Source organism: Cyprinus carpio, chromosome A24, assembly GCF_018340385.1.
Source record: "Cyprinus carpio isolate SPL01 chromosome A24, ASM1834038v1, whole genome shotgun sequence".
Classification (NCBI taxonomy): Eukaryota; Metazoa; Chordata; class Actinopteri; order Cypriniformes; family Cyprinidae; genus Cyprinus; species Cyprinus carpio.
The window spans coordinates 18,910,519-19,054,697 of NC_056595.1; the positions used below are offsets into that span (position 1 = coordinate 18,910,519).

The 144,179-nt window shown below is 36.6% G+C and overlaps 1 protein-coding gene and 1 pseudogene across 6 annotated transcripts; one reads left to right on the forward strand and one right to left on the reverse strand.

Moving 5' to 3' along the window:
* Positions 1 to 1,211: 1,211 nt before the first annotated feature.
* LOC109091962 (collagen alpha-1(XI) chain-like) lies at positions 1,212 to 68,653 on the reverse strand. 6 transcript variants are annotated; one of them, XM_042714534.1, is made up of 67 exons: positions 68,236 to 68,651; positions 63,740 to 63,904; positions 62,780 to 62,993; positions 60,503 to 60,665; positions 52,415 to 52,540; positions 50,382 to 50,468; positions 49,286 to 49,390; positions 47,792 to 48,100; positions 46,641 to 46,703; positions 46,449 to 46,490; positions 46,287 to 46,349; positions 44,748 to 44,822; positions 43,321 to 43,404; positions 42,881 to 42,937; positions 41,348 to 41,401; positions 41,212 to 41,265; positions 40,723 to 40,776; positions 40,577 to 40,630; positions 39,441 to 39,494; positions 39,289 to 39,333; positions 39,073 to 39,126; positions 38,949 to 38,993; positions 38,417 to 38,470; positions 37,032 to 37,076; positions 36,215 to 36,268; positions 35,857 to 35,901; positions 35,385 to 35,438; positions 35,252 to 35,296; positions 34,247 to 34,300; positions 34,063 to 34,170; positions 33,845 to 33,898; positions 31,766 to 31,819; positions 31,062 to 31,106; positions 30,924 to 30,977; positions 30,798 to 30,842; positions 30,249 to 30,302; positions 30,113 to 30,166; positions 29,681 to 29,734; positions 29,021 to 29,128; positions 27,130 to 27,219; positions 25,002 to 25,055; positions 20,422 to 20,529; positions 20,152 to 20,259; positions 19,054 to 19,107; positions 18,745 to 18,798; positions 18,539 to 18,646; positions 15,864 to 15,917; positions 15,545 to 15,598; positions 15,359 to 15,412; positions 14,717 to 14,770; positions 13,913 to 14,020; positions 13,185 to 13,238; positions 12,923 to 12,976; positions 12,165 to 12,218; positions 9,561 to 9,614; positions 8,381 to 8,488; positions 7,662 to 7,715; positions 7,470 to 7,523; positions 6,670 to 6,777; positions 5,777 to 5,830; positions 4,964 to 4,999; positions 4,819 to 4,872; positions 4,482 to 4,728; positions 3,906 to 4,018; positions 3,231 to 3,299; positions 2,106 to 2,339; positions 1,212 to 2,023 (listed from the first exon to the last, which is right to left on the reverse strand). In XM_042714534.1, exons 1-67 carry the CDS (start codon positions 68,354 to 68,356, stop codon positions 1,877 to 1,879), a joined length of 5,463 nt encoding a protein of 1,820 aa, XP_042570468.1. In that variant the 5' UTR covers positions 68,357 to 68,651; the 3' UTR covers positions 1,212 to 1,876. The 6 variants fall into 6 exon arrangements, with proteins under 6 accessions (XP_042570468.1, XP_042570470.1, XP_042570469.1 ...); XM_042714536.1 differs by lacking the exons at positions 47,792 to 48,100; positions 49,286 to 49,390 and adding an exon at positions 49,602 to 49,760 and having other exon boundaries at positions 68,236 to 68,653; XM_042714535.1 differs by lacking the exon at positions 50,382 to 50,468.
* Positions 68,654 to 83,894: 15,241 nt separating this feature from the next.
* On the forward strand, positions 83,895 to 94,160 carry LOC109091961 (annotated as a pseudogene).
* Positions 94,161 to 144,179: the final 50,019 nt, after the last annotated feature.

The window sequence follows — 144,179 nt, forward strand, 5'->3', positions numbered from 1 at the left end:
GCTAAGCAGAGAATGCCTGCCACAAAGGCTCATGGTGAAATGGCAAACTCAAAGTCTTTGCCTAAAGAAAAATATCAAATTGGCATTCCTTTGAAAGCTTGCATACAGTTGTCCAATAATAATGCAGAGAATTCATTGCTGATCTAACCGGTGAGGATACAGAGACATCAAACAGCTGATAGAGAGAGGTTTCTTCTTACTGTAGAGGCTGAAATGGAGACAGGGATTTCATATTAAACGCAGTGCCTAATGAGACTCCATGTGTAGGTCCCATCAGATTTTGTAGCTTCCAGCACTCGATTAGGAAATGAGCCAGAGGGACCTGTATGAAACGAGTATTAAAGTTTTTCTAAAGTAAACATGTTGTTCTCATCCTGTTCAGACATCCCAGATGACCTGCTAATGAGCTGTAATGCATGATAAATGATACAAGGAAGTAATTAAACAACGTGTTATGCATGAGCTACTGTAGCAAACATTTAACCATTGCAATTTTGGAATATTACAGCTCACTTATTGACACTAAAATGACATCTTTGAAACTGTATTGGTATTGGTCCGATGAATTGCACAGATGTCATTTAAAACCTTTTTTTTTTTACAATAGTAAATTGATAAAATCACACAAATGCACATACTGAACAGACAAACGGTCTGACCTGATGAAGCAAACAAACAATCCACACCTCAGTTTCATTGTTGGTTGGAATCCAGTTTTTAATAATGAAATGAACCATAAAAAGCACATTTAAAACAATTTCTCATTTTAGTTACAAAAATGGGTCACCGAAAAGGCCTTAGCATTGCATTCACAGAAGGTTTTGAACAAAAAAGAGGCCTTACAGATGTTTTTTTCCCACTACAAAAAAAAAAAAAAAAAAAAAAATTAATCCCCACCCAAAATATATAAACTTAACTGTATAACCAAGGTATATACAGGGCACACCATACTTGCATTGGTATGGTTATTATCAAGATTTGAGGTATACGATGGATCTACAACTGGAAAAAATAAAATAAAATAAAAATCCTAAAAACAAACAAAAATTAAATTAATGTGAATGAATGGCAAGATTACTTAAATCTAGCACAGGAGACAACATTAGTTGTGTTGCATGTGCTGTTGAATCTTCCTCTTGAGGTGTTCAGTGGATTGAACTGTGAGCGACTTCGGGATGGTCAATATATACAATAAAGGACTTACATTACAATTAATAATAAGGAACTGTTTGAATGCTGTATTTTATTTGCTTAATAATAAGTACACAGTATTCATCCACAAAATATCATTATTTAATTCTTTATTCAGTTCTATAACTTATAAACGTTCGTGAGGGATTTGGAAATTAAGAGTCAGATGCAATTGTGATACACATGCAAGTTTTGAAAGTGGATTCAGAAACACCAATAATGTACAAAATAATAATTACAGTTTTATTAAAATACATCCTCTTTCTCATAGCACCTCTTTTTTGTATTTTGAACAAGCACCATTGTTGTCGTCTTTTTTTCTTTTAATTTCTTTTATTTTTTTGCACTGCACCGATAAACTCCGAATGAGAGGTCCTCCCTTTCTCCATCTCGTGGACCTCTCAGGTTCACAGATTGCCTTGGCTTGACGTTGTCCTTCACCTTTTCGTTCTATAACAGGTTTCATGTCATGTGATCCTTGCCCTACAAGGGCAACAAGTATTTTCCTGGGTAATACATACATACAAGGTAAGACGTGTTCGCTACCCCAATTTTTTTTTATTCAAAACTTGCATGTGGCAGGAACAGGGGCTTGATGGTTTGATGAGATCAAGAAAAGAAGTCTTGACTCGTGCGCTAACCCGTCCTACCCAAGTTATAGGTATTTTTTCTTTGTCTGTGTTTTTTAGCCAAGGAAGCAGACTGGACCAACTTCAAATCCAAATTTCTGGTTGGGATCCCCAAAGTCAGTGAACATCACATCAACGATCGGAACCTGATCAATCTTGGGAGTGTTGATCTCCAGTACCGTCTTTCCGTAGCCCTTCCTCACCTATAGGACGAGAAAAGGACAGTCAGAAATGTGCGTTGCATATTTAAATGACACACATTTAAATCTATGATTGAAGACTCACCGCACAGCCGTCTGACAGGGCCTTGATGAAGGGGTTGTTGTCATATGAGATCTCCTCGTCATTGGAGCCGAGGAAGCGTAGTGCCCTGTCATAGCTGTCCGTAGTGGCATCGTGCCAGGCGACCGACTGGTGGCAGCTGTAGGTCAAGTTTTGCCTGGCAGAGGCTGTCAGTAGTTTGAGAAACGTCATTTGGACCATGTTTATTGAGTTGCCTTCTGCGTCCACATATGAAAGCGAGGGTGAAAACAAAAATATAAAGGTTAGAAAGATTTAGAAAGGTTAGATAGAAAGGTTTTCATGATTCAACATTTAAGGGTTTGTTCAGCAGCAGCATTTTCACTTGGCACACCAAATGTTTTTATATAAATGTTTTTTTTCTTTTTATATATGTGGCACAGTGCACATAATAATAATAATAATTATATCTGCAATAATAGTTGGACATTTTACAACAGCAATTTTCAAATCATCACACAAAGCAAAAAGATTATTATTATTATTATGCTTGGGGACCTCAATAATATCCTCCTATTTTTTAATATATATTTTTAAATGTGTTAATTTTATAATATAATATAATATAATATAATATAATAATAATATTTTGTTTGTTTTTTTGTTTTGTTTTTATGTTGTAATTTAATTTTATTTATTATTTTTTTTGTTATGAGGAAAAATTGCTTTAAAGTATTAACTTTAAAGCAAGTCACTGGTTTCATAGGCACCGATACATTGATTTAAAACTGGTAAAGTTGGAACTCTGAATAATAGAAAATCCATTGCTTCTGACAAAGTAGAAAACAGTCGGAACAGACACCAGAAACATAAAGCAGGCGTGTTTCACAGAGGTGCAGCGGCACCTTCATAACTCTCAACTACATCAAATATGAATGCGGTGTGTATGTGTATGTTTTTGTGTTTGTGGGTGGGTGTGCTCTGCTTGTTGATGGATCCAGGGCTACAGTGACAGCAGTTTTTAAAAGCTCAGCTCTTACTGGTGTCTATCCAATGGCTGAGTAAAGAAAAAAAGACCAAGCAGACCACTCAGGTCCTTTTAGTTTTGAAGGACAAGATGGTGTTTTTCATAAAGGATAACATGAAAGAAGAACGAGAAAGTGCACTTACTATTTTGCCACGCTTAAATTCACTGAACCAGGAGCCAGGAGCCTCTTTGGGCCATGAAGATATTCTCACTTAAAGATGACAGAAAGAAAAACGTGAAAAAAAGATAACAGCAAAAGACCAGCTGTGCCCATAGATTTGAATGAACAGTATAGAAAATTTTAGCAGAAAATTAAATAAAATTAAACCCAGCTATTTTTCATACAGAATTTGTCCCAACAATTGGAATGAAATGAAAATCCATCTCACTGAAATACACTGCTTTGTTAAACACATCATGAGAAAAGCAGATCATTTAATGTTGAGAAAAACGTTTCCACTCAAATTTGATGTAATTTGAACCTTTTCCCCCCTGCTCTTTTGGATCTGAATGCACAGATAAATATTATAAGCTGTTGGAAGGACAAAACATTTCAAGTAATTCTAAAAAAAAAAAAAAAACTATGTAGAAGTGCATATTTAAAATTTTTGCTATATAAGGGGAACAATGTGTAGGGATCTAAATCTCCAATAAGTAACAATCACACTAAAAAAAGAATCTCTTTAAAGTGACTGATTCAGGTTCTCCTATGTTTTTTAGGAGAAAACCCATTGTATGTGAAAGAGGTAAGATGTTGTGATCTTGTATGGCTGTTATTGGCTAGTTCTTCCTATAGAGGGTTTCAGAATGCCACTCACTCCATTTGACTTTTTATCAGGAAAGATGCAGGTCTCGCCTCCTGCTGTGAAGTTGCAGTACACTTTGAAGGAGTCCCCGGGGCATCCCTGGTTGGGATCGATGTAGTATTCACCTGAGAGAAATAACCCCATCAGACATCAGTGTCTAGAACGACCACAGGTACAGTTGGAAATCATTTAGAACACATATGAAGATATCCTGGCTATTCATTTCCACATCTAAACACACACACTTCACAGGCATCAGCAGTGGCGATGCGTTGTGTAAATAAAATAGCAGGCTAATGCGAGTGCGGTAAAACCAGCTCTTAAAGGTCAGTGTAAGAGCTGGCATTTTGTAAGCTATGATTTGGGAGGGAGAGGTTAGCTCTCGCTGGAGTCTGCAGAATGCTAAACATCTTCCCAATCAGCTGTCGACTGCTGCTGCTGTTATTCAAATCCTCCTGAGTGACAGGTTTAGAATTTTAGAAGCACAGCCAATACCTCCCAAGTAGCTTGGAAACCAGCAAACGCTGCATGTTTTCTAGATTTATCTGTTGAACAGTGTCTCCTTTACCCCCCTCCTCATTTTCTTACCATCTGAGAATTCTGGGTGAGCGAGCTGTAGGTCTTTACAGCTTCGTGCAGGGTTGTTTTGCGTGCCCATGGGGTACTTCATGCGTTCGATGTCCTGTTTGAGGTTATTCAAGGAGCCAAAGATGTCTTCCATGCCCTCTCCGTAGTCCAGCATGGTGCCGGCCTCGTCCGCTTGCATGTCGATGGAGCGACGGGATTTCTTGGGCCTCTGGATAGGCAGAGGCTGGATGATTTCACCAGGAGGACCCTATGGAATCAGATAATGAGTGTACGCTCCATGAGCCTCTTGCATTTTATATAATTAAAATCTCCTCAAAGCAATCAGAAGTTCACTTACAGGAAGACCAGGTGGTCCGGCCGAGCCGGTGTCTCCCTTTTGACCAGCAGGACCCTGCAGGAAGATGATTTAAAAACTGTAAGTCCATTTCTAATGTCATTATAACAAGCCCACTGGAAATTATTAGCAATAAAGTGGTACTTACAGACGAACCCTTGGATCCCTTTGGCCCTTGTGGACCCTAAATGAAAATGGAAATGCATTTTATGAACACTGACCTACAAAATGTACATGTATTAAGAGTTGGGCTTGCCAAATATAGTTAAAATTACAATTTTAAATTTGAATTTGTAGAATTTGAGAAAACTGAATGAGATTATTTACTTTATTAAAATTGTTCTAATTGTTCCAAAAATATTAATAAATATTATTGCAATTTAAAATAACTGTTTTCTATATAAATATATTTTAAATAGTATTTCTTTTATGACTGTAATGACAAAGCTGAATTTTCAGCAGCCTCTTCTCCAGTCTTCAGTGTCACATGATCCTTCAGAAATCACTCTAATAATTTTAAGGATTTCTTGATGAATAGAAAGCTCAAAATAACATAATTTATTTGAAATATAATCTTTTGTAACCTTTTACAGTCACTTTTAATCAATTTAATGTGTCCTTGGTAAATAAAAATATTAATTTGTTAAAAAAAATAATTGACGTATACATTTGCATAACTTGTATAACTTGTATAAATATTAATGATGAATACAGTCAATACTGGCAAGACTGCTGAGGTGGGACAGTCCGAAATTAAATTTGAATAATCTGATGTATTTAAAACTCATTCCTTTGCATGCTGTCTTATCATTTTATGTAAGATCATGGTTAGTTATTAAATATCTAATAGCTCTTTAAAACATTATTTTAATGGTATAAATAGATCATGTGACAATTTCAGAAAGTGTACAATTTGACGATACACTGAATGCAAGATGCCCGCAGCAGAGCAAAGACTTACAGGCAATCCAGGAGGACCAGGTGGACCAATCGGACCAGAAGCACCACTAATACCCTACAGTTTAAAGAGCAGAAGGTTAGAAAGTAGAACTTCATATTACTGATTTGTAAATGGATCTATAAAACAAACATGTCAGATGTTGGTTAACTTATAACCAACCAATGAGATTCACTGTCTATAAAACTACAATTATTGTGTCACAGAGATGAAAATGACTCTTATTAATTATAATTCTCTGGTGTGTATTACACACTGATCATTACGTTTCATTAGAGTCAAGGACTTTTGAGTTAATTCTTTGGGGAGAAATGCAGCCTCTGTTACTAAATGCAGTAACAGATCGCAAATCTGTCTAGTGGGAAACGTTATTGAGATGGGATCGTTTTCGATTTTTATTTCCAATCCCACATAAGGGGAGACTACAGTTTCATTATGCTTAGAATATGTTTAAAGTTGCATTGCTTTAAACCACTGAAATAGGGCCAGATGAGTCCAATGCAATTACTAATTGTTTATTCAATCATGGTTTTCTCTATAGTTGCTGAAGCGTTTGACTGCATTAGGCAGGTGTTGTATGATTCTTCAACGAGGCAAAGAAAAACAAACATTTCACAGTCCGACTGTGAAAAAATGTAATCGCACTGGTGTTTGATGGGAACGTCTGGTGTAACAGAATTACCGCTGGCTCTGGGAACCCTTCATGACAGCTTCATCCATAACACGATTATGATGATGTACACAGATGCAATAAGCGCAGACGTTATTGTTTCATTCGGTCGTTACTTTAATTTGCAAGCATTACAGGAGGAGAAGTCCTGATAGGTGCGCTGCTGGAGGTACAACATTTGTTGTGTGGTGGGGTGGAAAGGACAAATAAATCATCAGTGACTCACAGTATCACCCTTGCCGCCAGCAGGGCCCTGAGGACCAGGCAAACCCCGATCTCCCTTCTCTCCCTGCTCACCGGGAGGTCCGATGAGACCGATAAGACCGGGGTGACCCTGGAAGAAAAAATGAATATGATGGTGGATGTCACAGATCAGAAGATCAGTCGATGGTCAACTTTTATGTAATATGTACAGACAACAATGTTTTTGTGAGCACAAAGCCTGATCCCAACAATTAAAGACTATATACATTATAAATACATTTTTATGGCTAAGTATGAAAATAATAAAACAAAAATAAATAAATAAAATGTAAAAAACTAAAATAACTGAAATAAAAGCTGAAAAAAAACTATATGATTTATTATTTACATTATATGAATAAATATATTTTCATGGGTAAATATAAAAAATTAAGAAAAAAGTAATAAAAAAGCAAAATGCAAAAGCACTCTCTAAAAAAATAAAAATAAAAAAATAAAAATAAATTAACAAAAAACTAAAATGTAAAAAATAAAATGGGTAGACAGACAGATGAAAAAAAAAACCATATAAAATATTATTTCCCTTAAATAAATACATTTCCATGGTAAAATATGAAGAAATAAATTCAATTAAAATATTTTCCCCAACTTGTGACACTAAAAGACTATAATAGACTTTTGACTTTTCCCCTGGCTGTGAAACTTTTCCTCTGGCTTCCTGGAGTGACCAAGTCTCGTCTTTATCTTTGACCTTGAGCCTCTCTGAAATGTAAGACGCCACATTAATAAAAACGGGAGGAAAAGAAATAGAATGTCACTCACCTTTTCACCCTTAGAGCCGGGGTCTCCTTTCAGGCCGGGGAGACCAGGAGGTCCCTAAATATCAAAGAACCAACAGTGAGAATTCAATTTGCGCACATATACCCACATGTACACAAACACACACAGCAAAGAGAGAGAGGGTGAAAGGCAGACAGAAAGAACGAGCAAGGGCAATGAGGTCTCTCTTCTTACCATTGGTCCAGGTGGGCCATCTTGTCCAGGAGCTCCAGGAAGTCCTTGTTCACCCTGTGAAAATCCATCCAATTACAACTGCCATTACTGCACTGTTTTTTTGGCTTATGGTCTGTCATTGATTTACTGTGGGCTGGACAATGATTAATAGCCCAGATACTACAAAAAGTGTTTTCAAATAGACAAGAAACAGATACAGATTGTACAAAAGCAAGATACAGACTGTAAACTCAAAGAGAGGTGATTTATTATTCTGTGAGGTGTTACATATAATTCTGTTCTCATATGTGTGTATGTGCATTTAGGCTATTCAGTGGCCACACAGATTATTTGAGTACTTAAGCCACACTTAAAAATGCATGAATTCCATTGCGTTGCTTGTCCGCAGTGCAACAAAAAGAATCATAGCTGACCTTGTACACTAACAACTTTAAGCCCATGTAAAAGCCACTTGCACTGGCAGTGGTGAGTAGTAATCAGTTAGAATTATTAGGAAAATGCCATGTCTCATAATTAATATTCATGAGCTTGAGAAAGTTTAGAGAAAAGGTTAAACATCATATACTTGCAGACGCCACTTGGTTTCATATATATATTTATAATATTAAATTCACAGTACTGTAAGTGCATCTTAAGTGTCCTAATACTATTTAGGGCCACTGTGTATATGTGTATGTATTATGATGTGTAGTTAGTTGATGAGTGACATGGGAACCCACCACAGGACCAGGGATTCCTCGTAGACCTTCAGGACCAGGCTTTCCAGGAGGGCCTTGAGGGCCAACTGGTCCAGTTTTACCTGGTGGACCCTCAGCTCCTGCCTCACCCTAAAGAGTAGAGAGGAATATATATACTATTTAATTAAAAAAAATATATATATATATTTTGATGCATAAAGTTGGTATGCAATTTCCAATGAAAAATAACTGTTAAAGGAAGAAAACTTATATTATTATTATTAATTTTTTTAAATAAATAGTATAAGGTACACACTACCATTCAAAAGTTTAGTGTCAATGTGATTTTTATTTTCAAAGAATTTAATACTTCTATTCAGGGATGAATTTAACTGATCAAAAGTGACACTGTTATACTTTTTTTTTTACGTCGTTATATAGAAAAATTCTGTTCCAGATAAATGCTGTTCTTTTCTAATTAACTTTCTATTTATCAAATGTATGCAATTTTTTCTATTTATCAAAATATATTCTATTTATCAAAAAATTATTTATTATTTAACTATCTACTGTATATTAATCACTCCTGAAAATAAAATGTATCATGGTTTCCACAAAACTATAAAGCAGCACAACTGTTTTCAACACTGATAAAAACATTAAAAAAAAAAAAAAAAATCAGCATATGAGAATGATTTATGAAGGATCATGTGACACTGAAGACTGGAGTAATGATGCTGAAAATTTAGCTTTGCCATCACAGGAATAAATTACATTTTACAATATATTAAAATAGAAAACCGTTATTTATTATTATAATACTATTTCACAATATTCCTGTTTTTCTGCATTTTTGATCAAATAAATAAATGCAGCCTTTGTAAGCATTAGACACTTTTGAAGGGTAGTGTACCCTTTAAAAATTATTATATATTTCTATAATTATATTGTATTATATAAATGACTAATTAAAGGTGAGAAACATTAAAAATTCTCGGCATGCTTCAGATACGCAATTTAGGTTATAAAGGTTAAGTTGATGAACTAGAGCTAAAATACAGCCTACACACTTCAGTCCCACAGTGACAGTCTTTCCACACTTATTAACAGTGAGTCACTCTTCCAGAGATGTGCTTTTCTCCCATGGCTCGCTGTGCGTTAATTATGACAGTGGAGGCTGCGGTATGTGCCTGGGTTGAATTGATTTGGAATGATGCGTTACCTTGGCGCCCTTTTCTCCTTGTCTGCCTTCAGCTCCAGGAGACCCCGGGGGTCCCTGTGGATAGAGAAAAGGATGTTTTATTTGAGATTTTTTTTTCTTTGCTGGGCTATAAAACAAATGGGAAAAAGGTCACGGTGAGACATCACGATAGCACTTCGGGGATCTTGCTTGATGGCTATTAATGGGCAAATGGATTCACTTGAAAGTCTTTTGTGTGAACATATACTCATTCATTCTGTTATTTGTAAACATGACTGGGGCTAGTTGTCACATTTTCACATTTTTAGTGAATATTTCCTTAGAGATTTGGCTACAAAAATATTTTCCTTTCCATTGAACATTTCTACCATTATATTCAGGAAAAATAAAAACAATTAATGAAACAACAAAAATGTTAAAGTTAATGTTAAAAAAATATGGATTTCTACTACATAAAATGTGACAGCTTGCTCCAGCCTGACATCTATGAAAAATGCCCTTTATATATATTTGAACCTTGTTTAATGTCAACATGGTTTAATAGTGTTTACCTAACAGGGTTGGAAAAATATTAACATTTTAGTTGGATGATTAAAAGATAACTTGGTTTTGAACGATGTATAAAACTAGCATATAAACCAACTGCATTTGTTTAATTGGACTTTTGACCTTATACTGCGCATAGTTACTGAGATAAAACCTGCTTGACAATTTGCCCTTGACTCCCCTGTGTGATTTTAATTTATTGAAGACCAGGAAAAAAATCAACTAATGACAGCTGGAAGATTCACCAAATGTAATAATTCTCAAGATAGTTAGTAGTCTAGGGACTGTCTCTAGGGTCTGAACAGAGTTCAATGAAACAAACAAAGAGAGAATAAGCAAAGGAATCTCCATATTTATTTCCAACCACGGTTGGTAAAATGCTGAGAAAGCAGAACGTCTCTGTGTTTGATGCAAAATAAGCTCTAGGCGGAATTATTGTTGCAGGAGACTTAATTCTACAAGATGAGTCTTCCTGCGACCGTCTTCCTCTTGCAGGATTAAAACATCTTTGCTGATGAAATGGCAGTTTCTCTAGCTACAGTCCGTCAGCCATTGCTATCCGCGTATGCTGATAGGGTATATCATTTTTCCAGGGAGAGCTCTATCAAGCATATTGGGAAAGCGAGTGGTGTTTTCTCTACATTTTGCATGAATAATAGATGTGTGTGTGTGCAAAGAGATGCCATAAAGCTTTATAGAGGAATAATGGGATAGCACAGTGTTGCTTGGCCTGGCTAATAAAATTCAACCAGGGCTGTTTGCCATATAGTAAAAGCCTTTACAAGAGGATCTGTGACCCCTGGAGACTCCAAAGTACTACTATGGGGGTACAGCAGTTATTTACACTTGGTACTAACATCTGTTCTAGCTGATCTGGCCAAAAGTGTTCCTGTGGTTCAGTGGTAGAGCATTGCATTAGCAGCGCAAAAGGTTGTGGGTTCGATTCCCAGGGAACACGTTAGGTAAAAAATGTTAGCCTGGATGCACTGTAAGTTGCTTTGGATAAAAGCGTCTGCTAAAGGCATAAATGTAAATGTAAAACTGATACACTAAATAAATCCAAGGTCTAAAACTTTAGAAAGACGTGACCATAGCCAGAACAGCCCACTTACCTGTCAATCAACCACTGCCAATTACATAAAATAGGTTAACTTCAAGTAAAACTAAGGATAAGAGCTTTAAGTTAAATGTTTCATTGTGCTTTCCACATTAAATGTGCTTAATAAATGTAAAATACAATGATTTGACTTTGTGCATCAAGATCACAAAGGGTCTATTGTAAGTTCAGTGTAAATGCAGCGAAACTGATATCAGAAGACAAGAGAAAATAATAATATTTCACTTGCTGGTTTGATAGAGTGCCATGAGAAACACCTCAATACAATCTAAATTGAAAAAGTTAACTTTTTTCCTTCTGGAATAAATATGTGCTATTTTCGTGACTGGCAAAACAACTATTTTCTGAGAGGCAATGGGGTGTCATTTGGCAGAACAAATTTCTCTTGATGTGGCAGTGGGAGAGGATTTAGAATTCCTGTGACAGTTATATTTCCTCTTCCTCTGTAACATCCTTTACACCGTTGTCCCCTCATCGCTGTCACTCAAACAGGCCCGGGATCAATATAACGTCTGGACTGATTTTCTACTTTCATCCTGAGAGAGATGTCAGACTACAGTGGAGGAAATGAGTTCTGGCTCTGATGCCGTTTAAATGCTGTTTTCGATTTTAGTCTGATAATTTACTATGCACTATTCATCATCCAGTGAAGGACTTTTTTCCGATTTGCCGTTGAATGGAATGACCCTGGGTGAAAAGAAACCGATCATCTGTGCTGATGAGGGTGTCTTTAAACAAAAATGTGACTGTTTTGCACAGGTCAGAATCTTCAATCGATAAATCAACATCAGTTTATTTGTTCCATTCTGAGTGAGAAATAGTATTTTGTCTATTCCTTGGAAAATACAAAATATTGATCATTAAGAAGGCTTTTTTTCCATGGCATGGATGATCAAAAATACCTGATCAATATGCTAAATGGATGCTGCTTAAAATATAATAGTGATGAAGACTATACATACTCTTTTGCCAGGAGGTCCTGGTGGGCCAGCTTCGCCAGAAGGACCAGGAGGTCCCTATAACAGAGTGAAGGAAGAAACTGAAACAAAAACAACACAACTGAACCAGGCTATTGTAGATAATAGACTTTAGGTTTAAAACTAAACTTTTCATAACTTAACTGTCTTTTATAATTTTGTGAAATTCATTGAACACAATTAAGAGACACTGGGGTTTCAAAAGCATGCTAATGTTGGATGGATACAATTTTACAAAATTATTCAGCTGTGTGATTGATTTGATTCTAAAATGATAAACTTCTAATCAGAGAAGGGAAGCTGTATGCATTTCTGTGAAAGTTTGTTGCATAAAACAAACCTCCCCTCATTAAATTTTCATAGAAGTGTGGCTTATAAATGGGCCTCACAATGAGACTCTCACATTTGTAAACCTGCAGATTCAGATACATTGAATTTAACGGTAAATTAACCAATTTCCTTGTACTGGAAAATCCAAATTACTGTAATAAATGTTAATAAGGACTGCAATTTATTGGCTGCCACTGTAGGCTTAGGCAATTATGTTTGACTTCCTTATATCAAACAACAGTTTATTAATCTGTCTGTACTGTATATATACTTACGCTAGAGGCAAAAACAATGCTCTGCAATTTTATGCATACAGCAGGAAATTGTATTGGAAGACAAACAAATAATTGAAAAAGTAACTTTTTAATAAACTATAGTCAAAGTTATTGCACCTAAATATTGTTAATACTTACAGGTTGACCAGACTCTCCATCCTCTCCTTTTTCTCCTGGGCCTCCATCTATTCCCTGATAATTTAATAGACAAAATTTCAGAGACAAATAAATTGACAATTGAAAAAACAAGTAAACGTCTTGCTGACTATTTACACTGCAAAGATTTTTAATCATTCAAAGTCAATGGTAAATACATGTAACAGACCTTTTTTAAAAAAAAAAATTAAAATAAAAATAATAATAATTTACAGGGCTTTTAGTGATGGATTTTAGCACTTACAGCAACACCTGGCTCACCGGGTGGACCTGGGTCTCCAGGAAAACCAACAGGGCCCTATAGTAACAGATTGAAAACACAGGTTTAACAGAGTGATGTGTCAATAACTTAAACACTACATTCTTTACTGTATGCACTTAATTTCCTTAATTATTATGACCGACAAAACAAAATTTATCAGTTGAAGGCACAGTAACATTTCATATGAATTACGATCTTTTATTCATCTTGGACACATATAATCCTTTAATAATTTCTAATTAGTGGAGGAAGTCTCATATTTGGGGCAGTTGTGGCTTAATGGTCAGAGAGTCGTACTTGTAACCTGAAGGCGTCAGGTTCAAGTCTCAGGTCCGGCAGGAATTGTCGGTGGAGGGAGTGAATGTACAGCGCTCTCTTCCACCTTCAATACCATGACTAAGCTGAGACCCTTGAACAAGGCACCGAACCCCCACTGCTCCCCAGGCGCCGCAGCAAAAATGGCTGCCCACTGCTCTGGGTGTGTGTTCATGGTGTGTGTGTGTGTTCACTACTGTGTGCGTGCACTTGGATGGGTGAAATGCAGAGGACAAATTCTGAGCATGCGTCACTATACTTGGCCACACACCACTTTACTTCTCACTTCTCTTATTTAATCAGCATAATCCATCTAAACCTCACTGTTATAGCGGCTTCTAACATTTCATGCCTTATACATGCATAAGATCTCATGCCAGCTGTATCACACTTACAGGATTACCCTTGGGTCCATCATCTCCAGGGGGTCCTTTGGGACCTGCAGGTCCAGCAGCACCAGGGGGACCAGCTTCACCTTTCTCTCCTCTCTCACCTTTTGGGCCCTGCAGCATATATAACAAAGATGAAAGTGCCGAATAAAGAGCCCTGAGGCACTCCATGAACAAACCCCACCTGAGAACAACGAGTGCAGCCATGCTTTTCATTTTGATATAGCAATTCAAAAGAGTTAATCAGCCATTCATGTCAGTATTGAAAGGTTAGAATTTTGACAGGCTGAATTTCCATCTGTAATTTAGATATTCCATAAATAACAATGTTAATTTTTTAGATTTAATCATCTGATTTCTCCCACTGATGTCCACTTGTAATGTTACTCAAGGTTTTTGTGACATAAAGGTTTCTGAACAATGGACAAGTCACAAGTTCATGTATTTCTGGTGTCAGAAAACCAAGAAATAAAGCCGCTGTTTTTCAAGATTACTTTCCATAAATGGGCATTTTGAGTAAAAGTATATATATATATATTTTTACAGCGCACCTTTATTCTAAAAGTTCAAGGGAAATTTGATTTTTCATGATTGTTTTTCAAGATTACTTTCCATAAATGGGCATTTTGAGTAAAAGTATATGTAATTTATTATATGATGAGAGGAAAGACCTTTATTGGAATCATTCCTGCAATTTAGCGACTCACTTAGTGTGGCCGCTTAATGTGAGACAATCAATAGAGCCCGAGAAGCTTACAGGAAGTGATTACTCGCACCACCACACAGATCTCTCTTGAAGACTTTACTTACCCCAGGTCCAGGCTCGCCAGGAGGTCCAGGGTTTCCAGCTTCTCCTTGCTCACCCTGTTAAGGATATTACTAGTTATAAGGTGTTGCACAACACCATATAATTGTATTGTATAATGTTAACAATAATCCATTTGACCATTTGACTCTTTCCATTTGGAAATTTAATTCTAGTTTCTTCAACTTTAGACAATTAGTAGCTCTGCCATTTTGTTGCTTTCCCTTATGATTGAAGATCAGAGATGTCAAGTAGACTGATGGAATTAATCATATGTAGTGGACTCTAAATAAAGCTGCATGTTGTTTCCTGGTTGTTTCTTAGCTTAGATGGTCTGGGCTGTAGTGAACATAACATTTCGGCTTCTAATGGATGTAATATCATGGTGACCTGTTACATATACTAAATTCATCTCCACAGCCAGCCACAGCATTAAATATTGATGGCCTGTGGGCCTGCCAAATAGCAGTGAAATGGAGGGGTATTTTCAGAACTGCGGTAATGTAGGAATTAATCGTTTTGTTATACTAATTCAGACAAAAGGATGACACGAATATTAAATGAATGAAGTCTGTAACAGATATTTAAAACAGGACCATAGACACCATATTTCTGGGAATAAACACTGAACCTGGGAATATTCTTACCTTCTCACCCACAGATCCCATTCCTCCTATTCCACCAGGAGGACCTTGTGGACCCTTCAATAAAAGAAGTTGATTTGTGAAGAGGCATACGTGAAAACCATTATCACTAAAGCCATTTAGTTAAAGTGGTGTCATTTAATGGATTTGCCAATGGGAAAAATGTTCAATGTTGAGTGATGGTCTTACATCAGCACCAGAAGGACCTTGAGGACCTCTGGGACCAGGTGGGCCAGGGGGACCCTGCGGTGAAACAAGAAGAAAGACAAATGAGACTTTACTAATAGTTGTAGGTTAAAACATAAATAAAATAAAATAAATGCAAAATAAAATTAAAAGCAAAATAACACAAGAATAAAAAGAACACTTAAAGGCTTGATTAGCACAATTTTCTTTCCTGTATTCATGTATTTCATATTTAAATTATAAGTCGTGTCAAAGGCAGTCAAAAATAAATAAATAAATTAAAACTTACAACTATAGTTAATAATTGGTTAAAACATCTTACCATAGGACCAACATCTCCATTTTCTCCTTTCTCACCAGGTGGTCCAGGAAGACCCTGTAAAAAAACAAACAAATGAATATTCTTGTATTTCTGTGGATTTATAATAATAATGTCCATATTTTTATATACTATAGTACACTGACATCAGCAACTGTGCAAACAAATGTGCAAAGACACACTGTTGCTATGAGGCCAAAATGGGCCCTCTGATGAAAAGAGAAGAATAATCTGGCTCAGATGCAGTTACCGGAGGACAGCAATAATGCTTCATTTCAGAATTGGCGGAGAAAGGCAAAAGGGCCATATGGCAAATGGAAGAGGCAGAGGCGGACTGCTGGTGTGTTTATTGAGTTTCACTGTCTGTCATCTTGAAATCTAAGAAAGCAGCTAATATCCTTTGTCAGATTTTTACCTCATGTTCAATGTGAACACTATATTGCTTGTCACCTTTTCATAGGTGGCAAATAGCGAGGGGTGAAAAACATAGAGGACATTCAACATAAAGCAGAATATGAAAGGTATTTTATCCAGCACAGAAAGTCATCCATGCACAGCACAAGTTTCATTTGAACATTTGGGGAAGGACACGTCCCCCATCAAAACACTATTACTCCCTAAAAATGCACCTAGGATTAAGAGAAACACATTTTAAATCCAACACATTGTGGGAATAAATGGGCCACCAAAAAGAAGTTAGACAGGCAGCAGTGTGCGGCAACATTTTATTTGATGCTGCTCTCTGCTGAGGGGCTAGCTGAAAAATTCATGGTGTTTTTCAGCTTAATTAATGGCTAATTAAATGTTTTACCCAGCAGAAAAGGTGAAACATCCATCAGTGAGAGTAACCAGGGAAGCATTTGTGTTTTAAGGAAGTGCAAAACACTATATCATCAGAGACCTCGGGTAAAACACACCTGCGCAGGCGAATAAACAAGCTAGACATGTGACCCCGGTATCATGCATGTTTGATTCTTGACATTTACTCCCTAATTGCCTTGACTTCAGGGGCTGCTCACTCAAAGCTGTTTCTTCATTAGCTGTGACATGTCAGGAGTGAGGACATCTAAAGTCTAATTTTGTCTGATATTTACTCGCCTAATACCCAGGTGCCCTATAGACTTTGCAGACCAACACATTCTCACTGACCGATTCTCATGCTGGTAAGAGATCTCATCGGGAAGAAGCCCTTTTTCAGAGACCATTAATATAAACACTCATTAAAGCCTGAAGGGTGTGTGTGCACTGCTCTAATATCTATTGGACCGGGTCACTAAATGCAATTAATAAAATCCAAATGGAAGTGCATTACGCCCAATTAAAACTCAGTTGAATCAAATGGCTCCGAGATTGGTGGTATAAGAGGACTACAGGAGCAGTCGATGTTACTCCATTACAGTGATGACTCGCCTTCAGAGGAATCAGCTAACTGATGGATAGAGAAATGGCAGAACCTTGAGGCTGCCAATCATAATATGATCAAATGAAAAGAGAGATAAGATGATTAATATAAATCTTCTACAAATACAGTGTTTACCAGTCAAACATGATATGAATGCTGATTTGTATGGTTCATACATATGGTTCATGATTTGTATGGTTCATTATTATAAAATAAGTTTTTGAATAATAATTTAATAATTATAATAAAATAGTATAAATTCAGCTTTGCTATCAGGAATAACTGATATTTTAAAATGTATTAAAAGAGAATACATTTATTTTCAATTATTATAATATTATTGTATTTTAATGAAATAATTGTAGCATGGTGAGCATAAAAGACATTTTTTAAAAACATTACAAAATGTTACTGTATATATGCATTTAACATAGGGAGAAAAAAAATGCATATGAGTTCCAAACATGTTTGTTCCAATTGATCAGAAATGGTGAAGTTGTGGAGTAATATGCAATATTTTAAAAATTAATTTTTGGGCATTTTATAGCCTTTATTGTGACAGTATGTTAAAAAAGGTAAGTGAGAGAGAGAGGGGGATGGGATCAGGAAAGCTCTGCGAGCCGAGACTAGAAGTTAGGATGCTTGAATCGCAACTGTGCTGTACAGTATGTTAGCGCACTGTCCACGAGGCTATCTGCACGGACATAATATGCAATATTTTTTTGCCTAATTGGTATGAATAATGCCAGATTATTTAATGTTAGATTTATTAGTCAATAATGGTAATTAAATACATAAGTTTGAATATATTTGATTGCATACATATATTTGAATTGCCTTTGATGAGACAAAATTGAGAACTGCGGTATATTTTACAATTACTAGCCTCTAGTTAAAATGACTGTGCAAACACTTTGGGACTGATATTGCGCAAAAAATCTTTTCTACTTTTAATAAATTTGCTAAATAGTAGCATAATTAAATTGGTAGTAATTATACTGTACCACCAGCGAACCAAAATTGAAATTGTTAATGCAATGGACCCTGCTCATGCATGTCTGTATTGAGTCTGGACTTATTCACAGGGCGTTTCCAGCAGAGGGGGAATCAAAAGGAAATCAATTCACATCTCAAACAACTCCCAGTGCATCTACTGCCTAGGGCCACCAGTTAACGTTGTTTGTACAGCATTAGTCTGAGTTACCATGGGACTGGGAACTCAGTGCTACACAAAATAAAAATGTTAGCTCATATCTGGGCCGTCATTGGCACTCACCTGCAGACCGATGGGACCGGGAGGTCCAGGAAAGCCTCGGGGTCCTTCATCTCCCTTCTGTCCAAACATACCCTGCTGTCCACGAGGACCCGGTTCACCATCAGCTCCCTGAAATAGGCATAAGTCAGAGTTGCAATGCATTTCATTAAATTCAAAATGACAGAAATAATAGATTAAATGATTCTGGATGTGTAGTCAAGACGTACAGCAGGTCCAGGAGCTCCAGTAATTCCCTGAAGACCAGGTGGACCTGGTGGACCCTAGTGGACAACACAATGAAGAAGGTGTTCAGAACAACAGAGCTGTACTAAGAGATGGGAATCTCCAGGAATTCAACAATTCTGGTTCCTCCATCATTCAATTACTGACTCTTCTAGCACTTTTGAGGGAATAATTCCTTTTAGTTAGGTCATTTCGAGTTAGACATAGTATGGACTGACAATTTAAATATGTATATTTATGTGTTCAAGTGTACCATGTGTATAAATAAAGATTTTACAATGTAATTTACTCACCTGTTCACCTTTGTCGGCTTTGCTTCCCTTCTGGCCTGGTTCGCCCACTTCTCCCTGCAAGGGTTTTAAAGTCAGTCATGCAAAATCCATTTGATGTTTTTAAAACTATATAATGCATAAATCACAGACTGGTGAATATAACTGAAAGAAACTCCATGTTGAAGTAAACGGTTTACTGTGCAGTAAAATATATGCCGTCGACCTGCATGGAGTTTTACTGTAAATTAAATGCTATATATTGTCTCTGAAAAAGCAGACATGGCCAGATAAAGCATTTCTACAACATATTCTTGGCACGTAAACCCATGAAGCTTGTTACAGGATACCTATGGAGAGACAACGTTTATGGTACCCTGCGCTAATTTGATTATAGGCTGCCTTTGCTGCTGATGATGATGGATTGGCGGCAGGGGAGAGCGACTGACAGATAGGCATGCGTTTCAGATGGCTGTGCAGTGTGTGTTTGTGATGATGAAGAATGATCGCTGACCAAAAAGAGAGGGCGAGGAATTCTGGGAAGAGATGTGAGATATACTAGAGTGATAGAAGAGAAATTATTTTCTTGTTTTCTAGTAGAACACCCAGTACAATACAAAGTAGAATTTCTAGTAGAATACTCAATACGAAATCTTAACATTTTTTTTTTTTTTTTTTTTTAAATAAAATAAAATGAAGAAAAAAATTGAGACACAACACTTTAGAAGATACTAAGACTTTTCTTGAATTAAATGTATTTTTCTTTCATACCTCACTGGCAAATAGTTTTTTAAAAGGAAAACTATGTTTAAAAACTCTTTGCCAACAGGATCAGATAGATACATTCACTGAAAGCTTTTTAATTTGACTCATTTTATTTTACTTTATTTTTCACTGTGTAATGAAGGTTTAAAATTGATGACTGAAAACTTCCATTTAATTAGTATGAAAGTTAAGATGAAGTGCAATCCATTACAGTCCTGCGGTGGTGACTTTGAATTGTCTGTGTTAACTGACACATCAAGAGAATCATTGTATTAATGTATCGTCTATTTTTGGTAATGTAATGTGTCCCCTCTCTACTGTCTAAATGTATTAACATGAATCGAAATCGCAATTAACCTTGTCACCATCTTCTCCAGGTGGACCCTGAGGTCCTGCTGGCCCTGGCAGACCAACTGGACCTTGTACTCCATCCCGACCGGCTGGACCTGAAGGACCTCTCTCTCCCTGAACAAAGACATGTGATAAAAGATATAAATAGTGCTAAGGTGGAGGCTATGTGGTTACTATGCAGTAAGAAACCTTCAACTATTCACTGTCACTCATAAATGTCTTATGTAATATAAGAAACACAAATTGATTATCGTTGTATCTAATCAGCACAATTACCGGTGCACCCTTCTCTCCAGCAGGTCCCGGGGGTCCCTGAGGTCCAGTACGTCCAGACAACCCAATGGGGCCAGCAGGTCCTGCTGCTCCTCTCTCACCAGGGGAACCCTATGACAAAGAGTGACTTAACATATTTGACATTTAGACACTCCATAGACATATACATGCTACACAAGTCTGATTTACTGAAGCATATACTACATTAATATGGTTCTAAAAATCTAGCATACCTAACGTATTAGTCATGTATAAAGGATTAAACTGGTTTTTCCCAAATGACCAACAAACCACATCTTTTTAAGGATGTATTTTTAGTGCTCAAAATCCAAATGAGGAGCTTTTGCTTATGAATGATTCTGCTCTAGCCTGAAAAATCAAGACATTTAAGACAATTTTCAGAATGTTTCTTCTGTCGACTGCATAAATAACTCCATAGAAACATAGAAAGCTAGCTCTTTGTAAAGGTTATATATTTAACCCTCATTCCCCGGAGGAGGAAACGGAGATGTTATATCCCGTAGGCATAATTGCTGTACCACTGCTGAATAGCCAGGGACACATGTCTTGTCTCCTAAACGTGAAACGTAATGTGCGTTTCACATGCTCTTCCTTATATACCATCTTGCGGTGCAGGGTCCGCGATGCAAATCTCACATGGCAATGTCCGTTGGCTTGTTTTGTTACACTTGAAGATGGTTGGGCTCTCGGATGAGATCCCAATTTGTCAGTCGTTCTGACGTAACGTCTCTGTTCCCTCGTTCAGGGAATGGGGGTTACATATTTTTTTACGGAGTAAAGCAGTATTTTAATGCATTCCTTTTAAAAGTAATGTTCCCCAACACTGGTCAAAACTACTCCAGGCTAGCCGAACATGAAGAGCTCTATATAAAACAGCGCTGAGAAGTGAATGTTTATTAGATGTCTGTTTTTATGTTAGGTGGTTGCTAAGTGGTTGCTAAGGTGTTACAAGTGTTTTTGACATGTTTTTAGGCAAATGTTAGGCTGTTGCTATGCAGTTGCTATAGAGTTCTCAGTGTTTTTTTAACATGTTGCTATGCAGATGTTAGAATGTTGCTATGCAGTTGCTAAGGTGTTCTGATTGTTTTTGATGTTGTTATGCTGATGTTAAGCTGTTGCTATATGGTTGCTAAGGTTTTCTGATTGGTTTTGATGTTGATATGCTGATGTTAAGCTGTTGCTATTTGGTTACAAAGGTGTTCTGATTGTTTTTGATGTTGTAAAGCTGATGTTAAGCTGTTGCTATGCGGTTGCTAAGGTGTTCAGATTGCTTTTTATGTTGTTATGCTGATGTGGTATTAATTTGTGGTCGCTAAACTGAATGTTTTTAACATAAGGGGTTCTGAGTGTTTTTAATATGCTGATGTTAGACTGTTGCTATGCAGTTGCTAAGGAGTTCTGTGTTTTTAACATGCTACTATGCAAATGTTAGGCTGCTGCTTTACAGTGGCTGAGGTATTATGATGTTTTTAACATTATTATGCTAATGTTAGGGCAGTGGTTCAAATGCGGCCAACCATGCTGAACACAATAAAAAAAAAACTTTCAGTTTTACAATTCATTTTAGTTTTAACATTAATTTAAAAATGTACTAAACAAAGATATAATGTTTTTGTTATGTAAAATAATTTTGTTTTTCATATATTATTTTAAGACATGAGCAGACCTATTCTCACATAATTAACATTACGCATTTAACGAACACTTACAAGCGTGCACTTTGGCAGAATTCAATTCAAATAGTCATAAGCAGCCGTTAGTTCAGTAAAATTGAGCATCAGAATGGACACATTTGTTTAAGGGAGAAAAACGGAATGTGGAAAATGCCAGCGAAGGAACACATACAAACAAGGGCAGTCGCAGCATTGAAGGTAGGAGAGTGCTGGACTTTTGGCATCAACTTTCGGTTTGCCCCGCCACTCACTTGAAGATGTTCAGCCTGTCTTTTTTCCCTCCTTCTCCCAAAACAGCTTATACTACTGTTTCAGCTAAATTAAAATAATTCAGTTTTGTATGTAATGGCAAAGCGATTATATTTCGTTTAATTTTTTATTTTTTTTTATTAAGTTAATTACAAAAACGTTTGGAGAATTTTTTGGTTTTGTTTTTTAAATTAACGACAAATCGGCCAGCGGCAGACAGCGAGCTGATCATAGCCTATTTTTGATCAGTTTAGCCTTCTCAAATCATCACGACTTGCCTAAAATAAAATCTATAGATATAAAACAGTTCAAGCATATAACAATGTTTTAACGTTAAACCTAGATAAATGTGCGTTATATCCAATAGTTTGTGTGGAGAGTGCAAGCTAAAGCGTGCTTTGGAGTTTGCGGGGGATGGAGGGTGAAGCATGAGCACTTGAATTTTTTTCAGTGGATACGCCGTCATTTTTGCTCATAAAGGTAAGAGTAATACATCATTCATAACTGTAAAGGGTCTACTTTTATTTGTGTGCACTCACAATATCAACAAAATGTTGTGCTTCTATAAATTAAAAAGAAAAACAAACACAATGCGCTTTCTGCTGCCTCGTCTTGAACAGGAGTGCTCACAAAAATGAACCGAAACTCAGAGAATACATACCTCACAGACATGATAAATATATCGATAGAAAGCTTTAAATTACTAATTAATGAAATAAAACAAATCAAAAACAAAAACGCTTTCATTATAATCATAATCCGTAAAGATGCACTTTTCTCTAAAGGCGCGTCTGAGGAGATGGCAAGTCAGGATCGGCAACTTCATCCTTGTGACACCGTCTCAGAAAACACTAGTTTATAAGTAAATAATTCAAATATCTCCTTACTGTTTCCCCCTGACACATTCATGGTAATTACTTTTGCCATTGGTTTGCGGCAAGCTTTAGCCTATAGTGTGCATTTGAACGCAGAACTGTTCAGCTGCCCTGACGGCACATCGATATTTGATATTTGGATCAACATAGGCTACATTTGTGAATGCACATTTTCTGCAATGTCGAGCGTCAAGTCATGCTTCCATGCGCGTCTTACCGACTGCAACTTACAATTACAACTTCATTGTGCTGTTACTCCTTTCGAGCCGAATTTCACAAAATTGGTCAGCTCCCGACAGCATCGGGTGTTTTATTAATGGTGAGTATAATTATGTATTTACTTATTTATTTATTTCAGTGATATATATCATAATATTTAGACTATAATAGGCTATTATAAATCTGGTTGGTTTGAATTGGTGACAAAATATGTAAATGATATGCGAGTGGCCCGTGAAACTTGCACTTGGACCATAGTGCGGCCCAGTGGAAAAAAAGGTTGAGAACCACTGTGTTAGGGTGTTGCTGTGTGGTTGCTAAGGTGTTCTGGATGTTTCTAACATACTACTATGCTAATGTTAGGCCATCGCTATGTAGCTGCTAAGGAGTTCTCAGTGTTTTTAACATATTGCTGTATGGATGTTAGGCTGTTGCTATGCAGTTGCTAAGGTGTTCTGCGTGTTCTTAATGCAACGCTATGGAATTTAGTACCCATTTAAAAATCGTAAGTCCTATAACTTTCCTCAACAAGCCAATAAATTTGTGGTATCATATGTCTGTGGTACAAACAATGGGGGACAGTTTATGCACCTGATAATGATCTTTGCCTTTGCAAATACTGCTAATTAAGTCATTGCACTGGGACAGTACAGAATGTCTTCAACAAATTAAGATGAAATTGCCCAAACAACCTGTGCAATGCATTGCGACTAACAAGTGCAACAAGCTTCTGTACAACAGAGTGTAGAGAGAATTATACAATCAGAATGGCACAGCGACAGCTAAGAGGGGAGCTGTTGAAAGAACAAAAAACTTTCTGTTGGGTGACAAATCTACTTTTACTAGTGGGCGAACATGCCCTTAGACTTCTTATCTCTCTTTCTAAACGTGGTTTAATTTGTAGACCCCTGCATCTTCATACAAATGCAAATGTATCCTTTATCGGACTGACACAGCTGAATTTAAAACTCCTCAATGACTTTTCATCCATCCATTCTAATCTGGCAGCACACTGTCAAGGCCTGAAAAAGAGCAATTATAGGGTGACAATACTTATCTTTTTTTTCCTTAAGAGAAATGAATCGGTAAAGAAAAGAATGCGGTTTTAATTCGAGAAACTCTTGAGGACATTCAACGCCATGTCCGTCACATAAAATCTAATGAAACAGCTATAGTATAAAATGTCAAGAGGAGGTAATTACAAACCGGTGCTGTGAATTTATCTTGAGACACTCTGGTGGTCATCATCCCACCCTCTAGTGTTAACTAATGCCACTGCATGAGGCACTGTGAGAGACATTGATCCAACTGTCCGGTTCCGTTATCTCTCATTTATTAAGACTATGAATCGGTGGTGTACTCTTCTTTGTTTGTGCATGTGTTCGGTAGCAAAGAACACTTTTAAAATCCTTAATGGTGTTTTTGAGCCTTAGATCTTCCTGACCACTTCCTCAACCCTTTCAGACTCCTAAATATGGAATGTTGCTTTTGGGAGGATGAGCTACTCACACTGAATGATGGAAAACCATGGAAACAGAGTACTTACAACAGGACCAGGGGGGCCCTGAGGGCCCTCGGCTCCTTTCAAACCAGATGGACCCTGCAGAGGGCAAAAGAGAAAGAAGAACAAAATATGAATGAGTACATAGGCCTAACAAGAAGGTTCATATCAAAGTGTCAGCATTAGTTATTTTCTCTTGAGCATTAGCCAACACGTCATCTATTGATGCTCAAAGCCTGATATAAACATGTACTGTAGGTTTTAGTGCACCTGGCTTGAGCAAACAAATCTACCTGTAGCAGATAGCTGAGATAATACATCTACCACACAATATCACTGAAACATAATGTAGATTTCACATCGAAAGCTTTTGAGAACCAGTCAAGATGTACGAAATCCAATGGTGTTTGCCTTCATTATTTATTAAACCCAGTTTTAGGCATCTCTTATGCTAAGTTTGAATCTATGGAAGCGTGAAAGAGATTTGAGAACTATGGCTCTAATATCAGACTGTTTTTAAAACAAAGTTATCATATGGCTTTAGAAATATTGGTATATAGCACACACATCACATTGGGTTTTGTGCTTTTTGGAGCTTGGTCACTATATGCCTTTGTTTAGAAAGTTGCAAAACATCAGTAGCAAACATAAAAAAAATTCTCCTTAGATATTACATAAAATAAAGAAAGAGTTTGGAACGACATGAGGGCAAATGATTTTTGAGATGACAAAATTTCTATCCAGATGAATTATTACTTTGAGTCAAGGATCATTATGACTCTATTTCTGCTCTTTTTCTTGCTCATAAACTTAACTGCTTTAAATATTACCTTGAACACTGTGGGAAATACAAAATCATGAAAGGATAACGCTCTAATGAATTCCTATGAACTTCTATTCGTCAATTTCATGAATAAATACAGATATGGTGATCTCGTGCAGCTCTCAGATTTCACCAACAGTATTTTAAAGCTGTTTCTTAAAGAGAATAGCTAACCAAAAAATGAAAATACTGTTATGTTGCTGAAAACCTTGATTTTGAAAGAATGTTTCCATAGATTTGCAGTCAAGTCCCAAAAAGTAAAAAAAAAAACACTATAAACACAGTGCATACATGTATGTCCACATGTATTCTTTATTCCAAAGCCTCCATCTTCTGAAGTCATACCAATGATGTTATTGACATCCAACCTGTACCATGGACACCATATTTGGTTCAAAGGTTGTCACACAAGTAGATTACGACTAACTTCAGTCTGTTCCTCACTTGAAATAATGCACAAGTTGTATGGACCTCTTTTTATTGCGCTTTTTGGCACTTGTATAGTTATATGGAAAACATGACTAAAAAAACTTACATACTGGGTTATTACCTGATTGATATTTACTGGCCTCTTTTTCTCTCACAGGACAACAGTTGTCAGCTGGGACACAGTAAAGATCAAAGAGCTGACAAAACCTCTTGTGTGTGTGTATGTGAGGAGATTTGTGAATCCATATAAATTAACTTTTGGTTCTATAAACAACACTTTTAAACTAAAATGACACTAACAGAAAATACCATGTAACTGTGTATGATTCATGAACGTCCTTGTAGGTGCATCTGTGTGTGTGTGTGTGTGTGTGTGTGTATCAGGGCTCATGGAGCTGCTGTTATGTTTTGTGAGTGAGGGCTTGAGATTGCCTCTCTAAAGGGCAGACACACATTGGGGTCTCAGTAATGACTGTTGCTGTCCTAAGAGAGAGAGAAAAAAATCGCCCCAGTAGAAAACAATCAGGCAGAGCATGGAGAGCCAGTTTCTGCCACTGACCTTGAGATCAGACATCAACAATGAACAAACAATCTTGTGTCCCAAAATCTAATTGCCAACATTTCCAATGAAATCATTCTCTGGCCAGATAATTTATGTAAAAGACAACAACCCAGCTGCTTCAAAAGGTGGTAAAGGGAAAAACGTGGACCACGGTCAAATTAGCATAATGTATCTCTGCATTAAACAATGCAAAGTTTGCTTTTTTTAGAGGTTATACACCCTATTAAAGTCTTCGTGGAGTGTTTTGAAGTCCAATTCTGTGGATGTAATAAGCCAGGGCTGCTATCTAACTCCAGTCTACCTCTAAGATCAGGAGAATTTATTGCAGTGATTTATTCACGACGGGAGCATGATCTTACCGTCACTCCAGGAAGACCTCTTTCTCCTGGGAACCCTCTCAGTCCTGGAGGACCGTCTTTTCCTGGACTGCCCAGAGGACCTGGATCTCCCTGTGGATGGACAGTTGGCAGTTGAATATTTTATTAAACTTCAAAAATAATGAACAGAAAGATGAGACTAAATTAATTCTCAGCTGATGCTAATGAGCTCTTAACTGATGAAATGATCCTGAATTATTGCTAGCTTCAAATCCACCGTCGCTAGCGCTGGCAGGTCGATTTAATTAATATTTCTGACTCCACAGCATGATTAAAACTGCAGTGTGTAAATTCTTTATAATGAAACGTGTTTTCAAACAGATATTGAACAATCCATCTATTACAGTGGTCTGACAAACAGAAGCTAAAATTTGCAGGACCAAGACAAAGTTTTAAGCTCACATTTTTGGGGGAATCAAGCTGGAATAGGAACCATTCAAAACTTTGGTCTCGGATAATTTTTTTAATGCTCTTGGATCTTATGCTTACCAAGGCTGCATTTAATCAAAAATCCAGTGAAAACAGCACAAATGACTGAATGATAGTGTATATTATTGGTAGCTAATTGTTGTTAATAAAGTTTAAGCACTGATATGTTGACATAGTTCATACAGTATGTGACCCTGGAACACAAAACTAGTCTTAAGACGCTGGGGCATATTTGTAGCAATAGCCAAAAAAACATTGTATTGGTCAAAATTATCGATTTTTCTTTTATGCCAAAAATCATTAGGATATTAAGTAAAGATCATGTTCCATGAAGATATATTGTAAATTTTCTACCGTAAATATATCAAAACTTAATGTTTGATTAGTAATATGCATTGCTAAGAACTTTATTTGGACAACTTTATAGGCGATTTTCTCAATATTTTTTTTTTTTTTTGCATCGTCAGATTCCAGATTTTCAAATAGTTGTATCTCAGGCAAATGTTGTCCTAACAAACCACACAGCAATGGAAAGCTTATATATTCAGCTTTCAGATTATGTATAAATCTCAGTTTCGAAAAATTGACACTTAAGGTTTTGTGGTCCAGGGTCACATATTTCAGCACAATTAAATCAAGCCTGCCTAAAACAAGTATTAAGAATCCTAAAGTGTCTTGAGGGGATAACAAGTGCCTTCGAAGAGTAAACCTGCCTGAGGGGCTCAAGAGTGAATTTTGAGATTTAAAATTGCTAGAAAGCTTAACACTGTTTTAGCCTTTTAAAAAACCTCCACTTGACCTCTGTGTCTCTGCATATTGATCGGACCATTGAAAGTTAAATTGTTATATTCTGCTAATAAAAAGAGGAAACAAATGAGCGAAATCAGGAAAATGTCTGCAGAAAGACTGTGATTTTGACCGCTCAGACTGGGGCAGCATACTCTGCCTCCGGGGTGTTCACTCACGTCTGACAGCCTGTCTGAAGTGGGCCGATCAAGCTGATTAAAGTGTCTCCGTTTAGAAGTGGCAGAAATTGAAACTGAGACAGGAAGGTTGGACACTCACAGAAATTCCGTTCAGCTTTTAAAAGCCACGTCTACTAACAATTTAGACTTTATTTAGAAAGGGAATTCAGCAATTCTCGACAGTATGGAAGCTATAGCTCTGGAAAACTTGGACACACTTGGATAGAATGAGTTGTTGGTCAACAACTGATTTCCACTGGCTCTTTTTTCTTAAAGAAATATTAACTGGGGGTCATAATCAATCATTTTTAGTTCTGTTTGACTTTGCCTGCTAGGTGCTTTGTTTTTAGTTTTCCAATAAGAAAGGTTTGAATTTTAGCTTAACTATTGCTAATAAGGCAATCAATTATTTTCTGTTTGTATTTGCCCTCCATATATTCGATCTGGCTGAAAGTCATGTAAACATGAAAGTCATTCACCTTTGCACCTTCTTTTCCACCAGCACCTGGGAGACCCTGCTCTCCGGGGGGACCAGGGGGTCCAGGATGTCCTCTCTCACCAATAGGGCCGGTTTCTCCTGTTGGACCCTTTTAAGCCATTACAGACATATTTGTGAGATTAACAGGCAAATCCTTCTGCTTAACTAAACTATATATATATATATATATATATATATATATATATATATATATATATATATATATATATATATACATATAAAAAATCAAACCTAAATTTATTCAGCTTCAACATTTCATACATTATCCCAGTTTATTCGTTATAATTTAGAAAATGTTAATAAAATATGACAAGAACTCAAAGTTAAAATGTGTCAGAACAAATTAATCTTGATAATGTCAGATAACACTTAAACAAAACATGTTCAGGTCAAACGTCTGAATAATTTTTGGTCCCAAATTTTTATCAGTTTTACTGGTAGTCCACTGTATGAAGAATTTTTGGGGATAATATGTCACAGTTTACTTTATTTTGCTATCCTCACTTACATAAATTAACTATAGTGTCCTGCACCCGCTAGTAAAACAATATCGAAAATGATATCTGGTGTCTGAATAATTTTTGATTTGACTGTATATATATATCTTTGAATTTATAAATGCAAAAACATAAACACCTACCTGTGGTCCAACAACACCTCCAGGTCCTGGTGGGCCAGTTTTGCCTTGGAAACCCTAGAAAAATAAAATAAAATAAAATAAAAAAATCACATCAATTAATGCCTGAAAATAATCTACTAGTGGACCATCAAGTAAAAATAGATTTTATATGACACAGTTTCACAGGCAAAATGTAGCTGCAGTACTTCACACTAAGTTTATTGCTCTTAAATGTAATAAACAAGCATCTCCTACTGGGCCATGTCATTATTAATAAAGCTTCTGCCTGGATCAGACATAACCTCCATAACTCCTTCAGATTTACACATAACTCAGAGGCTCATTCAGTCCCTGAACACGCTCTCTTCCCACCGCTGATCAGTAATGTCTGCTATAGGTTATCGCTTAGGCTATTTGGGTGATCTATTAGTGTGAGTGATCAGAAACACTTACAGTTTCTCCCCGCTGGCCAGGATGACCGGGCAGCCCATCCTTTCCAGGTGGCCCCTAAAACACAGAACAGAGTGAAATATACTGTAAATGGCACATTTTTCAGCATCTAAAACAGTATAGATAAACAAGTACTTACAGGGGGGCCCTTCGGTCCTGGGAAACCAACGGAACCCTGGGGCCCTTGAGGTCCCTGAAAAAGACAGGAAAATAGATTTAATTGGTGAGAAGTCTGTTGTTTTACTTAAAAATAAGACAAAAAAGCAGTGCAGATGGTTTAATAATGGCGATATCAGAAATGTAGGAACAGTTCAGATTTCAGATTCCAACTGAGAAACAGAATAAAAAAACAGGAAAACACTGAAAAATGGAGGACGAAACGAGAACAGGATTTCATGGTAGAGATAAACAATGCAACATCAGATTTCGAGTGATGTGAGCCTTGGACAATAGCCTTCCAGTGGTCTAATGCTCAGGAGCTCTTCATAAATCTATAATAGCTTCCAGACAGAAACACAGGTTTGGTGGTAAGTCCTCTTATCTGGAGAACACCCACATGCTGAGCTAATCCTCACTGCGCTTCCTGCTAAAGCACCCTCTCTGAGCGCTTCAAGCCGTACACCATCTCACTGGAGATAGAATGATGGGATAAAAATGTATGCTGCAATGTATTCTGGGTGGCACTTACTCTCTCACCGGGTGGGCCAGGTGGACCGTCGTTGCCTGCTGTGCCCTGTTGGATAATGAGAGAGAGAAGCATAAGGACTGTGCAGTGAAAGTGACTGACAAAAACAAAGCCTGAAGAAAGCAGTACCTTAGGGCCTGGCTTTCCTGTTGGCCCTCTGACACCGCGTGCACCACGGGGACCCTAAAAATTCAGGATATTTAAGACTCTTTGACTTGCATAATTAAATTCAGCAAAATTAAATAAAAATGGAAGTGCAGTACATACCGTCGGACCTCTTTGACCTCTTGGACCAGATTTCCCTGCCACTCCCTTTGAAAAGAAAGAAGAAAAATGAGTGTGGTTGGAAATTGAGGGTGAATTCAATAGCTAGACAAAGCAAATCCAATCGCTTCAGTTGTTGCCGTTCTTTTTGCCAAGATGAGATGGCAGTGTGTATGGGGGGAAACAAGCATTGGATACCTTCCCCGAAGATTTCTTGGAGTCACAGCAATATTTGTTTCTGATGAGGTGTAGGTGTATTAGAAGCACACACTGTCATTTTGCTCCCTTCTCATGAGCAGGATCTAAACACTTGGGAAAATAGCAGCTAACCTGACATTTAGTTATGAATAATCATAAATGCTTAGGGCACAGTTGCTTTTGCTAAGAGGTTTCCCATGAACAGACAAACCCAAGGTTTGTTTGCAAGTGAGAGCGATTCCCTTTGAATTAATGGGTGAGACTCTCTCGAGGGAAATATTCGATTCGTTTTCTTTAGTCAGCACAATTGAACCTTTCCATGCATGTGGGTTCGAGGAGTGTGATGTACAGTATGCAGAGCCAAAGCACTTTTTGTGCTTTGTGTCCGTGTGTTTGTACAAAGTCATCATACAAATCCTTTCATAAAAGGAATCAATCAGCCTTTTTCACATGTTTGTTATAATGCAGTGTGCACTTCACACAAAGCAGGTTGGAAGAATCCATCTCACCCTGGCTCCTTTCTCTCCGTTGGCTCCTGGGAATCCGGAGAAACCGGTCGAACCCTGCAAATCAAAGAAAAAGACTTAAGGGAGGAAGAGAAGGCAGCAGGACCTGCATATTAATGAGGGATGAACTCCAAGAGTCCCGACTCTCCTACTGATTCCGACATTTACGTGCCATTACAATCTGTTAGCATTAGCATCTTTGGCTTTGCTACTTCCAGTAGAGTTTTAAATAGCTGTGAGACTGCTTTGTCCCTATTGTTGGCAAGCTTTTTTCTCAGAATAATTCAGCGGTTGAAAGATCGACTTTGAATGCATATGATATATCCCAAGATAAACAAAGCCGATCTTGATGATCAGTTTCCTTGTTTTGTTTGCACAAGACTAAGCTCAGGAGAGCTTCAGGAAGGGATCGCTTGTCAGAGTGGAAATACAACAGGGTCCACCGAGTACAGAGGTCCAGGCGTTGGAAGAAAACAAATGGCCACTCAGTCAGATAAACAACCAAACAGAGTTAATATTAAGAGCCACTACTGATGAGTCTTAACCGCTCTCATTCTCAACTCTTGTCTGTCTCTTTCGCTCATTTTCAATGCAGTAAATTAAAAACAGCTTACCCACGTTCCTCAATCCTGGCAGCGGTATAAGCATTCAAGAAAGAAAATCAATAGATTGTTTTACACATTCATTTTAAGGTCAGGCCTCAGAGTCGGGTCCTGCAGAAATCAGGTTTGATTTACCACAAAGCATATTATGAAACTGAAAAGGTGAGACATGGACGAATAAGCAATGACACTCTATAAAAAATGCCACAATTCTGACGCCAGCAACCACTCAGACAGTGATGGCTGGTCTTCAAAAGTGCACTTCATGGTAATTTGAGAGTTGGCAGGCTGTTTGAATCCATTCCAGAGATGATGGCATGTCAAAGTGCTTGTAATCACATCACTTGTCTGTCGTTTGTTAATGCTGCTAAATAGAAACGGATTTACGAGACTGTAAATTTACCACCGGCGTCAGCACCTTTGCTATAGGACTGGGCTTTATTCCATCTTATTCAAGTAAATTCAAGATAAGCTTTAAAGCTGAAATATGTCATTTCTACTATTGGCACCAAAAGGAACTGCAAAAATAGTGAATGAGACAAACAAAAATCTCACACCATTGGTGGAGCCTGTGTCGAGTCAACTGGCGCATGCAAACAAACAGAACAAGATTTTTATAGCCTAACACCTCCAATATGTGTACTTAATATATTATATTAAAAGGGAGTTGTCTGCAGAAAAAGTTTAGAGAAAAATACTGGAAACAAGATTAAAATTAAATTAAATTAAAATTAAAAATTAAAACAAAATAAATTCATAAATATTAAATAAATCATAGTAATTACATAATTTTACACTGTCTTTACAATATCTTTTTAATGGTTGGAAATTAAGTTTCAAATTTAACTTTATTAAATTAATCACATTCTGAAAGTACACATTTTTGGATGAAGCAAAAATCTTCCAAGAATATATTTTAATTAAAAATTGCATATTCTAAGAAAAAAAGTTTTATTATCTTATGCAGTTTTAATTCACATGTATATTTATCTTATTTTATAATGTTTTAGGACACAAAAAATACTAATTATAACCAACTGTGAAGCACACTCCATATTAATTTACCAAGCAACATTGCAAACTGTGTACTGAAAACTCATAGTGCCTGTATTGACGCCAGAATTTGTCAAAGAAGGTCTCCAGACCTCCAAGGCCACTTAAGGTCTAGTTTGGGGCTGGCTTGAGCCAGATTGGGTACTGCTGTTACAGCTGATGCTGTTGTTGATGAAAGGCGCTGAGGTTGGACACAGGCATCTGTGCTCCGGCTTCTCCTCACTGCCTGCGTGACCAGCATCCCCAACAGCACAGGGAACAATCTTGGCATGAGCTGCTCATTTTAAAAAAGCCTCACTCGGTGCAGCATGCATAATGCATTCTCAGGAGGGCATTAGTTCATGCTAATGAGCTAAGTTGTTGTTTAGCTCATAAGTGAAACAGTCGTGATGCAGGTACAGGTGTCATGTTCAATTTAAGTGCATACCTTTGGCCCTTGACGTCCTGGATAGCCGGGCAATCCCGGAACACCAAGTTTGCCCTGATGGAAAACAATCCAAGGATCATTAGTGCAAGAACATCTCTGGACAAACAAACATCTCATTTGATATTCATATTCCAAACACATACCCTGCATCACTTCCTGATGCCCCATGCATTGCTAATCAACTAATAATGGTAATCCATAATTAACAAGCAGCGTACCTTTTCTCCAGCAGGTCCCAGGGGTCCAGATTCACCATTGGGACCCGCACGACCCTTCGGGCCCTCTGGTCCATCCTCACCTCTGGGTCCAGCCAATCCAAGCTCACCCTAAACATGCACAGAAATCCAGCCAGTCAGTGCGGTCCTTCATGGGATAAAATTAGAATGGACACTGTTTATTTACCCTGTCGCCTTTGAGACCCATGTCTCCCTTGAAACCCGGGAAACCATCCTCGCCCTAAAAAGCAGAATGAAACATTAGGGAAAACATATAGAGTGATGAAGCAATAACATCTGCATATAAATACTGCACTATTAATTCTTTAGCATTGTACTAGATCTCCACCTGCTGACAATAATGCAGTACTGCAACACTGTCAATGATTTCATTCAGTCTAGAAGTTACAATGTTGTGTTTATGGAATAAATTTGACTCAACCTGTGCTAAAAGCTAGATGTGTACTAATGGCTAAAAATAAGCTAGCAGCAAAATGTATGCTTATTGTTATGATACACAGTGTTGATCTATGATTGAATTCTCATTCTCTGTCACCAAGCATCAGTCTGAATCTTTCACACATGTATGATGCATTATGCAACTTGTGACCACCTGACAGCACTTGACTAAATTTGTGCAAACAGATAAAGTGAGGAAACATCTAAAGGTATGCTAACTGTTATAATTCATAGTGTTGATTTATGATTGAATTCTCATTCTCTGTCATTAAACATCAGTCTGAATCACTTGCCTACATGTGCATGATGCATTCTGCAACTTTCAGACCACCTGATGGCATTGTCAACTCAATGAATGCCTTATTTATTTGGATATGGACACTCAGTCTTGTTATGATGGCACTACAGTATCAATCTCATCCTCAGTTAAGTGACATTTTTTTCTACATTGTTAATTACAGCCGACTGCAATCTGGACGTACTTAATGGTGATTGAGTGATTTTATGTCTTGAATAAGTGTTATGACACTTTCTCTGCATGATTAAACAGCACTTATGACATGATGTTTAAGTGGAGAGAATGTGTAGAGGCTATTGGACACTTTATGCAGATTTAGTGACCAGTAAGTGTCATTGCAATGATTCTTAGTACAAGAATTAACTTCTAGCGGATACTGTGGATAAATTCTCCTTTGCCTCATTCAAAAAAGATATGTTTTTTTTTTTTGCGTACCTTCTCTCCTTTGCCTCCCTTCAGTCCACGAACGCCATCAGCACCCTGTAAGACAGAGAGCATGTGATCAAGCAAAGATCGCAAACTTAATGCATACCAATAAATCTCTGTCAAACACAAAAAAATGCCTTACCTTCACACCGCGAGGGCCAGGATAGCCGATGGGGCCCTGGGGACCGGGCTGGCCCTGAAAATGACAACATTGAAAAATTACGAAATGTATACGGCAGACAACAAATATCTGTGGCTGAGGTAACCTTGCCAGAGGTTTATAGCTAAACACACTGATCAAATACTTTCAAACAATGTTTTCTAAATATGAAATTGAATTAAACAGTCAACAGAAGAAAACCATAGTCAGGGACAAATATTACTTTGGACAGACAGCTAAAAGATCAAGACCAAATGCTCTGCAAGACACATTTGCATCAGAGAGCAATTCACATTAGCAATTTCAACTGCTTTTTAGCTGCCTGGCATTAGCATAATCACAAAATTAAATACTTTTTAAATAATAATCCATACAGAAATAATATTACATAATATAAATCTGATCGACTAGTACACATTCTGCTTAAATGCCCCCTAAAATTGTGTTTCCTAACCAAAGCTCCTTTCTCTCCAGGTGGACCCTCTTTACCAGGATGACCCTGTAGAATAAATACAGGTAATTAGTATAAAGTGACAGGTGAGAGACATGAGTCACAATAGCTATAGTACTCAAAGTTTGTTATAAATATCTAAAGATTGTGTTCTGAGTAGATTGAGCTGCAGATTCAACATGCATCTTTGCTATAATGCTTCTATAGCATTGATTATGTCAGCAAGCAAAATGTGTAAGAAGATAGACAATCAGTTATGGTCTTTGTCCAATTTATAGTCAACAGGCTGTGAAATATGTTTCAATCATCAGTAGTTTAGCAGACATGAATCACTTGATATATCAGTATCACTGATACTTACAGGAGGTCCATCTGCGCCAGGCAATCCAGGCAAACCAGACCTTCCCTGAGGTCCCTGTATGAAGAGACAGAGAAAAAGAACTTCGATTGGATTAAGAAGTATTTCTAAGACCACAGATGCCCTACAGGAAACAACACGCACTGAATCATAAACCAGCGGTCTTACGGAAAATTAAATGAATGCTACAGAAATAAATGCATGCTCCAGTGATGACTAAGTCACATCTATCCTGCACCAAAGCTCAATTTGCATTTATTTATGTATCCAAAGCAAAACAGCAAAACAATATAAATATAAGTGATTGATAACACTACCTGCAGCTTGTTTGCAGAATGAAATCAAATACTTGCTTTCAGGATGCTGATTGCAAAATTAGTGCATGTTTTGCTCTAGCAAAAAACATATACATTTCTTAAATACATTTCATAGCATTTTTGCTTTCGACTACCATTTGTAAGGTGAAGAAGTCTTGTATTATCCTAGCTTCCTCAGAGCCAAGTTACTATTATTTGTTCAATTATCAGCTGATTTTCACATATATAAATGATTCTCAAGACATTATGATTTTTAAACTCCTTCGCAGATTATAAATTAAATAAGAAATGAAGCAATTCCAAGATATATTATGAATACTTTTTTATCATTAAAACTAAATCTTTACAATTTTTCAGATTTTTGTTTATATGAGTCCATTGAATAAATTAGAAAAATTATATTTTATATCACCATGATATGTTACATAATCTTTCTTTTTGGTCTCAATCTGTTTGAAGGAAACTCCTGAGAATTATATGCATGAAAAGCACGAAAGACTTACTTTTTCTCCAGGTGGTCCAATGGGGCCCTGTGGACCTGGAAGACCCTGCACAACAGAAAACACACAACAGACATCAAGCTTTGTTACCATAGAAGCAGGGTGAGGGGGATATAGAGGGATAGTTGTGTGGTAGAGAGGAGCCCAAACTGATGACTTACACCCAATAATGGACTTATTGTATTGTCCCTGTGTGTGTGTGTGTGTTGGCAGGATCACTCATGTTTGCACAGTGTGCTTGAGTGTGTGTGCATACACACGTGTGTTTACTGTGTGTGTGTGTGTTTACAGTGGCCGATTCAGTGTATTTGTGTATGCGCTGACCAGGAGTTCACTCCAGGGAAATCTGAGCTCACTGCTCTTATTCGAATGCTGCAGGTGGGGCGTTATGAATGAGATGCTTTCAGCTGCCCACTTCCTATCAGCCCAGCAGAGGCTTACAGAAATATTTCAGATTCTTTACCATGCCCTCTGAGATTGAAAAATTATAGTGGGGATGAGAAATTGGGCTAAATAATAAGTCAGAATTCAGATAATCAAATAATTAAATATTTAAGCCTGTAAATCAAAATCAAAAAATATATATACACACATATAGATATTTTATATATATATATATATATATATATATATATATATATATATATATATATATATATATATATATATATACACACACATACACACATAGTAGTGTTATTTTAGAATCATTGAGATACTTTGGTATAATTTTATCGTTTTTGATAATATTTGAAATTAGATTTTATTTTATTTCTATAAAAATGTAATGTTAATTTTGTTGTGTTTTTGTCAATTTTTATTAGTTTTTATTCTCTCTATCACTCTCTCTCTCACACACACACACACACACACACACACATATGTGTGTATGTATATGAATGATTTAATGTAATATATATTTCAGATATTACTTTGAGTATTTAATAATAAATACATAATCTATATAAATAATTTATTATTTAGCAATATATATATATATATATATATATATATATATATATTATTGACCCCCCTTTTTAGCCTTTTTATTTTTTTACTTTTCCAGTTCATATTTTAACACAATATACAGTTACCATACTTTCTTTCCAAATTCTTATGGGGATTGCACCTAAGATAAAAAACAGGATCAATAAATAAATAAATAAATAAAAATCCCCTTGACTTTTTCATGATCTGATTTTATTAATTTCTTTGACATTTTCAAGACCATGAGAACCCTCAATATAAAAACAAAATGTAGATGACATGGGATTGCTTGATCCAAAGTCAATCAAACTGTATCTTGCACATGAGAAGCAATACTCAAATATTATTATAGTAAAACCTCCGGGGCTCCTTATCTAAAGTGTGTTTGTGTTTGTTCTCACCTGTGCTCCTGGGATTCCCTGTTGACCAGGAGGGCCCGGCTCTCCCTGGGGTCCCTGTTCAACAGAAAAAGATGGTACATGTCAACTGCACCCTAAATATGTCAAATCACCAGCAATGTTCTACAGTATATATCTCTGCATGGGCTAACATATGTTCTTTAATTGTTGATGCAGTGAACACTAATACACTAATATATCTGAGGGGTCATGACTTATCGTTTATACTCCAACAAACAGATGAATTAACTGTTGTTTTTATTAGTCATAATTTGGTTCCAAAAACAAAAGATGTTTCAGATTTGATACGCCAAATTCAGAGCTATTTTGTTACACAATGTGAGTGTCCACTGGTGATGTCACTGTGGCAGCAAGAAATTAAATTTACACTTGACAGTAGTTCTAGTATAGACACATAAAGGCTGAAACACATGTAAAACCCACAGAGATTCACTCAACAAGTAGCCTATTATCAGCATCTGCTATGCTGATTTTATCTACAAAACGCCAGTTTTACGAGATCCATGTCTCTTACCATGTTTCCTTTGGGACCCTGTGGACCATCAACACCAGCAATGCCCTGCAGAAATCAATTGTGAAAGGTTAGAAGCAAGCAATCAGCATCAGATCCACAAGATTCTAAATTAAAAATCACTTACAGGTTGTCCAGGAGGTCCAGGAGGGCCTCTAGGGCCGAGCAGACCTCGCGGCCCCTGAGATAAAAAGAAATGAGAAGGTTCTGATTAAAAAAAGACCAAGCATACTCTTCTGAATTTTAATTGGAATCATGATAGGCTGTTGAGTGACTCTGCCCTCTGGTGGCAAACTTGAATAAAACATTAAAAAAATAAAAATACAAGGTGGGACACACTTACGCTCTCACCAGCAAGTCCTCTTGGTCCAATCTCTCCATCTTCTCCCTGTAAAGGTTGAAGAAGTGAAAAGAAAATGGTTATTCTAATAGCTGAAACAATGAAAGGATGAGAAGGCTGTTTTTCTTCTTCAGTTAATTCCGAAAAGCACTTACCCTTGGTCCATCCTCTCCGGGAGGTCCATGGGGACCAGGAGGACCGTTCTCACCCTGCCAGAAAGAGACAGACAGGAAGTGTCATACTTTATTCCATCCAACTTAATATATAATCTTTTCACCTTTGCTTGAAAGTGATCTAGGGAGCCAATTTGGATCCTATAATTATTACCTGTGTTGACTGGCTGGAAATACCCTACTGTAGATTTTCCAGAGTAGAAGGCTCTTCATTTTACAATGGAAGAGCTCATGATTCTTCTCAATATCATTATGTATTACATATCCATAGTACAATGAAGAACAAAATTGTCAGCTAATGTTGTATGTTGAATTCCCTTGTTTCCAATGTACAATAAGGATACAATCATTTTGTTATTGCTGTTGAAAATAAAAACATTATATATATATATATATATATATATATATATATATATATATATATATATATCTATATATATATATATATATATATATATATATATATATATATATATAATGTTTTTATTTTCAACAGCAATAACAAAATGATTGTATCCTTGTTGGTGCTTATTATACTGACTGTATACCTAATATTGTTACATTTCATTTAAAAAAATGTAACAGACATTGTAAAGAAGGCTAACATTTTGCAAAATATAAAAATGCTAATCAGTAGCATTGTGATAATAATAATCTGCAATATGCTTCAGTTTATATGTCAAGTTATTAATGTAAATAATTCATGTTCATAATGAAAGTTACTAAAAAATAAAATTTCAAATGCTAACTAGAGAGCATAAAATTGACTTGTCTGCGGTTATCAATTTATGTTATTTATTTTTAAGTTTTAAATTAAATTTAGTTATTTAATATGTAACAATTTATATATTAATTGTCCAACAATTGTCAAAATTGTCCAATATTTTTATTAATTTTATTTTAACACAACATACAGAGTTAGCACATGTCCCTCCAAAATCTTATAGGAGCTGCATCTAAGAGATAATTTAGTAATTAGCTTATTGTTGCGAATCATAGCTGTGAAAAGCTGTTGTGAATCTCTTCGATTTTTCAAACCCCCCTCTCGACAATGTGATCATTTACTATTATTTTACTGCATTTGTCAGTTGAATTGTTTTGTATGCATTCATACTCACCCTGTGTCCCTTCTCACCGGGCAGGCCTGGAAGCCCATCAAAACCTCTGTCACCCTTTGAAGAAGATTAGGTAAAAAATTCAAACTATATATTTATAGGTACTATATCGCATATGGCATATATGTGGCTGAGAATATCTCTTGTACCTTAGATCCAGATTCTCCAGGCATTCCACGGGCCCCATCGGCTCCAGCACGACCCTGTCACAGAAAGATCAGAGAAGAGGTGACTACTGGAAACCATTATGTGTTAATACGCAACTGTGGCGGGGAAGTCGTGGCCTAATGGTTAGAGAGTTTGTCTCCTAACCCTAAGGTTGTGGGTTCGAGTCTTGGGCCGGCAATACCATGACTGAGGTGCCCTTGAGCAAGGCACCAAACCCCCAACTGCTCCCCGGGCGCTGCAGCATAAATGGCTGCCCACTGCTCCAGGTGTGTGTTCACGGTGTGTGTGTTCACTGCTGTGTTTGTGCACTTTGGATGGGTTAAATGCAGAGCATGAATTTTGAGTATGGGTCACCATACTTGGCTGTATGTCATGTCACTATCACTGTTTAGAAGACTCATTCAAGTGAACGCAAAAATTAATAATCTTTTGTGTGTGTGTGTGTGTAAAAAATAAAGAAATTATCTTACTCTCTTGCCAGGTTTTCCCATTTGCCCTGGTGGGCCTTGGATACCCCTCGGACCCTATGATGGAAAGATAGATGATTATTTAAGTAAGTAGGTAATTCGGTAGGATGACCTTTGGTGGTGAGAAATGCTGTCTTACCTGAGGACCAGAGTCTCCACTATCGCCTTTCAGTCCAGGAGAGCCTGGAAGACCCTAAATGTGGTGGACACCAGAGAGAGATGTATTAAACCAAGACTTGACCAAACCAAACCAAACCAACATGTTTTAAACGGTTACAGAAATGTCTGCACTATATACAAAGAAACAGCAGGTGGCAATATTTCACAGCATATACAATTCCAGTTCCTCACTCTCCTAGAGAATCAAAGTAAGCCCTGAATAAAAGTACTAAAGTTAATGTAGTTGACATCATGAGCTGGATTTGTTTTAAGAGCTAGTTTTTGCACTTTATTTTAGTGAATTGTGCTGTTTCTTTAGCACTGCACCACATGAAGCTGAATACTTAGAGAAGAAACTGTTGATTTTGAAATTGCTGTTATTCCAGACAGACTGTCCTAGTTTTTTTCTAACGAATTTCAAAGATAATTTGAGAGTTGAGTTTAGCATTTATTTCTAAAGGTACACCCTACAATAAGGAACCATTTGCAAACTTGAAGATTCTCATTTGTCTGCTTTTTAAATGACACATCTAAGGATTCCTAGCCATTAAAAAGTAGCTGTGTTCTTTTCTTAAACAAAGATTATGATTTCAAAGTCCCTCTTAAATTCGCACCCCTTGTTTCAAGCTCAATCAATCACTTATAAGTATGACTTGACATGGCTGTGGTTTCCACGTTCCAAATGCTTATTTTAGGTATTTTTATCATTAGTATTGTCGTATCGGAGTAGGATCATTACTTGCCCAAAGAGGTTTTAGGCATGAGTTCACTGGCCCATCATGTTTCAAAAGGTATGGTTAGCGCAAACAATTAAGTTAATTTATCTAGTTACCTGGTCTAGTGTCATTTTAGAACTTTTTTAAAGTTAATGTTCATTTTATTTTACTTTAGGCAACAAAAATGTTTTTTAGTTTTAGCTTCAGTTAACTATAGCTACGTAATAATTCTGACCTGGCCTCTCAACAACAATATTATGCAAACACCTTGGAGCCCAATAAGTGTCCTCTCACAGAGGACTGTCGGTGGGATAATCTGGGTTTTTAAAATTTTGTATATATATGACCCTGGACCACAAACCAGTCTTATGTGTCAATTTTTTGAAATTGAGATTTATACATCATCCGAAATCTAAATAAATAAGCTTTCCATTGATGTATGGTTTAGTAGGATCAGACAATATTTGATATTGAGATACAACTATTTGAAAATCTGGAATCTGAGGGTGCAAAAAAATCTAAATACTGAGAAAATTGCCTTTGAAGTTGTCCAAATGAATTCTTAGCAATGCATATAACTTATCAAAAATTAAGTTTTGATATATTTATGGTAGGAAATTTACAAAATATCTTCATGGAACATGATCTTTACTTAATATCCTAATAATTTTTGGCGTAAAGGAAAAATCAATAATTTTGACCCATATAATGTTTTTTTTTTGGCTATTGCTAAAAATATACCCCAGTGACTTAAGACTTAAGACTTTTGCAGAGGTCTTGGGGTCACTGAAACTCACCACTGGGCCAGATCTTCCAGTGAGACCCATTGGACCTGGTGGACCTCTCATGGCGAGCTGCAAAAGCAAACCAAAGAATCAAAATCACCACAAAAATCATCAAACATATACAATAACTGGTGGACATCTACTCTCTTCAGCCAGAGGAGGTGGGGCGGTGTCTGCATTTGTCAAGGACAGATCTGAGCACTGATCTGTGGCACCTGTCGGGTCACACTACTGCGGGTCGTGAACCTTGCTAGTATTTTTAACTAGTCTCTCCACATGAGTTAAAGCAGCCTGTGCTGCTCTGTTTCACTCTTGTTTTAGCGCAAACAAGGCCAGAGCAAATCCCCTCCCCACCCTCTGACCTACAAACAGTCAAGAGTCCCCCACCTCCCCCTCAGCAAACAGCTGGGAGAAGCTCGAGGGCCATTTGGCCCTTTACTTCTCATACTCACCCTGGCCTGAGAAAGAATGGCCTGAGCCTGGGCTTCCTGAGCCGACACCACTGGACCCTTTTCCCCATCACCGCCAAAACGGAACTGTCAAACATGAACAGAGTATTCATTATTATCATTTACATTTAGAAAAACATCATACTATCATACACCACACTATAAATATTGAGTCAGTCAAACATGAAAAGCAATATTCTGACTATTTAATTAGGATTTAGATAGTACTTATAGTAACTACTTAGTAACTACTAAACATGCAGTCATTATTTTTCATATTTGTATTCTCATTAAGTATAACACTTCATACTGTACTATACAATGCTATACTGTAAATACTAAGTAAATCAAATGTGACACGCAATATTATGTATATTTCATTAGGATTTAGACCGTTTTCAAATATGCTGTACCACACAATATGCTGTAAAGAAGTTAAATATGCAGTCATTATTTCATTTTTGTATCACATAAAACACTACAGTATGCTTTACTGTAAATACTAAGTTAATCAATCACGAAAAGCAAATACTTTTGCAATTTACTAAACAACAATATGCCCTAAAGAAGCGAACCATGCAGTTATTTTTTTCATATAGTGTATGCATCCTTATTACAACATTTCATATTATATCATACTATACACTACAACTGTACAAGTTAATTAAAAACAAAAATAAATACTATGAATATTTAAATACTTTTGAAAAATACTAAACTACAATATACTGTAAAGAAGTGAAGTATGCAGCCATTATTTATGTATGTATGCTTATTCGGTACAACACCATAATTTCTAATAAGCATAGAATACTATAAATACAATATTTTAAAAACGAATCAACTATAAAAAGCAACATTTGAAATATTTAATTGGGATTTAGGTAGTTTTCAATACTTTTGCAAACTACTAAAGAATAATATGCTTTGAAGTTTGCAGTCATTATTTTCATTTATGAATCAGTACGTATAATACTTCACATTATAACATACTGTTAAAACTAATTCAGTCAAATATGAAACACAGCGTTATTAATATTTAATTAGGATTTAGATGTTTTCCAAACTTTTAAAAACTACTGAACTAGTGAAGAATATAGTCATTATTTTTTTGTTTTATATATCATCTATTTCCGTGATTTTCAACTTTTATATATATATATATATATATATATATATATATATATATATATATATATATATATATATATATATATATATATATATATTTCTTTAAAAAAAAATACATTTATTATTTTGATTGTTTTTATTGTTTTTAGTGCTTTTTTAGTTTTTTTATTCTTATATTGTTTGTTGTTTTTTTTTTATTGTTTTCATGTATTTATTATCGCTGCAATACATGTATCAAAAGTTGTGCAGCATAAGCTGGAGAGATTTGGAAAAATATTTGGTGGGTTTAGGGGTCTTACTGGCAGCATCAGCATAGTACCAGGTGGGCCTGGCAAGCCATCCGCTCCGGGAAGACCAGCACGGCCGGGAGGACCCTGAGGAAGCAGGATGAGCGGGAGAGAAAGAGAGAAGGGATAAATCAGTAATTTGACACTTCTTGACTTGACAACACACAGGTAAGAGAATGCCAAGACAGGAATGAGAGAGGCAGGGTGGTTGAACAGAGATAGAGAGACCCCCTCACTTCCATTACCCTTTAGTGAAGTTGTCCATTTTAAAGATACTGATTGTTTTCATTTTCCAGCTTATGAGCACTGGGGGATATTACTGTGTAACCATTACTTTTGCCTAAATGACACTTCATATCCCTGTCCAGACGGTTCCCTGTTGTCTCCACCAAGTCCAGTCACAACAAACTATCCCACTGTTTCACTTTTGCTACAAGTTTAGCTTGGGCAGATGTTAAATAACACTAATAAACAATATTAAATGTCATCCTGAAGTGTACAGGTCTTAGTTTCACAAAATCATTAACAGAAAGTACTCAAGATCCCACATTTTATTGATATGCATTTCATTGCCTTTAGTGGTTTAGCGGTCTTGTATTTTAATGGTGTTTTATTCATTTCCACTGATAAAATGAACTGTATTCTGATGCAAACGAGTTATTTAGTTTCTTCATTTGCATTCTTGTGTGTGTGCTGTTTCTGTTAGAGAGTGTTTTTATGTAGATGTAATACCCGGAATACAAACCTAATATCAGAACTCCAGACAGACCTTGGAGTTGGTTTGTGAATTTCTAATGATAATTATACTCAAATAGTTTAAGGCAGAATATATATATATATATATATATATATATATATATATATATATATATATATATATATATATATATATATATATATATATATAATTTTTTTGTTTTTTTTTGAGCAATGTGTGTATTTTGCATACAGAAATAAGATTGAGAGTAACATGCTGCATTTAATCAGAAATTTTGTCCAAATTGCCTACTGAACAATGACTGCTCATTCTGAAGTAACTTGAATTACTGGTAACATGCTTTGACTGGGAACTTTCTTTAATCTATGTTTCTAAATAAAGCAACTCAGGGTTTCAGACTTGAAAACTAAATGTGTTAGAGAGGGTGTAAATGTGCCCTCAGTGTCAGAAATCTGCCATGACCCTGTTAAGAATAAATTAGCATAATGTTTTGTTTACTGACACATTTTCATCCGTTCTTGCAGTTTACTACAGCCAGACTGTTTTTCTAAGCCTTTCTTGCTTAGTCTCCAGCACACAAGTTTTTCTCATGCCTGATAGGAGATAATCTGTGTGTCATTATGTTTATCACAGATTTCATTTAACATGCATAATTTCCTACTTAATCACTGTTGATTTTTTTTTCAGCGACAAATTAAATTTCTGTAAAACAAAACATGACAAAAGAAAGATTAAGACCTAAACATTAACTAAACCTGGTTTATGTTCTGAAAATACCTGTGGTTGGCATAAGTAAACATAGCATGGAGTCAGAGACTGGAACAAGTTTTTACCCTGTCACCAGGATCTCCAGCTGAACCAGGGGGGCCTTGTAAACCTGGAGGACCTGGAAGACCCTAAAGACAAAAAGAAAATAAACAGAGTAAACAGACAGACCAGAGCACAATGATCACCCAATTACTGATGCGAGCAAAAATGCAGGTACTGTAACTTACAGCAGGTCCAGGTGTTCCAGCAGGTCCTTCAATCAGCATTCCCTACGAATCACAACAAAACCAGAATAAAACAAACTGACCAGAACAAATTACAGCATCAAATTAATAAATTAATATTTAGAAACTTATCTCAATATTGTTTGGTGATGAATGCATAAGGCGATGAAGGCACAGAATTCGCTTTTCACTCACCGGCTCAATCACTGCAGGTTCTCCTTTTTCTCCCTTCAGACCCAGAACAGCACCGCCACCCAACTGCAAACATACAGCAGACGTTAGACAGATCAAATGATAGAACTATAGATAATGTAGATAGATAGATAGATAGATAGATAGATAGATAGATAGATAGATAGATAGATAGATAGATAGATAGATAGATAGATAGATAGATAGATAGATAGATAGGGTTAATGTTGGTGCAGAGTGCTAAGTGTATGTGGTGTAAAACTACATGTGAATATAAAAAGTGTTAAAAAAAGATGCTAAATTTGGTAACACTTAATTTTAAGGACCAATTCTCACTATTAACTGGTTGCTTATTAGCATGCATATTACTAGCATATTGGCTGTTTATTAGTACTTGCTTGTTAAAGCATTATTCCAGATCTCTTTATACTGTACCATATTTTAGATCCCTGAATCCAACCCCATTCATAAACTTTTAACAACTAACTTACTAACTATTAATAGGCAGCAAATTAGCAACAAAAGTCATAGTTAATAGTTAGTTAACAGTGAAATTTGGTCCCCAAACTAAAGTGTGATCCTAAATTCATAAATGACGTTAATCTCTCTGAGATTAACAAGATGGAAAGTGTGTAACTTGCAGTGTAATGGACAGGATCTGATGCCGTCAAACCTTTGCTCATGTGACCTGTAAGATACAGGTGCTGGATTGTTTAAACGGAGGGGAAGTATGAGCTTCTTAAGGGGGAGGAGGTGGAGAAAGGTGTGTCTGAACAGACAGCTGGGTCTGTGGTATGGGGTAATTACTGTATCCCGGGGCAATATGAGAGTGTATCCCGGGGCAGAATTACTGTATCCCGGGGCAATATGGGAGATAAGGTGCTGACAGTCAGAGAGATGATCTATAATGTACAGAGACAGAAGGGAGAGAAGACCAGTACGCACAAGAGGAAGAAGTGCAGTAGTCTGTATGTTTCAAAACATGCTAATCACATCCAGTAGAGAAAGATTAGTATAAACCAATGCACCAAACAAAAAAAATGAATGAACCCCATGCGAAATAGTGTACAACAAAGCCAACAATGCATGCTAGATTCCCATATCCAACAGTCCGAGTGCTGGACGTCATCCTCGTTTGGGGGGTCAATACTTACGTCCGACGTCACTTCTGTTTCAGCGATGTCTTTTTCTGCGGCAACCCCTGGCCCAAAACTGTCCTCGTAAGCAGATGTAGGGTTTGGAGCCACATTGCCAAACTCATCGTACACCCCATACTCATATTGATTTTTGTCAAGCCCAGTCACATCATATTCCTTAAGATCATACTCCTTAAAGTCATAGGTGTCCACTCCGGTGGGGTCGGCAGTGCCGCTGGGCAGTGCGGCCTCCGGGACAGCGCTCTGATCCAGACCATCCTGGGATGTTTCAGTGACATAATCACTGAAGACTTCCTCTTCCACAGCCTTATTATACCCAAGCAATGTGGCCAGGAGGAAGGGAGTTCAAGCAACCGAGGGAAGATGGATGTTAGTTTAAGCAGTTAAAGCAAATACTACTGTATCTAATGCAAAGCAGGAGCAAAATGAATTGCATGAGATATATTTATTAAGAATAACACGTCAATTTTGGGCAGCAACAAGGTAACACTTCTTTGTCCCATTCAGTGGAAATATATCAGATGATTTGGATTGGATACAAGGATTTGGAGTAATTGGTGAGATGAGAATGTAAGGCACAAATTAAATCTGGTTAAGTAAATCAAACATTATACAAGTTACAGTAATGGATAGATATAAAAAGCAATGTGAATTTATAAAGACACATGTGGTTAAGAATGATAGAAAACAGTTCTGATTTCATAGAAATGCTGTTATATGAAAATAAGTATCTTTTATAAATGTGTGTTCAAATTTTGGGGGACAGATAAAGTGTTAACTTAATTATAAAAAAGCATTATATTTACATATTTAATAATTACACCTAGAAGTCTATGATAGAATATAGTTCTGCTAACTAGTGCCAGAACTATTCAACCAGACTACAGCAAGCGCTAAGTTTCTTTATCAGAGATCCTCATCTTTGGGTCACTTACTGAGGGAACTGTTTGGAATGGGACGTGTTATCTTCTCAGTGATAGTTAGGGCTAGAAAATGGGCAACCAGTCAACATTTAAACAACCAATTCCAAAACTCCGGCCCAAAATACAAACATATATAGTTTTGACTCAGCTGTGGGATCAATTCACTGCTTTAAATATAGATAGGATGGATAGACATTCATAAATTGCCTTAAATATCACTGATATCCACAACAGAAAGCTGAAAACCAACTGCATGACAGTCCACTAAAAATATCTACTTGATATTCAAGACATGTCCAAAGTTTCAGACCGGAAAGCATCACAGGAAATGGATTGGCTAACTTTAGAACTTGGCAGTTTTATGGTGAATATCAGCTTTATGCTGTTGGATAAAACAGTTCCCTTGCAGTGACAGTCCCAGAGTCAATAAACAGAACAATTGCCATGAATTGTTTTGTTTTGTCATTTCATATCAAATACTTCCTCGTCATACGTGCTCCTGGATTTTTCCCATTTCTGTCCCACATTTTAGTTGCCCTACCATCATAGTATATAATCAAATGATTACCTGGTTTGGTCCAGTGGTTGCGACAGGAGACTGAGTTTTGGAAGCATCTACTGTTCCGTAGTCAAGTGCACTGTCTGTATAGTACTCCCCATCTACATTGTTAGGCTATAGCAGTTTCATAGTGAGAAGAAAAGAGGAAGAAGATCAGAAAGGAGGAATTAACACAGTTCGAGAAGTTCCACAAGCGTTACAGGCTGGATCCACGAGGACGGCACCTAGTGAAAGGGGGCGGACGCACACTCAGACTATCAAAGATCACCCTCAGCGAAAGAGAGATCTTGATGGGTTCTGACATGAGCTACACTTGTACTATTACCCCTAGAATGAGATTTCTTGGTGGCGGTGACCGGTATCCATTCTTCTTAGGGGCTAACTTTTTAGCCTGTTTTTGCTCCTGGTACTTATAGGGTTTGGAAAAAGATTTAGGGGACTTTCTCGTCCTCTTCGTTTTCATGGAGACACTACGTTTCACTCTCTGGAAAAAGGTTATGGTGAAAGGAAAAAGACACAACACATCAAAATATCTGTGTTAGGATATAAATAAGTCCTCATTTTTTTTAAACATGGCTTTCTTAGGTAAATTCAGGATAACTTGCTATTCACTATCTTTCAAAAGCTTTCATGCTTGCTTCCAAGAGCGGTTATCCTAAAACTAAACAAAGCAATCTATGTTTGAAAAAACGGCTACCATTTGACTCCTAAGTTCAGAGAATATCATTATTAAACCCAGTATAGTCACACTAGACATTGAGTTTACCAACATGGACACACACAAATATACACTACATGGGCAAAAGTATGGGAACTGCTACAGTAATTTATGGGTCTGGCTATTTAAGCTAACTAACAGGTGCTTAAAAGCTAGCATACAACCATATAATCTCCTTAAACAAACATTTTCAGTAGTATAGGGCGTACCAAAGTGTTAGCTAGGTATCACAGGACACCTCTATGAAAACGGATCGGAAGAATTGACTGGCCCAGACAAAGCCCACGCCACATACTTTTGCCTATGTAATTTATACAGGTCAAGGAAAGGGGGCGGGGCCACCCCATGATTGACAAAACAAACACATCACCCGTTTCTTGCATTTACCTGCGGCTCAGAATATTCATCTGTCGCTGTGGGGGTCGCTCCCTCATAATAATCATATAAATCACCGTATTCAACAGCAGTTGTGTACTGCACACAGGGAGAGGATGAGAGAGGTTAGCAAAGCATACAAACTTCATGTAGAATGTAATCTACCCCTAGGTGCATTACATACTTTGATGGTTAGATTTACTGTATAGCTGGTTTTCATACAGTGCAGATGAATTAGGCAGCTTTATTAACCCAACCCCCCTTTTTATTCCGTTCTCATCTTTATTTGTGTGTAAAACCCCATCTGCCTTCTAAAGCAAAGGCTGATTAAAGGCTTAGATCTATAGAAAGAGTCCAGTCTATTTGATTTTATTATTTCTAACACATTTCACAGTCCTATTAGCTATAAAAAAACTTGTGCTGGGACAAGGGATTTTATACACACAAAAAATGTTCATACAAAATGTATAATTGGCATCATACATTGTATAGATGTTAAGTTTTGAATATTAAGTTAATAATAATATTAAAATTAGGTTAATATTAATAAAAAAGTCAGTTTATATACGCATTCATCAAATATGACACGTTTTAATGAATGGATTTATGCTTTTTGCTAAAGTTTATGTAACAGCTTCTCTGTTTCTATTCCTTCACTACAAATAACGGCTGTTAGACAGCAGGAAGGATGATAAAGCCATTGAGTCTGGCTCTCCAGGGCTTCATCTATCAAACACAAGTATATGTTAATCCTCATACTGCGTAAGAGCTCATAAAACAGCCACTGAGCTGATGATCTGGCCCTCTTCCATGGCTGGTGATCACTCAGCGTTGAGTAGGACACCATTCAGCCATGTCAAGGGTGATTTATGAGCAGAGCATATCACACACGCTCGCCGAGTCAAGATGCGAGAAAAAAGGTTATTGATTTCTCACATACAGGAAACGACCCTCTCCCTGTTTCAGCAGGATATAACGGGTTAAAATGACTTGCATGTGGCGCCTGTGTTTACAGGAGTCATCACAGAGGTCAGAAGTGGCAAGGTGTGGCTGACCTTTGACCTGTTGACATGTTTTTATGTACACTACCATTCAAAGATTTCAGTCAGTAAATGTTTTTGAAAGAAAATAATACTTTTATTCACCAAGGATGCATTAAATTGGTCAAAAGTTACAGTAAAGACTTTTACATTTTTACAAAAAAAAAAAAAAAAAACGATTTTGAATAAATACTGTTCTTTTGAACTTTCTAATCATCAAAGTGTCCTGAAAAATCCTGGTTTCCACAAAAATATAAAACAGAACAACTGTTTTCAACATTGATAATAAGAAATGTTTCTTGAACCTAAAGAATCTTGTGACATTGAAGACTGGAATAATAATGCAGAAAATTCAGCTTTGCACCACAGGAATAAAATACATAAAAAAATAAAAAATAATCAAACAGAAAAGCTGTTTTAATAGTAATAATATTTCACTGTTACATAGTGAAACATAGTTTTTACTGTATTTTTGAGCAAATAAATGCAGCCTTAGTGAGCATAAAAGACCTTCAAAAACATAAAAAAAATCTTACTAACCCCAAATGTTTGAACTATAGTGTAAATTATATTATATTATATTATATGATTCTTTTATCTATTATCTATGAAGGATGGGAGAAAAATTCCTTCCATAATGACCATTCCTGACTGTTGTGTTGTTTCTTTTATTTGTTAAATAATAAATAAACAAATAAACAAATAATAATAATAATAATAATGCGCCAAAGTATAATTTTAATTTAAAATGCAGTTTTGATTTGTAACATGTTTAGCCACTACATAATTCCTGTATTTGAGTGTTATTTCATAGTTTTTACGATTTGTATATTTTTCAAATCTGTAGAAAACAACAATAAAGTATGAGAGTCTGTGTGTCCAATCATTTGACTGGTAGCGTCAAATGTATCAACAAAGTGCCAGACTTCCAGAAACATTTGGTCTACTGGATACTGCAGGAAAGACCATTTCCTCTGCTGGTCAGAGCAAAAGGTCTATACTAACCTCCTCCCCGGGATCCTGGGCTTGCAGTGTGTCCTTGTGGGGGACGTCACAGTCTGGGCTGTAGTGTTCACAGTAGTCGTAAGCTGCTTTAGGGTCGGCCACAATCAGCAGTTGTTGGATATCACCCTGAGGGGATGAATGACAGGAAAATACATGAGATACAAGTGCCAAAAAATACCTCTGTTATTAGTACTGAGACACATTTATGTAATATATTTTCTGCATGAAAAAACGACAAAGCCATCTTATCCTGGTTGGTCAAAACATAAAAAATACCACTCTTTTACTGCAGGAAATACAGGCAATGTTGGAATGGCAAGGCAACAAAACAACAAATCACCAACCACTTTTACAACGAGGAACGCAGGTCAGATGGTTCAGGAAATTGCTGCTTTATACACAGGTAAATAAAACGTGTTTCATCATGAAACACCTGGTAACAGAAACACACAAAGGAAGTTTCCTCTCATATAAAATGCTGCCTGCTAAACAATGCTTAGGCAGCAATACATAAAACCTTCTGGTCAACAACACGTTAAACACATATTTATAAAAAACACATGCATGGTCTTTCTTCCAAATGAGTGGAATCTGTTTCTCGAAATTGTTGCCTCAGTAACAATAGCATACATTCATTCTGCATTATGATCAACAACTGGATGATAAAAGACATCATTTACTGTATGAGGTTTGGATTTAAGTGATTACATTTGTGCATTTTTAGGCCACGTGTCTTTAATGGGATGTAACTGGCAGATCCAGATCTTTCTGGGGTGGTTCAGAGTGACCCCGGTCTGTTACGAGGAACATGCATGACTTTTACAGTACAGTCCACAAGTAGATCTGGGGGATGTGTTGGAACCTGAGGTCTTTCCTTGGCACTGTCACAAAGAGAGAGAGAGAGAGAGAGAGAGAGAGAGAGAGAGAGAGAGAGAGAGAGACAGACTGTGCGATTTAGCAGCAAGGCAACCCCGAAAAAAAAAAAAAAGGAAAAAAGGCTTGGGGTTTTTAGTTGCATTTGTGTGTTTTTTTTTTTTTTTTTTTTGTTTTTAATTGTTCTCTGTAAACTCAACTGTATAAACAGCAAAATGCTCAGGTGTGCCCACATAATAGAGGATGCCTGACCTACTTATTACAAAATACCACCCTTTATACTTTTATTATTTGATTTATGGAAACAGAATCAATTTAAAAGAATGTAACCCCCCCACCGCCATATGTGTATTTTTTTTATTATTTGGTGGTAAAAATGTTGTTTTTTTTTGGATATTATGTCTTCTTTTTTTTTAATATGGTGGTGGTTGATAATAGATTCAAATTTTCAAGCTTCACATTAACAAATGGTTCAAATTAATGACTTAAGTCATCTGATGGCATTATGTGAGGAAAGGCTGAAATTGAAGTCGCTGTTCAGTTAAAATCTTGACATCCCCCTAGATCTGAATTCATCAAAGTTCACAAAAGAAATGTTGATTGCTCTTTCAAGTCAATGAATCTTTAATGTAGTTTCTAGTTCTTACAAATCTAGTTCTTAGGTTCAACTCAGTCAATGATTCAGTCTTAGCAGGTTTCATTGGAAAACTACAGTCACCTTACATTGTAACCTGTCCTTCACACATAGCACACAAGTCATTCAGGCCACTTTTATGTGCCTTTTTTTTAATTTTGTGGCTTGACAGCCTCAGTTTTCATTCACTTTCATTAAAAAAAATAACCAATATCATTACAGTCGCTGCAATCATGTAATTTCAAGCCATGTTTTCATTGATCACCTGTTGCCCTGTTACATACAGTACATTTACCAGACCATGAAAGCCAGGATTGGCCCCAAAAACCAAGCTTGGCATTACAGTCTGGTGCCAAGATAGAGGGAAAGACAGGGAGATCAAGCCAACGGCTGAATAAAAGTGACAGATATTACCGCATTTGTCACCCAAGCAACTTGAACAACTCCCTGGACCCTGCAGAACTTATTCGGAGTAAGATACGCATGAAATCCTGGTCTAATAGTAGCACTGAATCAATTCAAATAGACTTAAGTAAATAATTCAGAAAAATCAAGCGCACTCAATGATTTGCAGTAATGCAATTACATCTGACTTGTAAAAAAGCTTGTTTCTGCCATGGAATAAAACATAAAAAAGGTCACTGCAATTATTTTCCTCCGAATTGTGAGGGAAAAAAACTTTAAAAAATCTAAAAATAAAAAAGCCTTTCTTAGTTTTTATCCCATAGTGTAAACAAGCTTCCACAGGCATGCAATGTATAGGCTATTGCAAAATATGTTTGCTAGATCAGCGGTTCTCAATTTCAGTCCTCGTGAAATATTCTCTGCTTGTTACCACAGTTGTTTAATGTATTGGGTCTGTTAGAAGTGAGCTCCGTGCAAGAACTGTGCCCATTGACATGGTCCCTACACAGTGTTCATTGTTTCCTACTCCCTGAGCAGGGTAAATCTGTTGAAGTTTACTTCACTTCAGAACATTCATTCATGGATTTGCGCTGCACAATATCTTTACACACGGGCAAGTGTGAAATCATATACCTCAGTAAATAAATACAATTTAAATTCAAGTCTCACACACTTCAGTGCACTTTGAATGGAACATATACGTTCGCTTCGAACTGGAATCATGGCGGAATATCCTGTGGGTCCACTTCGCAGGGCACTTACGTTTGAATAGAACAAACAGCTGAAGCGTGAGGACTGGATTTGAGAACCACTGTGCTTGATAACTTAAAAATTTGTTTTATGTGGAATTTACAGCAGGTTTCTATCTCTATTGTCTTAGCAGGGTATTTTTATTTTAAAGAATTAATTAGATTGATTATAAATAATAACCAAGTAATGGAATATCCATGCAATAATGTACCAAGATCTTTTTTAATAGTTTTGTGTATATTGGTTTTACGATTTTAACTAGTTAAATGTTAGTCATTCGAAAACATCTCAGCTTTGTACTAAAAAGGTTTGTTGTCTTGAAGGCCCAGTGTGTGAAAAACTATTTAAGATGCAGACCCCCAGCATGAGCATACAGCAAACTGTTCAAATAGCAACGTAGCACAATAGGATACCTGTTATTAAGCGCCATAATGCCTCAGCTTTACAACATGAGAGAATTTGGTCAATTTTCCTCAGTCATTTAATTTTACTTAACTGCTCTTATTACAGAACTGGAGAGAGCCAATGGTGGCGAACACCAAATTCGAAACAAAAGAAGCAGTGAACTTTGATGTACCCAAGGTAACCGAGTGACCAGGCAACACACCAGATGCTATTACCTGTGGTCAGTGCTACTTCCTCACTTCACAGACACTATAGTAATTAAGATAGCAACCTGGCCATTTAGGAAAAAAATCTGGATGTGTTTCTGAACTGTCATTCAAAGTGTGTCAACGCCGAGTGCAACAATTCATTAAGAAAATGCCTTTTGCCAACCATTTTTGTAGGTTTAATTGATTTGGTAGGAGAGCCCTGGTGGTTGAAGAAAGATCCCTGTTCATTATGAGACAGAAATGAGACATGGAACTACATGTAAGTGTGGTTAAAAAAATAAAGGCTATGTCATGATATATCCTTTTTGTGGGCCAATATACTGCAAATAGCACATTGTATACTTTCAAACTCAGCAAAAATCAAAGGCTTCTTTACATGCCCTACAAAGCGTTGATTCATTCAGGGCTAGTAAGAGACGTCGCTCCTACAGGTCTGTCCAGGTATTTCCGCCATATTTCCCAAAATACACTTCAGAAGTAGCCATACAGTGGGAACAGTCATAGCCTCCACACTCTTACACAGAGAACTCTGTTTCTCCAACCACGCAAATCCCAAATGACACACCCAATCTAAATACTGGTCATACCTCTTAGCTTTTCTATCTATCTATCTATCTATCTATCTATCTATCTATCTATCTATCTATCTATCTATCTATCTATCTATCTATCTATCTATCTATCTATCTATCTATCTATCTATCTATCTATCTATCTATCTATCTATCTATCTGTTGATTTAAACAGCAAGAGGTAAAAAAAAAAAAAAAAAACTGGGATGAAACTCCCAAAACTGTCAGGTGAAATATATGAGAGCATTTCTAAATTACCCTTTGACAACCCTCTTAACATCTGATTGCCTTTAAAAGCCCAATATATTTAAATATTAAATAATATATACAGAGCCCCTACAATGTGTGGAAGAAAAAAAAGTTGAGATCATGGCCACAAGTTAAGAATTTCTGTCCACATTTATTAAATTGTGACCATGCTTTATTAATGAAACATGTTTCCTCATTTTGGTTAAATCATGGTGATGATTAACATGGGAGAACCAACTAATAAGTTGTGGGATTCTTAATTTGTGCCCACAATATCTTGTTGTCATGTGCAGGGCTCCATAGATATAAAATATTGAGTATTAAAATTGGTATGCTAGTTGTCAAAATCAAATATGAATTGGTTAGTACTTCACATAGTAAAACAACACTATAAACACCAAATCATCAATAGAATCAGGGTTCGAATTACGGGGGAGCTAAGGGGAGCTCGGCTCCCCTGAAAAGGACCTGGGCTCTCCTGAAAGCCTACTTTGAGACATTTAGGGGGAGCTCTAAAACACTGCCCATTTTTTTGTGTCGCATATTGATTTTGATTTTCTGTACATTAAGGTTCCTGAAATAAATGATGATATTAAAAATGTGTCAATGTTGTGTGTTTATTCGCTCATTACATTACTATTTCCGAACACTATTTTCCGCTGTGTCTCCTGCTTTGACCATCCATGCGTGGCAGCGCTGCACTGAAATTACTATGTTTACGTCACCGCTTGAACTTCTCACTGAGTTGGTATTTGAATGTTAGCTTAACTTCAAGTTCAAGTGTCAAAAAGAAAGCAGCCAAACCTCAGTCAATTTGGATTTACAAAACAAACGAAGAGGAGTGATGACAGCGCACCAGCAACAACTAGCTTGCCGGTGATACCGCCGCCGCCGCTAAAAGTTGCTGCTATCCTGGGTTACAGGACGGAAAGCAAAGACAGAAGACCCCAGGCCTCTGTGGTCACTTCTGATTTAAGGTAAGAATCATGGAATTACTTACTTGATCTGTGCGTTTGTGAGGATTGGCCCTAATCCTATTTAATATTGATGTATTTTTTTTATGATTGTTATGTGAGTTATTCTGTTTTTTTATCATGATTTGCATGATGTAGGCCTAAGCGCGGTTGATTCAGAACCGTGGACAGAGCTGTTTGCCCTAACACTGACAACACTGACTGACGCTTGCATTTTAAAGTAAATGGTTTACTAAGTAAACAAAAGGTTTACTGTAAACCTATTGTTTTAAATGCCCTAACATGCACCAAAAGCGTTAAAGTCAGTCAGGGAGGATCGGAAAATAGGGCTCCCCCGAAAGCCACTTTGTAATTCGAACCCTGAATAGAATAGAACAGAAAAAAAAGGTATCAAGCCATACTTGAGGAATCAATTAACATCAGATTCACAGCAGCACAAAATTAAGGGTCAATCAAATATTACATCACTATACTAACAACAAGAAGTCCCTATTAGAAGTAAAGCAATATGGGGTAACAAGACATCGTTCCCATCCCCCACTAAGAAAGTTCTCTGTTACATGGGTAAACACACACCCAAGCCCTCCTTCTTACCAAGAAGCAAAGCATTTCAGTATCACCTGTCAATCGGCCCATTGTACATCATTATTTACAGCTTTAACTCTTTTTGACCCTGCACATTCCACACAGCCTCAGCTATGACTTTTAAGAGAACAAACGCACACATAACACTATAAAACAGCAAGCACGTTTGCACCAAAAACAGTCAAACCTACATTTAGCTTAACATGAGAGGTGTTGATATGATTAAAAATGTGGAAATAGGTTGCTAAGCATATCATAACAATATCATAACATGCAGTCATGACTGTGAAAATATTTTAATCATTTGCATTAATTAGTAATTTTCTGCTCTAATCGAGGTGATGGCAGGGCTGCTGACTCTCCTTTAAACCTGTAATTTGTCATGTCTGCTAATTAATACTTGTCCCAGAGTTCACATCTGAAATAAATATGCCACATCTAGGGAAATCTTGTTTTTGTACAGTGCAAGACAATTGGCAAAAAGAAAGTAAGTGTTTACACTTTTTTTTTCCTGATGCTTTCCGCTCATTAAATAAAATGGATTTGGAAATTTTGCTCAATTATACACATTTTTCAAATCCTTAAACCACCAGATAAATATAATCAGGCTCTAAGTATATTGTATGATGATGCAGTTTTACTGAAATTACAGAATTAGTCATGTCAAATGAAGGCCTCAGCTGAGCAATCCGTGCATGAAGAGGACTCCTCTGGCTTTGAGTAGCTTTAATTACAAGGTGAAAGAAGCCTTCATAACAGGAAGCGAGGGGAAAACTTGACCACTTAAAGGTAAACAGTGACACAAGGCTTGTCTGTGTTATCCTGAGTAAGCTCATGTCCAGAGGAACAAATATTCACCTTTGCCATTATGGAAATGATCTCTGAAACTAGTAAAATCTAAAGAAGTTTTGCATCTTTGATATGTGGAGAAGTTACATTTTACACTCATAGACTTTAAAACAACTTACATCAAAGTTCATGTATTGCTAAAGTGGAAATTAACCACAAAGATGCATTAGGCTAAAGTGAACAATGACTCTACATACCACAATGTTACATAAAAAGATGCTTACGACAGGTTGCCATGGAGATCTTTCTCAATGAACTATAATAATGAATGGGATGCTAAAGCAAATAGCTAGCTTGTGGCAAACAATGTAAAGGCTTACATAGCATCCCATGAACTCTCAAAAACCTCTCATTTTATAGTTTGAACTATATAGTGGTTTAACCCTCAGAAACTTATGAAATTGCAAAGTTTTTGACATTAGGCCAAAACTGCAAATTTAGACTCTGAACAGTGGTTTCAATAGGCAATCGACACATTTAGCATGATTATAGCAGGCTGGGACACTCAAAATGTAAATATAATCCTGCTGCTGAAAAAAAAAAAAAAAAATGAAACCAACCTAAGCTGGATGGATGGTTTTAGCTGGTCTTCCTTCCTGGTCAAAAGATGGTTTAGTAGGCTGGTTTTAGAGGGGTTTTGACAACTTCTTTAGCAGGTGAGGCTGGGAGACCAGCTGAATAACCAGCCAAAACAAGCTGAACACCAGCTTGGTCAGTCTGGAAGACCAGCCGGACCATCTTAAACCACCTAAGACCAGCCAATCAACATGGGCTGGTTTTACCTTTTCTTTTTTTTTTCTCCAGCAGGAACACTGTTGCTGTCATACAAGTGAAAAATAGGTATTTAAAAGGATACGCCACCCAAAAATTTTAATTGTGTCATCATTTACTCACCTTCATGTTGTTCCAAACCTTTCTTTGTTCTGTGGAACATAAAAGAAGATATTTTAAAGAATGCTAGCCAAACAGTTTCTGTTCCCATTGACTTCCATTATATGGACAAAAAATACAATGGAAATCAATGGCAACCGAAATCGGTTTCCAACAATCTTCAAAATATCTTCTTTTGTGTTCCACAGAAATAAAATTGGAACAACATGAGAGTTTACTGATAGGAGTAAATTATGTTTTCATTTATCAGAATTTGTATTTTTCACTATCACTTTAACTGATTGGGTTGAAATTTTGCTGAAGTGCTGAATTTTTTGCTGAAAAGGGTTAAATACTTTAGGTGTGATGTCTGCATGTATGAAAAGCCATTTGATCCACTAGATGAACAAAGAGAAATACCGTATCTTAGTCTCAATCCAATTATTATTATTTTTATTTATTTATTTTTTGTATTTACAGGGCTGTTTATTTCTGCTCCATGCTTTATTTGTCATTAAATGGCAAAGCATGTGGAGACCCCGGGAGCTTAATTAGAAATTTTACTCTGGTTTGCTCTCCTGTTCTCAGATGTTGAACAGATGTTGTTCTAATACTGTTAAACACATCAATTTATACTTGATCAAGCAGCTCACACCATCAGGCCTTCAGAGAGATGCTAGTGTAGTGCATTAACGCTTTGAAAACAGCTTTACCTCAAACGCTTCCTCATCCAGGATCCTGGTGCCAAAAACGGTTATACCATTGGTGTCAATACCAGCATGGTCACTCCTGTCCAAAGTCTTTGTCAGCTTCTTCTTGCAGTCAACAACGATGGTAACGGTTTTCTTCTCAACACTGATGCCTACACGATGCCACCTGCAATGAACAGGAAGTGTAGGTGATTACAAACCCTGCAAATGGTTAAAGGGCACCACACGTGAGATAGCCTTACTTTAAAACCTTAGACAATTTGGCTTCATTCTTGAGATATAACATTCCTAAGTGGACTACATTCCAGCCTTCAAACTTTGGCCTTGTTTAACACTGGATTAAACTCATTAAACTCTAGACCAAATCCCCACTGTGAGTTATTCAGCATGACAGACACCATGAACATTGTAAAAAGTGTGTGTCAGGAAGGTACAGCAAAGAAACTCAACTGTGGAGTCAAAACATTGAGCTGGGGAGGGGAAATGTTGGACGGGTTTGCGGTAAGAAGCCGCAGCGAGATTTCAAAGGCATATCAATGGCACCCATAAGGGTGATCAATTTTCCATAATCCACTTTATTAGAAAGAAAAACCTTTATTCTGGCTTGTGTCTTTAAAGTACTTGGCAAACTTGAACCAACACAAGCTTTACTGTGTCTAGAGACCAACATTTCTGGATAATTTTTCTGCTTACAGAATACAATTTACATAGTTAAGAGCGATTATGTGAATGATTGATAGATGGATGACTGTGTAAAACCACAATATTGTACTTGATGCCTTTAAGCATTAAAACATCATGGGAATATTCTAGAATTTTAGTTAATACCTGGACTTGCCAAATGCAATGATTTAAAGTCACACATTTTCAGACTAAAAATGACCCATTTTCCCTAAGGATATACTGCGGTATAATTCATCTTTTCATGTGCAATTTACATAAATTACGTCGGCTACACATTGTAGCATTTTCCGATTATAATACTATATGGGAGATCAACACATTTTACATAATTTAACACAAATGCTTTTCAGATTCTTTACACAAGATCACACTGCCATCATTATGAGCAACCATAAGAGCAATTTATCCTTAATTTTTATATCTCTAAGGAAGATAAACCACAAAAGCATATGAAAGTTATATTAAAATGGTGATAGCTAATCTATTTAGCTACACAAATGATTTTTAAAAAGCCACTTTTAAACGTAATTCTTCCTGCACGAGGGAACTGGAATGAAAGTATTAGCCCAGTTAAGGTGCATTTAACCTGAAATCCTCATCAGCATTATAATCGTAAATAAGCACTATAATCCCTCACAGAAATATTGCTGTTTTTACAGCAAAACACCCCAGTGAACCGATACCAACAATAAAGCCTCTTAAAACCTTACAAGACAAAGCACGTCCATTGCTGTCAATTAATTTTAGCATTTGAAGATGTCAAATTAAGGCTGAAGGGGTGTCGGGACAATAATGAACATTTGAAATGTTTAATGTGCATTTTAATACAATCACTGCTATCTAAGGAAGCATGTTTAAAAAAAAAAAGTAATTGTGATTTTTTTCAGTTGTGACTATTTCTCACAATTGTGACTTTATATCTCGAAATGTGACCATTTCTTTTGTAATTGTGACTTTATTTCCCACCACTTTGTATCTCATAATGTGATTTTATCTCATAATTGTGACTTCATGACTCATAACATTGATATTATTTCACTATGTGTTTTTTATCTTGAAATTTTGACAGATTTTCTCGCTACTGTGCTTTTATATCTCACAATGTGACTTTTTGTCTTATTTGAACATTTCTCACAATTACCTTTTTTTATTTTTTAACTTTTAGACACAAAACAGACTTCTACAAATATATCTTAATGTTGGTAAGAGCTTCCTGATGATGTGACCTAAGAGGTTAATTTCTGTGGTCATGCATCTGCCCCAATGGATCCAACTTTCCATCTTTCTAAAATAACAGTACTCTGAAAGATCACTGCCGAGGTCAAATAGCCTACGGCCCTGTCTGCTTCATTCTATCAATCCAGAGTTGCAGTGAGATCTCCTCTGGCTCTTTTGTCTACTTGTTAACTCTCTTCAACCGAAATGACTCTAAAACAAAACTACCTTCCTCAGGACTACAGTGTAAAACTCGGGCCTGGCAACAAATGACTTCCTGCTGATGACTGACCTCTGTCTGACCCTGTCTGGAGTCAGTCTCAGTCTTTGTCTCTGAGGATGGATCTAAACAACCTAAAAAAAGGCTGCTTTGTGACTTACTTTCCGTCGGCCAGGTTGAGGGAGCGGAACAGGGGGTAATCCTCCGGGGCAGGCTTGCCTGTCTGGTCCTCGTACAGGAAGACAGGTGAGCGGCCCACCTCCACACCTAGTTGCTGGACGCCTTTATCATTGTAGATGGACAAAAGGAAGGACTGGATTCCAGCTTTGGGCTTGATGGTGGTTAGGATGGAAAAGTCTTCAGGAAACACACCATCTAGAAAACAGCACAGACAGAAAACAAGCTCACTGAAGGCTTGGGTTTTTGAAGTCCATCCAAACAGCTTATTGCAATGTTGAAACATAATGGAAGACTAGGGGTGCCACTAAAAAATAAAATAAAGGAATTAATTTAACTTGATAATAAACACCAGATATATGGCATTATATAGGCTGAACAGATATTAACATACATTAATAAACATGCATCTGTTTCTCGCCATATAAAGAAACATCTGCAACATAATAACCACATTCCGATTACATAATGCATCTCAAACCTATCGTAAAAACTGAGAGGACTTAGAATATGTTACACACTTTGTATGGGGTATTTTTATTGGGGTTTGATTGGTTCATTGATTCATTTTTATTTGTACATAAAAGAGCAGATTTGACATTCTGCAAAACATCTTCTTTTGCGTTGCACAAAATAAATTAAGTAATTTGGAATGACATGAGGGTGTGTAAATGACAGAATTTTCATTTTTGAGTGAACTATTGCTTTAAAAGTTTCTGTTCATTTCTGTTCATGCAACTCAGCAGATAAGCTATGCTGTGGTCAAGAGATTTCAGCTAAGTTCTCCTGTCGCTTAACAATACAAGCGTCTGAGTGAAACATGGCCCTGTACAATCAGGGATGGCATCTGCTGTCAAAAGCCTTGGCAACCACAACAAAAGGCACATTTAAACCCAGCTAAACATAGGCAGCATATGGAGACATGTTCATGGGGTTCAGCTTACCTGGGAAAAGCTGCTTGGTTTGGGCACTGATCTGGGCAGTCTTGCCTATTTTGTAGGCCGTGTCCGGCTGTGATGCTCTTCGGTTTGTGCAGAATCCTGAAGTTTTCTCTACTCCTTCTGGGACAGTGGGAAATTCTAATACTTTAAGGACATCCACAGGTTCTGCTGTAGAAAAATATAAAAAAAAATTTAACAAACAAATAAGGAGAAATGCATTCATTGTTTATAATAATACTTTCAAATAATTTTGAAAAACTCTCTGTTTCCATGTTTTTAAATTAAACTTCAACAGAATAATAAAAGTTTCTTACATCTAGAAATATAATAACTAATATACAATAATAAAAATGCAAGCAACATTTGAAGACTCTTTTAGGACTTTTAAATCTTATTTAGGATACTACTATAATACTACTAAATACTTTATATTTATGATGTTTTATTGTATCAAGAGTGCATCAAATTTAACATTGTTTTATGACCCACAACCACAAAAAAGAGGCCAATATCTGAAATTCAATCTGTTTTACTTGGCTATATGACCAAACTCAAATCTCTGGTCTTCATTCCTATGAGATTTGACCCTTGTAAAATACCAGATTCCCTCTTCAACTCTTTTGAAGACACTTCAGCAACAGCTGGGTTAAGTAAACTTAAACAAACGGTTTAACTATGGTTAACGAAGCAAGATGAAAGACAAACACTGTTCACCCCAGATCACCCTGAAACTTCAGTGAAGAACTCAAAACCTTAGAAAGCACCATTGAGAAGAGTTTCTTCATGATTCATTGTGAATGTATGGCACATGTTTGGCCGTTGGGTATTATCCAGAATCTACCAGCAGTGCCATATGTGTCTTCTGGGACTTGAGTAGACTTTGGCATCTACCACATAAAACTGAATGCTGAAACCGCCAAAAATAAAGGGCTGCTATGTCAAAAAAGGCTGGACTCATCTGAGGGAGGTCTAAAATGCTGTAATGAAGATGCTGAGGCATTCCCGCTGCTGAGAAAACATTTACCACCCCATTTAAAGCTCTAAAAAGCAAAGCCGACAAGCCATTCTTCTGCCAGTTCTTTGTGCTCAAAGAAATGATCCCCCACTATATCTGAGAGACTCAATCTGAGCTTTACACTGAACATACAAGCTAGACAAAAGGAAAACCTCAAGCTCAACCAATACAATGACAGAGCTGAGGAAGAGAGTTGTTGTGAGGGATCTTCTGGAGACGCTCTGCATAACCTCAGGCCTCATATATTCCAGATGTGGTGCTGTAGCCTGAGTCTGACCTTTTGCCATGCAAGTGCCAAAGAAAAATGTCAATACTCCTAAATCCTTTGGAAAACTAACTGAGAATGAGCCATCATTAGGAAAGCGCAGCTGATGACCTGGTGTGATTTTAACCAGACTGCTGTGCAAACACACACGCTGATCATTTTCACTGTCATTCTTTGCATTAGACAGACTGGTGTGTGTGTGTGTGTGTGTGTGTGTGTGTGTGTGTTTGTGTGTTTGAGAGAGAAGGTTGATTAGACATCGGATGTGAATGTGGAAGGAGGTACTAACTGAGAGGGAGAGAGTTGCATATCACCAAGATCATAAACTTGCCATTAATTGATTCTATTGAACACCCAAAAGTGGGAGGGGCTTTTTCAACAGGAAGTTCTCTCATTTTTTTTATGAATCATTTCATTAAGAAATTCACTGTTATGGTAACAGCAAGACACAAATGTAGCATTAAAATAACTGATGTCCTGATGCATACGCTTTCATTGGGTCCAGTGAAATACGTTCAGAATAATGTTAGAATTTTTTATATTGAATGGAAAAAGCTGCAGTCCTTTTTACCTGGTGCTCCTTGAGACTCTAATAATGAATTCAGTCTGAATATCTCTCTCTCTCTTTTTCATCCACTATCTCTCTCTTTCTCCCCCTTCTCCCCTTGCACTCCCCTCTTTGACACATGCGTGCCGCTTGAACAAGACCACATTATGCCACAGGCTCTCCGAGAGGCAACCTCACTGATGGAATTTTTTTTTTGCAAAAAAATGTTTCCCCATCCCCATCCCCCCCACCCCTTTCACAACTGTAGAGAAACATCAAAGAACAATAAAGCCTTTCAACCATCTGCTTCCCAAGAATACTGTTCAGTTCACCACATATTCCAGTATGGACAGTTCAGCCAAAAATAAACCTTTTGTTACACTTGGTCTCACACATTTTGCTCCAAACTATTTTTCTTGTATGGAACCCTTAAGGAAGCAGAAGGGAAGTGGATAAGGACCCGACAGTGACCGGTTGTATACTTTTTTTTTTTTTTTTCTCCAAGACTGGTCATAACTTTAAATCAGTTACATAAAACACAGATTGGTCTAATTTGAATCTGCTAGTTGGTCAGACTACTTCTTAAGACACAGTCTTGATATAAAGACTAAATTTATGCACATGATGGAACACTGTGATTCACTTTTATTGTATGGAAAAGAGCAGCTGAGGCTTTCACAAAAAATATAAATATCTCCTTTTGTGTTCCACGAAAAAAAAGAAAAAAAAGGTAAAGTTGAAATGCGTTTGTTTATTTTATATATGTATGTATTTTTTTTTGTCACAAAGGCATGATTTGTGAATGTAGCTTAAATGTTCTTGAGACCTGATTGGAACCGTCTACCATAAGAGTAAGCAAAGATTGTTGAAATGTGTGCAGTCTGAAGGAATGCACATCTGAGGTCCCTCAGCCCCAGGGGCTGAGAAAGCATGTCAGTACACTGCCAGCTCAAGAGGGCACCTGACAGAAATGCCTTCGCAAGCTACAAACCACAAGGGATGTAACGCATAGCTTCAGAAGTCAAATGGGATTAATACATTTTAAGATACATTATCAGCTTTGATAAGATGGTTATTAAGCCCATATCGCTCACAAATTTTGGTCATATTCAAGCAGCCTTAGGAAATGTGGCAAATGAGAACAACGACAATATATTAACTTAATTACATCTGTAATTTCTGAACAACATAAATGCCTTATTCAGTTTTGCAAGGACTTTTGTTTGTGTACGGGTGAGCGAGACCTATCATAAGGCCAGGCTGGGGCCCCTGTATAGCTCCTGGCCCTTTGAAGTCTCCAAAATAATAGGGATGAGCAGAGAGGTCAGTCATCAAATAATGGGAAGGCACTTAGCAAAGAAACATTCCCACTGGGAAACTCATCATGAGGACTGTGAGACATGGGAGTCACAATGTTGTAAAAGCCCCCTCTTGGGCTAAGGTGGAACTAGGGGTGAATGGGGAAAGGGTGATTTTGACTGTACCCACTGTGATCTATGCTAATTCATTACCCAGTGGAAACCTTTATTGCTGTGCTAAAGTGCTTTGACAAAAAAAATAAAATAAAAAAATTGTTAAGAAGTCTATATGATATGTAAATTTAGAAGAAGGAGAAAACACTATACATATGTACTGTATATGTATTCATAATCAAATTGCATGTTGCACTTATGATCAGTCGATCAGTCACGCCCATTGTTAATTGGACCTCCCAGGTCTCATTTACTATTAATTAAATCCATATCAAAATTAAAGATTTTAAGATTTAAAACAGAAAAATCACGCAAATGTGGCAAGAACATTTAGGTTTTATGAGCATATATTAGTATAAATTACTGACAGTCTCCTGATTATTTTAGCTCTCTTTGAACACACATACTTTTGCTCACAATCGCATCCCTAGAGTCACACCATTCAAGCAGATAATTTTCCATTTTATTTTCCTAAATGTAAGGCATGGATGTAAAAGCCTGAGGAATTCCACCCTGCTAACCGTGTCCACACACACCTAACGGACCACAGGTTCAAACAAAGAGCTTTTTTCCCCCCGAAGTTAATCCTAAACTGTCTCTCCATGACACTCTCTTGACACATTCCTCCTGTCCACCCTCCCATAGAGTGTATTTGATTAGAAAATATGCATAAACAAAACACAATTATGTGTTTTTATTATTATTTATTTATTTTATAAAAGTATATGCAAATTAAATGGACAGAGGGCGAGCAACCAAGTCGTGCCAAAATTGTTGATAAATAAGTGCATACTCTCGCTACTAACTGCTTCAAAGTACGTTTTTTTTTTTTTTTTTTGTATAACATTGTGATCATGTTATGCAGATACTGTACAGGTGCAAAGCCTGATTTATCTTTATCTGTTATCTTTATATGTGCATAAAATTACATTATTAAATGTATACTGAACTCTCTTTTGGGGAAATAGTGGGTTTCTTTTTAACGAACTCCACAGACTCTTCTTCATTTTAATATTTTGATGTTAAATAAATATTTGGGCACTAGTAATATTGTATCTTGCTGCACACACACATATACATATCTGCGATCACCTGTCTAAATCAAACGCGTAAAAATCCGCAGGCGCAAATGCGCATATCCTGTCTGACAGTCCCTAATATACAACTTCATCAAAAGTTCGGAAGTCTATCTTTCCTTACCTGCTCTGACATTTGGAGCCTGCAGGACCAGGAAGAGGGAAATTGTGATGAATTTGAAAACAGTGGAATCCAAAAGCCACCTTTTCGTTTTCCACATTAGGGACCACCTTGGCCTCTCCATGGTCGGTCGCCCACAAATGTGCACAAAACCCGTGGCGACCTCTGCTTATTTGAAAATTATGTCCCTTCTACAATCCCAAATGTGCCCGATCTGCTCTAAACAGCCATAGGTGAGGGGTATTTTGTCTCGCCGGGCCCCCTTCGATCCTCCTTTCCTTGCGCCCAGCCTTCAGACTGAAGGGATTCGGGCTTTAATCAAAGTGAGACGCGGAGCGCTCGATCGCCTCAACGTCAAGAGGGCTGGACCCAGACCCTGGATTACAGGAAAATGACAAGGGAAAAAATACCCCGATTAGCAAATCACGGGGCTTGAAAGTTGGCCAGGGATCCACCCATCAGTTTTCCAAAGCCTCCCCTGGTCGCCCTCTTCCGCGTCCCCCCATGAATGCCGGTAGTATTTTCCCTGGAGTAGCATGGGAATGAGAGAGAGAGAGAGAGAGAGAGAGAGAGAGAGAGAGAGAGAGAGAGAGAGAGAGAGAGAGAGAGCATGCAAGCAATCCCAAATGTTTGCTAGGTTTCGGATTAGGGCATATTGTGCATATTTGCATCATCAACAAAACAGTGGAAAATTGTGTTATAACTTTAATGTTTGTACCCACATAGTTTTGTATTTTGTGTAGGTGACAGAATAATCTCCAAAATGGCGAACAGGTCAGTTTTTCATTATTCTGTCGGAGTTTATTGTGTGATAAATTATTATTATTATTATTATCATCACTGATAATGACCGAAAAACCGCAGATTTTCCAGTTCATGGCTTTTTAAAGAGAGACTGGACACGAACATGTGTTCCTGGATGAGCGATCAGTTATACAGAGTTTCCCAGGACAAATATTTAGAAATATTTGACCGCTTATTGAAGCGACTGACCAATCAGAATCAAGTATTCCAGAGCCCCGTGTAATATTTTCGGATGATTCCATCAAGAAGTTGTGTTTTTAATTTGCGTAGAACCTACTTAGGAATACAAAATATCTTGGTTTTGAATGTCAATAAGCAGGGGAAAATTTAAAGAGCAAGAATGTAATCAAACGAAAACACCTTAAGTTTTGCAGATGTTTATTCTTCAAGAGTGCATGTGGAGGTTGAGTGGGAGGGGCTAAGAAAGACTGACAGACCACTGACAGGCCTTCAGATTCCCAGTTTTGAGTTCTTTTACAGGAAATTTCTCTGTGAGATGTGTCCCATAAACATCCAATGATCCTTTCAAATTCAAATTTGCCATGTTAATACTGAATGCCATGTTTGTTTGAAATGGAGTTGTTCAACGTTATGTAATTTATGAACTAGCAAATTAATCATATACACTAATTAGTTTGTATAAAATGAACAATCAACTTTGAGAACAAATGGCAAGTAACCAGCTCATGATTCATGCCAGAAATCATCTCGTTAGATCATTTTTGTTAGCAAGCCAAAGTTACATCTCCTCTTTACGAAAACAGTAATGAATGATTGAATGATTAAATGGATCCATGAAAAAAAGTGAAATGAAAAAAAAAAAAAATACTGTGGCATTTTCATGCACTAAAATACAAAATCAATAAGATGATTCGCACAAAATCAGTGAGATAATTCATCACCATCATCATCATAATAAAAAAGCATTATGTCATCACCTCAGGGCAAGTTGGAACTGCTCTCAGTGAACTGTCTGCAGAAACACGAACAGTAGATCTTCAGATTCTAAGATAAGATTCTTTGCATGCAGCAGTGCCTGTGATTATGATTACATGGTTTGATTTGGTGACAAAATGATTTACCAACTCCTATATATATATATATATATATATATATATATTGTATATATATATATATATATGTTTTATAAAAGTCTGTTGTGTGTGAATGACTAGAGTTGCATGCAAGTGATATAATCACTCTCATTGATTATGATGCAGTGCATTCCTAAATTATTTGCAGTAATTGTCACTCACCTTTCGATCTGCTGATGGATGCTGTCAGAGATCAAAGGTCAAAACACATTCTGACAGTTACATGGCTCTGATATAACAAATTAGCATCTTATATACACATTTATCATGCAGCTTTCTGGTGTAACCTGGGTGGATAATTCCATAAATGAATAAATAAAAACATAAAAAGTGATACTCATTGCCAAGAACATGTGTTAAGTTGTGTGCAGAACAAGTTTTCATTTATAATACAGATTCATGTCAAGTAAGCCGATGGAGTTATGCATGCTTTGAGCAAGATTTTTTTTATCGTGTTTGCATTAATTTCATACATGACTTGGCTCAGTCCTTACATCTCTTCACAACAGTAAAATAGAAAACTCAGTCCATTTTGAGGGCTGTTCACGGGTTACCGCTGAACCAATAATTATCATTACTTAAAACTAAAACACCATAAATCTTTTTTTTCATTATTGTGTAAAATAAATATAATAAATATAATAAAATAAATGTTAACTGCAATAAAATATAAAAAAGTATTTTATTTGAGCTAACTGTGAAGGCAACTAGGCAATTGTAGTTTAAGTACTAAAATAAAATGAGCTACCTTAAGTAGTAAATAAAAATTTGTAGTAAAATCCAAAGTTGTAAAAAAACTGAGTGAAGATTGTTTCACGCACAAACACACACAGAATCAGAAATTGCTAGTAAATTTCACAATAAATTTATTTTAAATAATATTAAATCCAATATTTTTATAATGATCTAAAGAAAAAATAAAATCACTTCTGAACCCCTCTTCTGAAGTAGCAGGAAATTACCAGGTGACTTTCGTGAGCTGGACAGTGATTGTTTCACAGTACAATATGTTGGCATTTAGATGTGACTAGTTTTAGTTTCCCTTCAGCATGCGTATTTGAACTTAAGTGAAATCGTAAGGGAAGAACTTTTCACAGGCACACACTACCAGCCACTAGCGTCTTTCCATCAGGGTCTAAACACACAGAGCCTGAGGGAGTATAAAGGGCTCTTTCTGTTTCAGCTCAGGGCCAGAGCGCACCGAGAGCTCAGTCACTCAACATACAACCTGTGCTCTGTGTTCAACAAAGAACTCCCACAGAACACATTCCCTCAAACTGGGGAGTGATCTTAAACATTAGAAACAATCAAAAATACTCAAATTGTACGTTTGAGAAGACTCTCTAAGGTAAAAATTTCTAGACAGTGACTGTCATTCTGGAATTGTAACCTGGTTATTTTCACTGTGGTCTACCATGAAGGGTATACCAGAATGAATACTGGTTAAATATCGCTTCCATTTTAAGAGCGTCTACATCTGTAATGTCCACACTGGGCATGGCAGAAGCCAAACAGGGCACTGCTGCTAACTTTATTTGAATAAATAGACATAATCAGCCTACACACGTTTGAAATAGCTATGGGCAGAGGTTCATAAATGCCTAGACCTTTGTTGTGATGTCATTTAAAAAGCCTGTGCTGGAAGTTTATGAAATCATATACAGTACATAGATTGTTGACTATTGCTGATTCACACTTCTTTTTATAGTGTAATGTAAGTGGTTTACGTTTAAACTAAACCATGTTCAAATGCCTTTATTTTATTGTTCAGGGCTCTAGAGGTCAAATTTCAGTCTAACATCTAATAAATTGGATCACAAACTGGGCAGCAGCAAATCTCTACAAATATACTCTCACATTTCAAACTTCTTACACCCTCGATCACAAACACACTACATTACATGTGGTAATGGCTCTTTTTTCGTGTTCAGCAGCCGTTGGAAACTCATCCCAGGGCCCTCAGAGTTATTCAGAGCTGGGCTGTAGATGTCAAATCTCACAGTAGTTCATTCACTCTTATTCAGGAATGCCGTTTTATTTGGGCAAGCACACTAGACTTAAGGAAGCGTCAAGTCCATTACTTCAGTATGTATAGAATCAACCCTATACTCAGTGGTGGTAACAAAGGGACCTTATTTTTGGTTTTATCCAGTACTTTTTTGAATTGGAATGACAGAAAGAGGAATACTGAATTTCAAATAAATTCAAACTTTTACAAATAAATAAATAAATAAATAAATAAAAAATGCATAATTAAATTTGTAATAATTAAACTAATTATACTCTGATATGTTTTACTATTTTTGTAAAATTAGACATTAGCTTAGACTTCTAACTTCACTGATTACACTCTCAGAAAAAAGGTACAAAAACTGTCAATGGTACCTTATAGGTACTTATATGTACACTTTAGGTACTAATATGTACCTTTAAGGTACCAATATGGACTGTTTAGGTACAAAGGTGTGCCTTTTGTAAAGGTACCGCCCCAGTGACAGCTTTTGTACCTTTTTTTCCTCAAAGTGTATAATGAAATAAATTTAAAAAAATTAAAAATGCATAAATACATTTTATCTGTACTGTTTATGTATTGTAATAATAATTGTAAAAAATATAAATTAAATACAGCTGTGTTTATTATAAAAATCATAAAAAAAAAATTCTATTTGTTGTGTGTGTAAATGTGTATGAATTTCTTTGAGTTTCATTCCACTGCATTCTGCATCCTATTTTAAGCTTCAAATTCATAACTGAAATTTTAAAAAGTCATTCTCAATTCAGTTCTGAATCCTACACAACTTACTTTTGCATCAGGTCCACAAAAAGCTATGCAATCTTCTAAAACCACATGAAGAACATATGCAATGACACATAAACCCACTATATTTAAAAAGCAGTTTGGTTTCAGCGATGGTGAACCACATCGGGTTTTACACAGCTGTGACTGCTGCAACTCTCCTGGATCGCTGAAGAGCACCAAGGATGTATGGTGGGTAAAAACTGTAAAAAGGTCAGTGAGACAGTCGTTGGAGGTCAAACCAAATGATCCCAGATGGACCACAGGAAGGGTGAGATGAGCAGGAAGCACTCAGTGTCTCAGCACATAAGGTCTGAGAGAAAGTAGATGGGGGGCCTGGCACTGCAGGAGGGTATTTACAACCCCCGAAAGTAGCTAATATGGACAAGTCCATAAAAAGATCCATTCTTTTAGGCCTTTTAAAACATGAAATATGATCTTTGCATCAATAAGATCTGCCAGTGTCAGGGTGCAAAGCCTTGGCATCACTCAATAGGCCAAATAAAAAATAGATCCCATGATAGATCAGATCATTTACTCTCCCATTACTGACTTTAATAAGGCCACAGTCCATCAACCTCATCTTCTCCCTGCTGTCACTCTCTCCATTGCTTACACACTTTAGAAATATACCCTGTAAAGTTTAACAAGTATATAATTCAAACACACAAAGGAAGAAGGCTATTGAGTGCTCAAACTTTATGTTTTATTTAGCCAAACAGATAAAAGTGTTCCTGTCACTGAGCGCTTATTTAAAGAACTTCCTCAGTAAACATTTAAGGGGACCACACATTGTCTACCCATCTGGCTCAGGGTTATGCAAATGCATTGCATTTCTTGGGAAGTTTAAGAAAACACTTAAATGTTATCAAATACTCCTGCCATGACCATAAACCCCATAAACATTTGTGCGAATGGGCAGTCTTTAACTTAATTTGAAATGTAGACTAACTTTTTTTTTTTTTTTTTTTTTTTTTTGCTTGTACAGTAAATGTGTTAAACATGAAATATAAACACATAATCATCTTCTGTAATCATCTGTCAGCATGCATTATATTTTAAAGTGTAGCTGAGTTGTACAACACAGGACTAACCAGGTCTGGAAATTTATCAACATCATTTTGTCATCACAAAAAATAAAGATCAAGAATGGTAATTACTGCATGGCAGAGTCTTATACCTGTATCTTCAGTATGTTTCAACTCTCTAAAAAGCTCAGTGTAAACACTGCATTCCTCTTCAGCCCTTACGAATGAAGAAACGACTCATATACACAAACCACTGAGCCACAACCTACAGAACCTCTCAGTGATAGATAGATAGATAGATAGATAGATAGATAGATAGATAGATAGATAGATAGATAGATAGATAGATGGATAGATAGATAGATAGATAGATAGATATGGGCATTTTCTGTACCAGGAAATTTCTGTCTGAACTTGTTCAGCCAATAAACCCGGCTATACATACTGTACACATTTTCCATCCTCAGGGTGATGCTATTTTCACAAGGTGATTTATCTACTGGTTATACAAGAATCTGGAATGATCTACATTATAGCAGCACTTGACTGGGTGCCGCGCAATTGGCAATTGTAAAAATTAAAAATAGGATAGGATTGCTTTGGTTTAGTTAAGTTATGTTGTTTTTTTCATTTCATACCATCTTCCATCAGTAGGCTTTATTCAGTTTCTGGATGTTGCATCTAATCTAGTCCTTGCTCACTTGCAGCCACATACCAAAAACTCAAGCACCACAAATGGGCATGATGTTCGGTTGGCATGGTTGTGCCAATTATTTCATGCTCTCTAATGCTGTCAAATGCAATAACCTAATCATCTGAAGAGAACATCACATGAAGTCTGCTGTTTGCTAAATATAATTACAGCTAATTGATTAAGAAGTCAAATAATGTGGAAGACTGGCTCGTAAAGCTCATAGCTAGAAGGCATTCATTAATCAATCAAAACCCTGAAGTCTTTTTAAATTCTCTTTCAGATCTCCAGTAAATTCCTCCTCTATATCTGCAGCAATATTGGTAAACATCATTCTTTAACACCACTAAAAACACATGGAGTCTGTCACCCTCCTCTCCATGCATAAGACAACAACTGACCGCTATCTGACCGCTCCAACAGCTAATTATATTTCCATTCTTGATAAGCACAGCTTGACTGGATATTTTGGCAGCATCTGGAGGGTAAAACAACAGCTTAGTGATGCAGGAAACATGAAACGCATCAGGAACTCTGGACTGATTCAATAAAGCACTCCGACACACCAGGGGATATTTTCCAAGCCTCTGATACAGAGGCACTGATGCACATTGTTCCGACCTGCTGATATAACTAAGCAGTTGCTTGTTAGTTATTCCCGTGAGAAACCTTACGAAAGAGATACACTAAGCAATACGGCTCCTATGCACTCCTAAAACAGTCTAAAGCAGTTTGCTGGTCTTAATAGGTTTTAGATGAGTTTTGGGTACATCTCAGATGGTCAGGCTGGGAGACTAGCTAGCCACCCACCTAAATACCAACTTAACCAGCTGAAAACCACCTTGAGAGACCAGTCAGACCAATTTAAACAGCTAAGAACAGCAAACCAGGTTATGCTGGTTTAAGCAGTTTTTAGCAGATTTTATAGCCCAAATGCCATAGAAGAACCTTTTCTAGTTCCATCAAAAACCTTTTATACTCTAGTTCTTTAGAAACCCATTTATGGTCTTTATTGATGTAGCAGGCTAAACTGTGTGCACACAATAGTAATCATGTGCACGTTTTAGCACATCGAGGGAACGAATTAGTAAATCATGTGCACGATTTATTTATTTTATCTTGTATGTCATGTGCGGGGCTCCATACTTCTTTGATCAAATGATGAAAAACATGATGGTTTCAACAGCGAATGCAGAACTATGTCTAAAGACTAGAACTGGAAAGTTCTGAAGTCTTCAGAGTAGTCCATTCTTGGTGGTGAAACAAAGCTTAAATCTCTGGTAGTTGCAGACAGCACAACGTTTCAGATATAATATGTGTATAATATATGTCCTGCATTCAGCATGAGGAGAGTGAAGACATCTTTCTTCTCTTAGAGACACTAAAATGTAACCAAATTTCACACGCTAATCACTGGGTGGGTGCAATCACGGTCTCTTAAATTACTATCCCTCTAGAACTGTTTCCGCCATTGCACGCCAAGAGTTCCTTAATTACAAAAGCTTATGCAAAGACAACTCTATTGCAAAGATAGAATTAAAACATGATGATTCATTACTGAACTTTAGCAGAAATGGATCACTCATAGAAATGTTTTTTACACAAGAAATCATAACATTCAATATGGCGGCTGTAGGAACAGAAGTCCCACCTTTCAGTTTAAAAGAGCTGACTAGCCTTGAAGGGACTTTGACATTAGTGACCTAAGTGCCATCATCCATGACAAACTAAGTTCCGCGTTAAGTCTAGTCTCGGCTGTGTTCAGACCTGCACTGCCACCCCCTCCTCTCTCTTCCTCTCCCAGCAGCCTGAACTCTGCCCTGTCCCAGTCATGCTTCACCTGCTGCAGGCCACTTCCAGCCCCAGCCAACTGCTTGATTTAGTACACTGCCAAACACAGTTAGACATTTAACCACTGAGAGTATGGATCCTGCAAGAGCAGTGTAAAATAAGCAGGCTTTGGCCTGTGTCAGTAATATTAGTATTAATATTAGTTTTCTATAATTTATGATCAGCCCCATACTTACATTTATGCAGGAATTCAAGCCATATTTAGAGACAAGTGGACAGTTGCAACAAACTCCATAAGTTAGGAAAACCTATAATTGTAAGGCTATTATTAAATGAATATCTCATCCCAAAAATTGACATTTTGTCATCATAAACTCACCCTCCAAACCTGTAGGACATGCTTTTTTTTTTTTTTTTTTTTTTTTTTTGTGGAACACAAAAGATATTAAATAAATAAATAAATAAAATGTCTCAGTGTTCTTCCATGATACAATGTAAAGCAATGGGATCCAGTGTTGTTTGGACCCCATTTACTTTCAAAATATCATTAAGAAAAAAAAAAAAAATGTAACCATGTCATTTCAAAGACTTACAGACTTACTTTTAACTGTGAAAAAAAAACAAAAAAAAAAAAAAAAAAACAAAATAAAAATTTAAGAAAATATTCTCTTCTTAATATAAATGTGTTGCATTTGACTTGAATATCATAAAGACTTCACATTTTGACTAGACCGGTATACAGCACCTAGCAAGCATCCAGAACATCCTAGTAACCACCCTAGTAATCATATCCTGTAGCAACTGTCTGGTAACTACCACCCTAGTATCGTGCCAGCATTGTTTTTTTTTTTTTCATTCTCAGAAAAAAATTAGTTGTTTCAGTACACGACTAGCTGCATTATATAGTGTATAATTATACTATATTCTATTTCTAGTATAATTTTCTTAAAATCACTATTTTAGTACACTCTCAGAAAAAAATGTATAAAAGCTGTCACTGGGGCAGTACCTTTTCAAAAGGTACACTTTTGTACCTTTTAGGTACTAACATGTACAGTTAAGGTATCAATATCGACAATGCCTTTTGAAAAGGTTCCACCCCAGTGACAAATTTGGTACCTTTTTTCTGAGAGTATATATGTCTAAAAAAAAATAAAGTAAAATCTCTATGATGTACTTAATTATTTACTGCTTCAGAGAAAAGATTATGGAAAGCAAAGTTAAAACCATGCCACGGTTTTATATGAAATAATGTATTTGCATGATTTTATGTTCTAATATGGAGCCTGAATATATTCACATCCCTCATCCAAACACACCCCTCATGGAAGAAAATGTCTCTACTGAAGTAATCACAATGTTCCTGCAGCTTCAAATACAGGGGGAGTAGCCCCAGAAAACATAACTTTCTGACAAGCCGAGGAGGCAGACCCTCATCTTTCAAAAGACAGATACTTGAACCACCAGCATGTCTATGCTTGTCAGTTTCAAGTGGAACAGCTCTAACACTGTGCAGATGCTTCAAAATCCCTTAGGGCGGTTCCTCAGTGCAGTATATACATTTATGATGGCTATATGCTTTAACTGCAGCAAAATAAAACATATATAAGTCACTGCAGAACTTTAAGTCAAACACAATCCAATACAATGATTCATAATGCTACATGCCCTACATTTCCTGTCTGTGATGTACTATTTCCATGATTTTTCAATCCTACTCAGGTGCCCACATCAAGGACTTCAAGTTTGTCTGCCCACTCAGCAGTGAAGATGTTGCAAGAAAAAAAGAAAAAAAAAAAAAGAAATTGTGTGCAACATCAAAGTGATCACTGATGGCACAGCCAGGGTGAAGGAGGAGACCGCTAAAGTGGATATGGTGAACGTGTTCATGGCCATGTGGTCCATGCTGCTCTGTGGGGTGGGGCGCAGCATCACCCAGATAATTGCTGGATAGAGCTGCCTGGTAGGGCCCATTCATTGGGTGAGGTGCATGGAACGTAGATCAAACGAAAATATACAGCTAAACTGCAAGCAAATCTCTTATTAGTGTGGCTCAAGAGCAAAAATAGCATGTTCTCTGCATGCATGAACATTGTGGTCATCTTGAAACTTTATGCACTGCTAAGTTGAGCAATAAATTATGTCGCTATAGCAATTAGCTGTATTTAGGGTTTGGCATTGAATGCTATTTCTTACTTTAATAATTCAGCCAAGTCTAATCCTAAAACTAATAAGGATTCATTTAAATTATATACATCACTTCTAGTCTATGATCATTCTGAGTATAACCATAAAATCACAAAATGAAAACTGCAAAGTGAGGCTAGAGTAAAACACTGGGTACCTCCCAGCCCAACGGACATGGTTTGATTTGTGAATCTCCTATTTTTCTCTGAAGCGAGGAGCAACCTGACTCACATTCCTTTTAGCACTTGTTAACAAAGCTCATATCTTCCACAAGAGGACGTTAAATCATGAGAATGAGGTCAGCAATTTAACACACTGAGTAATGTACACGAGGCTTTTTTTTAAACATCCCAAATGATTCGAATCTGATATTTCATGTTGATGCACGGCTCGTTTTAAGCCTGGCTGAGCTGTCAAAACAGTTCAATGATAAACTCAGTCAAAACCGCACAGTTCAAAGCTGCTGTGATCAAGGGAACGATGCCACAGAACTTATAACTTCCAAAATTGATGGTATAAAACCACGGTTAAAATCAAAATTTGGAGAGCAAGAAAAAAATAAAATAAAATTAAGGTTTTTTTTTTTTTCTTAATGTTTATTCTACTTAATGCTCCCCATGATTTTTCCCATGATGTCATTCACACTGACAAAACGGTTTAAGTCCAGAAATTCTCATAATGTTAAAGCAAACAAGGAAAATATTCACTAAAGCACAAGTATTGTCTAAAAACAATGAAATACAGTCACTGTCTGAAATCACTGGAGCACTGTTCCTTTTTGAGCACACACATTGTTTGAAAACACTGGAGTAAAGATGCTGTTAGAATTCCCTGGTGTACACAGGGTGCACACAGGTGCCATCAGAAATCACTAGAACACGGTCACTTTCTGAAGAAAAACTGGAGCATAAGTCTGAAATCACAGATTTCATAGTCACTGTCTCAAACTACTAGAGTTGTCTGAAAACACTGTATTGCCTGAAATTACAGGAGCACACCACCATCCAAAATCAATGGAAAACACAGTGCTATCTATAAAAAGTTACTTTCTCAAATCACTGGACCACAGGCATTGTATGAAAACACTGTATTGTCTTCAGTCACCTGAAATCATTGGAGAACAACACTGTCTGAAATCACTGGACCACAGGCACCGTCTCCGATCACTGAAATTCAGAGAATCTGGAAACGTTGTAGAAAAGTCACTATCTGAAATCACTGGATAAAAGGTAAATTACACACTGGAGTAAAGGAGTCTTCTGTCTGAAAGTGCAATCTCAAATCACTGGGGGAAAAAACAACAAAACAAAAAAAACAACTGAGATGCTGAGGCAGTTACTGTCTCAAATCACTGCAGCACAGGCACTCTCTGAAAACACAGACTGTATTGTCTTTAATCATCCGAAATCATTGGAGTACCGTCTGAAACAGCCAAACTAAGTCACTGTCTAAAATCATTGGAGCACAGGCACCGTCTGCAATCATTGGAGAACAGTCACTAAAATGCTAGAGTGCACATACTGTGAAATCTCTGGAAAACAATGGAGAAGAGTCACAGTTTGAAATCACTCGAAAACAATCATTATCTGGAAACACTGGAATAAAGGTAGCTTACTGTCTGAAATAACCTGAGATCATTGGCACACAGATGCCATCTGAAATCACAGGACAACAGTCACCATCTGTAAACACTGGAGAACGGTCACTTAAGGGAAGTGAAGTGAAGTGATGTGACATACAGCCAAGTATGGTGACCCATACTTAGAATTTGTGCTCTGCATTTAACCCATCCAAAGTGCACACACACAGCAGTGAACACACACACACCGTGAACACACACCCGGAGCAGTGGGCAGCCATTTATTTTAATATTTATTAAAACAATGGAGCAAAGACACTGTCTGTAAACACTGGAGAGCAGTCACTTAAAACACTGGAGCAAAATCTGTATATCAACCTGCGAACTGCAGGAAAGAAAAAATTAAAAAATCTTAGAATTTTTTTAATTTTTACGACCATTAGAATAATATTGTCTAGCAAAATTAAATAAAAAAGCTATCTGGTTTGCATTCTGCCACAAGCCTCAATGTTTTTTTTTTTTTTTTTTTCAAGATAAAATATCAAAACCAGAGCAAAGCATGACAAGACAGAATGTTAAAAGAAACCCTGGCTGGCTTGCTCTTATTGTATTGAGCTCACATCTGCATGGCACATTGCTCAGGAATCTGGTTTGTGCTGTTATCACCATCATATGGAACTTATTTTCTTTTGTCCTGGGGCTAATTAAAGGAGTGATAACTCTAATCCACTCCACTGGTGCATTGTTCATCTGTCTTAATTACAATCCAAGTGAGGCCCAAAACACCCCAAAAGTAGAAGCACTATGTGATGATGGCATGTTGACAGGTGCTGAAGGCCTGTTGAAGAGAAAGTCAAAGAGACAGACAGAGAGGAGGTGAGAGAAAGATGGAAAATGAGGAGAGAGGGTGTGATCTGGGAGTGGTGGTGGGAGTGTTGTGGATAAATTGGAAGAGATTGTTATGAGATTTGGGTTTTCTGTAAAATTACTTCTAATGAAATCCTTCCTTTCGCTTTTAGAGAGAGGAAGACAGCAAAGGGAAGCAGTGGTGTCTGCCTCACTGTCAGTGTGATTTAAAGGCTAAGCAGTTTGCTAACTTCTACCATTTTGCTAACTTTGTTGCTTTGTCTACAATAACATGCCAGCACTTTTTAATCCAATTAAATCTGATTAATTACTGTCACACTTGAACTAATAAATTATATAAATAAATATAAAAACTATTTACAAATTGCTATTGATCAAAAGTAGTTATTACAGGAAGAGACAGTGTCCTTTTAGAGAGAATTTCATCGGACAAAAACACTTTTGAGTGCGAGATGAGTCATCAGTATTTTTTGCTTAACTTAAAAAAATAAACATAATATAAAAACTATTGTGATTTTTAAATGCATATATTTGCTACAAAACAATTTTGTCAAATTTAAGGAGTATGCTATCATAGAACACACAGACTTTTATGCAAGTTCTGTATAAAACAAGACTTTTATTTACTCACTTCTTTAAGAATGTTCTCAGAGGATTTTCACTACTGTGCAGGATATAAAGTTTATAAGTATCTTTAAATAACTATTAAAAATAAGCAGATTGCTTTGCTTCCCTTTTATGTCTTGTGAAACAAAAATGTCTTTGCTAGGAATTTTCGAAAATCTGAAAAGCACACATTAATTCCCAGAGAGAATAAACAGGAAATTTGAAATTGTTTAATCTGTTTATTTACTTTCCTTTACACATAAGACTCTGGCTGTTTCTGAACATTTGGTATTAAGAATTATTTGCCTACAGCCAGGAAAGCAGGCTTGTTTTAGAACTGTCAAATAAATTATAGCTCGAGGAATGTGGTGTCACTGCTTATGTTGATCCAGAAAGTGCTTTTACTGCAGACAGGCCTGTTACACTGATCTCTAGCAATCCCCCCCTTCACCCAAATGAATGTTTGTTAGTGGCAAACAATTCAGACTTGCTCCGCTGTCCCAAGGCACATTGCAGTGTGTCTGTTTGTAGAAATCAACCCTGGATGTTCAAACATGGAAGCCCACTAATAAACATTTTCCTGATTTCAGTGGTCATCATATTTCAGGTACACCCGCATTGTAGAGTTCAATCTTGCCTTTTAACCCTTTTCAAGGTCTTCATTGTTAATTGGTTTGCATTAATATCATTATCTCTAATTTAGCTCATTGCAGAAATTAATATTCAATGAAAATAAACTAATGGGCAAAAATCCACAGTAAACACTGCACTTTATAATCTAGTATGTTTGAAATAAATAAATAAAATAAAAAGTAGTATAAATCAATCAATAAGAAACTTTATTTTAAATGAATGAATAAATGAATGAATGAATAAATAAATAAAAACTACACAATTTACCTGCAAAAGACTTTAACACTGTAACACAGCAGGACAAAGGTGCAAAAATACCAAATAAATGAATGAATCAATGAATGAATGAAGATGATAGATAGACGACAGCATGCTTTCCTGCAAAAATAAATAAATAAAAATAATAATAATAATTTGTAACATATTAGGAACACTTAAATAAGCTGCAAAAAATATAGTATTCAAATAAATAAATATATAAATAAAATAAATAAATATAGAAAGACTGCGTAGTTTAACAGCAAAATTCCATTTGTAACTTCACTAGACTATTTATATAAATATATATCAATTTTTAGACCATTTATATAAGCTCTCGATATATATATATATATATATATATATATATATATATATATATATATATATATATATATATATATATATATATATATATATGCATCGAGAGCATGGATTATCTCTAAAAATTGATTTGTAACACAACAGGACCATTTAAATGAACCACAAAAAAAAAAATAATAATAATAAATAAACAGTTAACATACAAATATTCACACCACATAAACTAAAATATATACAACAAAATTAAAATTCTATATTTCTATATTCTATATTTTTATGTCACCACCATCAAACTATGATCGTCATGCTTCTAGAGAGTTCATAGTACTGTATGAGCATGGGTAGTCAGAATGAAAGCTGATTTATGCTTCACAAGGCAATGCTGATGGGGCACAGGCCTTTCCTTTTTGACATGTTTCTGTCACTTGCGGGCCAGCTGACAGGGTGGTCAGAGGCAGGCAGCCCCCTTCCCTGCTCTCTCCAGGCTCGGACTGTTCGGTCAGGGATTAGATACCTTCCGCTCCTCCCTTCACCTGTGAAATTTCAGAGCCAGTCTGGCTGAAAGGGGGCATTGTTCCCCCTGGTAAGGAATGCTCACGTTGTCCGCAATGAAAAAACTTCATTTGCACTGGAATTTGGAGGCTGTCTGACAATAGTGTGGACGATCACCAAGTTAAGTTGGCCCGTAAACCGGGGTCAGTCCTCTGTGATTGTTCCCAGAGTATGAAGAGAACTCAAAGGCTGTCATCAGGTTTGAAATTGTGTTCTAAAGAAGCTTTTTTTATATCTCAAAAAAAAAAAAAAAAAGCTAATAGACAATATGCCATGGATTGAAATTCAGCAAGGAATCTGTATTTTTAAGGCACAATGGTGACAACCAATCCAGATCTGTAACTGCTAGTCCACTCTAAGAAAACATATGCTGTTGCCAACTTTCAAGCTCATTGAATATGCATTTTTGAAAATATTAAAAAAAAAAAAGAAAGAAAAAAATCCTGAATAAATGGGACTCAGGACACAGAAGGGCAGTATGGTATGACTGGGAAGGAGGAAGGGAGGCCATTATTAGGCTTGGTCCTATGCCAGCCATACACACATTTGTCTGATCTCCACGTGTGAGCATTACAGAGAAAAACCAGCAGAGTCAAGACCTTTACACTGACACAAATACACTTTCACCAAACTTAACCACTGAACCTGGTCAACTACATTACTGTAAGAAAGAAAATGGACAAAGTAAATAAGTATATATATATATAAATAAATAAATAAATATCAATAATAATAATAATTGCAGCTTTTATTATTATTATTATGATTACTACTATTATTATTATTATTATTTACTACTACTACTATTTTTTAAATAATACATTTGTTTCAATCTGATTATTTCAGTAACAGGGTTTAACTACAGTTTATAGAAAATTTAAATATAAATTAAACACCTCATATAGCTAATATAGAAGCTGACCTCCTGAGGTCGATGAACACTTGCTTAATGTTTTGGCTAAATATTGAAAAACAAACAAACAAACAAAAAAAAAAACGTCTAGATGTTGATACTGATTAATTTCGTTAACAACAGTGCCATCTCCTGGCCGAAAAAAAAAATGTTTTCTGAATTTGGACCGTATGTGATTGATGTGCATTGCGCACCAATCGGTGATGTGAATGCCCCACAAGCAACCAATCAGGTATCAGATTTCCTTGACCATTAGACACATATTAGACCATTAGAGGGTGAATTTGAACCGGGTACGTGTCTCACAGCTCTGTTAAATATCCACATGTCAGTTATTATTTTTATGTTGGTCTATATTTCTTTAATAGCACAATGGTTTATTTGTTGTTGTTGTTTTATTTGAACTAGCTCTTCTGTCCCCCTCTGTTTTCTAGTAAGCTGTTGATGCTACTGATTTGTCAGGCTCGCTTCAGAACCTCTAAACTTGCATGCAACGTTACAATTGCTAATTTTTAACCTGTTTACTTACTAACACAGTATTAAGCCTGTTACTCCTTAAATCCAGAGTGTCCTTCTGTGTAACATAAGCGCCAGATTTGTTGCAGCGTTAGTCCTCTTTAGCCTGTGCAGATAGAACTACATTCCCCCGAACAACACTAGATGCTTAAATGCCGTTCCGGACAGATGCGCTGTAGTTCTACTAACTTCATGAAGAGATACACTTTATTATAGTACTGAAAATAATTAAAATGCATTAACCCATGCAGTGTATTTAATGTTGAAAAAAATAAGTAATAATGAGTGTAACTTAATAACTGTCGAGGTGAATCTTATGAAACTTTTGAAGTCCATTAATTTATTGATAGTTATCTACATTTCCCTGACAAGTTTTCAATAATGCAAAAACACGTCAATATTTTTTTTACTACTGTAATGCAAAATAATGTTTTTTTTTTATTTTATTTTTTTAGCAGTAATGGGAATTTGGTACGAAATGTGAAAACGACATAATGGCATTTTTAATTTTATTTATTTATTTATTGGTCAAATATGTTGCATTAATTAGTGAGATTTGCTAATATGTGTCAAAGTGTTTGTCTTTATTTCAGTTTTTATTTTTAAAGACATTAAACCAAAGTTGATATTTGGAACATATAAAGTTGGTTACATTTATTAAGCACATTACTGCATTTACATTGATATTAAAACATATTAATTTGGTGTGCAGTGTAAAGGAAAGCTGTGGACAATAAATCAGAATGAAAGTTTACCTTGTAAATTGTATTGAATAATGCAGAAGGTCCTTATTTTGACTGACTACATAACAGTAAAAACATAGTCAGTTTATCTGAGCTAAAATATGAGACTTGTGATTGTGAAGCAAACTGGGAAATGTAAATATTAGATGAATACAGAATATTTTTATTGTGTGTTATTTCTGCACTGAAAAATAATTGGCATAGAATTAAATTTTAACCCAGAATTGCTTATAAATGTAACAATTAATTAATTAATAATAATAAAAAAATGCAAGTAACATTGAGTTAAACACAATATTTTATTGTAGAAACATTGAAATAGTATTTTCTTGTAAAACCTACTCCAGTAATCTTAATTTATTTACTACTTCGAAGTAGATTCTTTTTTACAGTGTAATCAATCTTTAATTTTGTCAGATTAAAATGTGAAAATGTTATTTGTGTATCTGAGATATTTAAAATACAAGCTATGAGATTAGCCTTAGCAAGACAAAGAAGTCTCCAAAAATGTAGAATCATATCAGAAGTGTTTCAGAAAAAATGACATAATTGTCCTCAGACTAAGTATATACACTGTGTTTAGTTAGTAGACAAATGAAACTAGTGTGTTTGGAAAAAAAAAAATGTTTTAAGAGAGTTCACAGAGCCAAAGGAAGAAACACCTATATATTTCTTAAGTCATTTCTTAAGTCAAGTATTTCCTAATCTTTCAGTGGTGCTGGAACCCAAGTTGAGAAGGGAAAGAAAGAAAAAACAGCAAAACAATGTTCCTCTGGTGGACAACAGCATTGCTCCCAGTCTGGGGTAGGTGTGCACATGCATCTGTTTTTTGATCAGCACATTGACTTCCTCTGCATGCGCCATCTCACTGTGTCACTATGTTTATGATGTCACTGGAGATTTGAGACTGGCTAACACTCTCAATTGACATCTCGCATCTGGTGGCAGTAGTTTAGGTCCTGGTAACCCTGTTGGAAGTGCCCACAGCGAACAGAGAAAGATGGCGAGGGGAAGTTGGACAATGGCTGTCACCGTCCGTCTCATGTCTAATTACAGGCTCAGAGTGTCTGTTCTGTGGTGACAGCCATGTGGTGGCACCAGGTGGCCTTTGATAAAGAGACCGTGGGCTAAGATATAATTTTGCACGAGGAGCCCGCACCTCACCTTCACTTAACGAGCAGAGCCATGACAGATTTTTATTTATTTAATTCTGCCAGAACTGCTCGTGCACAGAGCGGGGTCGCCTGATAAGTGTGTTTTTCAGTGGTGTGATGCTCTGAAGTGCAGACCGTTTTGATGATAGAATACGCAATCAAATTCAACTTGAAAGAGTCTTAAAATTCAAAGCATTTGGCTTGCGAGGGAAGTCCATGCAACATAAGGAGCATAAAATGCAGATGTTGGAGTGGGGAGTAAAATTTCATTCTACAGTACTAACACTACCTTTTATATGTCTATATGAAGACTTCAGATGCAAAAACCTCTAAGTCTGTCTGATATATTTCTGAGATTCTTTTCTTTTAAATAAGCATTTTTATCAGGCTGTTATGTTTAGGTTCAGTAATTTCACTTTAATGGCAAAGAAAAGGTTATTAGTTAGTTACTGAATGCCTTGAACATACAGGAGAATTAATCATTTTATTTTATATGCACTGACATTTTTTTTTTTTACTTTATTTATATTTTATAGAAATGAATGTGTTTCCATAACTAATGACAGACACTCATAATTAAAAAAAGAAAAAAAATTTATAAAAATCTTCCTAAAATCTGTCTTACTGCTGTCATACTAGCAAAGCTTCACTAAACTAGTCTCATGTTGTGTTTAAACATTAAAAGCACATTGTTGCTTAGTTTAGTTGTATTACCAACAAAATCACTGTGAATATTTCATATATTACTTGCCTTAAATTAATTACTATAGCAGTATTCAGCGTTGAGGAGTAAATAAAATTGGCAGTGTTACTAATTTAGCAAGAATCCAACATTTTTCAAGTAACAAGGCATATGAACAACTAACAGTGAAACATGATTATTTAATTATCACAGATGTCCCTGTATAGGAAATTTCAAATTTTTTTTAGTAGAGAAATTAATATTTAAAAACTGTAGTTAGATTTTTTGTTTTATTAGTTGTGTATATTTATTTGGAATATATTTATCTGAAGCTTTGCGCAAGTTATATACTGCTTTGCATTTTTAAATAAATTACATACCCTGATTATGATCGAAAAAATAATGAAGTATATAATGTTAGCTACTTTTTGTGGTGTAGAGTGAACTGCTGAAGGGTGTCTGCTCTCCTGTCCCCAAACGCAGGTGTGTTTTGCAGGCGTGTGCATTTACGAAACACAGCCAAATTTTTGTACCTCGCCCTTATATTTATGCTTCACCATTACGTGCATGCATTTTGTCACGAGTAGCATTTCTGGAAATGTTTCCCTGTCTCCTCTCCGAGGCTAACGACGGGCAATCTTTCATTTTTCTTTCCTCCCGCAGGTTGAAATTTCAAACAAATCCAACGCTGAAATATTTATACCCTCCTCCTTCAAGTGGAATTTTGACAAACATTACACACACTCTTCTGAGCGTGCCCAAGTTCTACGTTCAAGTGAGCAGAGGCTACAAAGACCCTTTCCCTTATCTTTTTGTGTTGTTTTATTTATCAGTTCATGTTGGGAATGTGTAAACTACCTCTTGCGTACCAGTATCTGTCTCCTATTTTCAGGTTTTTAGTTCATATCAGGTGAAAAAGAAAAACATGGATCCTCAGCTCTCTCAGACTGGCACTAATGTGATTTTTCTGAATCAAGTCCAGTTTCTAAAACATCAAACCACAATATTTGCATGGAATTATTCTGATGGTATTAATATCGAGCTCATGTGGGAGGGATGAGTGATGTATTTAATATTTTCCCTTAAGCTACACCGAACCGCTTTGGAGATTTTATGATTTCCTAGGCTGCCTTTTGGTGGCGCTAGATTTCTTGAGAAAGAGGCTGGCGGTTTAAACACATTAAATCTGTTGCTCAGAGCTTCCTTTCAGAGCCTAAATATATTCGCACACAGCAATCTGGGTTACATATGGAGCCAGGGTCACAATTAATGTTTATGTCCAAGAAATACTCAGTACCAGGTGTGTGGAAACAACACATACACTCATTTCTTCATCAGGTGAAGATGTTCCTCCACAGGTTCTTCACTTGATGAATACGATGAACCTTCCCTGCCGGTTTGGACCAGTGACGGCTCCTCCGCAAATGGTGAGTTGGTATTATGCACTTTTGCAAATGTTAATGTTAACTTAAATTCAATTCAAGTGACCCAGGGCAGCATGATGACGAATGTATAATATGAATCACATCTTGACGCATCGGCAGAATTAAAACTCATCCTTACACCTGATGCTTTGCTTTTTACTGAATCCCATCAATGTAAGTTCTATGATAATAATGATGAGCTATACGGCTGTGAGAAGGTGTAACCTACTCATCTGCACCGTTTCAGTTTGAGATGCCTGCGGGCCCACTGCCGCCCATGCTGCCACCCTTGCCCCCAGAGAACCCTCCTCTGCCGGAGCACGAGGAACGGGCGTCAGTCAGTGAAGAAGAATATGAGTATGAGAGTGGAGATGAGGAGGACAAAGAGAGGTAGCTGGTTTCCCACCTTTCTATTTGATCTACAAGCTCTTCAAGTAGATTGGCATTATTAGGTAACTTTGGTGTTCAGTGCAGTGTGTGCAAGCAAGTTGTTGTGTTCACAACTGCTTTAAAAAGTTATAATAATAAGAAATGTTTCCTGAAAATTCAGCTTTGTCATCACAGGAATAAAGTGATAATAATAAGAAATGTTTCCTGAAAATTCAGCTTTGTCATCACAGGAATAAATTTCGTTTTTAAATATATGGGCAAAGCAAGTTAATTAAAATTGTAATTATATTTCACAATATCACCGTTTCTACTGCATTTCCAAAATTTTGAATGGTAGTGTATAACTATCCCATGATAAAACGTGTAATTTAACCAGGGACATATTTTTGAGCACAAAACAGTGAGCTTTTTTTTTTTAACAGCTGATAGGAATTAATAATATTTCATAATAATATTATCATGATATGGCCAATAATCATGAAATAGTCAGTAGAAAAATATATACAAATTTGCCTAAATAAATTAAAAAATAAGATACTAAAAGTAAGAAATTTGTGTTTTTTTTTAAATGCTACAAGTGAGTTTAGGAATCACAACATTGTACAGTAAGTATTAAAAATGAATATTTATTTTGAGATTTGTTAAAGATTATAATTAACCATGTTATTAAATTATTTATGTTTTTAAAATAACAATTTTAATGATTAATTAAGCTGTATGTAAAACCTAAATTAGCATACACAATTAAAACATCTATGATATTTGCCAATGCTAATGAATAAATATTTGTTTTGGCCTTACAACACTTAAGAGAGACAGTTCTATTACAGACAGACAGACTATTAACCAATTTTGTGTCTGCCACTTCACAATCTGTCCAATATCTAAAAATAACTGTGATAGTATTTTTGACTATGCATCACCAGCATTGGCGCGTTTACTCATTGACAGATTGTCGGCCTCCAGAATGGCAGCAGCTGAAAGCTGCAAAATGTTCAGTTTGTTTGTTTTGTTGCCGTGTTTTACCTTGTTATCAAAAGCCATACGTTTAATAGCTTCTCACTTCTTCTCTCTGCGTTCCACAAAGATCAGACTGATGTGCTTGTTAACCAGCCATGCAAAAGTCCGTTGAGAACAAAGACTTCTTCCAAGAGAAAGAAACCCAGACTAAAAGACCTCTTGGTTATTCCCAAACCAGATTCCCACGGGTAACTCTATCAGCTGCATTTCACTCAACCAGAAGCTTCTTTATCATTAATTAAGTAAAACAAAACAGCACTTTATAGTTTCAAAAGACCACCTTCAGTAATACAAAAAGATTAGCAGATAGCTCAGTGTTGTACAGTATCTCTCAGTCCCTCAGACCCAGCCCTGCAGCCATCAGACGGGTTTGAGCATCCTCAGATTCTTGGACAGAAAAAGATTGAGTTCTATATATCAGCTGAGGTGTCCACTATCCTCGACGGTCGCAGACAGAATCAAGAGCCGCAGTTTGCAGATGCAACCAAAGGTAAGGTTGCACGTCCCCCGCCACTCCTTCCACATCATCCATTTATCTATCCGCCTGCATCACCGAATGCACCCCGGGTTTAGCAATCCATCCTGAGCGGACCTGCTCAATTAACACAGCAATTAGCCCTGAGAATAGTGACTCAGCTGGAGAGAAGATTTAATGTATCGGGCTGTCAGCAGGCCGAGCTGCTCTCGCCATGAGGTGCAGAGACCCTCCCCTGCATCAGGATGACCCTGAAACTTTATTCGGGAATTAGGAATGACGGAACGATCAAAATCAAACGCACATGAAACTTTTTGGCGCATTGTTAAAAAAAATCATTGCCAGAACTTACTTGGCTTACATAGCCATTTTAGGTTTTACAGAACTTAAATTTACAGTAAAAACCCGAATAAACTGATAACTTAACACATAAAAACCCAGCATACTTAAAGTAGGGCAGGAGATTTCGGAGAGGGTAGCATTAGCAAGCTAGCTTTGAAAGCATAAGATCCCGCCCTCACTGCATAATCACTCTCCAAAGCCAAGCCTCCTCCAAAACACATGAACTAGGCTAACAAGGCTAACAAGAGACACAATGACACAACACAGAGTGCTTGCTGAAGAGCAGAATCTAACGTTGTTTTCACTGGATGCATTTTTAAAGCTTCCTGGTCGCTACGTCACCCTGACCGTGACATCTCGCCGACACAGACACGTTCCCAAAGCTTTTCTGATGCAGCTCCAGTACCTGAAGGGGAACGAAGATGAAACTTATTTTAATGCAAAAACATCATATGAAGTTTCACACAATAAATTATAGAACTGTCTATTTATATTTTTTCACTGTAAACTATAAGATATGACAATTCTTTACAGAGTGCAGGTACGCCTTAACAATTATTTATCTACGCAGACGCATCATAAAAGTCATCCACTGCAGTCAAATTGAGATCCACAGTCTTTTGTTTACCTTATCTTCCTGTTTGTTTTCCATTAATGTCTATGACCTAAAAGGGAGACAGAAAACCTTCCAAAGTCAAAGACCTACAGCTTTCCTAACCTGTTGAAAAAAGAAACAAGCACAGTAGTTATTTGCAGTGTGCTTGCGTTTAACTGATAAACAATATGTTTAAATGATGAGAAACGTCAAAGGAATCCACCTCTCTGAGGGAAACTTATCAGCACTTCTTGCTCTAGTACACATTAGGCTCTAGATCTGTCAGACAAGTTTCCAGAGGATTTGTGTTGCCTCGCTGCTTCCCATAATTCCTCATACGCGCTTTGCTTATGGCTTACTGCCAACTGCCAGGTGACATCTCCAACTGTGCTATGAAAGAACCTGAAAGAAAACCCCACAGAGCGTGGACAGACACTAGTGTCACCCTCAGAGATTAATACACTCGTCTGTTTTTTTTCCTCTGGCATGAATATTCAATTTGATGTTTTTACATGCCTTTTGTTATTGATTACAGGAATCGATTTTGCTTTCATGCACGGCAAGAAAACATTCCTGTGCTTTTGTTTACTAGTTTGTTTTGAACAGTCAAGGCTTGTCATTTTGATATGTGTTCGCACAAGGCTTTGGTGCCGCCTTTCACTTGTCATCGTTGAAATCTGCAACAGGCAGCCTGTCTCAGACAGATTGAAATTGAGCACCGTGACAGTTCAAAACGCATAATCTAATTATGTGTATGCAACTTTTTCCTAGACATGGCAGAGAAGGAGGTTTCCGTTCAGGAAGCTGCGGAAGGGTTTGGGAAAATCTACCCAAGCGCTCAGGTCCCCAGACAGGAGGAAGAGAGGGAGGAAGATGAGGACATCCCCTCTGAGTTCATTTCTAGGAGAGAGCTAGAGAGAGGGAGACTCTCTAGAAACGGTAAAACACTCTCAAATTGTGCACGCATACACTCTGTTCTTCTTTGTAGTACACCGAACATCAAATAGAATTGAGCAGCTCTACTAAAGAATTTGCCTTGGAGTATTCACAAGAAACATACAGCTGATCTTTAAAGAGGAAATTAATATTTGATATAAAGCACACCAGGCTGTCGTCATATGACTGTTTGCATGTTTCAGATGTATTTAGTTTAAGTTAGTCAGTCATTCCTAAACGTACATTTGACAGCTTTATCTCTCAGATTTACTTTTCACATGACTGTGTGCTTCTGTTGTATTGATTTATTCTTTTATTGACTCTTTTACATTTGCAGAGATTAAGAAAATGTCTGTGTTTAAAAATTATGAACCTGGAGAGCCAACCAGCAGGCTTTATGTTAAGAATATTGCAAAGCAAGTTGAAGAAAAAGTAAGTATATGCTTTACCAACAAAAAAAAAAAAAAAGGAGAAAGTGAGTATCTGCTTTACCAACAAAAAAAAAAAAAACCACACAATACACCACACACACACATAACAAAAACACATATATATTAAAAATTATTATTATTATAAATTATTATTATATATTATTTATTTTTCTTATAATTGTTTTTTATACATTTATTTTTTTCAATGTATGAATTGACAATTACTGGATAGCTGGATAATGTATGGATAAAATTATTTGTTTTGAAAAAAATATTTTATATTGATATTACAATAATATAATATTTTAATATGAGTAGATGAGTTGGACTGGACAATTATTGGATAACTGAATAATATATTAATAAATTGATCCATTTGTTTTTGCATAAAGTTATTCTTTTAATTTTTAATTAATATATTTGATATATTTAAATCATTTATTTTTACTATTATGTTTTATACATTTTTATTTTTATAGTTTAGTTGGACTGGACAATTACTGGATAACTGGATAATTAATTTATGGATGAAATTCAATTACTGGATAACTGGATATTTTATTTTTTGTTTTAGTAATTTTTTATTTTTTATTTTAGTTTTGTATTTTTTTAATTTTATTTATGGATAAATATAATGTTAAATGTATTATTTTATTTTTAATATATATGTTAATTGTTTATTAATTATTTTTTTATTTTTATTTTATACATTTATTTTCTTGGATTGAACAATTCCTGGATAACCAGATAATTTATTAATTTATGAATAAACATTAACCAGTTTTGTTAAGTCTATTAGTTGGTCTGGTACTCTTTATTACTATTTTACAGTAATACTCCAAAAATGTAATATATATATATATATATATATATATATATATATCTATATATATTATATATATCATATTATATATATATATATATATATATATATCTGTTGTGTGTGTGTGTGTGTATATATCTACTACCTATATATATATATATATATATATATTATCATATATTATATATATATATACCTACAGAAATATTATATATTCTATACATACAGAAAATTCTAAAGATTTCATAACATTTGCTTTAGTGTGTGGTCTAGAACATAATTCTCACTTTAATATAAGTTACATAGCTCAGTCTTTTCTTTTGGATATGATGTTAATTTAATGTAGGTATGTTGACATCTCCTCAGAGGAGGAGAGAAGCATGTAAGCACCACTGTCTCATGCCTCAGGCCCTTGTCTGGGGCCTTAACTCAACGAATCACAATCAAAGCCAATGAAAAGAAAACAGCACTCCTGTTTTTCTCAGGAGTGGTGAATATAGGGGAGTTCTTCATGAACATGTGCTGATGTATAAGTGTGTTTGTTCCCATCAGGTTTGATATTGTTTTGATGAAAGAGGGGAGGATGAAAGGTCAGGCCTTCATTGGGCTCCCCAGTGAGAGAAGCGCAGAGAAGGCCTTAAAGAAAACCAGTGGATATGTATTGAACGACAAACCTCTTGTGGTAGCATCCTTTGTTTTTCAGCTGTTTTTGCCATTACATTTCTGACAGAATGTTTTGTTTTTCACTCTCCAACAAAAACAGTGTGTTTTTACTTTTTACAACTAGGATTTATTTTTTACAAATGTTTTAATGTCAAATAAAATCACGCCTTAACTTATACTCCAGCAATTCGCCCGATCTGCATTTTACAACTAGGATTTTTTTTTTTGACTCAAAGAAAGGAGGGGAAAAACACTGAACTGGTGGGTTAAAAAATTTGTATTTGTATTTATGTAAATATTTTTATAGCTGTGTCTGTTGAAGTGGGTTGGTGAAAAAAATGGATTTTATTTTTATTATAAATTATTGTAAGTGGATAAAATAGCTTCTTAATTTTTTTGGTGTCCAGATAAATTTTAACCCAACATTTCTATTTGTTTAACATAATGTTGATGTGCAATCATGAGCCTACAGGAGCTCCATCTTTACTTCATATCCTTTAAAATATCCTTTAAAAGAGTTATTTGAATTGCTTGCTTTAATAAAAAAAATATAGGATTTATATGTATATATATATATGTATATATATATATATATATGTATATATGTATTGTGTGTGGGTGGGGTGTTTCTTTTTTTTTTTTTTTTTTAACACAAAAACTTGTCATTAATATTCACATATTTTTTCCCTCCAATTTAATTGCAGAATGATGCTGTTGAGTTCTGTTGGACTGAAATTCATCAGTTGATGTAATATTGTTTTTTATTATATATATATATTTTTTTTTTTAATACTTTCAAAGGTTCATAATCTTCATTGAAACTGCTGGCGTATTTCAAGACCCTCTCATAGCAATATTGTTTATATATACTTTTCTATGCAATATTGTTATTAATCTGGGTTGTTTGTGCACGCAAGGTTGCAAAAGGTCGGATCCTGATGTTTAATGGTCCCAGTATTGTTCTGCATGCACAGCATGTGCCTTTGATGTGAAGGAGAATAAATTTAGAAGTCGCTATCAGTCAGCCAGCTCATCTTCCAGCAGCACAGCAACAGATGGTGCTGTCAATACAGCAGAGCTCAGACAATCACAAACAATGCAGAAGAAAGACTGCGACCAGGGCTGGCCCGACTTGAAGATTAGCTGTTATTTGTTCACTGTACTTTAGTCTGAGATCTAAGATTCTCAAGATGCATTGTACCAGGTTTGATTTCAGGGACGCCAAATGCTTTTGGTTTTCATGATCAATCATGATAAACATGAATAAAGGTTAAACATGAACCATAAAGGTCAAAGGTTTGAAATAATTTATTAATGGATGAATTTCAAAAACCTTTTTTTTATGTTTTTTTAAAGAAGTATCCAATGCTCATCAAGGCTAGATTTATTTGTTAAAAATACAGTAAACAGTATTATTGTGAAATATTACAATTAAAAGTTAAACATTTAATTTTAAAATCAAATTTATTCCTGTGATGGCAAAGCTGAGTTTTTTGTTAAAAATACAGTAAACAGTATTATTGTGAAATATTACAATAACTCAGCCACGTTCTCATCTCAGGTCCCACGCGAAGAGCACCGAAGGTGGTTTATACAGTGGACAGGTGGTGATATGTGCTCAGCGGTCTGCTCTGGCTCCCCACACTCACACACTGCTCTGTCCTCCAGGCCCCACTTCCTCATCGATGCTTTGTAACGTCCCACCCCAGTTCGGCAGGCGTTTTAGCAGAGTCCATTGCCGACGTGGCAGATCCTCTCCTTCAAGAACCGCCTCCAGGGTCAAAGATGTAACGGTGGATTCGTGAGGTCCCTGCTGACTCCCACTCCTGCTTCCAAGCTGCCTGCGAGCCATTCCTCTGTAGACAGGTCCTCAGGGATGGACCTGATTGTCTTGTGCCCGCTTGTTTTGTACGGGTGGCGGGACTTTAGTCTATGAGGAGGCTGTGCTGTTGTGGTGGTATTGTGCAGGATATGCCAGTTGCATCTTTGGGCTTTCCTTGCGAGCGAGGTAGCACCTCTCGTCGGAGGCCGGCCGGGGCAATTTCTGCTAGTGTTGGAAAAGATGGTAGACAGGGGTAGAATTCAGGCAGCCAGTTTATAGTCCGAAGGGCGGGTGTTTTATGGCAGTGTCGACTTTCCTGGCGTGTGGACTTCTGCACCATGGGGCACAGTATTCAGCTGTGGAGAAGACGAGAGCTACTTTGATATTCGAAGCACCTTGGCAGTTGCACCCCAGCTAGTACCAGCGAGACGTCGAATTATTGCCACCCTTGATGACACTTTGGCCGTCACTTCTTCAAGGTGTTGTTTGAATGTTAGAGATCTATCCAGGCGTACGCCAAGGTACCGTGGGGCTTGCTGGAACTCAAGACGCTTGTTATTAACGAACATTGAGTTTTCAGCAGCCATTACTCCAGTCTTCAGTGTCACACAATCTTTCAGAAATCATTCTAACATGCTGATTTGCTGCTCAATTATTAATTTTAAATTATATATATATATATATATATATATATATATATATATATATATATATATATATATATATATTTATATTTATATATATATATATATGTGAAATCATGATTTTTTTATGGTTCTTTGAAGAATAGAAAGTTAAAAAGAACAGCATTTATTTGAAATCAAAATCTTTTACTGTCACCTTTCATCAGTTTATTGTGTCTTTGCTGAAACTTTTGAATGGTAGTGTATCATTGTTTCCACGAAAAATAAGCAGCAATAACATTTTTCAACATTGAAAATGATAAGAAATGTTTCTTGAGCACCAGACCAGCATATTAGAATGCTTTATGAAGGATCATGTGACACTGAAGACTGGAGTAATGATGCTGAAAATTCAGCTTTGCTATTACAGGAATAAGCTAGATTTCAAAATATATATTCAAGCAGAAAACTGTTATTTTAAACTGTAATAATATTCCACAATATTAATGTTTTCACTGTATTTTTGATCAATTAAATGCAGCCTTGGTGAGCAAAAGTTCTTTCAAAAACATGAAAAAAAATCTTAATTACTCTTAACTATTGATTAGTTGTGTATGGAATATTGTTGTGGGTCATATTAAGCCCATTTGATATTCAGATACTCTGCTCTGCCTAGATGAGAAAAAAAAAAAAAATCCAGTTTCCATCTGTGTCCAATGGCGTTCCCAACAAGGGCCCTTTTATCACTTTAGAAATTATACCTGATAAATGTCTTGGTAATTCTCAATATTTCCACGGCGGCTGGTGCATTTGTCATCATTGAAGTCAGTGGCAGAGTATCTCACAGATGGGAACTCCTCACGGGTGGCATTGAAGTACGAGCCGCAGGTCGAGTGCCTCATCTCCCCTCCGCCCGATGCACATGTGTGATTGATGACAACGTTTGTGTAGATCTGTACCTGCAGGAGCCGCATAGGTTCATTACCATGAGCCCACAGCACAACACTGCCTACCAGGACACATCAAAGGACATTGCTGTGCTTTCCTATCTACAATGGGAACCGGAAGAAGGTATTTTGAAGGCTCAGGAAGGGCTTCGGAGCTCTAATACACGGAGAACATTTTTAATAAAGAAATCTGCATTTACAGGTGCATCTCAATAAATTAGAATGTTGTGGAAAAGTTCATTTATTTCAGTAATTCAACTCAAATTGTGAACCTTGTGTATTAAATAAATTCAATGCACACAGACTGAAGTAGTTTAAGTTTTTGGTTCTTTTAATTTTGATGATTTTGGCTAACATTTAACAAAAACCCACCAATTCACTATCACATCAAATTAGAATATGGTGACATGCCAATCAGCTAATCAACTCAAAACACCTGCAAAGGTTTCCTGAGCCTTCAAAATGGTTTCTCAGTTTGGTTTACTAGGCTACACAATCATGGGGAAGACTGCTGATCTGACAGTTGTCCAGAAGACAATCATTGACACCCTTCACAAGGAGGTTAAGACACAAACATTCATTAACAAAGAAGCTGGCTGTTCACAGAGTGATGTATTCAAGCATGTTAACAGAAAGTTGAGTGGAAGGAAAAAGTGTGGAAGAAAAAGATGCACAACCAACCGAAGAACCGCAGTCTTATGAGGATTTTCAAGCAAAAATGATTCAAGGATTTGAGTGAACTTCACAAGGAATGGACTGAGGCTGGGGTCAAGGCATCAAGAGCCACCACACACAGACGTGTCAAGGAATTTGGCTACAGTTTGGCTACAATTTGAAAGTGAAAGTCGTGACATTTGTCAAGTATGGTAACCCATACTCGAAATTGGTGCTCTGCATTTAACCCATCCAAGTGCACACACACAGCAGTGAGAAGTGAACACACACCCGGAGCAGTGGGCTGCTATATATCCAGCGCCCTGGGAGCAACTGGGGGTTCAGTGCCTTGCTCAAGGGCACTTCAGCCATGGGTATTGAGGGGTGGAAGAGAGCGCTATTCATTCACTCCTTCCCACCTACAACTTCTGCCAGCACCGAGATTCGAACCTGCGACCTTCTGGTTACAAGTCCAAATCTCTAACCATTAGGCCACAGCTGCCCCCTGGCTACAGTTGTTGTATTCCTCTTGTTAAGCCAAGAACTGGACTGTTGCCCAGTGGTCCAAAGTCCTCTTTTCAGATGAGAGCAAGTTTTGAAGTAATTCAAGTAATTAAAGCAAAAGGAGCCCCTACCAAGTATTGAGTACATGTACAGTAAACGGACATACTTTCCAGACGGCTAACAATTCTCTAAAAATTTATTTTTTTTTTTTTTTTTTTTTTTTTTGCTCTTATGAAGTATTCTAATTTGTTGAGATAGTGAATTAGTGTTTTTTTGTTAAATGTGAGCCAAAACCATCACAATTAAAAGAACCAAAGACTTAAACTACTGCAGTCTGTGTACACTGAATTTATTTAATACACAATTTTCACATATTTGAGTTGAATTACTGAAATAAATGAACTTTTCCACGACATTCTAATTTATTGAGATGCACCTGTAGATCCATATAATTCAGTCAGGGACATCACTTGGGCAGGACAACTGGGAACCTTCCTATGCCCAAAGGGAGAGTGGGGCCCACCCACAAAAATGTGTTCAGAGCCCCGATTTCTATATGATATAATATGTTTTTTTTTTTTTTATTCTGGTTCTAAGGTGGTTTAGAAGTTCAATTTAACTGCAGGGCTATCCTAAGGCAGGGTTTAGTCTCGGCTATATATAAGCTGGTCAATACTACTGAACAGAATTGGCATTCGCAGATACTGCATATCCTAATTATCAATCCGTTAAAAACAGGAGTCACATTGCACAATACATTTTTTGAATTAATTTTAAAATTCAGAAAGTGATTATCCGTAGTGCTACTCATATACCTATCATAGCAATATGCCCGCCTATCATGTTAACATCATCACATTGATTGGCTGATTACCATGTCAATATGATATTCCCCGCCTATCAGGTTCTCTTCTTCACTCTGATTGGCTAATTAGCGTGTCAATGCGAAAATGCCAGCATCTTTTGGCCACAATCAGGTTTGCAAATTTTCATGGATGGGAGGAATTGGTGAAAACCACTCAGAAACCACTGTTTTAGGTTAGAAACAAAGTAAACTGAAATGGTCTGTGGGTGAGCCATTTTTTTTCAGTGAACATTTGTCTCAACAGTTAAAATTAAATTTGCCCCTCCTACGACCATCAAGTTTCTTTTACTGAGGATTTGTTGACCTGTAGGCCGAAATAAGTGACTTTTAATCAAAACATTATCAGTAACAGTAAGTACTAGCAATGAAAACCTAAAATATTTACATAGTATGTTTAAGATGTAAATAAATTATTATATTACACTGAACAAAATTATAAATGGTGGACCTCCCAATACAGTAAAACTACACATTTTAGAGTGGTCTTTTATTGTGGCCAGCCTAAGGCACACCTGTGCAATAATCATGCTGTCTAATCAGCATCTTGATATGCCACACCTGTGAGGTGGATGGATTATCTCGGCAAAGGAGAAGTGCTAACTTAACACAGATTTAGACAGATTTGTGAACAATATTTGAGAGAAATAGGCCTTTTGTGTACATAGAAAAAGTCTTAGATCTTTGAGCTCAGCTCATGAAAAATGGGGGCAAAAACAAAAGTTGCATTTATAATTTTGTTCAGTGTATATTATTAACCTAAAATAACTTTTTGTTTTAGCGTTCCTGTAGCTCAAGTGGTAGAGCATTGTGTTAACAAGTGCAAGGTTGGGGGTTCGATTCCCTGGGAACACATGATAGGTAAAAATTGATAGCCTGAAAGCACTGTAAGTCGCTTTGGATAAAAGCGTCTGCTAAATGCATAAATTTAATTTAATTTTAAACATTAACATGGCTTTTTGTGAGCTTTCCTTTGTTTTGTTCAAATGTAGGTTCTTTTTGTTTTTAGGACCAAGGGTGAGTTTTGGAGATTGATGCATTGTGACACAGCCATGGTGTTTGTTAATAACCATGACAACCGGAGAGGTCATGGGGCAGTCGGGGCATCCGTCCACCCCATCTAGGAGACTAGGTAGGAGCTGTCCTGTCTGGGTCTGACTGTTACAGCAGGAGTCAAACAAACATCATAAATGATGACTCTTGTCTGCTCTCATGGTCTTCAAAATGTACAAAATGACAGTGGCCCATCCCTGCGGAAAGGGTCACGTCAAGCTTCTGCTGGGACTGGTATGCTGTGTAAGGAAAGGTGCATTGCAGTGACGTAAAGCACTAGAGAGTCAGCGGGGTAAAATGTGACAGCTGTGGTGCTAAAAATAGACAAAGTGTCTGGCTTGAACCTAGATCTATCTATCTATCTATCTATCTATCTATCTATCTATCTATCTATCTATCTAGGTGTTATATGGGTAAATTTTTGTATCTATTTATCTTTCTGTTTACAGTAGTGAACAGAAGCAGAAGATGAGTGTTAAGATGCCCTGTGAAGGACAAAACTTACTTGGTTTCTCTCTTCGTGCTCCAAGAGTAAATGTGTCAATGCCAAGGTGTGCTTATTCATTATGGAATGAGTGATGGCTTCATTGTCAATATTTAATGCATGCAACTCCTAAAAGTTTCATGACGTTGTCCGAATGAGTAAGATTTGGAGAGGAAGTGAAGTAATTCATTTGAATAATTGATGTTTAATGCCTTTGATAAGAGTCGTCACAAAGGTCACCATTTCAATCTAACCTGAGAGACTAGAGTAATGAGCTCTTGTCCCTGTCAGAAAATGCTTATATTAGAAAAATACTATGACTTAAAGTTTCTTCTGTGGTCTGTTCTGTTTGAAGATCACTGCGAATGAGCATCTTTGGACCCTAAATTATGTTTATTTCATTACACTGAAGTCATAATGTTTGTATATTGAATGCAGAGTAGAATGCTGTTCTGTACACTTAAGTCACACTTATGAATTTCATTGCTTTAAAATATCAAACCAAGTGAATATTCTGACAACTAGGACTACTTACACTTTTTGTTCTAATTTTAAACAATATATTCTTTTAGAACCAAACAAATCTTTGTTTTTTTAAAAAATGTGTCTATATTAATTATTAAATATTAAATTATTGTATATTAAATTAATTTTCTCTTGGTTTAGTATTTTGTTATTAGGGTTGCAACGGTATGAGATTTTCACGGTATGATAATCGTCTCAGAAAACATCACGGTTTCACAGTATTTATTAAACAATAATTCTTAGCAGTAACAATGACCCTTAAAAGAAAAAGAACACATATTTTGAGTGAACAAATGCTGTGTGGAGCAGACAACAAGGATGCAGAATATAATTAAGATGGGGCAAACAGAGTGACTTTTTTTAGGTATTAAAGTTATTAACGAGCCCTATAAAATGTTTGATTTTTTTATTAAAATTCGTTGTGTTTGATTTTTTTGCTATTTTGTTTTAAGGGTTTATTCACATTTTAATAACCAAAAACATGTTTAATCAATTGAATTCATAAAACTTTACCACCCTTTTCTATTATTAATTTATTAAAATTTTTATAATAATAGAGACCTTTTTATTATTATTATTATTTTTTTTTTTTTTTTTTTTTTTTTTTTTTTGTGTTTTATTGTTTATTTATTGTATATTGCGGAAGTAATCAAATGAATTCATAAAACCATAACATTTTAATTGATGTTTTAAAATATTATCAAATGAAAATTTTATCATCTTTTATTTTTGGCAAAGAGCTGCAGCACAACAGAGGTATACTAAGTTAAAACATTGACAAACATGATATTTCTTAAAGACAATATTTAAAAAAATGAAAAATCTCTTATTATAAAGAATATTATTATTGTTGTTGTTATAATAACTTTGAAGTACATTCCATTATACAATGCTAATATATTTCTGTCATAATCTCTCAAGTTAAATAGAACCTTTATTTTGATGGGTTGTAGAGCACCTTTGAGTTGCCGAGTGTATTTGACAATATTTTTTTCAAATACACTCGGAAATGTTTATTTAAGTTTTCTAAGAGCAGCTCTGGCGATGTTCATGTTTATGTAGATGCTGAAATCACCATTAGCATTGCGTGTACTTCATGTAGTAGATAAAATGCACTACTCAGAGACACGCACCGGGATTCCCTCTGCCTCATGGAAATCATATGGCCTGAACTTATAACTTGTTATAAATGTGACATAACTTTGTCTGCACAGAGGGATGGTGTTCGTGAATAGCGTTGAATGTATTGCCTCCTTTTGCAGCCACTTTGCGTCCACAGTTTTTGCAAATTGGATATCTGTCCTCAACGATAACCGTGCACGTTCAAACCGTGATAAACCGTCACACTCTCATATACCGTTAAAACCCTATTTGTTATATAATGCAAAGTCATTTTGAAAGTGTCCAGATACTTTTTGGAGCCACTATGCTTCTTACCACACAGGGTAATCCTTTCTAAGGCCCTGAAAAAAACCATAATAGTATTTGACGTTCCTTTTATCTAGGCTGATATGTAGCTTTTTTATTGGCATCTTAAGTGAAATTATGTTTATATTACTAAATTGCAATTATTTTTAGGATGTTTTTGAGCCCCTCCTTGCTTGGATGTAGACATACAGAATAGACTAGTAAGTAGTAAGTAGTTGTAAATAAATAACATTGTGTACTGTATGTGTAGTGTGTTCTGTGTGTTTGTCCTCTGAAACCATAAAGGCATCTCTGCCGCGCCTCCTCCAAGCATCACATCTTAAAGTGTAGCTCAGGTTAACTTAGCACTGACAAAATGAAGGCCAGAGCTGGTCTTCATCTCATTAGTTTTTTTGTGCTGTCTGAAACCCCAGTTGAATCTTCGACTTATTTTATCAGCAGTAACCTTGCTTATTCCCGATGGACATATTTGTGTTGGTGTAAAGAATTTATGGCGATCTAAGAGAAATGTATAAATCCTGGGTTTGGCTTTTTCAGGGCCGTTGGGGTGGACAGTGATCAGAATGTGTAAGAACGGCTCCCTCTGAGACTCTTTGTGACTAATACATCTCCCCTCCTTCACTGAATGCCAAAACAGGACCGACATGACTGCGCTGGGGTCCTTACCCAGCTGTAAGCTGGCCTTCAGTGCTGAATCTTAGTCAGCTTGTGTGCGCTGTGAGACATCCTGTGCAGGTTTTTGTTAGCAGAATCCCATATGAGTTTTCGCACAGCAGGAGTGAAGAAAGGACATGGAATGGGGGCACAAGGATCTATTTTTGCAGCTGAAAAGGGATCTATCAGGCCGTTTGCCCAGAGGCATGCTGTGAAATGCTTGTTCGTCATTGGCTTAACACTACACATAAAATACCTAAGCAAAAGCCATTGTACATTTATTTGGCAGGGACGATGGTGAACTTTGAATACAAGGTTTTTTCATTCAAGAACTGCATGATAACTTGAATTTAACGCCTGTTTCTAGGTTCAGTAATTTACTTAAGCAAGTGATTGTCTACTGTAAGCATCAGAGCTATGCACCATTCAGAACTGAGTTGGAATGCATTACCTGTAGAATTTCTTTGAATTTTAAATCCCTCTTCCTGTCACTCCAATTCAATTTCAACTGATTCTGCTTCCTGTGGGGTGTGGCCAATTCAAATTCCAATACAGGATTTAAAATCAAGCCAGTTCTTCTGTTATAAATTTTGCACAACCCTAGTTGGTATTCCGCTCACATATTCTTGCTTTAAATGCCTTGAACGCAGACAAGCAGAGGGATACAGAGTGAAGCGTCCCAGTGCTGTTACGCTAAATATCAGCAGTCTTGAAACGCTGTTTTGCCCTCAAATTAGAGGACTGCAACTGTTGTATTCCATCTAGTTTGGTTGGACAGGGTTTATATTATCAATGCATCATGCCCAGCTAATTTCAAGTCAAAAACTAAAAAATGTGGCAAGGCAGCGATATGGCAGAGTTGGCAATATGATATAGCCTCATAACATTACTGAGCAGAAACTATATTTCTCATCCACTGATATGTCTGTTGCTTTCATTATTAATAACAGGAATTATTGAACAGAACACGTCTCCTAATGTCTCATCATTCTCCTTAAGCAGGTGGGAGTTTTTTTTCAAAAGGATTCTGGAGAGATCGCATCTAGCATACCAATGAAAGTGAGTATGTGTGAGCATGTCGGTGTGTGTGAGACTATTATGTGAGGCAACTATTAGAAAATCACACTTCACATGAGCAATGGAATCCTATGGAAGAGCAGAGGGTACTGAGTTGGAACATAAGTAATATGGATACAATTTTAATTGAAATGACATTGTCAAATTCCTAACAGTCATTTCCCTGTTTTGGACTGAAAAGATGCCTGACATTTGACCTCTGAATGCCACTCTAATAAGAACGAAAAATTCCTTTAGCTAAAGATTCCTCAGGCTACCATTTTCAGCTTATGTATGAAATTGTATTGGCTCTTTTGTACACTCTAAATAAGCGTTATGTCTGCAAAACTGCGGCCTAAATGATTCAGACAGTTTCTGGCAGAGCTGCAAGCTCAGTCAAAAAGAATTTTGGCTGCAGATTATTGAGGCATCCTGGGATTTCCCTCCAGTGAACATTGGCTTTGAAATCAATATAGCAAGTAAACTCAGAGGCAATGTGTGTAGTCAACTATAAGCCAAACAGTAATTGCTTAAATTGATGTAATCCTTCACGTGTCCTTCGTGTGGAAAAGTTAATATCAAAAGATTATATGCGCAGTCCAGTGGTTTTGAAATATAATCCTTAAATAAAGAACAATTAAAACTGTGATGCAGAGAGATATAAGCCTATACATCCAGATTATGACTTTGACCTTTTTGCATAGTAATCTGGATCAACAGTTGAGGTTAACCATATCCTAAATGTGTAAATAGATTATTATTATTATAATTTTTTTGCCTTTCTGACTTCTGGACTTTTAGGACTGGGCTTACTTATAGATTAATCTAACAGCCTATCACACAGCAGGAATAAATGTTACAACAGCCAGTTAGTGCATGTCACTAATAAGTCTGTGTGTCTCTGTGGGATGAGTGGTGTAGATTCGTCTACTCTGCTACACAAACTCAAACGTGTGTCCAGAGTCTTAATGTATGAGGCCATGAACTTCCTCTCCAGAGCTCTTCTAAAAGATGTTCCCTTCACAAGCATATTATTATTTCATATGAGAAAAATGCACACTCATACAAAAAAAAAAGGTTGGTTTAACTTGAAGAAATTATGACAAATTTATTACTATTGTAAACTGAAATGTACTTCTCAAGGTAATAACAATAGTATTATTATTTTTAAGAAATATCATACAACCAAGATATTTTTTTCATCCATGTAATAATTTATATACAGTAGTTCTGTTGTGCAGCATCTTATTTGACAAAATAATAAAGTTTTCAATCTTTGCATTATATATTATTTTCAATTTTTCATGATAAATTTGTAATAAATTGTAAAACTCAGAATACAGAAATAATAATGGAAAACACGGAGTTAAAAAAAAAAAAAAAAGATTTTTTTTGGGGCTATATGTGAAGGTGTATTTTTTTGTGTAGTTTATTTTCAAGGTCTAACAAACGTGTGGAAAGCACAATTCCGTCCCTATTACTGGTAAGTGAATATTGTGATAAATATCAGTATATTATGATAATATTTTTGGCCATATCACCTAGCCTTACTACAGGATCAGAATTAAAGTGGGTGTTTCAACAACATTTTTAAACAACATTCTTTTAACTATACAAGACCGATCTGGTTTCATGAAAAGTCATAATAATTCATACAAAAATGCAAAATCGTAAAGAAAAAGATATGAAAATGGTACAAAGCTAACCATAAAAGTCCAATCAAATGCTAATGCTAACCACAATTGTAATAAGAAATAAAATGTCCTTTCTTGTGCAATGTCCTGTGCAATGTCCTACTATATTACAATTTCAGCATCTCGTGCAAATAATTGTGAGTTGTCATAAGTGCATGTTTTGGTAAATTAGAGTGCTCTAGACACTTGCAGATTGGGGTTATTTTCACCTGAGGGGGGAACCGCAACATAAATTGCAGAAAAACGTGATCATTTTAGTTAAAACTACAGCTAAAAATGTGCTAGCCTAGTGGACTGAGACAAACTTCAACACATCACACCTGAAAAAAAAAAAAAAAAAAAAAAACTCTGCTTGGCTTGTCTCAACTATTTCTAAATGAGCAGTTTTATGAGTTTGGCGTTCCAGCTAATTCAAAAGTGTTCAAAATCATTGTTACCTGACTTGAGCTGTCAGATTGATTGGCAGGCCACATGCTAATTGGCCATGAATATGAGACTGTTGCTCTCGGTGACTTCATCACGGATTTATCCGAGTTCAAACAGGTCATTGTTAATCATCTTTCGGTATTGTGTGATTGAGAGCACTTTTCCGGTGCACTCCAAATGATCTGTTCATAAATCCTCCACTGTTTTATTATTAAAGTCTCTGCTAACCAGGCCAAGTGCAGCAGAAGCATGTGTTATAGAGGTGAGCGGCCCCTGAAAGCATTCTCTGGGTTAAGCTCTTTTCATTTCTGGAGATCTACAGCCCCTCTCAGCAAAGACTGCCAATCAAACGCCCAGCGCAGGGAGGGTTCATAATCTAAACCATATTAATCTGAGCCATTTATGAGGGGTCAAGTGAAAAAGAGCTGATCGATTCGGAGTGCTCCGTGCAAACGCTGTTTCTCAATTGTCTGTGGCCCCATCCTCTAATTACAATTTGTTTTGCAATATTGAGAAATAATAGCTTTCCCTTGGTTGTCAGTTACCCTCAGAATTGCATTACGGAGCTTTGTTTAAACAGGAGACCAAATCAATACCATCTGCCTTTATGTTTCCCGATCATCTCTCCTCAGCACAGCAAGCAGCTCTATGACATTGCCAATTGTTAATATCAACCCACACACAAGTCCTATTGATTTTCTGTGTATCTGGGTATTTTTATATTATTTATCACTGTGCTGTTTTTTTCCACTGTATCTTCTGACCCTGTGAAGTGGCTGATTTTATCTGCATGAGATTCGTCAACAAGAAGTTGATATCAAACTGGAGTTGCAGGATGTATAATGATTTACTGATAGGAATCTGTTGCTGGGATGGATCTGTGTACAGCTTTTTTGAAAAGCACAGAGTTTTCTGGTGTAGACACAAAAAAGTATATATTTTTATTTAGACTATATCAGAAATCCTAGATGAATAACGCATTTATTGAAAATATAAATCAATGTTTCAGTATACACTACTGTTTTGTAAATGTTTTTTTTTCCTTTCCTTTCCCTTTTTTGAAATAAATTAGTACTTTTATTTAGCAATGATGTGCAAAGCAATGATTTAATAGTAAATATTTATATTGTTACAAAAAGATTTCTAATTTGAATAAATGCTGAATATTTTATTTATTTTTGCATTTCTGTCTATTCTGCATTTCTGTTTGATGATGCACTACTACTCCCAGAAAATTGTTGCAATTACAAATGCTTTGGTATTCTCGTTTATTTCTTTTGTTTGTATCGAAACAACACAAAATAAGCAGAGAGAGAAAGAGAGAGAGAGAGAGAGAGAGAGAGAGAGAGAGAGAGAGAGAGAGAGAGAGAGAGAAAAAAAAGCCAAATCCGAGACATTCTACACAGAACTCCAAAAAACGGACTGGACAAAATTATTGACACACTCAACTTAATATTTGTTAGCACACCCTTTGGAAAAAATTACTGAAATCAATCACTTCCTTTAACCATCAGTGAGTTTCTGGCAGCTCTCTACTGGAATTTTGGACCACTCTTCTTTTGCCAGCTGCTCCAGGTCTTTCAGATTTAAAGGGTTACTTCTCCCAACTGATGTTTTGAGATCTCTCCACAGGTGCTCTATGAGATTTAGATCTGGACTCATTACTGGCCACTTCAGTACTCTACAGTGCTTTGTACTAAAACATTTTTGGGTGCTTTTTGAAACATGCTTTGGGTCTTTGTTCTGCTGGAAGACCCATGACCTCTGACGGAGACCCAGCTTTCTGACACTGGGAATTTCTGACGCCCCAGAATTCTTTGGTAGTCTTCAGATTTCTTAATGCCATGCACAGAGTCAAGACATCCAGTGCCTGAGGCTGCAAAGCGAACCCAAAAGGGCACAGTGCTCTTTTCTTTGAAGGCCTCGTTTCATTTTCTGAAGACAGAAGAATGATGTGCTTTACCAGAAATCTCTATTTTAATCTTTCTACAAGAGATTTTTGGGTACGTTTTACGGGTACGCATACTAGCTGCACAGCTGTTTCTAACATTAATAACATTAGGATATTAAAATGATTTCTGACGGATCATTTGACATTGAAACCTTTAGTAATGGCTACTGAAAATTCAGCTTTGCCATTACAGGAATAAATTATTTTTTAAAGTATATTAAAAAAGAAGCTGTTATTTTGAATTGTAATAATATTTCACAATATTAAATAAATGTCTTGATGAGCATAAGAGACTTCTCTGTCGCTTGGTGTGGTGTCGAGTTTGTTTGTTTTATTTTGTTTAATGTTTCATTCGATGTAGTGTACTTTGTTGGTACTGACTTACGACTGTTTAGCTCTTTTAAATCTACAAGTCATTTCAAACAAACTGCTAAATCAGGCACAAAACAGTTCTCATTACATTCCCCCACCCTTACTGATGTCCATTCCTGATTGTCTTTGCCGTTGGTCATGCTCCCTTCCAGCGAGAAAGTGCAGGAGATGACGCAGTAGATGGGGTGGCCTAGCTGTTACACTGAAGCTCTTCCTGGCACACCACCGGGAGTCTCAGTCTCCATTGGCTCTCTATGTGGAGGGCTTAGACAGGAATTGTTTCGTCTGACGGTGCTCTCTGCAACCAGTATGAGAGTGTATTATTCCCTTAACTCCGTCTTCGGCAGCTCCATTCTCTGGTTCTTGCTCTCCACCCTGTCACCATGGAGGTGTGCAGAATTTACCAACTTATTACATGCCTTTGATATAGCTCTTCAGGTCAATGTCTCTACTCATAGAGCATAATCATAGAGCACCCATAGAGCACCATTAACATGGACATAAACTTGATCTAGTGTTATCGCATTGTTTTTCTCTCTGTGACCTTGAGGGGTGTGTGAAAATGGTTTCTGTGATCACAAGACAATCACAAGTTATGTGTACTGTTCCATGTGTATCAAATGTTTCTAATCATATTACATGGGCAGCTATGGCCTAATGGTTAGAGATTTGGACTTGTAACCCGAAGGTCGCAGGTTCAGTCTTGGTGCTGGCAGGAGTTGTAGGTGGGTGGGGAGTGAATGAACAGCGCTCTTTTCCACCCTCAATACCCATGGCACTTTGAGCAAGGCACTGAACCCCCAGTTGCTCCCCGGGCGCTGGATATATAACTGCCCACTGCTCCGGGTGTGTGTTCATAGTATGTTCACTTCTCACTGCTGTGTGTGTGCACTTGCATGGGTATGGGTTACCATACTTTGCAAATGTCACAACTTTCACTTTCACTTTACTATGCTCGCCTGTCTCTGCTAATTACCTCTATCACCAGAAATACATTTTCCTTAGCTTTCGGTGAAGCCACTCTGTCCCTGGATGATTCTCAAACTGATCTGAGTGCTGAGGAACTCCTGTCCAGGTTTAATTCTATCTCTGCAAATGTCTTAGACTCAGTGGCACCTTTAAAGACTCAGGTCAGAGCCCTGGATAGACAATACCATACACTCGCTGAGGCAATTTTTTTTCTTAATTTTTTTTTTTTGTCAATAAGATAAGGGATCTAAGACTGGGGATAACTTGCTTTTCTTTTGATCTCTCTATTCCCCCTGTCTGTCTTTTAGCTAATTTAAACCCATTTCGGGGCACTCGTCTTCAAGAAATAGTAGATCAGCTTAAGCCCTTGGACTATTCTATTGATATCATTCCTCCATATTTTCTTAAACAGGTCTTTGATATAGTTGGTCCTCAGCTCCTGATTATAATAAATCACTGTTTAGAAACCGGTATTGTACCTAATTTATTAAAACATGCAATAGTCCACCCCTTGCTTAAAAATCAGAACCTAAACTCCACAGTGTTAGCCAATTTGAGACCTATCTCAATTTAGTTTTTTTTTATCACTAAGATTCTGGAGAAAATTGTCTTGCAGCAGTTGCAGGGTTTTCTAGCTAATAACATGATTTTTGAAATTCTTCAATTTGGTTTTAAAAAATATCACTCTACTGAGACCGCACTGTTGAAAGTTTTAAATGATGTTTTAGTAACCTGTGATTCTGGCAATTATGCTGTGCTTGTGCTCTTAGATTTGACTGCTGCATTTGACTTGATGGATCATGATGTTTTATTGTCTGGTTGGAGCACTGTGCAGGCATTAAAGTAAGTGCCCTGAATTGGTTTAAATCTTGTTTTTCTAACAGAAGTTTTTCAGTTAAAATTGGAGAGCATTTTTCTAGTGATGCTTTTTTTTATCATGTGGGGTTCCTCAGGGATCCATTTTGGCTCCCATTTTTTTCCCTTTTTTTCTTTCTACTGTATATACACTCCCCTGACCTGCTTGTCAGATGTAAAAGCCTGGCTGTCTCTAAACTTTCTGAATTTCAACGAGAGTAAAACAGAAATTATTGTATTTGGACCTTCAGATTCAACTAATACTCCCAATAAAAATTAAGGTGGGCCGTCTTCCTGTGCGAAGACGTGTGAAAATTTTGGGTGTTTTTTTTTGATGAGTCTGAAATTTGATGAATAGATAAACTTGGTGAAATCTATTTTTTTTTTCAGCTCCGATTGTTTACAAAAGTAAAATAATTTCAGAAGCTTTTCTGTCTTGTATTTTATTGCTATTTTACTATTTGTGTGTGTGTGTGTGTGTGTGTGTGTGTGTGTGTGTGTGTGTGTGTGTGTGTGTGTGTTTAAATACCTATATCATTTAAAAATAATTTTGGACATAATTTTGTCAGATGTCAACTGGTGTAAAGTTTGGGTCATACAGTTCTGAGTATGTCTAGATGTGTTTGTCCAGTGAAAGCATCATACAATCCCAGCCCTAATCTCTGTCGAGGAAAATCAGCCATTAGTCTCTAAATGAGTTTCAGACTACTATTTTCTATGTCACATGCTTTTGTCAGCTGTGTTTCTTAAAATGGGATCTGAAGAGAGGTGTAGCGAACTGGCGTCCCACCGAGAGCCCCACAGTGCAGGCGAGAGGACATTTGGAACACTGCGGTCTTGTGAGATGTGGGTAGAGAGAGCGGGGTGTGATTCAGAGGCCTTGCTGCTGCAGTTTGCTCCGTAGTTGGTCCCAGCTTGATGCACAATAATGACCTGTCAGAGTGGCAGGCCTGGTGCCAGAACCCAGAAGCAAAGCTAATCCAAAGGGGTTATTCAGCCTAATGAATCCTAACAGCGTGCAGGGAACCCACCGGACCACAAAACACATCATCCATTTCCCTCGTTTTATTTTAACTGATGGAAGTATATTCCTGGGAAGAAGTGATCTTGAGCTGAACTCAAGTCTGTGGCCTTTGTGGTTTCTGCTCTTGGATGAAGTGTCTGTTTTATGTGTGGTTTGTCTGAGGGCTTTGATTCAAGCATGGTAGAAGGCTCATGGTATGTTTTAGTCTGTGATCTCAAAATGCTTGACTAATGGCTGTGTTCAAGGAGAGGTCAAGACTTATTCCTGTGATAGTGTTTAGTATGTTTGAGATATTCAGAATAGAATTGTGCACATGGATCAAATGCCATGTCTTCAAATTTATACTATTAATCTAAAACTATAGTAGTCTGCTGAGTTTAGCACTCACCAAACACATCTGAAAAAGCTAATCAAAATGTTAAGAATTACTTGCAAATTAAAGAGAGGTGGGTTTAATTGTGACTGGTACTAAAGTCTCAAGGACTCTGGCCCTTCAGGACTGAAGTTGAAGAGCTTTGCCATACAGTACACTGAGAAAAAAGAAAAAAAAGACATTGCACATGAAAGCAAATATTTTTATAAAATTATTTTACGATAAAATATTATTAACTTTATTTTACTAGACAAAATACACACACACACACACACACACACACACACACACACACACACACACACACACATATATATGAAAAAAAAAAAAAAATTAGGCTGCATTTTACTCGCCTCTGAGGCATCCTAGGTGTATATGACTTTCTTCTTTCAGACGAAGTTAAAAATTGTCTTTGATCTTTTAAGCTCTGTCATTTCAGTCAGTGGGTGTTGTATTGCTTCAGTCCAAAAGACCTGAAATAAAAAGCGCCCTTCCATAAAAAAAAAAGAAAAAAATGAAAAACTGTCTTGCACAGCTCCGGGGGGTGAACAAAGGCCTTCTGTAGCGAATCGATGCGTTTTTGTAAGAAAAATATCCATATTCAAAATGTAATAATCACTTTAATCTAGTTTGTGCTCACTGTTGCACACAGAAGCAGTTCCGGGAGCATGACGTATGAGGTCAGCATTGCACATGCACTGGTGTGTCTTGTGAAAACCAACCTTTGTTTACAGGATCAAAAGAAGCATAGTTTCCTTACTTTAGAAAAGGAAAATCAGTCTCATCTTGGCTTATATCAAAATCCTCCGATATTCTTCTTCACAAATCCTCATTTTGTACTTCTAATTAGTGACCGTTGTTTTGTTTTGATCTCTCCCCTGCGTTTCCACGTGCGTCACTTCTGAGCGGCGCATGCACAAAGCTGACCTCATACGTAATTCCCCCAGAACGGCTTCCATTTACAACAGTGAGCACAAGCTAGATTCAAGTGTGGAAAAGGGATATTTTTCTTACAAAAACGCATCGATTCGCTGCCTTTGTGAAATGATAGAGCTATGGAAAGACTGAAGCAATACAACACCCACTGACTGAAATGACAGAGCTTAAAAGATCAAAGACAATTTTTAACTCCGATTGGATTTGTCTGAAAGAAGAAAGTCATATACACCTAGGATACCTCGGGGGTGAGTAAAACACAGTCTATTTTTCATTTTTGGGTGAACTAACCCTTTAAGGACCCATCAAGCCTGCACCATCTAGAGTTTCATGACAGAACTTATATATATATATATATAAACCAACAGTTTTGATGATGAAAAAATCTTTAGGTATATCAATTTTACAACCAGCTGTTGGCATATTGCAACTTTCACATATAATGAACCCACATTCGAACTGCAGTGCAGCAGAAGTAAAATGGTTTATTCTTGCCTCTGTCCTCGTGATTTCTACAACAGTCTGATTTTTTCCCCTTTGCCTCTACCAGCTGATGTCAGGCATGTCAAGATCAGCTCTTCCCCTCTTATGCATGAGTCTGCGTATTCCAGCTCATCTGCCAAATTTACTCAGCGAAGGGACTCTGCCTCTGGAGTACCATAATGGACTTGTCCATCACTTTTTGAGATGACGAGGATTATAGGGGCCCAGATGGATTATGGGTAGTTTGATCCATGACTTCCTATCCCCTTCCTATTCAAACACATTAGTCAAGGTGAATAATACAGCCGTCAGCTCTGACAACCTCACCCGATATTGTCACTTACTCGTCCTACACCACCCTAAGTAGCATTGTCTGGAGGACTGACAGGTTTCTTACGAAACGCCTCACGATGAAAGCAGAGACCCAAGATATTTTCCACCAGAGGACGTTTGTCATCCTTTCTGCCACTTTAGAGTGACAAGGAGAGATTGTCTCTTGGTGAACTGTGGCGGCAAATCTTGAGAAATGCATGCGACGGTTACTTTTTGAGTCCCAGATGAATAACCGTTTAAAGTTGGAGGAATTTACTCTCCTCAGCTCCCTCATTTTGAACCTGACACCTGACTCCGTTCTTGTCCTTTTTTTTCTCCTGGCCACCCTTTTGATGCAACTACATGACAAGTTTGTCACTAAGGGCAGACTTTACGGCCTCTCAATTTGCCCAACAACCTTACACCATGGCTGTATTGGTTTCACCTGAGTGCAGTTGTGGCACCCACCATTTGGGGCTTCACCAGATTGTGAATTAAGCAGCTGCTTTCAAAACTCTGAGGGTCACCCTCTCAAGGTCAGCTCCCAGCAGCAAACCAGGTGAAATCAGGCATCTGTATGGCAGTCATGCCATCCATATTTGAGTGGGTTGAGAACGCCATATGAGGTGAGAAAGGATAGGTGAAATTCAGCATGACATTCCACTTTGTTGTCATGGAAACCCAACCTTGATGGTGTGTTGGGGTGGGGGGGATAATAAAACATCTAAAAAAAAAGATATAAAAAAGGGCAAAGAATTTTAATACAATGGATAACAAATGCACAAAATGTCTCCAGAGAATACAACAGTTAAAACATAAGCAATAGTTCAACGTTTCACTGACATCTGATGACTCTTAACAACTCAGAGACAAGGAAGCCATTTTAGAGAATTTTCCAGCCTGAACATATTGCACCTGTTAAATTATTTAGCACCACTCTATGGCTTGCCTCTGCAGCACACTTAAAACTGTAGCTACCGATTAGATCCCTCATGTCACCGTAGCAGGTCAACCTCCTTCGGCTTTCACTTATAGAGTAATACCATCACATTCATCGGCATCTCATTATCTTGCATTTACACCAGAAAAAGAGCTTTTTTTCTTTCACCCGACTGTTTAAACACTGTCAAAGCACATTCACTGTGAAGGGTCAGATGTTGGGGGGAAAACAAACTCTTATCTGACTTTCACCAAGAGGTCAGGCTCCAGCTTTGCTACTATGTGATTATAAGCTAGTATTGCTCCCGCTCGGCGTCAACCTTTCCTTTATCTCGCTTGACACAAGATAAACGCCACCTGTGATAAACACTGTGAGTAGATCCTTTAATACCTCCTCGGTTCTGTCACCTTTTGAGATATACTTTACCTGAGCGAGAGAAGACAAAGGTGACGGTGATCGTGACTCACAGCACTTAAAACTTTCCTCAGAGGATTTATAACCTTCAGTCAAACCGTTCTTCAGTTATTAATAGACCATCTTAGTGTTTAAATCATGTTTATGGCTGTGATATCTGATCAGAATGTGTAATTACCTTCTTGTGCTTTCTTGTTTGTAGCTGGCCTGGTCATTGAAAACACCACTTGGGGGCAGTGATGAAACAAGCACTTCATTTTCTCAGCTCTCGTGTGAAGAAATGTGAATGCTTAGGAGTTGCACTTTCCTAAACTGCTGTTTGCCCCAATCGAACATTAATGTGCAAAGGTCTTTGGCTTCTCAAATCTGACAGTCTGTCTCTCAAAGGGTGTTGAGATTTGGACTGGAGGATGTTTTTATTGTTCAGTGGTTGCTTTCTTATAGCTCGGGAGAATTAATAAACATTTCTTTTATGTTTTTTGTAAGTGTCAAAATTCATGAGATGAAATGGAAGCAAATGAGTCATTTATTGAAAGAGGATAGAGAACTATAAAATGAATGTGGATGGCATAGCTCAGATCATTTGGCCTTGGAAAAATCTAATGAGAAATGTTTGAGGTCATTTTAAAATCTTGGAGTTTTTGATCATTTTAAGGTGTTTGACTTTTGATTGCAAATTGGTAGCTTTGCACATTTGGGTACAGTTTGACATTCAGATTTGAAACTCTAGAAAAGATGCATATGAGATAACTAGGTTTTTTTCTCAGGAAAACATAAGCAAATACTTAATACTCAAGCAAAAGTGTATATTTATCCACACTGTTTATAAAAACAACCTTTTTTCTTCTCCTCCTCCTTAGAGGTGGTTTTAAATGCTGGGTAGGAAACATGGTGAGCCCAAGATAATTATAAAGAGAATGCCAGCAGTTAACATTTTTTTTTTTTTTGGTCACATACTTTTTCAAGAAGCATTGTAACCACTTTTTTGTGCAGCGCCTTTTAAAAATAATAATAATAATAATCAGAATTAGATTTCATTTTCAAATCATTTTTTTTTTTACATTTAGAAACTGATTTTTTAACACTTTTCATTGTTTCATAATAATTAAAATTGAAAACACATTTAATATCAGAAGTCCTTTTAGAGCTGACCCCTAAAATATTCAGAGCAATGTTGGGGCAAAACATCTTTCTCCTTGGACAACCTATACATAGTTTTTCTAGATGCAATAAGAATACGTACAGGTGCTGGTCATATAATTAGAATATCATCAAAAAGTTGATTTATTTCATTAATTCCATTCAAAAAGCCTATATTTTGTTTTTATTAATTACACACAGACTGATATATTTCAAATGTTTATTTCTTTTAATTTTGATGATTATAACTGACAACTAAGGAAAATCCCAAATTCAGTATCTCCAAAAATTAGAATATAACTTAAGACCAAAGAAAGGATAAATGTTATTAATACTCCTCCCATATGTATATAATTGTAATGTATTTGGTTGTTAATTACTTTATAATTAGTTGGGGTTGCTTTTGCCTGAATTACTGCAACAATGCGGCGTGGGATGGAGTCGATCAGTCTGTAGCACTGCTCAGGTGTTATGAGAGCCCAGGTTGCTCTGATAGTGGCCTTCAGCTCTTCTGCATTCTTGGGTCTGGCATATCGCATCTTCCTCTTCACATTACCCATAGATTTTCTATGGGGTTAAGGTCAGGCGAGTTTGCTGGCCAATTAAGAACAGGGATACCATGGTCCTTAAACCAGGTACTGGAAGCTTTGGCACTGTGTGCAGGTGCCAAGTCCTGTTGAAAAATGAAATCTGCATCTCCATAAAGTTGGTCAGCAGCAGGAAGCATGAAGTGCTCTAAAACTTCCTGGTATACGGCTGCGTTGACCTTGGACCTCAGAAAACACAGTGGACCAACACCAGCAGATGACATGGCACCCCAAACCATCACTGACTGTGGAAACTTTACACTGGACCACAAGCAACGTGGATTGTGTGCCTCTCCTCTCTTCCTTCAGACTCTGGGACACTGATTTCCAAAGGAAATGCAAAATTTACTTTCATCAGAGCACATAACTTTGGACTACAGCAGCAGTCCAGTCCTTTTTGAAGCGAGACGCTTCTGCCGCTGTCTGTTGTTCAAGAGTGGCTTGACACAAGGAATGCGACAGCTGAAACCCATATCTTGCATACGTCTTTGTGTAGTGGTTCTTAAAGCACTGACTCCAGCTGTAGTCCACGCTTTGTGAATCTTCCCCACATTTTTGAATGGGTTTTGTTTCACAATCCTCTCCAGGGTGCGGTTATACCTATTGCTTGTACACTTTTTTCTATCACATCTTTTCCTTCCCTTCGCCTCTCTAGTAATGTGCTTGGACACAGAGCTCTGTGAACAGCCAGTCTCTTTTGCAATGACCTTTTGTGTCTTGCCCTCCTTGTGCAAGGTGTCAGTGGTCGTCTTTTGGACAACTGTCAATTCAGCAGTCTTCCCCATGATTGTGTAGCCTACAGAACTAGACTGAGAGACCATTCAAAGGCTTTGCAGGTACTTTGAGTTAATTAACTGATTAGAGTGTGTGTGAGTGTTTGTTTTATATTGAACCTTTTCACAATATTCTAATTTTCTGAGATACTGAATTTGGGATTTTCCTTAGTTGTCAGTTATAAACGTCAAAATTAAAAGAAATAAACATTTGAAATATATCAGTCTGTGTGTAATGAATATATATAATATACAAGTTTCACTTTTTGAATGGAATTAGTGAAATAAATCAACTTTTTGATGATATTCTAATTATATGACCAGCGCCTGTATATAGTTCTTGTGCCATCAGCTAGTATTGTCATGACATCATTTTTTACTGGATTTATTGGATTAATTAGCCACATGACTATATACATTTTAAACGATCTGTGGTTCTGTGAGCAAAGATAGCAGATTTGAGTCCCATACATCCAGGGGTCCTATGTCAGCTCCCATTGATATGAATAAGAATGTTAACAGATAAACAGAAAGATATGATACTTTAATAAGATGTTGTTCATCCTTTTCCATCATAGCAAAAACAGCTTTAGGAGAAAATAAATCCACCTGTTGTTATTAATTTACATACTTTGAAGCCGTTTAAACTGACTATTTATTTACCAGAGGTTTGCTGTTCAGAAGCACATGGACAGCGTAGGCTACATATATATTTGAATGAGCTTCTTTTCTGTTTATGACCCTTTGAGACCTTACAAACTGATGTTAGAATACATGTAAAAGGCTCTGGATCTGGATCTTTATGATGGGCCCCATCATAGCAAGATTCAAGGTTCCCTCATGAGACCCAAATAAATGCTTTTTTAGAGATGAACAGAAGGCCAGGAAAGATTGAATCCTGTTTCTCTGAGGTAAGAAAGAGGTACATCTCAGGAAATAGTCAGTGATAGATGAGATACATGGAGCAAGAGAGTCTGGCCCAGTCTCCAGCCAAGCTGAATCAGACAAACAGTCTGATTGTTTGTGGCTCTCTCTCTGGTGCGTGCACACATCTCTCTCTCTCTGCTCTGCTTACACAGTACCTCTTTTTTTTTTGCAACTGATTACTTATCAGCAACAATACATCTATATTCATTTGTGCTATATGCTAAGATCTTTACTAAATGAGAGTGCGCTTCAGCAAAACACTGCACACACTTGTTAAACGTTAGCCTTGGGAAGTCTTCCCTGGAGCTCTTTGGTGTTTTAAAGAGCACTGTTATTTAGTTGGCAAAGGTGTTGTAACAACAAGGCATAATTAATACTTTTGTGAACCTTCCATAATCAGTTTTTGCTATTTAAATTAATGTATGTTATTTCATTTGGTTTCATTCGATTTCATCTCAATTTATGTCATTTGTCTTTTTTTTTTTTTTGGGGGGGGGGGGGGGGGGGTGTATATTACAAGCTTTTGATTGGATTTCAGTTCTAAGCTGATTTAATTCAGAATCATTTGGGCATGCATATATACTCCCAAAGGACCTGGAATCAAATACTATTATATATATTTTTTGTGTGTGTGTATCTTTTTTCTTTTTTTTTTTTTTTTTTTTTTTTTTTTTTTACATTTATTCAAATATTCCATGATATCTTAATGTTGATATAGAGTTAACTTAGTATAGTATTAACATGTATTATATAAGGTCAATCTTGGGATTTTATAATGATATTGTCTAATTTTACAATTTTATAAACTCATTTTTATGTTCAGAATAATATTGTATGTGTACTTTTGTTTTGTATAGTTTTTGCCTAATTAGGGTAAGAGATTTGAGCAACAGTATTGCATTTTAGGGCATTTTGGCTCCATTTTTGCTATGGACATGAATGATTCCTCAAATTGCTATTACGTTTCTAAAATATGTGATGTATGATTATAACCTTGAGGATAATACAATTGGAAAATCCCATAGACTTCCATTGAAGGAGGAACCTTTTGACTTGATTAAGATCATGACTCATTCTCATGAGAAATGTTTCGGTCATGCTGAGTTTCACTTGTAGTTTCTAGCATTATAGCAGCATTAAGCCCAAGTGCATTGCTGTTGAGTCTGGATGTAGATGGTGATGGCGTTCATGGAGGAGGGGATGTTCTCCATATCTGCTCCCAGCATCATCTCATTGGCTTGTTTCAGTCATGAACAGCTACTGGAAATTGCTTCTTTCACCCACATAAGGGCAGTGCACCAGTTAACAGCTTGTTTATTATGTTCACTCTGTGCTCTTCCTTAGGCTTCTGGATGCTCTGGGCTTATCTATGATTTAAGCTATTGTGGGTGACCTCAAAACGATGAAGGCTACCTTAGAGGGTAAGCACTGAGGGCAAGGGATTCTGGGACAGTGAGAAAATGCATGAGAGACTGACAGCAAAGTTTCAGCAGGGGGTGAAAGCATAGAAAGCAAAGAAGCAAATCAGATAACTTTAATCACAATTGACAATGTTGTACCATGGTTTGAAAGTAAAATAAATAAAATAATAATAGTAATAATAATAATAATAATACAAAAATACATATACTGTCTGAGACCAAAAGTAAAAAAATAAAAAAAATAATGTATGCATGAGAATTATATTACAAATTATGATCAGCACAGCAATTTTATTGAAAAATAAAATTGTTAAAACAAAACAATGTTTTAGTATTTGTCTGTTTTTCTGTTAAACCTGAAAACTTCTGCAACAATTTGCACCCCATAAATAAATAAAATAAATAAATAAATGTTACTTTGTTTAATTTCAGGTTTAAATTTTATTTTGAATCCCAGATTGTTTTTATGTGATCTCAGACATTGAATAAACATACTGGACTTCACTGTATATGCATATTTTGTTATGCCATCTTATTGGTATAAAGCAATACAGTTATTCAAACAATACACAAACCATTTAGTCTGGCCTCAAAGAGGTCTGCAGTGCGAGCTCTCTGGACTGTAATTGAGACATAAAAGCACATTCATTCAGTTCCGCTTCGTACGGAGCACCGGCGGCTGAATTTGCATGCTGATGGGAAGGTTAGTTTTAGATGCATTACGACTCCTGCGAGCTGTCATCAAGGATCTCATATTCAATCAGTGTGGCTTAATGCATTACAAGCAGTTGTAGGAAAATTTAATGAGAGTTCCTAATTAGCCAGTAGCAAACTCATAATCACTTCAGAAACAAATTAAACCATGGGTATTTTTGGAGGATAAATGTTCTGCCACTGTCCACACAGCCATGGCCTATTTATTTAAAGCAATCATGCTCAAAAGTGGACTGACCAGGTTTTGTTACACTGCTTAACTTTGAAATATCATACTGCAGCTAATTGGTAGATAATTTTTTTGTGAAGTATGCATCAGATAGTCCTATAGAATGCAACACTTGGGGTTCCAAAGTAAAGTTCTGATTATATATATATATATGTGTACTTTGTGTGTGTGTGTGTGTGTGTGTGTGTGTGTGTGTGTGTGTTTGGTTTATGTATTTTGGTTTTTATTTTATTTATATTTTTTTTATTTGTGCGTATATAAGTATATAAGTAGTTATTATTAGGCTATATTTAAGTTTTTGTTTTTTTCTCGCTTCCAAAAAAAAGTTTATAATGCTGTGAGCCATCTTGTTTTCGGTTAATTTGGTTCAAGGCTTATACCTCTTTACACAAAGACTTTTTATAAAATCCCCATGGTAAAAACAAATGGAAAAAAATACTTTCAGAACCATGGCTGCTGAAAAGTCTAGTCATCATGCATTTGACCCCACTGACCCCTTCCCTCATTATGACATCATATATTTCTAAATGGCATGTGCTGTGGGAACAGGGTCTCTCAATTACCTCCATGTTCTGTTTTTACTGTTTGTTAGCAGCTGTGTAAGTCGTTTTTTGCAGAATCATCTAAAAGGTTTTACACATACATCAAAATTTGTCCTCTAGAAGGTAGACCATTTCACAGAATGCAGCATCTTTATGCTTGACTGTGGATGAACATGAATCCCGCAGCTTCGCCCAGAAGGATGCTGGCAAACATCGTAATGTGGAAAAAATCTTTAACATCCTGAGCAATGTGACACCACTGCGGTTTTTTCCTCCCTTGAGCTCTACGGAGGAAACATCACAGGAACATTGAGGCCACAGTTGCCGTTTGATTGATGTGTCAAACTGCCCATCTAGAAGAACGTTGCCTCCGGAGGCTGGCCTCTGTGTTGAAACGCAGAATCTGAAGCTTTGATTGGCTGGGCTGGATGGTTCAGCGTGTGTGTGACTGATTCTTTCTCACTATTTGACACTTTTATTCAGTCTCGTCTATCTCACCAGCTCCCGTTTTGAAACTATCTTGACATTTCAAGTGATTGTGACACTGTATATTGCTAAAAATATTCCTGTTTTGTTTCACACTTTTTTCCCCCTTGAAAATATGCATTAGCTCAGGGGAAATATGCACATGCTCCATATTTGTAATGCTGCATTAAAAAGTGAGTATTCGCTGACTTAGTCATCATGTAAAAATTCACTTTTATGACTCATTTTTCAACCCCCACCCCCAACCAAGCTGATTAATTTCTAATATACCTGCACAAACATTCACGCCAAGAAAAATCATTTATTTTGAGAAATCGGCACTCAGAATAGCTGCTGATGTCTGATGGTAATCAACCACATATTAATTAAGGCACAATTGCTGAGTCAATGAAAGAGGCCAGTTAAATATTGATGTGTTTAAAAGGTCCATCACGGGAAGAGGGACAGCCAGGGTGATGGGACGGCTGCCACAGGCACACGTCCTCTTATAGCAGTGGTAGGATGAGAGCTAGAAAAATGGGAGCTGCATTTTGTTGTTGAATACAGAGAAAGAAACTCTCATTCTTTCTCTACAGCATCCAGCAAGCGCAGTTTTCATGCACACGAATGTGTAAAGCTGACAAGCTCATTAGCAGCTTTGCCGTCACAGTCAGGACACTCTGATGTACATAGTGAGCTTTTAGTTTACTGTCAGTTTATGCCTTAATCTAGATCTCAGTTGTGGTTATTAAAAGAAATTCACTTCACTTTAAGGCAAGTTAGTACACTCAGTGGCCATATTGGTACAGTCCCCAAGCAGCTTTTTACCAGTCATGCTAGCACAAATTTTGAATGGGGCCAATTAACGTTTTAAATCAAAATAAAATCTGACAAGAAATATATCATAAAATGTGGTTCTTTACCTCAAATCATGCAAAAGTTGCATACTAGATTACGTAATAGGGACCTATAAAAATCCAAATTGACTGATGAAATGAGAGCGATTTTGATTATTGTTTTTGTGATTCACTATGTAGGGCATCTAAATGGATCACTTGTCAGGTTCCATCTTAGAATTTTACCTTAGCATGTAGGCAGTAGGCAGCAGGGCTCGAGGTTTGTGTGTTTTGTTCAGAAATAAACACAAACACACATGCTATGGCATGTTTTATTCATAAAATGTTTTATGCAGTCTATACGGCTCCATTTACTCCTCAGTCCTGAACAGGTAAACTGAGAGGCATCGACAATGGATCAGCTGGTGTGCTGAGATATTTCCATTTATGTTCAGGTAAACCTTTGTTAGCACTTTTCTACATAGTTCCATTGCTGATTGTATATAGAGTGGTTGTGTGTGTGGCATATTAAAACAGATTTATTGTTTTGTGTTGCATAGGTGTGTGTGCATGAGTGTGTCTGAAGATGGCTCTGTCTGTTCTCCTGAGTCTACTATTTGGGCCAAAGCAATCCTGTTCTCTCCTGGGATGGCCCTGAGAAGGAGACACATAAATGAGGTCATTTTACTTCCCTTTTGGAATAGCAAAGACCTGGCTTTGCATTTTTTTTAATTTATTTAATTTTTTTTTTTTTTTGTGAGTATATACTGCACTGAGCAGTATGTATCCAAGTATAGATTCTTTCACCGCTAATGGGCTCTTAGTGCTGTTAAAATCCACCCTAGTCGTGCTTCGCTTTGCAGGGTTGTTTTACCATACAAAGACACAAGGCTTATGGTAATGTTAACTAAAGACTTTGTCGATTACGTTACAGTAACAGGTCTAGACTTGCTGCTGATTGTGGGCGGATTGTGACACAACCAATCAGCTTGATTGATTGGTTCTCCCTGTGCTCTCAGGCAAGCTGATTGGCATGTTAACGACATCAGCATGGAAATCCGCAAAGTCAGGCCTGCATTTCATGACAGTTAGCTGACCGGCCCAAATGTTTTAGGTCGTCTTGAGTTTTTTTTTTTTTTTTTTGGTTAAAATACTTAATTTGTTTCTTGTTTAATTGATCACAGGCTTAATTTGTTAACTGCACAGTTTGTGAATACTAAGAGCGATCTTGGCCCCGTACAAGCTTGATCAGTGGAATAATATAATCCAGCAAACTCTTCAGCCTTCAAATACAGTCATAGACAAACACTGAAACCCCTTAAAGAGTCAATTAGATGGTTAAATGACCCATCGGAAAGATAAATGCATAGCACAATGTAAAAATCCATCAGCATCAGTCCCAGCAAGGCAGGTACTTGCATTAGCCTTTGAGTGGACCCATCTGTCTGTGGCTGGTGTGAATCCTGACTCGTGAAATAATAAATCAGCGGAAAAGCAAGTCTTTCAGGTGTTTCGCAAACTCGGGCCATGGTGATTTGCGTGCCGTGAGGTCCTCTACTACCTTGAGCGTGCAAGCATGACAACAACAGATGCTTTTGTGTCTTCGTCCCCCACTGCTTGTCTTTTGTTTGTCCTTGACAGCTGAGAAAGCATGAAGGATTCCCTTTGTTCAGTCAAGTGCAGTAACTAACTATTGCTAGACACCTCCCTTCTGATAAATGCTTCGGAGATGGGCGCACAGTCTGAGAAATGTTTCCACATCTAGAAACTAGATTTTGTCGTTAATGAGCATTCATATGCAGTTGTTAATTAGCTGAAAATCAGTGTTCTGTATTCTTTGTGGTAATATTGGTGTTTTTGTTTAGCAACTTCATATTTATAATGAGAGACAAGACAGGAAATGGTGGTGAGATGAGGGGTAATAGGATTGGGAGATATGTTTGTTTGGTCTCTTGAATTTTGACCATTTCATGCTCTCAGCAGTCAGGTTTTGGGCATTATGACCATATGACCTGTCCATGTTGGCATCTGCCTCAAGTGCCTTATAGTAAGTGACATACATTACCGTTCAAAAGATTGTGGAGAAAAGATTTCTATTTCAAACAAATGCTGTTCTTCTGAACTTTTTGAAAAAGAAAACGCATCACGGTTTTGAAATGTAAAAATCAACTTATTAGAATTATTTCTGAAGGATGATGTGACACTGAAGACTGGAGTACTGATGCTAAAAATTCACCTTTGCCATCACAGGAATAAATAATATTTAAAAGTATTTTCAAATAGAAAACAATTATTTTAAATTGAAATAATATTTCAAAATATGACTGTCTTTAATAAACCATGTATATGGTTTATTAAAGACAAATTATTATTATTATACAAATTATTATTATTATTATAATTGTTTTTTTGTAGATGCCGTCCAAATTATACACGTGCCAATGTGGACAGTTTGTATGAAATGCCCTCATCCTCAAAATCCATTAACAGAACATCCCAGATTATTTTAAATGTGGGTTCCCTAACAACAAGGTCATATTTGTGCCAATCACAATGTGTTTTGTGTCGTGAACCATCCAAATTATATTTTGTTTGATAAAAAGTTTTGCTGTGCTGGGTCATCACTTGATGTGTAATGTAAAATCTGGGCGAAACAAAAAAAGTGAGAACCACTGTGAATGTTACCTTAATAACATGTTAAAAAAGACCCTATAAAATAAAGCTGAATAATTTTCTCCTGCACTTAGAATGTGTGGCGCTTTGTCAGAAAGCTAATCCTTTCGTACTGTCTCCATTATGCTCATCCTCATTCCTCATTGCAAACAAGCGCTGCCGTCTATTGATCAGGACCTGCCACAAAACTGATTAGACACCTTTCCCTGCTCTCTGACTGCCATATCAATCCTGCCTACTCCACCACTATCAGCTCATATAAAGATATCAGCTGACGCTCTGCATTAACTATCACAGAGCACTAACATTAGCTGCCACAGATGAAGGTGAAGGGGACATATTTTTTTACCCCAAGGCTGCATACATATATAATTAACTCATAATCTCTCACAGGGATTGTTTTAATCACCTTCCCCTTCCATTAACTTGTTTATTTTTATTGCATTCCCATTTTTGCTGGAAATTTTGGAAGGGCATTCGGCGTGGGCTGGGTTAGACAGTGTGTGTGTTTACGCTGCGGTATACAAAGGAGTTAATATGGTACTGTTTGCATGTCTCTGGGTTTCATGCAGTCCATATGGTGACTACTGAGATACTGTGGGGGAGAGAAAAAAAGGAGAGTGAAAGTAAGTGGTATGATGGCCAGCACTAATGAAACAGCCCCTGCAGTGTAGACACACAGCTACCTGTGCCGATGACTGGTAGTGGATGACTCAGACAACACACATCCTGTGAGACGGCTTGATATGGCAGAGATCTCCAACAGAAATCACTCTACTATATCCTGCTCATTAACTTACTGTTATACACACTTATTCAATGCCCGGAAATTAAACATGCAGAGCAATGAGCAATATGGACAACAGTGTATACTAATAATTTTTTTAACCGTGACGTGACATACAGCCAAGTATGGTGACCCATACTCAGAATTCATGCTCTGCATTTAACCTATCCAAAGTGCGCACACACAGCAGTGAACACACACACACACACCCGGAGCAGTGGGCAGCCATTTATGCTGCGGCCCCCGGGGGGCAGTAGGGGATTCGGTGCCTTGCTCAAGGGCACCTCAGTCGTGATATTGAAGGTGGAGAGAGCGCTGTACATTCACTCCCCCCACCTACAGTTCCTGCCGGTCCGAGACTTGAACTCGCAACCTTTGGATTGGAATAAAAATAAATATAAATAAATATTTTCTATTTTAATATACAGTACTTTAAAATGTAATTTATTCCTCTGATGACAAAGCTGAATTTTCAGCATCATCAGTCTTCTGTGTCACTTGATCCTTCAAAAATTATTCTAATATGCTGATTTGGAGCTCAAGAAATATTTCTCATTAGCAATTTTTGTATAAGTTGTGCTGCTTAATATTTGTGTGGAGACTCTGATAAATTTTTTCAGGATTCTTCGAAAGCTCAAAAGAACAGCTTTTATTTGAAATCAAAATATTTTAACAAATTAAATTGTTTCATTGTTGCTGATTGTTGCTTAAGTATTAATTCCTTTAAAAAATACTTTTGAAAGTACTTTATGTAAAAAGCATTAATATTAGCATTATTTTTATTACTACCTCAGGTACTACTACTGCGACGACTACTACTAGCACTACTAATATAATATTTTAATATTATAGAATTTGATTAATAAAGACAATGATAATATTGTATAAAATTATAATGTCTTGAGTTTGCTGGTTTGGAAATTGTATATAATTAAGTGTAAAATTTACATAAACACATTGTTTCCCCCCTAAATTTCTAGCCAGTTAATATATTATTGTTTTAATATTAACTGTTGGTATTCTGCTTTAATAGTGGTCTTGATTATGAATTTTTCAGATATATAAATGAGATGATCCCAATAGGGGTTCATATTTTATAGATGTATTTGTCAAATTTCTTTATTTTGTCACATTCACTGCACACGAATAAGTCGACGGTTCTGTGTTATAAAAGAGGTATACACAGCCTGTGACTACAACAGCAATTGAATATTTCAGAATGTTAAAAATGTCAGATGTCTGATGTCTTGCTGACTGCTGTCACGATTACATAACTGGGTAGATTTACTGTGTGTCCAAATGTGTTTCTTTTCATTTGATTTATCTGAGGTGAATATAAACATCATATTTCCGAAAAGACAGACTCTAGTACATGTTTGTATTTGTCCATATTATCTACTGGTGGAGAGACAGAAATGGGCGGTGCTGACAGGCAGGTGGCTTGTGCTTGTTTTCTCAGTACTTATCTTACTTAAATGAAATTTAAATTGTGTAAACAAAGTTGTTAGAGAATCTTGAGACTGACACTGCAACATTGGCTTAACCAGTGATGAGAACTGGGGCAGGACTGTTCATTCAAAGCAATAGCAGAAGGTGGTAGTGTTCGGGAAACCTGTTTGGAAACAATGTTTTGCAGCTTTGTGACTGATTGTGAGTTAACAGTAATGCAGGGGTCTGTGATTGATGTAGTCCATTATTATGCCATGCTTAAGAAGTTTTACATGTCCACAAATGGAGACGGATTTTTATGATTGTCTGTTATAAATGTAGCCAGTCAAATGACAAGCCAGCAGGTGTCTTGTCAGTGTAGATGGCTGTAATTGAAGCAGAACTATGCAGAGAGAGAATGCTGAATAATGTGGGGGGCTGTGTCTGTCTCTGGAGGGTGTGATCCCATGTAATTCCCACCTAGCTCCGCTTGCCTTCCATGTGCGGCCCTCCGGTCGCCTATTAAGAACTGCTCGGGTAGCTGTGGGGAGTCTGGATTCATTACCGAAGTTGGACACAGACAGAGCACAGTAGTTCACCTCATTCTTCCCCTTCCTTTACTGCAGGTGGAAATTCATATATAAAGTGGACATACCTGCGGTGTGCTCCGGTGTGGAACAGAGACGCAGTGGTTAGTGAAGCAGAGCAGCACAATATTAAGATCTTTGAGCTGAACAGACTGTACCTACAGTCGTCTAGAGACACTCGCCCACAGAACTGACCTGAATTACCTCCAAAAAGCCCTCATAGCTCATTCAGAATCTGCTTTCTTAAAAATTGTCTGTCAGCCGATTTAAAATTTAGTTAAAACTATATGTGTGTGTGTGTATGTGTGTGTGTGTGTGTGTGTGTGTGTGTGTGTGTAAAGAAAAATACAAATCAATAAAATAAAAACTTTTATTATGCAGTAAAACCCCAAAATAGTTCAACTAAATAAATGATAGACATTGCTTAATTTACTTATAAAGCTAGCCAGTTACTTGTTACAAGAAATGTCACAAGACACATTTTCATTATGCAGTAAAACCCCAAAATGGCACAGGCATTAGTAACTATCATCTTTTGTCTTCTCCTCTAAATCTGGTACGAAACGGGATTTGTTCTGTCTGTGGGAATGAAGAGCTCGAAATATATCAATAAATTATTAAAAGAGCTGTTTTTCTCAGTGCAGTCATTTACAATTCTATATTTAACATCCGTTTGTTTGAGCATTATGGCTCATAGATATATCTTCATATCCCAGAAACACCCCAGCACAGACAAAATGAGGAACTGTCTGCTGTCTGACATATTTAACTTCCTGAAATATTCGATTGCGTTTTTAGTCACAGGCTGTTTTGGAGCTCTGTGTAAACCTCCTCTGTTGCACAGAAACATTAACTAATTTTCATTCTTGTCTAGCTATCGTGCAAAACCTAACATAAAATAAATCTACACAATATCAATGCCAAAATCCCATAAACCTATACACATTTTCAATCAGAGACCATTAGAATATTTTATAAATGTCATTTGTTTGTGAACCATGACTGCATTGCATGTGATTCAATAAAGAACTTGTTTAAAAGAGTCATTTGTCTGTGAATCGGACCATACTGGTTACTCTGTTGCATTTTTTGATTCACTGATGAATCATTTTACAAGAATCATTTGTTCATTATTTGAACTACACTGGTTTTGCTGAATGTTTTGATTCACTAAAGAACCGTTTTAAGAGTCATTAGTTTATGAATTGTACTATACAGATCAATGTTAATGCATGTATTTTAAGTAACTGATTGTGCTTCCATATTTAGGTCATTGTCTGTTGGCCAGTGAAACTGTTATCTAACTGTTATCTGTCATTGTCAGCTTATCTGTAACAATATTAGCTAAATTCCTTATCAAAAAGCTGTAAAGAGTATTAGCTGCTTCTTCTCCCATGATGAGAGAAGTGATCAGGATCTTCTTTTATCTTTTTTGAGCGCTGTCTGGTGTAGTAGAGGTTAAGCAGCAACTGATCAACAAAACTTCAAAAGGATTCTCAATGCTTTGATGAGTCCACTTCCTTATTCTTATGGATCAATAGAGGCGTAAAGGATGCCATGGCGAGCCTAGGTAGAGTCATCCGCTGAACCTGAGCTCAACCTTCAGAGAGTGAACTGTAACAACATAAGCCAATGGTAATCTGAAATTAAACTTTTCCTCCTAATGTGACAGACGATGTTTTCAAAGGGTTATCATGCATAGGTTTTTTTTTTTTTTTCATTGAGTTTTCTACTTTGCTGTGATGTTTGATGGTTCAATTTGCAGTACAATTTTCACACCTTTCCAAGTGAGCTGTTAGCCACTTACAAGTAACCGCTGAAAGGGTAGACAATACAAAGCATAAGAGTCTTGATACAGCAAGAAAAGGCACAGATTATGCTGCGGTCGGTCAGAAATCTTTGCTAACTGCATGATCTGATTCATATGCAGAGCTCTTAATGGTTTAAGATTATGTACTGTAGGTATGTCTGTCAAAAATTAGCCTAGCATGTCCTTATAAAAAACAACCAGTAATAAGAAGCATGGCAAACAGCTCTGTACTTAAATCATTGTATTTAAATTACAATTCATTGCCTTAGTTTGAATTACATTTGGATTGAGGAATCCAGAGAATGCAAAATTGATCTTGCATGTGTTGGAAGAAAGTAGAAATATATGTTTGAAGAGAAAAAAACTTGATAGTTGTATAAATATATTTCATGATATTTGTTTTTTTATTTTTTATTTATACTACCATTCAGAAGTTGAAAGAAGTCTCTTATGCTTGCCAATGCTGCATTAATGAGATTAAAAATATGGTAAAAACAGTACTGTTGTGAAATATTATTACACTTTTCTATTTTTATATATTTAAAAATATAAATTATTCCTGTTAAAATCATTTGAATATGCTGATTTGGAGCTCAGGACACACTTGGACACACCAATTTATACTTCTGCGTCGGGTGCGTTTGAGGTTGACGTGTACCCATCGCCGTACCCTGACGACGCACCTCCTCAAAAATGTAACTACGCGTCGCGACGACGCGGACTGCAAGATCTGTGATTGGTCGGCTTGGTAGTATCACGTTTCCTCCTACGCATTTCTGGAATGATCTTCTGCACTCTGGACTGCCCGCCATTTTTAAATTCCGAAATTCAGTGAAGAGCCAACATGGAAATGGACCAAGTGACCGAGCGATTAATTAAAGAAGTGAGGAAATACAGCCAGCATGATCCGCTCTCTTTCAGTCGCCATTGTTCGTAGAAGCCCGCGAGGATCGAGGAATGTAAACACAGTGGAACCCGCTCGCGTCAACTAGCGTTTCGGCGGTGAAACTGCAGAGCAAAACAGACATACGCAGAAGTATAAATTCTTATGACGGCGTCGCCTATGTGCGTAGCCTACGACGTACACTACGCCGTACACTCGACGCAGAAGTATAAATTGGCCTTATTATCAGTGTTAAAAACAGTTACAGGTCAGCTGAATTCATATGCAACTCATGAAGTCAACCAGCGCCAATTCTTCAATTCAGAATTTGGAACAACCCTGGTAAGAAGCATAAGGGGGAAAAAAAAAACACTGGACTCGAAAGGGCAGAGTCCATTTTCAAGATTTCCTCCAAGGTTAGTATGCAGTACAAGTTGTTTCCACAATTGAACATAATTTTTTTTGTTGTTGTTTTTTTTTTTTTTTTTGACTTACAGGCCTACTTCAAAACCCATTTGACAGATCAAAAATTAACAAATAAAGGTCTGGAATATGTCTGATGCACAGAGTTAGCAAGCGCCCCTGCAATTTATCCTAGCTCTATCTCAAAGGCCTAGCAAATGGGAAAAATAAATACATTTGAATAAGTTGAATTTTAAATCATGCAGCAATTGGTCCCAAAGGTTCTTTGGGAAAATTTACAAAAACTGTGTTGACATCTTGTGAGCAGTTTCAAGTGAGTGAAATGAAACAGAATGCTTACTTGAAAATTATCCGACCTCTAAATTTTTTCAAAACCCATAATTGCATTTTTTTTTTTTTTTTTATTAAAATATAATGACAATGGGAGCAGGAGACCTTGGTGGTGGTGTTTGCCAAGTCAGTTCTTCATACTTTAAGGGAATTGTTTGTGATACAGACAAAAACGATAGCTCAAATTGTGTGGTTTATTGAGGAGAGGTGTGCTTTACTTCTCTAAGTAATCAGAATGGATGATTTTTCACTTGGATAATTTAAAAGGAGAAAAAACCTCGTAAACTTTCAGTACATTGAAGCAGCGCCATCTGACATGAGGCTGAAATATTATGCTTCGATTCAGTTACAAAAGGTCTCAAATACTGTGTGTGGCTGTAAGCATCACATAATTATTATTATGGCTGGATGTCATGCCTAACAGCAGATGAATGTCTGGAGAGAGGCTGCTGACATTCTCTGGAGCTGTTGCCCAGAGTCTGTCCAGGCTATTTGTGAGCTAGCATGGGCTAACAGGGCTTAAACATTGGCACCATTTCCCAAGCTAAGGATGAATCATTCCTGGCATGTTCTCTCGCCTGCTATGTCTTTGTGGTGACATTGATCTCCATGAATATTTGCCCAGATGCATGTTGGGAGTTAATAATAGCGGAGCAGCTACGGCAAGGTTCAGCAGGTCCCCAAGAGTTAGTCCTCTTCCCTACCGAGCATGATCTGGACTACTGTTGTACGTCACTTAGCACTCTCACTAATCTGGTTACATGCAGTCTCAGACTTTGTTTTGTGAAAAAAAGGTGCATAGATCCACAAAGACAGACATGTTTATGCATTTGATATGTAGATAATGTAGAAAGGTACAGTGCCTGTTTTATAGTTTACCTTGAAAAAAATGGACATAATTTACTCACCCTTGTGTTATTGCAAAGCTGTATGACTTTTGTTTTTCCATGGAACACAAAAGAAGGGTTTTTGATTCTGAATGAACAAGGAAAAAACAAAAAGGACACAAAAGCATCAAAGTACACTTTTAAATATAAAGGTTCCAAAATGTTTTTTTCACAGTGATGGTATGAAAGAGCCATTTTTGGCTCCCCAAACAATATTTCAGTGAACAGTTCTTGAAACAATCATGTTTTTCTTTGAAGAACATTTTAATAATCTAAGGAAACTTTTTCCACTATAAAAAACTCTTTGTGCAATGGAAAGGTTCCATGAATATTGAGGGTTTTTAATTGAACCATAGATGCCAATTTAGAAGCTTAAATTTTAAATGTGCATCATAAAAGTTTGCGCTATATTACAAGTCTTATGAAGCCATGTAGAAGTTGAAATTTGAATTAATATTTCCTGAAAGTATACTGCTCCAGTGAGCTGTTAACCACTGAACCTAGAGTTGATGAGTCAAATTTTGAGAACTATATCAGTCTGACTTCTGAACAGATCTTTCAGATCAATTTTGTGATTCAAGTGCATGCAATTCAGTCAGAAATTCACTTTTGATCCACCTGAGTATTGGCTATTCCTGGTCAATATGAGCAGAACCCCTGATGTTGCTTACAGTCTGTCAGATTCATTAAAAGTGTCATGATTCATTGAAAAGAAGAGAATCCCAAAGAGAGCTAGGATGGATGACACGATTTTCAGTAAATAATGATTCAGGTGCCAGTCTGTTCTTACACAAAGCTATTACTGTATATGGCTTCAGAAGAATTGGAATATGATGCATGAGTCATATGGACCCATTTTATGGAATCATTTTCAAAGCTCGATAGTTTCAGTTCCCATTTGTTATAAAACCATGGAAAATATTTTTCAAATGTTCTTTTTTTGTGTTCAGTTAATAAAAGGTTATATGAGTTTGAAACGACATGAGGGTGAGTAAATGAAGATTTTTTATTTATTTTGCATGGACTGTTCCTTTAAAATAAAATGCCCATTTGTATGCAATGTTTAAGGGGACTGTGACCGTAAGCCAAAAATAAATGCATCTATAGTCATGGTAGAGCAGAGAATACTTTAATTCCAGCTCATGGTTCAACATAGAGTACACACAGATACACACACAAATATGCACCTAGTTCATTAAGTGTAACAGACCTATAGTTGAATGCCGATTCCTTTTACCACATGATTACAGTCAAGCACGTTGCTTTTCCTCGGCCTGAATCATTAAAACCCCAAACAGGTTGGATCTTATAGCTGTAATTTTCCTCCTGTGAGCTCTGAGATCCTTTGGGATGTATTTCATATTTTAAGCCACCCTCTTAAAATTCTGAACCTCCCACTGAGGCAACATTGTTCTCTCCATCTTCCTGACATTATATTAGAGGCCTCAGAAGAAATCAGCCAATATGTATTCTGACCTCATTTGAATACATCTTGACAGTGGTTCCCATTTGGAAGTCCTTCCACCAGATGCATATGCAAGGTGTTGACCCGGGGTGTAAAGATTTTGTACTTCATTACTAATACTTTTTGGAGAATTTGTTTTTTGTTATTTGAGTACTTGAATACTTATAGGCAATTACATGCATGCATTTCTTTCATCGTTTTAGTACAAAGTACATATTAAGCATTTCATCATGGCTTCTTTCCTCTTTTCCATCTTAGTGAGCTTACAAACCAATCTAATTATGCCCCCAGTTGCACTTTTGAACTTCACAGAGCCAGTGAGATCCATTTATTATAAAATGTATTAGCACACGAATGTGATCATTGGTCCTTGTAAAGAATCATCTCATCAGTCACTACAACACAGCCTTTGACCTTAAGCAATGTGTTTTAATTGTAGATATTGTTGCATAATATGCAGAAATTTGATTCAAATATGAATACAGTCAGTGGTGAGTCTGTATTTAAACAGGAGCTGCTGTTTTATTTATTTATTTGGCTCTATTTCGCAATTCCAGGTAAAAGTGTTCATATCACATTTCAATGTCTTTGAGCCTTAAATTGTGATTAAACAAATTTGTTTAATGAGAAACTTTTTTTTTTTCTAAAATCAGTTTTAATCAGTTGATTTCAAAAGCTAAGACATTTACTTTTAAATATTTAGTAATAATTTACAACAATGTTACTGACAGTTAATGCTATAGTTTATATTTAATGAAATAAAATATATAAATAAGAACTAAAAATGAATTATTTGAACCTAAAACTAATTCAACCATATTGAAAATTGCACAATCAAATGTGTAAAGTTTTTTTATTTATTTATACTTTTTGGCTAGAGACTCTGACTTTTTAGATAAGTATAATTTTGACTCCATATCCATCTTGGTTACAGTTTAAAATAAGGTGCAGTTTGTTAAGGTGTTATGAATGAACAATAAACCTTTTTTACATTATATATCTAGGTTAATGTTATTTCTAAATGTACTGTTGATCATTTATCATTTCTGTCCCAAATATATTAATGTTAATTTATTCATGTTAAAGATGTTTTAGTATATGTAGAAATTAGCATTAACCAGTGTTAATGCTTTCTATTTAGTTCTTTGCATTCGATGGTATTAATGCAAAGTATTGTTATTTTAACTAAAGCTAAAATATAAAACCTTACTATAAAGTGTGACTAATTTCTCACTCCTTTTTTTTACGCCTCTATAGTTAGCTGTTTGAATTATAGTTTACATTTGTGACATCTTTAACGGATGGAGACCAGACTGTTACTTCACACCACATCTGGCAACCCAATAGAGCGAGCGGCAAGGCTCGTCACCCTATTTTTGTTCTTTCTGATGGTGCTACTGATGGGATGGATCTTACTGCAATGCAAGCTCAGGAGTTTAGGTGTCTAGGTGTCTTGATTTGCTGTGGGAACAGAGGAACTGTCGGTACTGGGAAGATAAGAACTGCTTGAAAGGATCCATTGTGAGCTTTCTAGGCTTAAATATCCTGACAGAGCAGATTAGAATATAGCGTGTCCTACCATTTAACGTTTTGCATATTGAGTTTTTCATGCAATACCAGTGTGAGCCTTCTACTTACGATGATATCTTAATAAGTGATGGTTTAATATGCTACTCTCCCTTGAGAGTTGAAAAACACCCGTGTCATTGAGCCTCTTTGTGATGACCGTGCCAACACTAATGTGCCTCTACTGTTACGCACTCCACTTTTCTTATCGTGACAGACCAGATAAGACTATCCAGAGCTCTGTGACAAATTCATTTTTTAGCAAATTATCTTTTAGGCATAACAGTATTGAGACCCACACTGCACACCCCCCTCTTAACAATCAATTAATGCCTGCACAGGCTCCTTTCCACAGAAGAAAAGCGGAGGGCTCACTGGAGGTCTGACGCTGAATTAAACCCCTCTCCTTCAACTTCCTGTCACTAATGGGCTGCTGGTTTCAGTTTGTTTGTACTGTATGCGGTTGCTCCTCATATTTTTACTTGGATTACTAGATTATATTTTCCCACACCGAAAATCTAAGGAGCATACTTAAAAATAGCAAACAAATATGACAACATTTTATAACAAATATATATTTTTAAAAATTTCTTTATATTTTAAAATTAATTAATTAATTAATTCATTCATTCATTCATTTATATTTGCTACTTTTAAATGCCCTTTTTATTTTATTTTATTTTATTCATTGCTGTTATTTTTAAATGACTTTTATGTATAGATTAATATTTTATTTTATATTTTATTTGTTACATTTATTTTATACCCTTCATTCATATTTGCTACTTTTTAAAAACCCTTGTATAGATTTTATAGATGTATAGATTAGTGTTTTTAGTTTTTAATTTTTTTAACTTTATTTTACTGCATTCATTCATATTTACTAATTATATGTTTTATTCATTCATATTAAGAATTATATGTATCAATTAGTAATTTTTTATTTTTTTTTTCTAATTTTTTTGCATTTTTATTTTATTGCATTTTTATTTTATTACTTCAGTGATGCATGTGTTTTCACACCAGGACAAATTAGGAGACAAATTAAACCAACTGAAGGAAACCGTTTAAGAGTTTATTTTCTACAGGGCAAAAAGTGCTCATAGTTGAAGAAACATCCACATACAAAATAGTGTGTCTTTGTGCTGCTGTTCCAGTGTATGCACGAATAAGATAAAAAATGAACTTGAGATTTTCACATTGTGAAATCCCTAATATAATTCCTCTTGTTACATATTATTAGGTGTTTTAATTAGTAAGGAATTCTTGTTATGGTAGACAGATGGCAGAATCCTCGCTCTTTTATTAAAGTCACACTAATTAAAATTCTTGGAGAAGCTGGTTCTCTCCAGAATACCTAATAAGACGCCTCAGCTCAGAAACTAATAAGATACCTGATTCCTTGACAACGGCCTCACCTTGAAACTTCACTGAGTCACTTTCTTGCAGCTGACCTCCGAGGGTCTTCCAAGATCATGGCAGCGGCAGGTATGGATGAGACGTTATGAGCTCTTGAAAGGATGCTATCTCGGATTGACATTGCTCTCATCAGGGTCGTCTGAATATTTATTGGATATCTAGCTTTATATTCATTCCAAGGTAAAAAAAAAAAAAAGAGGAGAAGGAAATAAATGAGTAATTACTACAGTATTTGGCCAGCTGCTCTGGATATTGAAATGCTTGGGAGTACCCACAATGAAAATGTTGCCTCAGGCTTTTTGCTTGTCCTAAGCTTTTAAGTGTTAGGCTTGCTGCTCTGATGTAGCACTCAAAGAAACAGTTTGAATGTGGGTTACTAGAGGGTTTGGGACAGTACAAGCTTTTTTTCCATGACTAACACTGGACAAATTTGTCAGCCAAATGCCTCCCATCTGAGCCACGAGTAAATTCTTCTTTGAAAAGTTCTTTGAGGTCTATTTGAAGAGAGGGCTGTGAATTGTTAAAATATTTCTGATTAAAACTGTGAATCTGCCTCTATGCCAGTGGTCTTGTGTACCGCCGCTCTGCATATGTTGCATGTCTCTCTTGAATCAACACACCTGATTCAGATAACTAGCTCGTAGAAGGGAGCTCCATGAATGAACTATGTTCCGACTGACATTGTCCCTACACAGTGTTCATTGCTCCCTACTCCCTGAGCACGGTAAATCCGTTGAAGTTTACTTCACTTTGGAACATTCATTCACTAATTTGCACTACACCACGGCCTGCAGCATGAGTGTGAAGTGTGACATAATACCTCTGTAAATAAATACAATTTAAATTCACGTCTCGCACACTTTAATGCCCTTTGAAGGGAACATACGGCTACATTCCCTTTGGACTGGAATCATGGTGGAATATCCTGTGATGTCCACTTCGAAGGGCACTTAAGGTCGTATATAACAAATATCTGAAGTGATAAATTTTTAACCTGCAATATTCCTAACTGCACTTATGATGATGGAACAGCTTTGGTTCTTTTTTAGTAAGGGAATGTTTGGATTGTTAAAACTTACTGCATGTCATTATATTTTGGATTCTCCACATCACTTGTGTCAGATGTCTCAACCACCTTTGACTTCAGATGCTTGAGGTATCTGTCAGCGAAATCATACTCCGTGTAGGCTTGCAAGATTTCTGATATATTCCTGTCACACAGTTTAGACTCCTTTGCTGAATACCAATTGAAGCTGCTGAGAAATTTTGACAGTCTTCCTGGGCTGTAATTTCACAATTAGAAAGCAAGGCACAATATGACTCCACTTACAAATCATCGGGAAAATGTTGCTAACAATGGAAACGTAAAACCCCTGCAAAGATATATTACAATCTGGATCGCTTTCAAGGATAACGACAGAATGTTTCTTGCGTCGCCATTCGATTTTGTTAGGGGGCAGTAAACAACATTTACCAAGTGCTATTGCATAAAATTCAAACTGTGTGAAGTTCAGAAAAGTTCACAGGATATTAATCACCACTATTTCTGTGGGACACATGCTATCGATTACCACCATGGGAATATAAATTCATTTAGCTGCCACACTTCAAGGATACATTTTGTGTTGGTGTTGCAGCAAGCACTGACAAATTAATACAGACAAAAGCCAAAGCGGCTGTCTCAAGGGTTGAACGTTGAAGCTGGAAGCCACCTGTGTAACATTAAACATTGTGTACTGTAATGAACTTCATATTTATTGCATGTCCCAGAACACTTTTTAAGAATCGAATCTGTTTGTGCTTTGATTATAACTTCCTGCCTTGAAACAATAAAAGTCCCAGTGTTCTTTCAGGGATTCTCACATCGAATAGATCCCATTAGAAAAGTACCCATGATTGCACTAAATTTATGCATTGAAGTCTATGAGGCACAAGAAATGTTTGAGGTGGTTTAGTGCATGTAAGGTATGGATTATTAATTATAAACATTGATGACTGCCCTGTTGAACTAGTTCCTTGTTAGCCAGACTTTTCATTATTGGCAACTCTGGTCCATTTTACAGCTAAATCTAATAAAAGCACAGCATTCTATGTTTGCATTTGGTTCTGCTGATAATAGAACAATTTTGCTCTCAGAAATGTATGTAGATGTAATATGTAGTACTTTTTCCTTTCTCATTGATATCTAATTTAGTTGCTCCTAAGTGGCTCAAACTAAATTCTGAGTATCTTTCAAAACTTTGCAATAGAACTGTGCACACTGATTTCTGGAAGTTATCTAATGCTAGCCAATCAGATTAAAGCATTAGATTGGATAGAGTGTCTTCTGGCTTTACTTGCAATATGCACTCAAACATATGTTGAACCAACCATACATTGTTTATTTCTAGGGTATTATTTGAGTAAAATTTATAGGTTGAGAAAGTATGATATGTGAAACGATGGTGTGTATAGATTTAGGTATTTATTTGATATTGGATGGGTGCATTAAGTAATGATTTGCAGCAGTAGATTCTGCATTGGAACTACTGTGTGTGTGTGAATTGTCTCAGGGTAGCTGGTTTGTATCATAAACCTAGCTGAGGCGTCTGTCATGCATACTCTAATTTTACCCCTGAGCGCAGGGTTTCTGATCTTGGTAAAGTGCAGAACGGATGTCATAATTACAAAGAATACTGTGGCACTTAATTCAATTTACTTTTTAAAACGGAGTTAATTAGGGATGGTTTTAGAAATGTTATACCTGATTCATTGTAATAAATCTTTTTAATGAAGTTCAGTACCCTGTTGGTTTTAAATGTCATACGTTGAACTCTGGGACACAAAATCCCACCTTCAATGCAATTAATCTTTGTAATAGAGTCAAAAAGTAATATCTGCTTCCACGGTCTCCAAGAAATAAACTCAAACTTCTTACACAGCATTCATGCAATTTTGGGAAAAAGAAAATCTTCTCCAGGTCAGCACAAAGAGGATTAACTGTAAAAATATTAATAGTAATAAATAATAATCATTTTCTTAATCCAGTTCTACGACGGTGCTCTACAGATCACATAATTCAGTGGAGAATTAATAGAAATGTATTCTGTATAAAGAACATGTGAGAATAAATCTGATCTCAAATACCAACGATAACAAGAACTCAGCATCCACTCTCTTATCCGAGATACTCCTCTTCTGTGTTTGTTTTCACTGGTTTTTGAAACAGCGCCACCATTCTCACACTTCTGAGCAGCAGCTGCTCCAGTCACATGATCCTAGTTCAAATCTTATTGGCTGGCCCGTGTTTTCGCTTTGTGACACTGAAAAGATTTGTCAAAAAAAAAAAAAAAATAATTGTATTTTTGGTGCGCAGATGTTCGCGGTCTATGTGGAAGCATCCATAGAAATGCATTGTTTTATTCCAGCGTGTCATCGCTTCTGATATTTGTTTCGATTTTTCGATTTTTTTTATATTTAAAGCAAGAAGAATACTGATTTTTTATTTTATTTTTTTTTATTTACGAGCAGTAAATCACAGCAGTCACGTGCTTTAGCTTAAATTGACATCTTTTCCCCCTGTCAGAGTTGTTGTATTCCGGTTGACTGGCCCTTGAACTTATAAAATATTGCAAGTATATGTATATGAAAACTTCTTCAAATCTCATGTTTCACTTCTGGCTTTAAAAAGTCTCTTTCTTGTACAGTCTCATAAAGTGGCTCACCATTATTAACAAAGACCTTCAACATGTAAAGCTAAGGTCAGTTAATTATTTGACCGTTAAATCTTTGAAGCTTCTCAGAAGCCACTAGGAAGCGAAGGTTCGATCGCTTTCTCTTCCCTCCATGGCTCTGCCCAGAATTCAAATCCCTTCGGATAATGAGAGCATTAAGACATGGAGTGTGAGGAGGTCTCGTCTTGAAGTGCAGCTCACATATACTCAAGAGCCAATTTATTTTCAGGTAATTAAGTCATAGGCTGGAACAAGCTGGGGGCGTTCCTGTAGACATGGGGAGAGAGAAAAAACGTAGAACCACAGCCGGGCCTCTCTGACCCCACACCAATGTTTTTGTCTTTTAGAAAAATTAAACGCTCATTATGAGGGAGATGCCAGGCAAAGACGCCCCGCATGGCCTCTGCTCAGCTGTAATAAATAGCTCCGGCCTACATTGCATCCATCATATCGATTATTCTTTAATGATATGCACAAGAAAGTAATCTCCACATCAACATATTGTCAGTGTAACTAATCAGATTTCGCCCAGATGACTACATTCTACGGCTCAGTGAGAAACTGCAAACCTGAGCTGGTTTCTAGCACATACTGTGATGCATCACCTCAGATCTGAGCATCAGATTGTCTGATTTGCTGCATAATGCACTTAAAAGTATTTATGTATATAGTTTAAATGGGAGGCCTGGGCTAGTTGTCATGTTTATCCCAGTTTTGAGGTTAGGCAAAAATCTTTCGAAAAAAATAAATAAATAGAACTATTGCTCAACCAACTGAAGAGTAGGTGTAACAAAAAAATCGAATGTTCATATTCCTTGAAGAAAAGGTGCAATACACTTTTAAAACAAAACAAAAAAACTTTATAGGTTAAAAACAATAACGTTTTGGCCATCCTTAGGGTTATAGGTTAAAAACAATAACGTTTTGGCCATCCTTAGGGATGATGTCTGATGATTTTAATCAATTGTAATCAATAAACTTTAAGTTTACTTTTCTAAAAGTAAGTGTTGCACAATACAAGAACCCTGGCACGTTTTTATTACGTTGATATAGGTACGTATTGCTGTTTTTATTATGTTGCTTCTATTATGAATTCTGGTGGTTCAGAATTCAAATATCTGTGGACTGTAGCTAAAAGTTAATGCTTTATCGTGTGGTAAATATGCTCTACACCAAACCAACCCTAAACCTACCCGATAGCGTTAACAAATGCAAAACTGATATAGATACAAATTTGTTGATGCAACTGTGCCATTTCAACTCCCTTATATGCAGATTTTAAATGTTTTGTCGAACCGTGGTTACACAGGATTCAAACCAGAGCTCCACATCTCTCAAGTACTTCTCCATGCTCTGTGAGCTACCGAACAAACCTATCGTTTGCTTACTGAAATACAGTCTTTCACTGTGTGACCTAGGCTGGTTTCTTCTATATCTGTCCCTTATTAATCTGAAAGGACAGTTATTTTATGTTTAAAATATTAGTGTGTATTGACACGCTGACGACTCTAGAGAGTAAAACCTGTGCAGTACAGTATGAGCAGAGTTTATTATTCATCAGTGTCAGGCTGACAATGGTCTGAATTTTCCATCACAGACAAAGAAACATCCCCATGGTGGCTAATTAAATCTACAACCAACATTTACTCGTTAAATTCCTGCTGGAAACAGCATGACAGTTCAGCTAGGAGGACTGCTCATTTGGATCTTTGTGTAAACAGGCACAAATTAAGCATTTTTCTCTTACCTTAATTTCTAACCACTTTCGAACCAGGAAACATGCATGACCCTGCATCATGTTGTGATGGTGAAATTTAGTATATCAACAAGGAGTACAGAGCAGCAGTGCTGATCATTATGCATTTGTGTAAGGTTATTCAAAGCGGTTGCATATAGCAAATGGCAGCCTACGTAAGCCATTCGTAGGTTTATTCCCAATATAGCAATATTGGTGTGGGTTTGAGGCAGAACAATTTATTTATCCAGGGGAATGTGTGGGAAATGGATAAAAAAAAAAAACTATATATGTATAAGTATATATCTATACTTAATGTTGTAAAAAGGAATAATAAAACAGAACCACAATAAAATATTAATTTAACTGTCAAATTATAAGTTTATAAATTACATTGTATAATGAAAAATACTAATAATCATCAGAATGTTATCAATTATTATTATTATTGTTATTTTTTGTTTGACTTATAGAAAAATATTCATGTTTTTACTTTTGTCTTACTGTCTTTTTTAGATAATATTTCTTTAAATGTTTAATTATAGAAATATGATGATCCATCCAAATAGGCATATACAAAAGTTAAAGATTTCAAGAATCCAAAAGACAAAAATGTTGTTTAAGGTAATTTAAGTTTGTCTGTTTGTTTTGTTGTGAATTTATTTTTGCTTTGCATTAGTTAACCAAAAATTAGCATTATCCAGTTTGCTCATCATTAACTTAATTAGGTTTTCAGTCTTTAAGCACTTATTGACAAAAGGCATTGTGGCGCTAACCATATACCAGTCACCTCTGATCAATTCCTTAACTGTTCCTTTTGTAAAATTTAAATAAATAAATATGCAAAATCTGCAAACTTTTTTAGTTTTCACACACAGTTATAAATGTAACTTGTGTGCACATATGAGCCTCAATATTAAATTGATTT

Bases quoted from the DNA above. Each gene is read 5' to 3' on its own strand.
- LOC109091962 (XM_042714534.1), bottom strand. From the start codon at position 68,356: ATGGAGAGGCCAAGGTGGTCCCTAATGTGGAAAACGAAAAGGTGGCTT. The intron at 52,541-60,502 runs GTAAAGCTGTTT...TCATCCCCTCAG, and splicing joins TGGATGAGGAAGCGTTTGAG to GGTGATATCCAACAACTGCT. The intron at 30,978-31,061 runs GTATGTACTGCA...CTGAATTTTTAG, and splicing joins GAGGTCAAAGAGGTCCGACG to GGTCCCCGTGGTGCACGCGG.